Raw genomic sequence first — 129,107 nt, 5'->3', positions numbered from 1 at the left:
CTTATATAAATTTGGCCGAAAATTACGACTTCGTGAGCACTTTTCCGACACTAACGAGATTGTTGAGCAGAAAGTGATGAAGAGGCCTTCGACATTTGACCCTGTTTCGACCAACTCTAGTATTAAAACATTTCTGAGAATGGCTGCAGTTGATGTTGCTGGAGGTCAGAATAAGAGAGTGTTTGATAATATTTCTCCAGCTGAAAGATTAGCACTCAATAGATTACGCAATAATTTGAATCTGGTTGTGAGACAGGCTGACAAAGCGGGAGCGGTAGTGGTTATGGACTGGGTGGATTACAACGAGGAGATGCTTAGGCAACTCAATGATAGTCATACCTATGAAAAACTGGTGAGCAATCCTACTGTTGGATATAAAAATCTGATAGATCAAACATTGGAAATAGAGCGGAGCCATGGCTGGTTGGACGAACATACATTCCACTATCTAACGGTCGATTTTCCAATATGCCCCATCATTTATCTGCTCCCAAAGATACATAAGACCTTGATCAGACCTCCAGGGAGGCCCAACATCTCTGCTAAGGGCTCCCTAATGCAACCAATTGCTATCTTCATTGATAAGATTTTACAACCATTGGTCGTGAAGATTCCCAGCTTTATCAAAGATACACAGCACTTTTTGTCCATACTTCAACAACTTGGTCCGGTGACCGATGACACCTTGCTTGCTACACTAGATGTTGTCTCATTATATACAATAATACCGCATACAAGTGGGTTGGACAGCATAAGAGGGGCACTCACCACTCAACCACATGCTAAAATCCCTATGGAATTCATTCTGGAGCTAGCGGGTTTGGTACTAACAAAAAATTTCTTCATGTACAATGGCAATTATTATTTACAACGGTCAGGAACCGCGATGGGTTCTAACTTGGCACCGGCATACGCCAATCTCTATATGGCGGCCTTTGAGGAACAATTTATTATGCCCAGGTATGGATCAAGTATAATGGTATTTAAACGTTTAATTGATGACATCTTTATTGTATGGAAGGGCAGTACTGAATCTTTCTTGGAGATGGTTCAACAATTAAATGCACTCCCGCACCCGGTTAAATTCACGAGCACTGTGGATAAGGTTAAGATCAATTTCCTCGATGTTACAATCATAAAGGATGGTGAATCATTAAAATATATGCTTTATAGGAAAGAGACAGATCGGAATACTCTATTACATGCTCAGAGTTTCCATCCGCCGTCAATGAAAAATAGCCTTCCGAAAGCACAATTCCTTCGTGTATTACGTAACACCAGCAATATAAATACTGCTGACCAACAAATAACTGATATGCAGGAAAGATTCTGCAGACGTGGATATGATGAGGATTTACTGGATGTGAACATTGTAAAAGCTAAACAAATTTACATCGACAGCCAGCGGGTACAGACTGTGACCACCAAGAAAGATTCTAGAATGATCTTTTCTACCCGTTTCAGTGATAAATCAAACATTATTCGTAAATCCCTTAATAAGAGATGGCCGATTCTTACCACTGATAAGGACCTTAAAATGAAACATTTACCACCGCCTATGCTTGCATTTCGGAGGAATCCAAATTTGAAACAATTGTTGTTACGACCTATGTCCTCACCGCATGTTACTAAAGGTACCGATTGGTTTCTTCAACAAAAACCAGGATGCGCAAGTTGTAGAAGTTGCTTAACATGCAGGAGCCTTATGACAGGACCTATTTCCTCATCCTCACACTGGAAAGGATATTAAGATCCGATATCGGTTACATTGTCAGCTGGAGTATGTGATCTATGTACTTTCATGTCCATGTAGTTTATATTACGTTGGACTTACAAGTCGTACATTTAGGGAGAGGATGGCCAATCATAGGTCATCCATCCGTTCAGCATAACAGACACGTGTGACGGATAAACCTGTGGCCCGTCACTTTTTGAATGAGGAACACCAAGTATCTATGCTGCAGTGTCGGATTATTGATTGGGTTCCCCCACTGTCGAGAGGGGGAGATCGTATTAAACTTTTGCACCAGAAGGAAAGTAGCTGGATTCGCTTTTTAGATACTGTGGCACCTAAAGGGCTTAACGAAGTCAATCCATTATCTGTATTTTTGCCTTAAGTGATTAGGGTAGTGCTTCACGTAGATTTGGTGTGATGCTTTCTTAGAATTTATTTCTTCAAATATTTTTTTAAATTTTTTCAAAAATTAATCTTTAACTTTTTGTTTTCTATTTTTTTATTATTTCTTTATTTTCTTATTTTTGTTTATGAGCCTTATTGGTACTGATTTAGTTTCTTTAAATTTATATGTATTTATAAAGTGACACTGGTTTTTTTTGCTGTAAAGTGCTTTATATAACATTCTTCGAGTATAACACGTGTAAAAATATTGAGCAGCTATTTTGTTGATGAAACAGAATGGTTTGTTTGTCCTATATGTGGTACCCAGGGTCCTCCGTTGAATCCATAGCCCCTATATATACATGAGCAGTGTTGCCGAATAGTTTCCCCTCAGAGTGGTTATGTTTGGTTGGTTGCCATAGTAACTCTCTCCCAGGCCGCGCATGCGCTCCACCGTGGATTCCATGGGCTGGGCGTGTGTGGCCAGGTAGTGTTTACTGATCACACGCACTGACCACGTGACCTAACAGGAATGGTGCATCATCGTGGTGCGCGATGGCTGGACGGATACACGTGGCGCTGTGGTCATGCCAGGAGTGGTGCTGCCGCGACACGCGCATGCTGGTTCCACAGGTGAACATGCACCACCAGGTGTACCGGATGCTGAGGTGAGTGGCATACATACGCTGTTAAGCTCGCTATGCAATCATGCTAATTGGTGGGTGTATTTAACGGGGGCCCTGGGAGACTGCACTTTGTATCCACTGGACGGCTGTATGGACATTTGTTGCTATTAGTTCCTTTGTGAACCTGGTTGCCTTTGTTGACTAATGGATTGCATTGCCTTGACAATGGTCTCTATGTAGACCGAAACGTTGGTGACTCTATCTGCAACCTATCTTTTTGCTTAGCTGCATCAATAAATATGCTGTTGGACTTGAACATGTGGTGAGTGCCCTTATATACCTACTTGTTTGTGTGGTATTGATTTTGCACATCTACAACTAGGGATGTGCGCTGACCCCCGTGTTTTGGTTTTGGATCTCCTTCATGTTTTAGATCTGAATTTGGTTTTGGCAAAACTGTCCTTGCGTGTTTTGATTTTGGTTCTATATTTTTTTCTAAAAAATCATAAAAACAGCTAAAATCACATAATTTGGGCCTGTTTTTGTTCCTATGGTATTATTAACCTCAATGACATTAATTTCCACTAGTTTCTAGTAAATTTTGACCATCTCACAGCTTACAATATTGTTTTCATCTAGTTTAGGCCCATAATTTGCACCAAGATAGCTGTCTGACTAAGCTAAGTGACAGCAGTGGGCGGCACAAACACGTGGCAGTTCAACTTCCAACATGGCACATAAGGAAACATATGTTTTCATTAAGCAAGAGGCCTGAGGGTGATGGAGGATGTATGTAGTTGAAGGCAGGGAAAGGAAGGGTTGATTCATAGTAAATTTAATTTAAGTTTTTGATTCCAAAGTAAATTTATGAGGGAGGCAGGTGGGGAGTCATTGTCATAGAATATTTGACTCATTCACATCAGTCCTTGCCCCAGTTAAGCTCTTGTGGTGGTCCAGTATTTATTTTTATTTTTTTAATGAAAGGGGTGTGCAGGAGATGCTGTCTGTGGCAGCACACAAAACGGAAGCTCTGAACAGTAAGGGGGCAGAGGGATTTTTAAAGTCTGGTACTAAACATCTGTTATCATTGTGCTTCTGGGATTATGGATGGCAAGGCTGGGAGGCGAGGAGAGAGAACATCTCCATATACCATCACAAATTAGCCTTTCCATTTGGTGTATGATCAAGGAAAACCAATCCCATCCCTTGGAGGACAAGAATAATCAGTGACAATACGGCATCAAGTTACTTTCAGAACACATACGAGATAGCCACATCTGGAGCCCAGCTACACAAAGGAATCTGGGCAACAGAACAGCCTTATACAGACGGGGTTGATGCTGACACTACACCAACGTACCTGAATCATTTAGATCCAGGTAACCTCCATAGCCCCTTCAGCGCTACGTGCTGCCGCTCCAGTGCATGCCATTGTGAGCGGCGGAGACCCAGGTGAACACATGGCCCCTGCAGCGCTGACAGCTGCTGGTAAAACAAACTGCCCTAGTGAGCCAGAGGACACAGCTCCATAGACCCAGGATATTTCCAGTCAGCAAACTAACGACATCCACAGTGCAGACTGCCCTCATTATTGTTCACGGCTCCTGACAGACCAAGGACAGAGCGTCATCCACTCTATAGTTTGCCGGTCACTCAGAACGGACATCGTTCCTCCGTGCAGCATTACTGAATCATTTTCAGAATACCTCATCCACCCCGGGAGTTCTCCGATAATTAAAGTAAAAACTAGCAGTCATAAGTAGCCTACATTTTAGGCGCTTTTCTTTTTGATTACCAAATTGACATAATATACATCACACCCATTACGGTAACTGCAGTTATAACCACCCCGGTATATTTTAAGTCTTTTTAGGTGGAGAGGATGTTCATATTCTTTTGCAGCATATTGGATTGTTATTCATTTTAAATCACTCTCCACTGCATTAAAGTTGAGACAATGATATTTTTTTTATTGCTATGAGATACAGTTCTGTATCATTCTAGATACATTATATGTGATAAGTGAATATTAATTATTATCTAGTACATTGCATTGTGTATTTATTTACATTGTTTGAATTTTAATAAATGTTTATTTTTATTTTTCTGTGGGATCTTAAGTGATTTTGAGTGCGCAGCCAATGACCTTCTCTCTAATTGTTTTGAAGAAATAGCACTTTCTTCTTTTCTTTTGGCAGCTGGACTCAATCTCCGGGTTTACCCTGATAGCGCTAGGTGTCAGCATATATCTATATTTCTATACATTTTCAAGGAAAACGAATCCCACCAGATTGGTATATACAAATCATGGTTGAAAAATGGCATAAGAGTATTTTGCAAGTATACCTATTTATGATTTTAGTTGAAATAAATACAGTATGAAATTATTTTTAAAAAAGTACGCATCAGAGCAATGGCACAATAGCACGGTAGTTTAATAAAATATAGGACATCTATTAAACTTTTACAACACAGCAGTGGCAGACAGGATGGCAGTTTCATAAATTATAAAATTAAAAGAGGTGCAAGATGGAATTGTCCTTGGGCCCTTCCACCCACCCTTATGTTGTATATAGGACATGCACAGTTTAACAAACCAATCACTTCAGCGACAGGGACTGCCAATAGTGGCTAAAGCGATTGGTTTGTTTGGGCCCCCACAAAACAAGCTACCAACGGGCAGCTGACATTGCTAGCAACAATCTCTCCGTGCACAAACTGGCTTTACAGAGGCAAGATGTTGTCACCATCATCATCTTCGAACAATATTAATTTGTCCCAGTGGAACCACCATTACAGCCTCAAGTGCCTCTGTAATGTTTGGATGTAATTAGCGGTAAAGATCTTCCTCGTGAAATTTGTAGTTCATATTGATGAACATCATCTTTTCCACATTTGAGGAAGTAGCCCATACATGCCTACCCTCCTGGTTTTCGTGGGAGGCTCCCGATTTTTTGGGTAACCCCCCACACCCCCGGAAGGTTAGGCATTTCTCCCGCATTCTGCCCACTTCCTAGTGAAGTGGGCAGAATGGGGAGAATTTCCACGCTGATCGCGGGTCCCCATGTAGGGGGTGGGGCTTAATGTGATTCTCCATTAATTGCATAATTTAGCCCCGACCCTATTTAAATGTAAGCCATTCGCGGAAATTTGTCACAAAGGGGGTGGGTCTTAATGATGTGACCCATCAGGCCCCACCCCCATCACAGCCCATGTGTTTCTCCTCCCCAGGCTTCTCCCGGGGAGGAGAAGCAAAAGGTAGGCAAGTATGAATTAGCCTCCTACTCCGATCGCTGACAAGGTTCCGGATTGTGCTGAAAACTCTGAGTACACACTGGAGTGTGGGCAGCTGAAGGAAAGCAAAGGCAATTTGTGCAAGGGCCTCCAAATTGTCTTTTTTCCTGCCAGTAGTAAAATGGACTATCTGACATGCCTATTTGGACGCTATCATTAAAATAGGTCACCATTCAAAGAATGGTTGAGGACTATCAGATGGAGTCATGGTAGAGGTCTCATTGATTATAGGCAATTCTTTTATTCTCAACAAGATGTCAAAACTTGGTTGTGTTGACTCATCTGCATCACCAGTGGGTCTTTTCTTGGGAATGTTTTGTTTGTTCCTGGCAGCCACACTTGCTGGAGAAACTGAAGGAGGTGCCATCGCTGCATCACGTGCCGCTTGAACTGACAATTTCCTTATGAACAGCTCTTTGTATCTCCTCAGATCTGTGTCCGCTGGGAAGACACGATGTATAACTTAAACCTCGGATCCAGCACGGTCACCAAAATGTATTGATCAGATTGTAAGATCCTAACAAGCCTTGGATCCCGGTGAAGCAAATAAAAGACTTGATCTACAAGTCCGACATGCTTAGCGGAATCGTTTTGTTTCAACTCCTCCAGTTTCTCAAGTGCTTTTCCAACAGACTAATGAGGGGAATTACCTGACTCAAGCTGGCAGTGTCTGAACTCACTTCACAGGTGACTACTTCGAAGGGTTTCAGCACTTTGCACAATATGGAAAGTATTTTCTATTGTGTAAGGTACATCCCCCCTCCTCTTCCTATGTCATAGTTCGTGCGTAGCTTTGGATGGCTTTTTGCTGTCCCTCCATCCGCTGAAGCATATTATAAACGGGTGGAGTTCCTCCTCATAACTCCCTCTTGTTTCAGCTGGTGACAGGGCAAATTCAACATTTCTTGCAGGTGCTGCAATCTTCTACATGCACCTGCTGAATGGCAAAAATGCCCAGAAATTTTACAGGCTACGGAGAGCATCTACTGCACAGCCCTGTAATTTTTTTTTTTAATTTGTACCACCAAGTTAATAGTGTGAGCAAAACATGAGACGTGTTGGAATTCACCCAGCTGTAATGCTCTCACAATATTGGTGGCATTGTCAGAAATCACAAATCCTGAGGAGAGTCCAATTCAGGGTAAGCCATTTTGCAATGACTTCTCTGAGTTTTTCCTAAGAGATTGTCAGCAGTATTCCTCTTAGTGAAACCAGTTATACACAGAGTAGCCTGTCTCTGAATAAGCTGCTTTTTCTTAAGTGCTGCTGCTGCTGCTGTTGGTGCCGTTGAAGGCAATACACCCACCCAGTGGGCTGTTACAGTCATGTAATCTTGCGTTTGCCATGTTCCACTTGTCCACGTATGTGATTAAGTGGACAGTGGGTACAAGAGCATTTTGGAGGACACTAAGTAATTTGTTTTTTTTGTACATCCCTGTGCAGGCTGGGAATTGCTTTTCTAGTGAAGTGGAACCTAAATGGGATTTGGTAGCAGGGACAGAGGACCTCAATTAATGGTCTAAAACCCACTGCACTAATGGCGGATATTGGATGCACATCTAATACCAGCATAGATGTTATGGCGTCAGTGATCCGCTGTGCAACTGAGTTATCATACTTGCTCCCCCTTGCAAAGGATTGTTTACCAGTCAATTGTTGTTTAGAGCTACTACTAGTAGTCTTCCTGGTCCCCTTCTGGGATGAGCAGCAGCAGCAAGCATAGCGCTCAAGGATTCTTCTGAGGAATCCAGGATAGGGGAGTACTGAGTTAACTTTATCAAATTGGATGCAGGACTACTTCCGATCATGATTGAGGATATTGTTGATGAAAGTGTTGGTGGTGAACATGCCAGGTGCTTGGATCTAGCAGAGGGAAGGGAGCTAGCTGATGCTGGACTGCTTGTTGTTACTTTTTTAGCCAAAGTTTCTGAATTTTACAAACACTTTTGATGGATGCACTGTAGATGAAGTAACAGGGAGGAGGTACCTAGATGGTTAGGGTCCCTACCTCTACTTACTCTGGCATGACAACAGGTACAGATGGCTTGACAATTGTTGTCCGGATTTGGTTAGAGATGATTACACACATAAGAAATTGATTTTTTTTTTGTTTTATACCCAGGCATGACAATGGGCTTTTCCTTATCATGGCAACAACTGTTTCCACTGAGGCCTGATTTATACAAACAACATCCTCATCATCAACATCCTTATTCGCTACACAAATATCCTCTTCATCTTGGTGCACTTCCATAGAAGCATCCTCAATTTCTATGTCAGCACGTTGACTCGTGCTGCTCATCCCCACATTTGCAGAGGATGCACAAGTGGTGGAAGGAGGCCCCTCTTCTAGTACAGTATTGGAAAGGTCAGGCTCACACATGGCACCTGCCGACACACTTACTCTCCTCAGGGATTTATGACCTTTCTGAGCGCACAGTTGGTTCCTGAGCCTTAACAATTTGAATTTTTTTGAAATGTCTACAGGGAGAAGGGTTTACATCATCATAAAAGGCAGAGCCACCAGTCATAAATAAGCCTTTCCTTGCCACTTCGTGTGGTGAAAGGCATATTGCCAAGTTTATGTCTTTCTGCAGCTAACTTTCCCTTTGATGTTTTTTCTTTACCACTGTAAAAGATTGGTTCTTTGATTTTAGATGCCCTGACTTAAGTCCTGTATGCCCTTGGGCATCGGCTTTAGTAGATGATGTAGACTGACTAGTATCGTCATGACTGGTGGCACTGGCAGCAGCTCCAGCACTAGTATGTGGTTCCTCCTCTCAACTGATCGTTCACCATATCAACAAACATGAATGAAGTGGGGTACAGCACACGTCAATTTGTACCTATTTTAAATATTACACTGAGGTATCAATTTTTTATGAATGAGAAAAGAAGAATAATACACTGCGCTAACACTTACAGTTTTACAAGATTTTTTATGGGTAAAACACTGCGCTACCACTTACAGGGTCACAATATATTTTATGAATAAGGATAACACACTGCACTATGACTTATAGTGTCACAATGTGTGGATGATAAACTACGCTCTGGCCGGCAGTGTCACTGCACAATAATAGCGTAGCTAGCACACACAAAATATAACAAAAAAAAGAAAATGTTTTTTTTTTACACTGGGGAAGAGCACCCCTGGAGGAGAAAGCAGCCCCTTGCTGAACAACGCAGAACCCCATTATGGACAACAAAGCACCCCTGTGGAGTGCGGACGGGCTACCTGCAGAGTCACAAATACATGGACGATAAACTGCGGTCTGGCCGGCAGTGTCACCAAACAGTAGCGTAGCTAGCAAAAAAAAGAAGAAAAAAACAAAAAATAACTTTTTTATTTTTTTTTATTTTTTTTTGTGGAATGATAATTATTAATTTTAACTTTTATTTTTATTACACTGGGGAAGAGCACCCCTGGATTGACAGAGCACCCCTGGACGACAGCACCCCTTTATGAACTGCAGCTCTAGCCCCTTGATTGACAGGACAACAGTGACACAGCAGCACCCCCCACTTTATGTACTGCAGCCCCAGCCTGACAACATTGCACCCTTGAACAACAGAGAAGAACGCAGCACGTCTGTTCTGTACACTCTCCACAGCCGGAGTGAAAATGGTGCAGATCACCGGGACCCTGCAGCTCTACACTTTCTCCTGCCATCGGCCTACCCCCTCATGCGAGCTTACAGGGTCGGGGGTGGGACCAGCACTGTGAGCCTTGCTCCGCCTCTGCCCATCACACACTACCTCATGATGAAAACACAGACACTCATGAATATCACCCAATAACATCATCATGACATTATCTAAAGCCAACTATGAGTAGTATTATAGAAGAAAGGGAAAAGACACACAGGGATGCACAGGCCACATACATAATGGACGGGGAGCATTCTGTAGAAGAGAAAGCACTATAGTAAAGATGTAAGCAAAAAAAAAAAAAGTAATGCTACGGATCATGTATATAATAAAATAAAGTGCTGATAAGAGAAATAGATCAAGGGGCAGAGACAGGAGGATAAAGAGTTGTGGTAGTGTTGAAAAATGTAGAGAGAGGGGAAAAAAAAATCCAAGCAACGTTGGTCACTGCTTTTTTTTTTTTTTAGAAAGCACACCTATTATGCAGCGCTGGTCATTGACTTTATTTAGAAAGCACACACATTATAAATAAATGTAGTGACCAGTGCTGTATAATGTGCATGCTTTATAAATAAAAGCAATGACCAGCGCTGCATAATGTGTGTGCTTTATAAATAAATGTAGTGACCAGTGCTGTATAAAGCACACACATTATGCAGCGCTGGTCATTGCCTTCATTTATAAAGCACACACATTATGCAGCACTGGTCACTGCCTTTATTTATAAAGCACACACATTATAAATAAATGTAGTGACCAGTGCTGTATAATGTGTGTGCTCTATAATTAAAGGCAATGACTAGCGCTGCATAATGTGTGTGCTTTATAATTAAATGTAGTGACCAGCGCTGTATAAAGCACACACATTATGCAGCACTGGTCATTGCCTTTATTTATAAAGCACACACATTATACAGCACTGGTCATTGCCTTTATTTATAAAGCACACACATTATGCAGCACTGGTCATTGCCTTTATTTATAAAGCACACACATTATTCAACGCTGGTCACTACATTTATTTATAAAGCACACACATTATGCAGCGCTGGTCATTGCCTTTATTTATAAAGCACACACATTATACAGCGCTGGTCACTGCCTTTATTTATAAAGCAGACACATTATACAATGGAACATATTAGTGCGTCTGAATAGCCACCCAGTCACCGCCCAGGCGTACATTTCCAATAAATTTTTTGATACCATGCATCTCAATCGCAACTGAGTCACTGGAGCTCATTCAGACCCGCTCGCTACGATGCACAATCTTGCTCCTGCCGATGGTATGCAGTGTGTATGCATTGTGCGCATGCATCACAGTGCACGGTATGCAGTCGGGATGCCGACTGCTAAATCCTGACTGTCTAATCCCGGCAAGGGTCTAATGACAGGCGTCGAAATTCCAAAGCCTGTCATTTTACCTACGCCAGGAGCCCGGCATCCTGATCAAAGGTATGCCAGGCGCGGACACCCACGGGGGGTTTTGAGGGTTAGGTTAGGGGCTCCCGGGGGGGACTTCGGGTTAGGCAGCCCCCCTGGGAGGGTTAGGCACCCCCCCAAGGAGACTTCAGTTTAGGCAGCGGAGAAGGGGGAGTTAGGTTTAGGCCCCCCTAAAGGAGGGTTAGGGTTGGGGGGGGGGGAATAGGTTAGTTTACACTCACCTTAGCTGCTGTTGGGGTCTTTACCTCTGCCGGGCTTTTGCAGCCGGCGGTAAATCATACAGATCCCAGAGCACATGCGCATACCTTAGCAAAAGTTCACAATGCATTTGCTCGCTGCGCATAGACAGCCCAGTAGAGAGAGTGTCAGGGGTAGCCGTCTGTAGGTGGTAACAGTGGCTGGCCATTCAAAACTTGGGAGTGGAGATGCAAACACGGGCGTGCCTGAGCATCTCAAAGGCGTTTTAGAGGTGTGCATAATTATATAGTACACGTCACCTGGCTTGATTTTACACAGAAGTGCTCGCAGTGCTTGCGGCAGAGTATGGTTAACCTCAAGCGCTGTGATAACATCCGATGTACCGATGGTTGCATACACTTCCTGGACATGACTTGCACAAGTTGGCATCTTAAAACAGGCTGGTGGGTATCTGCATACACTATGTGATCGCTCTCTAAGAAATATTGGGCATGCTAATGCATTGCTGTGCGGTAGCACTGCCTACGCAATTTGCATACACATCGTGCGAGCGATCACATGTAGCAAGCGGCTCTGAATCAGGCCCTCTGTGCGTACACACTGTGGGACACATGTGCCGTATGAGTTTTCAGGACTTTTTGACAAATATTGCTCAGTTCTGTGAACATTGGCATTGCATGCCACTCAGAGTCAGGTCCTAAGAGGATCATGAGAAAAATTAATTGCACAAAGGCAAGAAACAAAAAGGTCGATTTGCTTTGAAAAAACAACCTTGGCTCAAGTAGGGCCCAATCCACAAAGCACATCGATCTGTTCTAGTTAACTTATAATGAACTACGCTTCTCAGTGTCTGGAAGCAATCATATTACACTATATTCAGATAAGATGATAACTAGAACATGGCCATGTCTTTAGCAAGGTGGGAATAACAAAAGAAATCCCAGCGAACCAGGATACCACATTTATGCCAACCATCATGAAGGAATGATGTAGTCTGTCTAAGGTGACTCTCCGAAGGACCCAAGTTTACTATCCTCAAAAGAGTCGGTTAAAAATAGATGTTAGCCTAAGGCAGTAGTTCCAAAACTGTGCGCCGTGGTACCCTGGGGTGCATCGGGACACTTGCAGGGGTGCCGCAGGTTGCTGGTCCAGCACCAAACCAAATTATTTATGGTCAATGTAATATAAAAATTGAACAAACAGAAGTGTAAACCTGTCCACCACCACATAACTGAACCTAAGGATGACAGGCAAGCTTTGAATTTCTCAGTAACAAACTTAAACTTAGGGGTGTCATCAAAACAATGCCGATACTCTAGGGGGCCGTGATTCAAAAAAGTTTGGGAACCGCTGGACTAAGGGGTATTTATACTGAGGTTCGGGTTTACAAAAGTGGAGATGTTGCCCATAGCAACCAATCAGATTCTAGCTAACATTTACTAGAAGGTACTAAGTAAATGATAAGTAGAAACTGATTCCTTTTTGTCACTCCCTCTACAATATCCTCAAATTCAGTCTTTAAAAAGCAGAACTATCAATTTTCCCACCAGCCAAGATACAACTTATTTGACATCTCTATTTTTGTTAAACCCTAGCCCTTGAGATCACCACCTAGGTATCATCCTTGAATCAAAATGAACCTTTGTTTCCCATATTCAGTATGTATTCACTATTACAGACATTAAAACAATTATTAATACATGCATGATCTCCCACACGGACTATGACAATTCCCTCCTTATCCAGACATTATCCCTACAATCTACTGTATCTTACATGTGGTGGTTGGAATAATTTTATTTATATTTTACAGAATCCAATTCAAGATTCTAGCATACAAGGCCAATAACAAAACTGTACCAACCGACATTTCTTCCCTTGTCACAATATTTTCCAACTTGACTCGTCCACTAAGACCTGCACCTCTTATTTACCAACATTACAATTCCCGCCCTCCTGCAACAAGCCTTTTCTGTATTCTCCAAGATTCTAGTGTTCCCTGAAAATGCACCGTATCAGTCAATCTTACCAATTTCCAGAGCCACAGTCTTAACCCTAGAATATTTTATACGATTACCACCTCTCTATACAGTTAATTTGAAACTTTCATTTAATCTCCTTTTATATTCAAGCAAGACTCTATAAGAATTTTTTCCCAATGCAATCCGTGTACCAATAAGTAATCTCTGGCATCTTGCCTCATATGAAATGCCTACTTTTTAGATTTATTTATTTTTAGATAGCATATTTGCAAGTCGGGCAACTTTCCAGATTTATTATGGGAGTTGTTTAAAATAAAAATTTTTTTTTAAAAAAAAAGTCTAAATCAGTTTTATGCATTGTCCGGTATCGTTTTAATAATCAGCAGTCACACTTTAATATAGTGATTTTATCACCTGAAGCTCTTGCATCACTCTTTGGGCGCACAGAACACAGATTAATTCAGCAACAGTGAGCAAGAGGAAAGCTGCGACAATGTCCCACATTTTGCGCTGCAGCCAAACAGCCAGCTGGGGAACACATCCTCCAAGATAAATCAGGCTTCCAGCCATAACTTCACTCATTCCTAGGGCTCCAAAACCACACTGAGAATTGGGTACTGTGCCATTTTGAAGTGGATCAATGCAACAGGAATAAGGGACTCCACAGGCGTTAACTCCAGGAGAACTACAGTTAAAATACCTGGAGGGGAAAAAAAAACAACACATTGAAAAGATTAGTTTTAGATGCATGGAAAACGTTTTTTTAATTGCAGTTAGAATCTCAAAAAGACAGTCAGTCAATGAATTTCATTGGAATTTAACATTCAAAAATAGCCACGGCTTTTGATTCACAACTTCAGTATTTAGGAGAAGTATCTTCAGAAGAACGAACTATTATCTTGGCCAATTTCTCTGCATGCAAAATTTCCATAAGGAAGACAGTAGCATTAACAGTCATTTGTAAGTAACATAATTAAGGGAATCTAAAAATAATAATTATACGGTTTGATTACTGGAATATTAACGTTGAATTCCTCTGAAATATTACAAAAGATTGGCTTGTTTAGCACCACCAACAACCAGACCTTGGAAAAACTAACATATGGATTGTTGGGGTGGTAAATGGAAAGGTAATAGGTCATGGACCTTTTAAGTTAGAGAACATTGGTACTTACAGGTTTACCAACCAGTCTTGGTAGGACTGCACTCCACAACACTCCATGCCAAGTTGAATCTCATCCAATAGAAACTTTATATCTGAATCATCTTGGTATCTACTCACAGACACCAGCATGGCTTTCTTCACAGAATCCAGAATCTGATCATGAAAACACAGGACTACCATAGCAATCAAGCATTGTGCAAATATCAGAACAGTTATTCCAACAAAGAGAAAACGGAGAAGGCCTGCATTCTCTCTGATGAAGCCCACACATCCGGATGCTGACAAGACGCACATTATCAGGCCCACCAGCACAAATATGAGCATGGGGTCAGTACTTAGATTACCAATGTTTTCACCCATCAATGATTGCTTGTCCAAAAGCCCCCAAAATCCAACACACAATATGGAAAAGCCCACAGTAAAGAAGATGCAGTTGAAGACAAACATGAGATATTTAATAAGTGGTACAAATGGATCAGGACGATAGGTATTAAGTCGCCAATCTTTCTGTGGAATGGAAGGAGTGGCTATGGAGCTGTCCACTTCAGCACCACTATCATGGGTATAGTATTGGAATCCATTTGATTCTTCAGCATATTCTGCCTTCTGCTGCCTGACAGCATTCTGCAAAAAAAAAAAAAAAAAGACAGATGGAAAAAAAAAAAAAAAAATTTAATAATTTGTTTTCACAAACAGGGCTCATATAGAACGAGCACATTTTAGAAAGCAATCAATGTAGACTTCAGTATCAAGGCAGTAGATATTGTTTTATACTGAAGTGTCAAAAGTCATGGGATGTAAAAACGTATGTGGTGGCACCGTACTGCGATGTCTTGGAAATGCCCAGACCTGCATCAGTTGCAATCTGACATCTCGTGAGTCAGTTTGAACACTGACTAGGCTGCTCATGGCAAGGTGACGTGAATTATCGGGGCATGATAGTGGGTGCCCGAAGGATGGGACATTCCATCTCCGAAGTTGTCTGGATATTCAACATTCCTCGAGCTACAGGGTCACGTTTATACCACTGTGGACAGTGTAATGGCCGACCACAGGTGCTTAATGATCATGACCAGCGGTGTCTGGCCAGAATTGTGCATGGTAACAAAAGCAACACTGGCTCAAATCACATCCACATTCAATGAAGAAGGTACCAGACGCATATTCAGCAGGTCAGTGCAGTTTTCTTTAGCTTCCATGGGATATGGGAGCAGAAGACCCACCAGAGTGCCTGTTAACACTACGAAACTGAACACAGCGCCTCACCTGGGCTTGTGACATCGCTAATTGAACCCTGGAGGACTGAAAACATGTGGCTGGTCTGATGAGTCATGATTCCAGTTGTTTTGGGCTGATAGTAGGGTTTGAGTGTGACACAGACCCTATGAGGCCATGGACCCCACTTGTCATGGCAAGCTGGTTGTGGTTCCATAATGATGTAGGGTGTTTTCACATGGCATGGGTTGGGTCCGATGATCCGCCTGAACACATCATTGATTGGTAACAACTATGTTGCATTGCTTGATGACCATTTGCAGCCTTCATGGACTTCATGTACCCCCAACAATGATGGAATATTTCAGCAGGATAATGCACCATGTCATCGGTCCCAAGTTGTCCAGAATTGGTGTGCGGTGTATTTTGGAGAGTTCAGATGAATGGTGTGGCCCACCACATTCACCCGACATGAACCCAATCATGCAGTTATGAGACGTGGTGGAGAGGTCCATTCGCACCCAAGATCCTACACCTACAGATATCAGGGAGCTGTGCGATCTATCCAGTCAGCATGGGTCAACAATTCTCCAGAGGTCTTCTGTCCTCTTGTGGAATTGATGCCACGTCGAGTTGCTGCACTTTGCCAGGCTTGAGGAGGTCTTACAAGATACTAGGCATCTTATCCCATGACTTTTGGCACTTCAGTATATAATAGATAGATATTTGGATTAATCGCTGCTGAGCCTTCATTATATTTAAGATAAATTCACATGTCCCATTTGAGTGCCTGCATAGGAGAGGAGAGGAGAGATATGCCATAAAATTAAAACTACTGACAGGTAAAGTGAACAACATTAAGATTCTTGTTACAATCGCACCTGTTAAGGCAGGGGCATTTTTAAGAGAGGAGAGGGCAGTGTGCACACTCAGTGCGGGCACCCTCCTCTCTGGCAGCGTAGTAGATTCTGGATTGGCATCAGGATAGACTGCGCATGTGCAGGTCTCCGGGAAAAGGGAAACCATGCCTTACGCCCAGGGACATTCTTACTGCGCATGGGCAAGTCATCGGGATAACGGTTGTCGCCATTTTCCCTGTGATTTTTGCCGCTCTGCACTTTGGTGACTGCGGAAAGGTTAGTATAACTATATATAGGAGTGCAGGGTGTGCACCCATAATTGATAAGTCATTGTGTCAAGGGGTGGGATATATTAGGCAGCAAGTGAAAAGTCAGTTCTTGAAGTTGATGTGTGAAGCAGGAAAAAAATGGGCAAGTGTAAGTTTCTGGGCGAAAGACATGGGCCAAATTGTGATGGCTAGATGACTGGGGGCCAGATTCAGAGATGGATGGAATTGCAGAGACGCGGCTGTGCAATTACGTCCATCTAAAATGCAAATGCAGCAGGTGTCTGTAGGAGACAATCACCTCTTTGCTGCAACTGCGATCCCAGTGCTGTGACAGAGGTTGCAGCCTGGGATCACAATTGCAACCATCGGTCGCGACCAGGCTCGGGAAGCTGAAGCTTACCGCAGGTCAGAGCAGCTGTTCAGGTCAGAGCAGCTTGCGAGGCCAGGAAATCTGTGTCCATGCAGGCACTGGCCTTGTCCTTTCTGTAAAATGTGTGTGTGGGGGGGGGGGGGAAACGCAGCGAGTTTAGTCCTTATTTTAGAGGTGAAAAGTATTCTGGAGGTTGCTCTTTTTCCTCCCATCTGCTGGTAAAATCCAAATTTGTAGCTCTTCCAGGAGCGTGAGGTCTGTGGACCTTGTTGTATGTCCCATACATAGAATAGTGGCACCTGCTGGAGCATTGTCCCATACAAGAGGATAATGGTACAGGCTGGAGTAATATAACAAATATTCGCATGTTCTTACTACATTTCCTCACATATACACGTGGTCAGCGGCTTCCTCAGAAGCTTATGGCTGAAGAGGCTTAACTGGGCTGTGACAGGCAATTTCACATAAAGAAAGGTCAGTGAGAGCATATTGATGTAATTGCGGGTCACAGAGTTGGTTGTAAGTTTCCAGGTGCATCTTCTGCAATAAGTGTAGGCTGATGGGCACTGATGATTAGTAACAAACCAAATATACTGATATGGGACGGGCACAATGCAATATGTATAAAACTCAGGAGCATAGGTGTCCAATTCCATCTCACCATCATTATGCCCAGAGGGAGGAACTCTACCTTTTAGAAACAAAATCTAAAATCAACATACAAACGTGAGCGCTGGCATTGATCCCAAAACAAACAAAATCAGAAGTATGATTAATACATATTTGACCTCATTCAGAGCCGCTCGCAAAAAGCGATCGCTCGCTCTGAATGAGGTCGGCCGCTTTTTTTTTTTTTTAGCCGGCCTCCTGGCCACTCGCTAAGCTGTGGGTGACAAGACCCTTGTGGTAGGGTCTCGTCTGCCTCAAGCCCCAGTGAGCCTCCTGCTCTAATAGAGCAGGAAGCTCACTACTGACATCACAAGTGATGTCAGTAGGGCCGCCCACAAATGGGAAGGAACTCCTCCATTTGTCCAGCCAACCCCCCGCCTACAAAATGGGGCGAACTATCAATCAACATTGACAGCCGTCCAGTTTGTAGCGAGCCCCGGAGCGAGTGAATTTCTCGCTCGCCCCGGGGCTTGCGAGCGGCGCGTGCGCATTGCCCCACCATCAAGCCACTTGCGAGCGGGTCTGAATGACGGCCATAGTTTGTAAAGTCCTAATATATATGTAAAAACAGCTATTAGCAGAATATTGTGCAGGGTAGGACACTGGGGTACGTAACCTACTGGCGTGTTCACAAACATCTAGTCTCCTTGCGCGTTAAACAGCTCTTATAGTCGCGTCATGCCGTGGCACGTCACAGTAGCGCTACAAGTCACGTTACACCATTATGCGTGAGCGCCGTGCAACTCGGTAGTGCCAAGCATCTTTTTGTGTGGCTTTTTCCCTTAAAATATGTTTTATTTGCAAAGCGATGCGGATAGAACACACAAGCTGCTTATGCTGATTAAAATGATATGCGGCATACCTATATTCTGTGTGTGATTATGGGTGTATCTACATGCAAAATGCTACATTACAGTGTCACAGCCGCGGGCACAAATGTAGCATTTCACATGCAGATATAGCGGATCAACAAACTGCTTCATGAGACGGCACAGATTTTGATATACAACACCATCGGTGTGTTACCGAATCTGTATGCGAAGCACAATGGAGCTTGGTGTGGAGAAAAGCTGCGGCCGCTTTATCATAGTACAGAGTCAGACTCTCTACTATGACTCTGTCTCAGACTGCACCTGGCGCACTGAGAAGAGTTGTTTGACGCGACTGCAGCAATAATGTATGAGAGCACATCTGTAATGCCGGCCATATCATGGTGCGATATAGCTGCTATATCGTACCGTGTATGGGCATTATATCGTCCCGTGCTCGCCCCTGTGGTGTCGTACATCACATCCCCAGATCTTAAGGAAAATTCACTTGATCAGGGGATGCAATGTATGACCCCATGTTGCGCTATGCGGGTGAGGGAGTGAGGAGTCGGCGTATCGGGTGGTCGGCCACCACTTTGTCAGTGTGTGGGAGCGCCCGATATGTCGGGCATTGGATCGGCCGTGGTTATACATGGTGCATATCACACCGTGTATGGGCAGTTTAAGTTAGAAAGACTCTGGGCCTGATTCAGAGCCGGACGCTATTTGTCCTCGCTCGTTCAGAAAAAGGGGCCGGCTATTTAAATTGAGTGCTCGCTCTTTGCGGTTTGTTGACGCCTCTATGTCTGAGTGAGCGAACGAAACATGCGCTCGCTATTTTGTAAAGACGCCCCCTGGCCGCTCGCATCATACATCATCTCCGCTATTTATTTGATTAATCGAGTACATCGAAAGGCGTCTGAACTGCTCGCAGTGCTTGTGGTTGGATTTTCCTACCGCAATCATGCGAACAGTTCAGGCTAAGAAACAACCAAGTGACGTGGTAGATGACGCTGCTTTGTTAATTATGCACACCCTTAAAATGCCCGTTTTGACCGTTTGGCACGCCTGCGTTCGGATCACCACTCCCCCGTTCACAAGCACCTTTCCCTGTTACCACCCACAAACGCCTCATCCTGTCACTCAAATTAGCAGGCGCTCGCAAAATAGTGATGTCAGTGGGGCCGGACCCAGACGGTAGGCGTTCCCATGGGAACGCCTCCGTCTGGCAGCCATGCCCCCGGCACGCCCACCAAAGGGGTCATGCTGTCAATCAACATCGCCAGCACGCCCCCTTTGGTGCGAGACCCGGAGCGACGGCTTCCCCGTCGCTAGCCGGGTCTCACGCATGCGCACGATGGAGCAGCCTCCGTCGTGTGCATGCGCACTAGGGCACCATAGACCCGCTTGCGAGCGCTCAGCGCTCGCGAGCGGGTCTGAATCAGGCCCTCTGGTCATTTCCTTTATTTCTGCATTCAAAGTTGGACACCTACTGTAGCTATTTTTGTAGTCTTGTCAATTAGTGTACTGACAGGATTAGCATCTGTCATATTAAACTTGTTGAGCATCGCCTCAATGTCACCTTATTGGTCAACAGCAACAGTTTCAGTATTCAAATCTTGTACAATTCTTAGACCCACCAATTGCTGTGAAGTACCAAGATCTTTCAATTTAAGCCTGTCAATTAGCAACAACTTCATTTCAGATATCTGGCTCTCCTGCTCTGGAAGCAAATCATCCACATACTATGGTAAATAATTTCTTTCTCTCCATTTGTATTACAAACAGCGATCTGTTTCAGAACGCATAAAGTTAGTTTCTAATAACACATTGTCAAGCTTGATGTACCAGCAGGGGCCACTTTCCTTTTGCCCATACAATAATTTCTTTAGCAAGCATATTTTTCCTTTTGGAAATACATTAACATTGTAGTGTTCAGGTGGCTCTTTTTAAATTTCTTCAGCTAGCTCACCATTCAAGAGAGCTGAATCAAAGTCCAGTTGGTACAGCAGTAAATAAAACATAGCAGATATAGCAATGACCATGCACAATGTACTGTACCTGCACCAGGTGAGAATATCTCTCTTATAGTGAAATCCTGGTTTCTGGGTGTAACCCTTTGCAACAATTTGGGCTTTGTAGAGAGAAAGACTTCTATTTGCATTTTAATTCTTGCAGAAGACCAACTTGTTTAATACTGTTTTGCGGTTGCTCGGTATATCCACGACAGTTGATGTGCCATTGTTGTCCAAAGCTGTAAGCTTTGTATCTATGGCAGATTTTCATTTGTCCCAGTCACTTCTTGACTTTGCTTGTGGATGGATTGAGGTTCACAGCAAACAAAGGGCCTGATTCAGCAGCAAACACAAATGCAATCACCTATGGATCGCAGGTGCTAAAATATGCTAATGCTGCCAAAACACTCACGGTTGCCTTCTCATATTTGTCCAGTGTTGCTCTTGTGTAAACATCGGTACCATCGACGCACATCGGGCAGTCACGCAGCACTTACAACAAGTCTGACCAGTCACAGACACTGCAAGTCTCCTTGCACGCAGAGAGCTCTCATGCTGCGCATGCAATCGCAGTGGCTAATTTATTCACGCCCATGAAACAGCATTCAAATGGACAGACATGTCTGCTTAAAGCTGGCCACACATCTAAAGATTATCTGTCCAACCAGCCAAGTAGTTGATTGGTTGGAATGAAAGTCTGGTAAGGTATGAAAGCAAATGACAATCAGAAATTTGCTCCCAAACGCCGGAAAATGGACAAAAACTGTTGTTTGAACAAATGGTTTAGATCAAACATTTAACAAACTTGTCTGTTTCCTGCCATTTAGGAGCAAATTGCTGATCATCATTTACTCCCATACGTTACCAGATTTTCATATCCAACCAATGGTCAGATAATCTTTAGATGTGCGGCTAGCTTTAGTCTATGGTAGGGGTGTGCACCGGCCACTTTTCGTGTTTTGTGTTTTGGTTTTGGATCTGGATCTTTCTTCGTGTTTTGGATCTGGATTGGTTTTGCCAAAACCACCCTTCCGTGTTTTGGGTTCTGGGTTTTGTGTTTTGGATCTGTATTTTTTTTAAAAAAAGCATAAAAACAGCTAAAATCACAGAATTTGTAGGTTTTTCTGCTCCTATGCTATTATTAACCTCAATAACCTTAATTTCCACTCATTTCCAGTCTATTCTGAATACCTCACACCTCACAATAGTGTTTTTATGTCCAAAAGGTTGCACCGAGGTAGCTGGATGACTATGCTAAGCGACACGAGTGGGCGGCACAAACACGTGACCCATCTAGGCGTGAAACTGCAGTGGCAGACAGGATGGCATTGAAAAACTAGGCCCCAAACTGTACATAATGCAAAGAAAAAAAAGAGGTGCAAGATGGAATTGTCCTTGGGCCCTCCCACCCACCCTTATGTTGTATAAACAGGACATGCACACTTTAACAAACCAATCATTTCAGCGCCAGGGTCTGCCACACAACTGTGGCTGAAATGATTGGTTCGTTTGGGCCCCCACAAAACAAGCTGGCAATTAATCTGTCCCTGCACAAACTGGCTCTACGGAGGCAAGAAGTCGTCCTCATCCTCCTCATCCACAGATTCCTCACCCTCTTCAGTGTTATGTACATCCTCATCCTCACAGAGTATTAATTCGTCCCTGCTGGAACCACAGGTCCCTCTGTACGTTCTGGAGGCTGGTCTCCCTGGAAGAGTTGATCATTCATTTTATGAACATCATCTTCTCCACATTTTGTGGAAGCAACCTCCTACGCCTTTCGCTAACAAGGTTCCCGGCTGCACTAAACACTCTTTCGGAGTACACACTGGAGGGGGGGCAACTCAGGTAAAATAGAGCCAGTTTGTACAGGGACCTCCAAATTGCTTCTTTTTCCTGCCAGTACAGGTACGGACTGTCTGACATGCCTACTTGGATGCTGTCACCGATGTAATCCTTTAACAGACAGACGCACGCTTGTCGCTGCTGCTTTGAGGATTCAAGTGCGGCTACAGCCCACACAATTCACAAAGACAGAAAAAAAAAAAGAATATTTTTATTGTTTGTGGAGCACACTTTGAGGGTTACACCACCCTCTAACAGACAGACGCACGCTTGTCGCTGCTGCTTTGAGGATGCAAGTGCGGCTACATCGCACACAAGTCACAAACACATTAAAAAAATAGTTTTTTATTTTTTGGAGCACTTCGTGAGTTACACCACCCTTTAACAGACAGACGCACGCTTGTCGCTGCTGCTTTGAGGATGCAAGTGCGGCTACAGCCCACACAATTCACAAAGACAGAAAAAAAAGAACAATATTTTAATTGTTTGTGTAGCACACTTTGAGGGTGTCACCACCCTTTAACAGACAGACGCACGCTTGTCGCTGCTGCTTTAAGGATGCAGGTGCGGCTACATCCCACACATTTCACAAAGACAGAAAAAAAAAGAACAATATTTTAATTGTTTGTGTAGCACACTTTGAGGGTGTCACCACCCTTTAACAGACAGACGCACGCTTGTCGCTGCTGCTTTGAGGATGCAGGTGGAATCTAGACGGGATTTGGAACCGAGGACACACTACCTCCATCAATTGTCTAAATCCCACTGCACTAATGTCGGATACCGGACGCACGTCTAACACCAACATAGCAGTCAAGGCCTCAGTTATACGTTTTGCTTCAGGATGACTGCTGTCGTACTTCATCCTCATCGCTAGGGACTGTTGGAGGGTCAATTGTTTAGTAAAAGTAGTGATGTTCCTACTTCCTCTCTGGGATGATGAACAACTCCCAGCAGCAGCAACAGCACTAGTAGGAAGTGGTTCTTGATCTTTCCCTATTTTATTTTTATCAGAGAAAGTTTGGTCCTCCATTTATGTTATATTGATATATATACGTGCGGCTAAAGCGCACACAAACACAGAAAATATTTTTTTATTTTTGCTGGAGAGTAGTGCACTTTGTGGGTTACACCACCCTTTAAGAAATGAGCCAGCCGGCTCTTTACTTATGGGACACAGGCGCACGCTTGGCGCTGCTCCTTTGTTGATGCACGTGCAGCCACAGTGCACACAAGTCACAAACACAGAAAATATATATTTTTTTGGTTTGGAGTGTACTTTGGGGGTTACAGAACCCTTTAACGGTCAAGCCAGCCGGCCCTTTACTTATGACACAGGCGCACGCTTGGCACTACTTTGTTGATGCACGTGCGGCTACTGCGCACACAATTCACAAACACAGAAAATAATTTTTTTTTTGGTTTGGACTGGAGTGTACTTTCGGGGGTTACAGCACCCTTTAACGGTCAAGCCAGCCGGCCCTTTACTTATGACACAGGCGCACGCTTGGCACTACTTTGTTGATGCACGTGCGGCTACTGCGCACACAATTCACAAACACAGAAAATAAATTTTTTTTTGGTTTGGACTGGAGTGTACTTTGGGGGTTACAGCACCCTTTAACGGTCAAGCCAGCTGGCCCTTTACTTATGACACAGGCGCACGCTTGGCACTACTTTGTTGATGCACATGCGGCTACTGCGCACACAATTCACAAACACAGAAAATAATTTTTTTTTTGGTTTGGACTGGAGTGTACTTTGGGGGTTACAGCACCCTTTAACGGTCAAACCAGCCGGCCCTTTACTTATGACACAGGCGCACGCTTGGCACTACTTTGTTGATGCACGTGCGGCTACTGCGCACACAATTCACAAACACAGAAAATAATTTTTTTTTTGGTTTGGACTGGAGTGTACTTTCGGGGGTTACAGCACCCTTAACGGTCAAGCCAGCCGGCCCTTTACTTATGACACAGGCGCACGCTTGGCACTACTTTGTTGATGCACGTGTGGCTACTGCGCACACAATTCACAAACACAGAAAATAATTTTTTTTTTGGTTTGGACTGGAGTGTACTTTGGGGGTTACAGCACCCTTTAACGGTCAAGCCAGCCGGCCCTTTACTTATGACACAGGCGCACGCTTGGCACTACTTTGTTGATGCACGTGCGGCTACTGCGCACACAATTCACAAACACAGAAAATAATTTTTTTTTTGGTTTGGACTGGAGTGTACTTTTGGGGGTTACAGCACCCTTAACGGTCAAGCCAGCCGGCCCTTTACTTATGACACAGGCGCACGCTTGGCACTACTTTGTTGATGCACGTGCGGCTACTGCGCACACAATTCACAAACACAGAAAATAATTTTTTTTTTGGTTTGGACTGGAGTGTACTTTCGGGGGTTACAGCACCCTTAACGGTCAAGCCAGCCGGCCCTTTACTTATGACACAGGCGCACGCTTGGCACTACTTTGTTGATGCACGTGCGGCTACTGCGCACACAATTCACAAACACAGAAAATAATTTTTTTTTTGGTTTGGACTGGAGTGTACTTTCGGGGGTTACAGCACCCTTAACGGTCAAGCCAGCCGGCCCTTTACTTATGACACAGGCGCACGCTTGGCACTACTTTGTTGATGCACGTGCGGCTACTGCGCACACAATTCACAAACACAGAAAATAATTTTTTTTTTGGTTTGGACTGGAGTGTACTTTCGGGGGTTACAGCACCCTTAACGGTCAAGCCAGCCGGCCCTTTACTTATGACACAGGCGCACGCTTGGCACTACTTTGTTGATGCACGTGCGGCTACTGCGCACACAATTCACAAACACAGAAAATAATTTTTTTTTTGGTTTGGACTGGAGTGTACTTTCGGGGGTTACAGCACCCTTAACGGTCAAGCCAGCCGGCCCTTTACTTATGACACAGGCGCACGCTTGGCACTACTTTGTTGATGCACGTGCGGCTACTGCGCACACAATTCACAAACACAGAAAATATATTATTTTTTTAGCACTTGGGGGGAGCACCCCTGATGGACAGAGCACCCCCTGGACAACACTACAGCACCCCTTTAGGTCTGGGACACTGCACAGGACTTTGGAGTGGACACAGCCCCTATGGAGAACTGACTGCACAACACAGTCCAGCCAGCCCCTATGGACTTTGAAGTAGTGGACACAGCCCCTATTAACAACAGCAGCACAGCACAACACAGCCAGCCCCTATGGACTTTGAAGTAGTGGACAACAGCAGCACTACACTACACTACACTACACTACACAGCCCTAACTCCCACCCTCCCTCTTCACTGTCCACAGCCGAGTGAGAAAATGGCGCCGACGCGGGTACCTTATATAGGATCCAAAACCCGCGAGACTCGGAAGGCGGGATGATGACGTTTTGCCTCGATTTCAGATCCGAGTCAGGCGGGAAAAGTCGAGCCTGTCTCGGATCGGACTCGGATCGGGGGGGCTCGGGGGGGTTCGGATTTCAGAAATCCGAACCCGCTCACCCCTAGTCTATGGTTCCCATGGCTCTATCCACATCATCAGGGTTATCACCAGGATCAGTAGTGACTTTACATAATTTTTTCTGCTTTACTGCATTTACATGACAAACTTCCATGTAGCATAATTCTCAGAGCCAGTTAGTTTGGCAAATCACATACTTGGTAATATACATTTTCACCCATGGTATGAGTAAAGGTCTTTTCTGTACTCTCTCGGGCGCCTATTCATGCACTGTTACATCCGTGAGGCAGCGCCTGCGCAGCACTGCCTACAGCTGCGGTAATTGTGTGTCCCGCACTTACCTGCCCGCAGCAGCGTCTCCAGTGTCTGCTCTGACACATGTTCCCCCAGCAGACCACAGTACAGTTTAGAAGAAAAAAAAAAAAGTTTTTTTTTCTAAACTTTATTGTGTTCTGTTGGGAGAACACAGTGTCCGAGCAGCCACTGAAGCACCAGAGGAAGACGCTGGGGGACCTGCACACGCTGACACAGGTAAGTGTCACCTGCTATACGCCATCTCACAGTGGCGGATAGTAACTCCATCAAATTCCGAAAATACATAATTTTTGGAATTTGATGAACAGCATAATTTCTATTAATGTATGGGGAGTTTCGAAATTAACGCAGGGGGACTTAACCAGGAGAGATCAGTGATATCTTTTGTTTTAAGTCTCTTCATGAATACTAAAATAACGATAATTAAGGAAAATGTCCTTAAAAACTTTATTTTATAATTAAGGAAAATGTCCTTAAAAACTTTATTTTAGTGTTGATGAATAGGCCCCTCAGATCCTTTTATTTCGTGTTGCTGCAAAAGGTACTTTCTTGCTATCGTTATTCAGCACACGCTGGTGGTCAGGGCCTGTAACCTACTGACAGAACCTATGTTGATAGGTATAAGCAGTGTATGATGGAAGTCAGTCCACACAGTGAATAGCTTAACAGGTCTTTGGTTTATTAACCAAGTAGAACAAGGTATGAGACAACACAGAGTTAATGCTACATAACACATGTACATGTGGTATGATATAGATCCTGCCAGGAGTAGGAGGAAACTTGGGGATGGGGGGGTGGGTTCAGAGTACCTGGAAACCCCCCCCTGGCCCTTTGGTGGGCAGGCCGGGTGCGTTGTGCCCCCCAGGCTTCTCAATTGCCGAGCCACAGCTTCCTCAGACAGGTAAGGGACACTGGGCTGCAGATTCCGTGCGGACTAGCCATCCGTATGGATCTGCTGAAAATGCCCTCCAAAAATGGCCACCGCCTAGGAGGAGACAGACGCTAGAGGTGCTACTTGACCTCTAGTGTCTGTCAGGGAATTAGTATTACCTGCCGGGAGAAGATGCATGTAACCCATGACAACGAGCATGAGATCCCTGACAACGAGCGCGAGACCCCTGACAATAAGCATGTAAACCCATAGCAAAAAAACTCCTGGCAACAAGCATGAGACCCCTGGCAACGAGCATGAGACCCCTGGCAATGAGCAGGTAATTGAAAAGTAGATTGAAGCCTTACTATGGGGCATAAAAGGGTGTTCGAGGCGTAACTGTATGTGGCATAATGTGTAATGGGCATTACAGTATGTAGTATGTAGCATAATGTGTAATATGCATTATTACTATAAGGAGGAAAAATTATAATGTAAACTGTCTATGGGGGGTGGAGGCACATTTGTAACTGTTCGCAATGGGAGCCAAATTGCCTAGAAACGGCCCTGCATTAGTATTACCTTTAAATGCCATGGGGGGAGGGTGCCAATAACTTGTTTTGGCAGGTGGCAAGCAAAATGTATAGTTACACCACTGCACGGCTGCTTTCCGACTCTGACTAGTTAGGCACAGTTTCTCCGTCTAAACATGACCTCTGTAGCTGCTGCTCTGAATCTGAGAGCACAGCAGCTCTCACTGATGACCCCACAACACTCCCATAACATGCCCATGAGACACTCTTTTTGCGTTCACTTCAGGTCACCGCCCAGGAACGCCCATCACTCTGCCGCTCCATTTTCAATACCATCTGATCCGATCGTAGCAGCATCATTGCGTGTACACTCAGGGTATCACATTAGCCGTACTGGCTTTCTGAAGTTCTAGCACATGCGCAGTTGCTACAAATCACATTGTGCAAGTTTTATGCCCAGGGGCGGGATTCACTAATACTTTCCGCCTAACACCGCCGGACATCGCAATTGTACAGATCGCATATGCACTAACATATGCAATCTGTACAGCAAAGGACAGCTCTTCCGATAAGAGCTGTCCTTTGCGATCTCTCCTGCACAGTGGACTTCCGGGTTTATGACCCGGGAGTCCATCTGCGCATGCGCAGTGACGCGACGGCCGCGGGGCTTGCTGGGAGGGATCCGATCAGATCCCTCATAGCAGCACGATTCGGTAAAAGCCCATAGGCTTCTATAGGGTAACGCCAGCAATAGCTGGCATTACCCTCCGCATCGCAGCCCGGCGAACAGGTGATTGATGCATACGTAAAATGCGGTAAACAGGGGTTTTACCGCATTTTCCGTTTAGTGCATCCCGCCCCTGATGCCTTGTTATTTATATTAAAACATTTGAAGTACACAAAGTGTATGTTGCAGGCTTATTCTGGTTATACTTTTTTGTCATTGGCTCGGTAATCAATTATTTGGAAACCCCCCCTTTCAAAATCCTACGTTTGCCACTGTAGTGTGCAGTGCCTAGGCTTTGCACAGAATAATATACACGCAGTGGTGGCAATGAGACTTGTAATGCCATAAGCTGTGCTGCAGTGATGGCAGAGTTTATGGCATTACAAGTCATAAGCTGTGGCATGCTGGGATGTTTGGTTCCACAGCAGCTGGAGTGCTACAGGTTGTCTACCCCTGGTCTGACATGTGGATGCAAAATAAGGCAATCACTGAAAACAATCTAATTCACAGGTTCTCAAACTCTGTCCTCAGGAACCCAAACAGTGCATGTTTTCCAGGTCTTCTCACATAATTACAAGTGAAATAATTATCTCCACCTGTGAATCTTTTAAAATGCGTCAGTGAGTGATGAATACACCTGTGCACCTGCTGGGTGACCTGGAAAAGGTGACCTGTGTAGGGTAATGAGGACCGAGTATGAGAACCACTTATCTAATTGAAACTGATTTGTTTGTTAGTTTGCTTGCAGGTAACTGAATTACTGATCAAAAAATAGGCTGGTGAAGTGTGCATGGTTGGCAATGATGGGTATCAAACCAAGTGTACTGATTAGGAAATTCTGCTCAAGATGTGTGCAATTTTGCTTACAGGTGTATGCATGCAAAATGGGAGCATCTGTGACAGAGCGCCATACCATTCTGCATGATGGCCGAGGAGTTAGTAAACAAAAAAATGGGCAACACCTGTCTTATGTGCATAGTCACCCTTATTTTCTGTGCCCATTAATATTCCCTGAATATTAATAAAAAGAAAAGAAGTGTGGAATGTGTAAATGTTCACTGACCACTTTCCTCTCAGTTTTTGTACTTTTCAAAGGGCAAGAAGGAGCAAATATGTTCACACTAAACTAATACCCCTTTTACACCAGAGCAAAAACCTGGGTTTTTGCTGGGTCTACCCGGGTCGCAACTCAGTGTAAAAGGGTCCCTGAAAAATAACCTGGGTCAAGTGACCCTGCAATCCAACCCAGGTAGCTACCAGGGTTGGACCCAGGATGGACCCAGGTAATGGTGCAGTGTAAACGGTGCAACCCGGGTTATCTGACCTGGATCATGTCTAAAATGAGCGGATTGGTGGTTGTGGAGCATTCACCTCCCACTTTTTATGACCTCACAGGTTTAGCAGGGCAGACCTGAGTTCAGTGTGAACAGGGCTGACCTGGGAGTAACCCAGATCAAAGGTGCAGTGTAAATGGGTCTGACCAGGGTTGGAACCATGTCCAAAAACCCAGGTCGGACCTGGGTTTTTGGTGGAAAAGAGGTATTAATCGCACAGCAAAAGTAAAGCTGCCCAGCATAGTACTACATGCAACATCAGCCAGTACGTTCCCCAAATGGAACAAGAAAATTAGTTATAGTAGTCTATGGTAAGGTACAGGGTTTTATTCTGCATTTAATCAGTAGCAGCATGTATGATCATTTAGCAGTTTCCTTGCCATTACTTTTACATTTAAATCTAACGAAAAAACAAACAAAGAATAGGCAATACAGAAAGAGGGGAAAACAGAATGCATGAAACTTGCGTTGTATAACATAACCGGACACTTATCCAAGTACATGACAATTCCACAACACTCCGGCTGTACTTATTAAGTAATAAGCCTCCTAATGAGCTTATCTGCATTCCATCACATCACAGTATATATAAATATAAATTAGTAACTTCTTGTAGAATAAAATGATACTAATAATTAGAGGGTAAATAAATGAACTTCTAGTAATATATCTACCTTCGGTAGTAAGCTGCTCGACTCATCCTGTTCTTCTGTATTCCTCTCCAACCCGGAAAAAAGTTTTTTAAATAGTTTAACTATTTTTGCATCCATCATGTTGAGCCATACAGTATTTTGTGAAAGTAAATGTATTTCAACTGTTCTATTGAATCTCCATGCAGTGCAATCAGCAGACTAGAGGTCAGCCCCGTATCATGTGAGTGCTCGCTTTAATAAAGCACAATTAAGCTTGGTTTGTTAACCCCTAATGTCCTGGTTTAGGTAGTGTATTGGTAAAATATGACACCTGATACATACATCATCCTTTTTTTAAATCATCTCTAAAGCTGGGTACACATTAGACACCCTGTTACTGGCATCACTAAGGGGGTGTGGGTCGCACCGGGCGACACCAAAATAGCAGAGCTGCTCTGCTATATTGGTGTCACCCCATCGGATGGTGTAACCGAGCAGCCACAATGCAAGGAGAGGCTGTTGGCTGCCCCCAGCAGCTACCGGTGCACTGGGTAAGCCCACTGTGTGCCGAGAAGGGGGCTGTGACATACGGTCACGTCTCCAAGATTGGCACGCATAAGGGGGTGTGGTTTTGCAGAGCTTCATACCACAGCCAGTAGCGGCTCTAGGCATGGGCAAGCCGGTCCGTCGCCCGGAGCACCACTGTATCCGGAGGGTGCAGGAAACGCCCACCACCCTCCTGGAGGTAGAGGAAATATTTAAGCTCAGGGGGAGTGAGTGGAGGAGGGAAGGGGCGGCAACTCCATACGGCTCTGGGCACAGCACAGCCTAACGCTGGCCCTGACCACAGCCGCACCGGTGCCACCAATGTAAGTGACCTGTGTACCCAGCCAACTCACGATGCGATGGATAACATATTATGCGGTATGTACACACTGCATGATCTGGTGAACAATATGTTGTTCAGGAGCCGCGTCCAAATGCATGGGGTCATTTATCACAACAGCATGTACAGATCTGTCAATGCAACGATTCTGCGTGAGAGCGCATGGGCCAACATAGTGCGTACACACTTGCCGATATCGACGATATGTGGGCCCGAACCACTGAATCGGGTGACATATTGTCTAATGTGTACCCAGGGGCGTAACTAGACCTAGGGAGCATAGCAAAATTTTCAGACCCCCCTAGGTCCCCGCATCACCCTCACCCCGCCTGCACCCTCCTCACTCCCCTCTCCTTGACTTACCTGCTCCATGGTTGCGCTGCGCAGGGCAGGCACACCTCCTCTCCCGGTCGGCTCCATCTCTCCTCACTGACTGATGCTGGGAGGAGGAGGCCACGCCTCCTCCTAGTATTAGTCATTGGGAAGAGTCGTAGACGGAGACGGCCAGGAGGACGTGACCACGGAGAGTGGGGGGTGCAACCATGGAGCAGCCAGCAGATAAGTCGAGGAGAGGGGAGTGAGGCGGGTGTGAGGGCAGCGTGGACTGAGGCCTGGCACCGTAGGTGCAGGAGGCCCCATAGTAGCCGCACCCCCTGCACATTGGTTACGCCACTGTGTGTACCCACCTTTACTCTAACCTGTGTAATATATTTGTTGACCATGTGGCCCCACCAAAAATGAGGGTCCGTATTAAAATGCACTGAATGTACTCTATGTATGTATGTATGGTATTTGTGCACACTACAGATCTCTCGTATATTGAACTGGAACAGAGTAATTTTGCATCGTTCTGCAGCTGTAACTTAATGCCTCCCCCCCTTAATAAAAAGTACCCCCTGTTTCCCATTAATTTCCCATACTGTCAAACTGCATAACCAACATGGCCCCTGGAGGGAACTTCAGGAAAGAGACAAACAAGTATGAGTTCAGTTCCAGTGACAACAGCAGGTACATCTACATGCTTTCCTTTTAGAAATACAATAGGTGTCTGGGTGCAAGACAGCATAAATATGTTGGCGGCATTGAATAGAAGAGGACGTCACTTGAAGAGCTCTGGCAGCCGCGTAAGAGGCCAGAAGATGGCACCGCTGGCCAGGACGAGCCAGTAGCAGAAGAAAGAAGATGTGGACCGGAGAGTGCTGCAGGTGGTCTGAAGAAAAGAGCTAAACAAAGCTCCCCACAGCAGCCTCTCCCAACTACCGGTAGGCAGCCTTGGCAAGCAGTACTTAACCACACCCTCTTCCTAGACCACCAGGTGGCGGGCATTAGGCCCATGGGTGCAATCAGGCCACTTTATGGCATACTGTGTATAAGGGGTACTACTGTGTGGCATAATGTGTATAAGGCAGAGGTTCCCAAATGCGGTCCTCAAGGCACCCCAACAGTTCAGGTTTTAGAGATGTCCATGGTTGAGCACAAGTGGCTTAATAAGTACCTCAGTCAATATGATTCAACCACCTGTGCTCAACCATGGATATCTCTAAAACCTGATTTGTTGGGGAGCCTTGAGGACCGTGTTTGGGAACCTCTGGTATAAGGGGTACTACTGTGTGGTATAAGGTGAATAAAGAGCTCTACTGTGTAGCATAATATGTATAAGTGGCTCTATTGTGTGGCATAATGTGTATAAGGGGTTCTACTGTGTGGCATAATATGTATAAGGGGCACTACTCTGTGGCATAAAGGGGCATTACTCTGTGGCATAAAGGGGCTCACTATGTGACGTAACGTGAATAAGGAGTAAATATGAGACATGTCAAGAGGACATATTTGTAGATGGGCGCAAGTTTATAGTTTGACGGGGGTGCTGAACAGGCTAGCACCCTGCACAGTGTCAGTTTCCGCCACTATGTGCACCTCTGAATCAGGCCCAGTGAGTTTAACTATGTTGCTTTCTCTGATTTTCCTCTGGTGCTTTCTGTAACCTTCTTGGTGGTAAGAGAAGCCACCACAACTTTTGCCAACATGAGGTACACATGCCCAATTTGGAAATTTGGAGCAGGGGATAGCAGTTTTTGACAGCAATAACAGTGAAACCCCTGTATTTAATGCAGGAACGCAAGCACCCATCTTTCTTTATGACAGAATAGAGCTGAGCTCCTGCTGGAGAAGTAGATTGATGAATAAAACCTTGCTCCAAGTTCTCCTGGATGTACTTTGACATCGTCTTAGTCTCCGGCAATGAACATGGATACACACAGCCATGAGGAGGGATTTGACCAGGTAGATGATCCATTGCACAATCTCATTCAAATTGCTTTTAGCCATCATTGCGGTACTCGGAGAGGGGCTGAAAGTAGGTCAGACATTGAACCCAGTAAGACCTGCACACTGGTTCTGTGGTTGGTACCTGACACTATTTACTCTCAGTGTCAACCAAGATCTCAGTCATTGAAAACAGCAAAATGGGCTCTCCTATGAAAACAGTGAGGACACTGAAATACAAATATACAGTACTTCCAATCTCTCAGCTCAGGTTCTAACCACCAAAGCCTTTTAAATAAAATTTACATTTTTCCTCAAGCATTCCAAACACACCATTCCAACCATCATCAATGCCTAAAAATGACTGACAAGATCCTACTTGAACTGGTATCCTCTTCCCCAAGCAACGACCGCTCAATTCCTTTACTGACCCTCTTGTCATCTATGCTGGCCTATACTGAAACTCTATCTGCCAACTCATCTTGGATGTCCTCTCACCACCTTAAACTCAATCTTTCAAAAACTGAGCTGTTCTGTCTAATAGCCAGTAAGTTTTGCGTCTTTTGACCCAGTTTGAGAGACGATATTGGATGCATAAACTTTTATTTTGATTGAGAGTTAAACTTTACCTCAACCTGAAAATTAGGAATATGTCTATGGCGTCTGTCTGCAGCAGATTTATAATGTTCCTGAGCTTGTCTCAAAGTCTCAATTAGCCTCTCTTATGTTTCCCAAAAATGAATGATTCTATAATTTACAGCTGGAATTGGTGGGAGGAATTTAAAATTAGCTTTCGATTAACTCCTAGATTGGTAAAAAAAGTACTTTTGAAATTGATCTGTGTTCTGCATCTGCAAATCATCTTGAAGGTAACTGGTGAAACACCTGGATTAATGTTTAATTTTAATTCTATATGCCCTACCAGCTGACTGGTCTGCCAATAGGACATGCTCCTGGCCTTCCCGGTGCCTCAACGTGAGTTAAATAAATAATCTTAGCAAATAGAGGGTGAAAGATGCAAAAATAGAAATAATTTTAAAATACCATTTGATAAACACTTGGCTGTAAATACACATCATGTATTTATCACAATCCAATTGGAGCCACAAACTCATGTCATCACAGTGCAGGAGTGAGACATCTTATACCCTACATTTGGCTTTTTTTAGATAAAAATTACCAGGGACCTACTGTAGGGACTATGGGCCTGATTCAGAGATGTACAGTACGCCAAATTGTGCGAAAGCAGCAGGAGGCATCTTAAGTAAAAAGACAACACTGCTGACTTCTCTGATTCGCTGCTGAGTCCGAAAAGGGCTTACAATCTTGTTCATGTTTGATTAAAATATAAATGAAAGACTACATTCAGTACCAGATATAGAAATTTTGAGTATATGGTCATGCTCTTTGGCCTGTGTAATATCCCTGCATCTTACCACCATTTAATCAAATGATGTTCAAAAAGATCTACTAGATAAAGTTGTAGTTGCATGTCTTTCTGGATGACAGTCTTATTTTTTCTGATGAAATCAAATGAAGACATATATCTGCAGTTTCCCAAAAGACTCTGAAAGAACCGACTGGTGAAAATAGAACTTAAACAGGCCCAAGTCAAATTCTAAGGCTATATTTTAAGGAAAAAGTACATATGGTTATAAAACGCATTGGAGGAAGCTGACAAGCGCCACAAAGTGCACAACCGCTGATCTGACGATACCCGGCCACCTCAGTTTCCTGATACAGTGTTTTTTTTCAATTGCTTATATGTTTTCATTACATTAATGACTCATATCCTGTCCTGTCGATGGACCCCCAGCTCACAGCCCTGATCAGTTCTAAACTTGATAATAAAAACCCAGCACAGAATCTACAACTGAATTGCGAGAGTGGACTTCTCTCAATCTTGCCAAACACAGAAAAACATTTGTAGATGTTCTGTAGAATGTTAATTATTTTTAATTGTTCAGTGCTGATTGTGGAGTGTGTTCAGAACTGGAGTGTGATAATATTACCAGTGAGGTGCCCAGATCACATGTCCATATAAGTTGCATATCATGCTCTTGGACCGCTATGCCCTTTGTTACAACAAAGACAATGAAGCTATACATGACATTATGAGCCATTTGGTGGAATGTTGTGGTTGTAGAAGCTGGAATGGGGCTGTTGTGCTAGCTGTATAGTTGCATGTGATAAACCATGGTTATGTCCACGTATGAAAGAATCTCACAGATTATTTCTCTTTAATAAGAATCACAGGCTCCGGAGATAAGTAACCTCCTATTCGCCACAAAGGGAGAAGCATCACACTACAGTTTCCAAAAGGGGAACCTTATACTACTGGCACAAAAGGGCTTATATGCATTTAAGGGCACAAATAAAAAGAATAAAAAGCTATGTACCAATGTGCAGGGCCGTAGCTAGGGTAGTGCGGCCGATGCCATCGCACAGGGCACCACAGGTCAGGGGGCGCTGTTTGGGCCTGTCAAATTTCTGTTTATTATCCTTCTCACTTGTAGCTTCCTCTTATTTCATTCCCAGCATCTCCTGGCCTCCCTTATCTCTTCCCTGGCTCTTCCCCATGAGGCCATTCCCCTTTTTTGGGTGCATTATGTCACTGAAAAATTAGGGGGGCGCCAATGCTCTTTCTGGCACAGGGCATCAAAAAGTCTAGTTACGGCTCTGCCAATGTGTACATTACTACTGCAGTGTTGCATATTACAGCTACGGCTGGCTAAATACTGTCGAAACTGGATTATTGGCTGAGACAAGATCAGTTTAAAATTGAATCGCAGCGACACCATCTTGCGCCATTTTGCGAATGGCCGCCTAAGCGCCATTTTAGATAAACTCACACTTTAGTACATTTGGCGATAATACTATTAGCATCATGCGAATGCATCTGTGACCATCGCCATAAGTTACGGCGATTCACCAAAACCCCATTTCATGACTTTACGTATTATAAAGGATATATTTTAGAAATGGCTTTACATTATGTCAAAATTGGATTGCATTAGCTGAACAGAGCAAATGGCCACGTGATAACTAGCTTGTGTAGATAAGCTTCCTGGATAACGTCTGCTCTCACTCCAGGTGGCCCGGCTAGAATACACACCTTACCTTAGCAGGCGTCCTGCAATGAAATAACTTCAAAGCCAAGAGTGTTATCTTAGGTCTGGGTCTTGTAGCTGGGCTAATTTGCATTCACACAAGAGTCTGGGAGAATAAAAGGGCTTTTCTTTTGAGCCTGGGAAAGGTGGGGGCTGCTGAGAGAAGGGGCATGTGGAACTAGAAGGCTCAGCATTCAACACTGCTAGGTGTTCACTTAGTGAGATTTAAGTGCACCATTCCTCATACACCCATTAATACGCACAATTGCGCTGTTAACTAGTCGCATATTAGCGAATGCATAAGACCTTGTGTGAAAACACTGTTTTATTAGCTTCATGCGCACGCATCTGCCCCAAGTTAACTAGCGTCTTTATATCAAACCCTGCATACTCACACATTACATATCCACATAAAAGGTTTAATAAGCTTTAAGGTATAAGATTTAAGTTTGTTCAGTTAGTATAAATGCTGTGAAATAAAGATATTTGATAACTAAGGTTTTATACATGCTAAGAAAGCCGTGTTTGGTTTCGTATTGATGCGTACTCTTTCAACAAAATTCCGGTATTATCGGTGTGGAGATCGCATCATGCATTCTCAACTTATGGACCGCAGAGACTTTAAGCAACAAAATGTATATTATATGAACAACTGTTAGGATGATTGCATGGGGTGGGAGGGCAGAGACCCCAGTTGTTAGAGGCTGGGATGAGTCTATTTGAACCAGCCTGTTAAACGCTCTGTAACAGATGCTTCCCCCCTGGGAACCAATGGCATAAGCAAGAAACTTCTCTATTGTCCTGTCTATTCTGGGGGGGGGTATAAATATGTGTGCTCCAACACTGGGTTCTTAGTCTTCTTGCTGAATGCTGACTGAGGGGTTTCTTGCTGATGCCTAACATCTGGACCAGAATGCGCTGCATATGTATACTGTACTTGGGTCTGTATAATTCCTTTGCACCGAATTGTGTCTGGATCAAGAGCGTGTAACTGACTGTACTTTTACTTGAATAATACATGTGCTTTGGAACCACAGATTCCAGGTCTTAAGTCTTTATTTACTGTATGACTGCGTACGCAAATTAGCGTCATCCTTAGAGGTTTATAGGTAGGATATTAGAAGATATAGGCAGGGGTATATAGAAGTTCTGATCCAGTATCATCAATGAATTGGTATTATACTACTACTGTCTGATAATATGTACTGTATCAATTGTTTTATATACTGATCATCAGAGGTGCTCTATTTTGAACATCAAACTGAACTGTTTCCTGGAAAAGCTCCCTTCTCAAAAGTAATTCATGCAGATTTTGAAGAATGTAATATTTAATTTTACTATTCCCTTGACCTGTCCCCATACGGGTTGGGTACGGGATGCTGAGATTTGGGATCCCGGCGGTCAGAATACCGACACCTGTCGGTTAAGTATACTAATCCTACCTCCCACCCAGGGGTATCCCTAACCCTTCCCCTAGTGCCTAACCCTCCCCCTAACCCCACTAATTACCGTTGGGATGCCGGCAGTGGGATTCTGACTGGGTATTTCAACTGCATCCCCCCCATACACATGAAGCAAGTTATATTCACAACAATGAATCCATCCTTTTCTCTTCCCATATGGATGTAATATATGTCCTGAATATACGGGTTTGATCTGTACCATCGTATTTACTTAATGGACCATACTATGCAGTGTGTGTTACATACAGTGCACCAAAAGATATCCTTATATTACATACCACCAGGTGCGTGCCTGCCATACCATTCTGCTGCCTGGTGCCCAACTGTAAAGATGCCCATTTCATTTTTAAATAGCACAAACCTTACAAACATTTTTTTTTATATATTTAATATCAGATTGATCAGGTAGGTAAATACAACAAATGTAAACCTTTGCATGAAAATAAATAAATTCCTTTAACTTGCTCTCTCAGTAAAGGCATGTGCCAGACAGACAGGGAATCCTGCTGAGGGGGCTCACATTCCCTATGTACAGTAGATACATGGAAAGTGTCCTATTTGCACGCAATGTTCATAACGTCCACCATGTGTCACTGTTCTGTGAGTGAGTGAGTGAGAAACAAGTTGTGTTTCGAGGCGGAAGCACTTTGTTGCGGACTGTCACGGTGGAACCTTTCCTCTCCCATATCGCCGGGGGAAGCATTTTACTGCTACACCAGTAATCCCGGACCGGCCGGGTGCAGACGTCAGAGGCCGGGAATCTGACAGAGTAGCCCGGCAACGGGGAACATGGCGGAAAGTATTGTAAGTAGTTAGAGGTGTCAGTCCCCGGGGAGAGGCCAGAGCTCCGGGTACGGGAGAGTTAGGCCCCGGCAGCCCTGCGGGCCCTGTGTGCATACAGTATGTCTGTCACTGTCATGTATCTCAGTGTGTCACACAGTGCTGTGTCATGTTTGTGTATACCTGTCATTGTCTCACTGTTTCTTGCATATCGGTGTAGGTATTGCTGTGTCATGTCTACGATACATTGTTCTGTGTCATGTATGTCAACATGTGTTTATTGCTGTGTCATATATACATATATGTGTCTGTCATGTATATTAGTGTGTGTTTCTGTGTCCTATAGATGTGTAAAACTCGTGTATATCAGCGTCACTGTCATATCAACAAATGTATGTCACTGTCATGTATGTGTGTATTGCATTCTCATGCGTGTTTATACTGTAGGTATGTGCCATGTATTATCACACTGTTATATTTACATACATATGACACTAGCCAATAGCAGGGAGAGCTGCAGCTCGTCACAACACAACTATGAGCAGCACTGGGGATTTCCATTACTTCTACAAGTGGTTGCTGAGATCTCTATGTAAATTACCGTGACAGGAGGTACTCTCCAGGCTGGGAATTCTTCTTTAGCCTAATACTCAGCACAATCAGTAGAACTTCCCTATAAACTAAAGAGGGCTAAACTGCCAGCATTTGTCATCGCTATGTATGTCAGTGTAGCTAATAATGATAGAACGCTTGTAAAGCAGGCCATACATGGTGCGATAAACAGACGTACAATATGTTTTATAGGATTTCGCCTTGAAATTTTACATATGTGTTCAAAAGTTGTATGATTTTTCACACGATAATACGATCCGATGCTTCGTTTCACGATTATAAATCGTAAACGAGCGATCGGTTGTGCACATAACCATTACAATGAGTCTTGGTGGCAGTGTGGTATATAAACAATGGCAGGGCCAGAAGGGGACAAGTGTACTGAGTGCCGTGATGTATACTCACTTCAACACACATGCTGCGATGCTGCTGCTCGGAACGCCGTCTCTCGTGACAAAACAGAGGAGGGGAGCGGTTAGGGATTTTTATACACCTCATAATCAGACATCGAATCATATTACCTGCCAAAAGTGATACGATGTGTGTCACATCGTGGTAAGATAGGTAGAGCGGCAATCCAATTATACGACTGCAGGACGCGCATCGACATCGTTTGTACACCAAAACAACATACGCTGTGTATGATCGCTCGTTACTATTGATAGAAATCGTACACATCGTAATAAAAACCTTACCGTGTATGGCCGCCCTAAGTGTCTGTTTGAAAGAGAAAAAGGAAATAATGTGCAGCACAATACCTGTGGAATAAAAATTTCATTTAGCATAAATGTTTAAATAGCCGCTTTTCTGCGTATTTAGAATGTTCGTACACAGGTGCCAGGGGTTCCGATGCTGCCGGTAATAAGCCACACTGTGATGGTACTACTGAAACCGGGAGTATCGTCACAGTATCACGCCGCTGAGCGAATGACCATGACGCGCACAGAGGGAATCACCCGACGGGAGCGAAGTACAGCACGAAAGGTAGGCAGAGATAGGGATATCTAGCTAGATAGTTTTACCTGCTTCCATCTCAGTGCGGCTTATTACCGGCAGCATCAGAAACCCTGGCACCCATGTACGGGCATTCTAAAAACACAGAAAAAAAGCGGCTATTTAAACATTTATGCTAACTGATCTGTTTATTCCACAGGTATTGCGCTATACATTATTTCCTCTTTCTCTTTCAAACAGACATTTACTGTACAAGTGCTTTATCATTATTAGCTTTATCGTATTTATTAAAGTGCAGCAGCTTATCTTATAGCCTACAGTAGTGCAGTTTAAGAAAAACATGTATGTTAGTGTGTCAATATTATGGTGATATATGTATCACTCTCATGTCTTCATCTGCCATGTAGATTAGTATGTTACTGTCGTATGTTGTTGTGTCATGTCTGTATATACAGTATGCCGTCACTGTTTTGTATATCCTTGTGTTTTGCTATGTGACACCTATTTTATGTATGTTACTGTACCATATCTAATTACAGTATGTGTCTCTGCAGAGCTTTTTTTCATGGCTTCTATACATGTAAAACCTAGATCTTCCAGTGTGCTGGAGCCGGTTTGGTTGCTGTAAATGTATTTCAGAGTTCTGCCATTTGCTGCTCAAACCTCTATCCCCACATTGTACTCCTGTCCAAGTTTACTGATATGTCTCTTTCAAACTGGGCTGTATACACATCAGTGACCCTCCACTTTGAACTTCCAGGTTATCAGAGGAATGGGACCATTAGAGCCTATATTAATTCACTGTGGGGTTCAAGAGAGCAGAGGGGAAACCTAGTGTTATGCTGTTTAGCAAATAGAAAAAAAAAATTGTGAAGCGCCATATGGAATTAAATAGAAAAAATTTATTATACACGTAATGCATGGTATTCCTAAAATAATATAGTAATAGTATCAACTAAAAACTGTGATTGGACAGCTAAACAGCCTAAAAATTCCTAGCAAGACATAGCAATATACAATGTATTTCAGTCTGTAAAAGTCTGCATAGACTCACAAGTAAAAATACATTAAGAGTTTTGTGTACCAAAACAGTTTAATCCTTTGAGGCTATGTAGAATGAGAGTCGGTAATTAGCCACACTATTAAGTATGTAACAGTCCGCAGTTCACTGTGGCAATGTTACTGAGTAGGTATGTTATCATGAAACATGTTTCCAATTTCAATGTTCTCAATGTGATAAGCTGCATACACACACGATTTTGTTACCAACGATTTTATGAACGATTTTCTGTTAGATTATCTGTCAGATTTTTTAAAGTGTAATGAACGATTTTTATGAACTACAAACGATTTTTGCATATTCCCTTAATGAAAATCGTTCAGTTGACAAGTCTGACTGAACTACAAACGTGAACGCGCATGAACGATAATCGTTCATTGTTTGGCTCAGAAAGTGAACGATTTTTTCAAACGATTATCGTTTAACGATATCGTTTAACGATTATCGGCCAAAAAATCGTTGTGTGTGTATGCAGCTATACTGATTAGTCAGAAAGTAAGTTTGTATCAGAAGGTATTTATACGTTGCAAATGTTAATTGCTGGTTGGTAATACTTGCGGGGGTTGTATTTAGATGGGAAGATTAGTTCAACCACTGGGAGGTCCGATGTATGCTGCCTTTCCAGAGGTTGTTGGATTTATTCACCAATAAGTATCAGCCAGCGTTTTAATGGTAAGCTGTCTCTCCGCTGTTTGGGGAGAATCCGTCTGATGGCTTGGACGCCTCCGCTCCGGTGTGTGCTCCACTGTATTCTAGTACTCTCTATCCTGCAGTATTGTGATACTCAGCTATATGCCGTTTCAATGACAGAGAGTGTCTCACAGGTGCCTGGAAGATTGGCTGTCTGTGGCCGGTATATGCTCTGTAATAGGCACTCAGTGCAGCATAAAGGTGGATCCACGGATTCTCCCCAAACAGCGGAGTGACAGCTTACCGTTAAAACGCTGGCTGATACTTATTGGTGAATAAATCCAACAACCTCTGGAAAGGCATACATCGGACCTCCCAGCAGGTGAACTAATCTTCCCATCTACATACTATCCCCGCAAGTATTATCAACCAGCAAATAACATTTGCAATGTAGAAATACCTTCTGATTCAAACTTACTTTCTGACTAATCAGTATCACTTTGAGAACATTGAAATTGGAAACGTGTTTCATGATAACATACCTACTCAGTAACATTGCCACAGTGAACTGCGGACTGTTACATACTTAATACTGTGGTAGCTGCCGAATTTAATTCAGGGTATTAATTGGTAGAACACCAGCGCACCCTTTATTTCCCATTTCTATCTCATTTCTATTATGCTGTTTAACTCAATAAATATAACACACTAAAAGCGTGCTTCTGTGGCAGAATAACTAGCATAGATTTCTGCTGTTAATGTAATCTTTAGTACCCTTGGCAGTCAGCTTCTGTAGTTCTCCCTGGTTCTCTTATGGTTATAGAGTACATCTCCAGCTTGTAGGCTGTATTTGGGAACTCTAGTCACACTGCTCATGGGACAAAGCTCAGAAACTGAAATCATTGAGGTGGGTATTTCCTGGAGAACAGCTCCCTGCTATAATCACTGTTATATGTGATCTGCTTTCTGACAAATGTGAGAATGTAATAGGGAAAGGGGAAACCCTGAGCACTGGTGCTAACACTGGAATATTAGGTATTGTTGCTAGATCCACATGTGAAAAACATTAGGCCCATATGGGCATGACATAATGGACTGTGGAGGTATGTATGATGTGAGAAAGTTTATGCTGCTTTTATATGTAATAAATACTGTTACACTATATTTCCTATGATATGATTTCTAATGCAAGTAGAAAACCAAAAGAGCTGGCTGGAAAACCTGTATCCTATAACAACACAAGAGTACAAAAGGGGACATTATAAGATTAGTTTCAGCACATATCTTACTGATTTATTAGATACTGTTTAGCATTAGGTTTTCTTATACCTTTTTACACATGAAACGCTGACAGACTACATTTATTTATTACCTTCTACATATGCAAACTGCTTATACCCCACTATAAATAAAATGTTTTATTTTTTATGTATCATATATACAGTTTTGTTTATCAATTCTGCATATATACATACATTCTTTATTGCTTGCTGTACTATAGGCTGTTACACTTTACTCATTATCAGATCATTCACTAAGTCCGTTTTCTGCTAATTTATTAATTTACATCTTTTCCAGTATGTATGACAGGTGCACCTGATAATCACTAAATTTACAGCATGTGTCATTACTTATTTATTTCTATCTGTGAACTTGCGTTCTGTTTTCCCACAGACAGTTCGTATTCAGTCTCCGGAAGGAGTAAAGCGCATCAGTGCAAGCAAACGTGAATCAGCAGCAACATTTCTTAAAAAGGTTTGTCGTCTTGTAAAAGTGTAACTTATAAAATGGCCGTTATAATATACAAAATGCAGCACTGTAAGCAGCGGTGTCTGCAATTCAGAACAATTAGGACTTAACATATATCTACCAGTACATTTTTGATTGACAGATATCTCCTGAACACCATGTGTACAGAGCATCAGAATAGCTTTAATATTACATTTTAGCACCTATGACATTTTAAGCCACACTCCTGTGTAGTAATCCACCAATCCACACAGGGCATTTCCACTCAGCAAACCTGTCTGTCACCTTCCACTAATCTTCCAGATTAGTTAGTGGAGTTCCACCTTCCTAACAGGGCAACTTTCTACAGAGGTGTTGGATTGCATAGTGAACATATATAGTAAAGCATAAATCTTTCAGTATTTTCATGCTAATTGTTCATCTCATTAATTCATAATATTTGTCATATGTTATTGTCAGATACGGACTTTACTTGCTCTTTAAAACATACTATTTTCTGTAGAATGTAATGTCACTTATGCCCCTTTCACATCACTATTGGCAGGTCGCACTTGGGATTTGTACACTCGTCTACTGGGTGCGACCTGCCTGAGACCTTTTTCAGACTGGCTGCCCGACCCGGCAATAAATGTTGGGTCGATGACGTCACCGCCATCGCTGCTGAGCCAGAGCTTGGAGATGAGATCATCTCCAAGCGCCGGCTCTCCCTATGCAGTGAACGGGACCTGGGTCGCCTTACCCGGGTTACCCGTTCGCACCGCACTTTAAGCTGGGTTGAACTCATGTCCAACCTTGCTCGTTAACCGGGTTATTTCAACTAGGCCCTTCTACACTGCACAGTAACCCGGATTGCTGCACGTTCATGTGCATAACCAAGGTTGTTTCATGGCAGTGTGAAAGGGGTATAACATTCCTCTGTGACACAAACTTGATATTTTGTTCCGGTTTTCAAAATCTTCTCAAATGCTGGGAGATAACCAAAATGTCACTTCAATGCACCAATGAAAAGGTACTGGAGACCAGTACTTGTCTGTCAACAGTTACCTTCACCAAGGAGTTTTTCACATGTTGTATATGTCTGAAGATCTAATTCTGGGAGCCATTAATTCTGCGTAAGCTCTTTAGTAAATGTTTATGATTAATAAAAACAAGCTAAAGGACAGCGAAACCTAAAATTAATTTTCAAAAGAAACACATAGTAAGGTTTATTATTCAGCCATAGGGTGGGTACACCGTACAACGACCTGCAATATTGGCGATGGTCGGGGCGATTTCCCTTCGCCCCAGAACATGCAAGATTGCCGATACACACTATGAAAATTGAATGAATGACTGAACGATCACTCATTCTGTCCTTCATTAAACTACATAAATAACCATAAATAATTTGATTTGGTCCTGCACATTCAACCTGTGTTCTAGGGAGTTAATGTTGTTGTACAGATATATTAAACTGGGTAGTGTATAGTATCACATCTCATTTGTAAGAGAACCCTCTAAGGCTTACCAATTTTTTTTACTTTAAAGGTAATTGTTACAACATTGCTAAATTCTTCAAATTATTTATTTTTATCATTTATTTCCCTTCATGTTTTTCTAGGTAGCGAAAGAATATGGATTTAGGAATAATGGTTTCTCTGTCTACCTGAACAGGAATAGGACAGGAGAAATATCAGCTAGCCAAAACAAGTCACTTAATCTACTGAAGATCAAGTGAGTGTATAGCTTTTCATTGTTGTTGTGATGAGTGTTGTCAAAAGGAACTGCATTGGTTTTCATGATATAATTGATTCAGAATGTCAAGTCCATTAATCACAAAACTACAGCAAGTGTGTCTACATGTTACAATTATTGATGATACTTTGTATAATACATTTAATTTAGTTCTAAATTAGAGTTTGGTTCTTTCATATTTTGTTCAGAGATAGTTAGCATTTTGTTTGTTTACCTTTTGACCCTTACATAATACACCCAATGATATTATTATGTCTAAACTCCTGTAACACATTTATATAAACAATAAGTTCTGTTCTTCTATTTCATTAAGATAACTTGTAAACTATAAGGAATAATGCTGGCCATACACGCTACAATTATCGGGGCGATCCGCCTGATATCGGCGGATCGCCCCGATAATTGTAGCGTGTGTTCGGGCGACCGAGGGTTAAATATTGCTCGGTCGGGCATGCAGGATTGTCCAGCATGCCCGTCCGATGCGATATTTACCCGGTAAACTGTCGGCCGCATCGGGCAGTGTATGCCCAGCGTGGCCGACAGACAGACGTTTCCTGTGTTCCTTCCTACGGAAGGAACAGGGAAGTGTCTCCCCCGGGGGCGGAGCGCGGATGTCGGGCTATACACTGTGAGATTTCTCTCACAGTATATGCCGGCGACATCTGCGGCTGGCAGCCGGCCAGATAAAATGTCTGTCGGTCTGACAGACATTTTATCTGGCTGTGTATGCCCAGCATAACACTACTCATTGTTTGACTATTAAAAGTCACGACAGTCTCTGACGTTTTTTTATGGCCACGTATCTTCTCAGTGACATACACTTAATAGCTACTGTATTAGGTACTCCATTTCCAGTACTGAGTAGGCCTCTACCCCTTTTCTTTTCTTTTTTTGTCTATATGTCATTGTCTCTTCATCATGTCTACACGTGTGCACTGTCATATATATCTATGTATATATTGCTTTATAATGTATACACATGTAACTCTGTGACATGTATATGACTGTCATGTCTACATATATGTGTGACCACTTTATTAGTTAAACATTTCTTATACAGTGTAGGAACCCCCATTCACTCCCAAAATAGCCACCATTTATTCTTCAAATCTCCTTTTCCACCTCATCTCAAAGGTGTTTTGTTGTACTGAGATCTGGTGACTGAGAAGGCCATTAAATTAATCTGAACTGTCATTTACATGGAAACTGCTTAAGATCACGTGTTTTGTGTGCAGGGACATTTTCCTACCGGAAGTAGCCTATAAAGCGGTGGCATTTTAATGAAGCTCAATTCGTATTAAGGGGCCTATTAAGAAAACACACCACGCACCATTACACCACTATAATACTACAACCAGTCTGAACCAGCGACTCAAGGCAGGATGGATCATGGATGGACGGATCCATGTTCACCAAATTCTAACCCTACCGTCTGAATGTCACACTAAAAGTCGAGATTCTGTAGATCAGGCAACTTTATTTTGTTCCAGTCTTCAACTGTCAAGTTTTGCAGATCCTGTGCCCACTGTAGGTTCAGTTTTCTGTTCTTAGCTGACAGGAGTGTAGGCCAGTGTGGCTGCCTTCTGCTGCTGTAACCCATCTACTTCAAGGTTTGATGTGCTCTGCATTCAGAAATGCTCTTCTGCATATCATGTTATAATGCATGTTTTTTGAGTTACTGTCACCAACCTGTCAGCTTGGCCATTCTCCTCAGACTCCTCTCTTTAGCAAGTCATTATCGTCCACAGAACTGGATGTTTTTGTTTTTTGCACATCCTCTATAAATTCTATTGTGCGTTGTGTGTGTGAAAATCCCAGATGATCAGCAGTTTTTGTGATTCCCAAACCACCCTGTCTGGCATCATATATAATTCTGCAGTCAAGGTCACTTATATTACATTTCTTACCCATTGTGATGTTTGGTCTAAAGTAACAACTACAGAAGCTCTTGGCCATATCTGCATGTTTTTATGCATTGAGTTGCTGTCACATGTTCCATTAGATAATTGTATTACAAGCAGGTGTACATAATTGAGTGGCCATTGATTGTGCATTATTCCATCTGTGAATAGATATATTATTTCTGAATAGATATGCCTTTACATGCTGAATAAATACTATAGCAAAGGATCGATATGCATCAGCAAAATGATTATTAAACACGAAAGAGAAGAGCTTGTAGATTTTAGTAATTTGCAGATTTTTAAGAGACTCCTATTGTTATGACATTATTGGAAATGGTAATTTAACTGATGGATAAAAACCTGCCACAAAATCGATGCGTACGGATTGAGCAATCCCTCGACGGACGACATCCGTGAAACGGACATTTCTGGAAGGTGCCCTTGTGATCGTACATATCTATTTTGTCTAGTAAGAGTGTTGTGGGCATGTAGGCTGAATTTTATGCTCAATAGTAGGGGATGGAGATGGGACGCCTGATCCAAATGCAGTCGCAATGACTTTCCGCGCACACAGGAGGTTTCTTGCATTAGCATAAGCAGGTGGTTGTCTGGAAGAGTTGTCGCAGATGCGTCTAACTCAGGATTAGCCCAATTGTCTGTAAAGGCCTTTTCATATTACTATATGTGACCACTTGCCATGTATGTGTTCCATGTGTGCCGTGATCTTTTTCTGTTTCTTTGGAACCCATTTATCAATGATCACGTACTGCAATGCGTTCTGGGCGCTATATTAGTGTCCATGATTACATTGCAGTATGAGATAATAGCACCGGAATGTATGATATAGCACACACAGGCACAGGAACTCCAGAAGGAGCCCACCCAGGCGATGTGTGAAGTATCCGCATCCGCTGTGTCTACACTCCTCACACGGGACTACTGCACATGCTTGGCCTACTGACCACGCATGTGTGGGGGCCATTACTGGGGTGTGTTATGGAGGAACTCTCTGTCGATAATTTTTGCGAAGTGTACCCCATAGGCTACAGCAGCACATCGCCGTTTTCTGCATCGTATCACCCAAAGAAACCTATGGGGGCTGCGGCTGCTGTCGGAAATGGAGGGACTGCAGCAGATATTGGAGATATCTGCTGTGACCCCTCCATAATACATTCCGGAGATACCTAATATTTACCTGAAACCCCTGTAAACAAGTATTCTTTGGGAATATTCCGCAAATATTTAATGATCTATAGGCCCCTTTGTCATTCTTTCAGACCCTGGGGACAGAGCGTCTCCTATAAGACATTGACATTTTAAATATACTAAAGTTTTAACTCCTTCCTTTCGCTTAACCACATCTGTCTGGACAATGAGGTATTCTCTTTGAGTGTCAGCAGAGTGAAGGGCCTATTAAGCAGGTTCAGCAGCATAATGTACTTTTTATGAATTACATGTTGTTTTTTTTCTTTATTACCCTGGGTTCCCTGAGATTTAGAACAGGCTGGGCCAGGCTTAGTAATAGCTGTTCCAATGTACCGCAGATGAGGGCCATCCTCCAAAAAAGTGGCTGCTGTAGGGCCCTGGTGGGATGTAAATAGATTACAGAGTACATGCAGACCCTCCTCTACACTGCACTGTACTTCACAGTGGGACACAGAGGATAGCAGGAACTGCTGGCAGACCTGTACAGATGGAATTTCAGCTTCTTCGCTGTAATTGGTCATTCTTCCCAGGGTATGTTTTTTTCCCTCTGTTTTGATTGTGATGGCTAGATAGTTATTTCAATTCTAGGCTCAATTTGTATTCATCTGTATTAGTCTTCATTCTAACACCTCCACCTGTCACAACCCAAGCAATTCCTCTTTCCTGCCTGAGATGTCGCTCTCTGCTCTAGTGATTTTAGCACACTCAGCTGATGCAGCAAACTGCTGAGATACAGCAGTTTGTATGCTAGAACCACATAGTGCAGAGAGCGACACCCCAGGCAGGAAAGAGGAACTGCACGGGTTTTAACATGCGCAGGGTGCTAAAATGAACACTATCCAGGGCCTGATTCATTACCGATCTCAATTGCAATAGTGATTACGCACACTGCATATGCTAATCCATTGCGACTGCTATGCCATCGCAGCACAACATAAGGACGCCCACTTTACCTTACACATATCCGTAATGTTTAGCAAGACTGCGAAACGATCGGTACAATCGAGTACTATCGCAGCCTCATGCACACTTGCACAAGGTCTGACCTTTCTCAGAAATTGCTAGCTACATTGCACACTATGGCCCTCATTCAGAGCCGTACGCTCTGAGCAGAGCGCACGATCTGAATGAGGGCCGGCCTCCATGAAAATGGAGAGTCCTCCTGGACGCTCGTATAGCTGTGGGTCACCACCCACAGGCTATACGAGCGTGCAGTTTGATGGCCGTGATGGTCTTGACCATCGCGACCATCGAAACTGCGAGCCGGAGCCTGCGGTTGAGGTTTTCAACCGCAAGCTCCGGAGTGATTTTGGCTCCATCAGAGCCAAAATCACTCCCACTGACATCACTAGTGATGTCAGTGGGCCGGCTTCTGACGGGAGGCGTTCCCGCGGGAACGCCCCCATCAGGGAGGCACGCCCCCGGCACGCCTACCAAAGGGGGCATGCTGTCAATCAACATCGACAGCACGCCCCCTTTGATCAGACACAACGAGCGACTTTCCTTCGCTCCCTCCGTCGTGTGCATGCTCAGTCCAGAACATCGACCCACTTGCGAGCTGACAGCCGCTCGCGAGTGGGTCTGAATCAGGCCCTATGAGTGCTCAGGCTGCATATGGCATCGCAGTGGCTAATTTATGCACGCCAGTGTTTTGCCGACCACCCCGTCACCTCCCACAACGGCACTTCCTCTTTATGAAACATAAATTAATTTCATGTATGGTCCCATTGCCAAATTATTTAATCATGGTATGCAAATATTCCAAAATATGGAAAAATCCAATATCCAAAATACCCCTGGTCCAAGCATTTTAGATATGAGAGACTCAACCTGTACTAGAAATCCAGTTTGGTCCCCACTTCGAGGTGATGTTTCTGGGACTGATGTTTGACATATATATACTGCAGCCGGTGTTCCAGAGGAAATCTTGGATGGTGATTAATGGCTCTTAGATTGACTAGGACCAGCACCAGAGGCCTGTAAGACGGTACCTGTGTGACTGCCCTTCATTCCCCCCCCTGCTCTGATCGGCGCCGGTCCGCCAATTCTGGCTGTGTCACAGTAGTGTGATACTCAGTAAGTAAATTGATACTTTAATAAATCTTTCTGCCTGACTAGTGTAAGGGGGGGGGGGGGGGGGTTGGAGCTGAAGACACGGGTGGGGAATGTTGAGGCAGGGCTGGGAAACAGTGAGGCTGAGAGACTGGGTCTAGGGTGTACCTACCAGTGTTAGCAATTATTCTAATTAATGAAAGGAAACAAGTCTCCTGCTAGGTCCAGATTGACAGACTTTCATCTTGGTTCAGTTTTAAAACGTTATTGTTGGTTTTTCGTAATAATAAACCTTTCAAAATTGAATATAAGACTTTTTTTTTCTTGCGGCCCACACACTCTTAGACCTTGAATATTCGGCCCGATTGGGATTTTGAGTTTGACATGCCTGATCTACAGCCAAGAACATGTTTGTAGCTTCTCTGGTGTCCTTCCTATTGCCCTTTGGAAATTGTGAAAACAAATGCCAATCTCCTGGGCTGGTGGGCCGTCATCCATCACTGTTGGGTCCAGGTTTTGTGGTCTTCAATGAAAACTATGCTCCTGAGGAAGCTGGATGTATTTTTGGGCCAGCGAAACGCGTTGAGCTATTGGACATTTGGAGGTTCTCCTTTCCACTATTGGGCTATCCTATATCCTGGACTACAAGTACCCCTTAGCATTTGGGCGAGTTACCACACTTCGGAGAGGACAACAGCCCCATCTTTATTATCCGGCCATTGCAGGTGGCCAGGGACTGTGGACTAACATCCATTGGGAATCCGGTAAAACTCTATGCCTAGAGGGAGATAAGTCCTGACTAATTGTGGGAGCCCTTATGACTGTGTTTTTTTACCTGGAAGGAGTATCTACCATGGACCAGCAGTGCTGATTTTTATATATTCTTATGTGGCTTCATTACATTCATACATGTTTTATTATGTGTATGTTTATTTATTGAAATTCATTTTATTTATTTATTATTTATTTTCTGTTAGTCATTTAGTGTCATTAAATTATCCATTGTTTATAACGACCTACTGTCCATTTGGTAATATTTTATTCTTTAGCGCTGTTTTTTTTTGTATTTTCAATGAAAACAAAGCTTCTGATAAGTGTTATAAAGGCTCTACGTATTTAGTGCCACTGCGATGGAGTACACAAACCACTGGCGAGGCAAATAAATCTCCTTTGCAATGAATGAAACAAGCAGGATCATGTGCTGGGCAGAACAAAATGTTTAAGTGATGTTGGCAGTGTTTTCTCCAGGGGTAGAAGACTGGGAGGACGGTTGCCTATCAGACACATCTTTCACCCAGGAAAGTGGATCCTCCATCTGGACATCTTCCCTCAGATTGAGTAGAGATGCGGTCAATCAGATGTCAATATGGGGTGTGGATCATTAGGTCTACAGTAAATACAGGTAGATAGACAATGGAAGATAGGCAATAGGTCAACAAGGACTGATGGTCCACACTAAAGGTCAGCTAGTAAGAAGGTCCACAGGTACTGAAGGTCGACTTGGTCATTAATTCGACACACATATGGTCGACACATGTTTTTTTTGTGTTCTAGCCCTAATCCTAACACTAACCCTCCCCTTGGTGCCTAACTCTCCCTCCTGGTGTCTAACCGTCGGGGTAGGTACTTGACCCTACCCATCCCTTCTAGTGCCTAACCCTAACATTCCCTGCTGGTGCCTAACCCTAACCATGGATCCACAGGCGTTCTTTGTTAACGTCATGATGGTCAATAGAATTTTCAACTGTTTCCTCTAGTGGCAATGCCTCCGCTTATCCTCAAAAGGTAGGAAGAAGGTCTAATGCTCTTTAGTAGCACCAGACTGGCCAAGACCCTTGTGGTATGCAAAGATTCTAATGTAGATTTATTATGGAATTTTACTCAAATGGGATTTATTAATTATTAACTTGGATTATTTTACCATCAGAGATTAGCTGGGCTAGTTTTAACAGTGTGGCTATAAAAGCCATGACCCATTACATCAGTTGGTGTTAGAGAGAGAGAGAAGTTTTAACTACTGCTTTCCACTTTCCTTGTTTGCTTCTGTATTAGATCAAAGATGAAATAGAGTTCCTTAAAGATTACATTTTCTACACTTTTTTTTTTTTTTTTTTCAAAAAGCGTAACACTTCTGGAAATGGAGTCTTTTCCTCCACTAGTCTCTTGGGATTTGAATTTAGTGTAGAAGGCATGCCAATAATCTCCTTTTCAGCAACTCAAATTTGTGGACTCTCACTTACATTTTTTTTTTTTTTTTTCATTTGACTATTTATATGGCTTGGTATCTGCCAGATAGAGCTTGTGAGCTGTATCTGGCAGATACCAATTCTTGTTGTTTATTCAGCAGAAAATTGTTTTAAAAATTCCATTTAAGTTCCACTTAAATGAATACATATTAAATCCAGCACTAGGAGCCTGAGTCTGACGTTCCAGCACTAGGAGCCTGAGTCTCGCAGTTCTCGCGGAATCAGTGTGTTCTCGCGCGGGAGCCCCGGTCTAATGACGCGAGGAAATAGCTATTTAATTGAATAGCTAAACCCCGCATCGCTGGACTTTTGCCTGTCAATTAGCCGCGGGTGAAATCTGTGATAGCTTAGACTTAGAAGACCGATGGCCTCCTGATCTGCGTTCGATGTATACGGTATTGTGCGTGAGTGGCGGATATGAGGTGCTGTCTGTGGGTGTCTCTAAGCACTGGGTGGAAAGTGAGTCATTAGCATATTTTTTAAGTTGTGATACATGAGAAATCCCAGCTGTTCTGAATCAGAAAAGTGTGAAGTCCAAGGTTCCCATGTTTTGGTAAACCTCTTGGATGAGAATTACACATTATGTTGGTCATATATTCCATGGATGATATGTGCCAAATCCTGGCTAGGATTTCAATTATAGTTGGAATTTTAGGTGATTTGCAAGCTGCAGAGAGGTGAAATGTGACTTTAAGAATGCCTAAGCAATTTATGTTGATGATGGGAGGCATCCGGAACATTTAGTAGCAAAAAGAAATACTTAGGATTGAAAGGTATGTCTAAACCTAGAATGGAGTTAGCGAGAGATCTGATCTCGTTCCAAAAAGGAACCAGTTTCGGGTAGTCCCTCCATAGAAGTAAAAATGTTCCAATGCTCATTCTACATCTCCAACACAAATAGGAAACACTGGGGTGCATCTTATTTAGCCTGGAGGGAACATAATACCATCTATAGAAAAGCTTATAAGCATTTTCCTTTATGCGTACACAGATGGAACGGGATGCTACATTGGCTTGTGTGTCGTCCCAATCATCAGTATCTAGAGTTTGCCCTAAATCAGCCTCCCAGGCCAGCTCATGTGGATCTTTTTTTAGTTCGGAACTGTATTGGTTGAGGATTTGGTGTGTGACTTAAAAGGGCAATAGAATTAAAAGCAAAAAAGCAAACCACTCCTGGCTATGTATTTAGTATGGTTTCCTTTTTAAATCCCACTCTATTTTTAACCCTAATATAACCCTTGATCTGAGAAAATCTGGTGTTCTTCTCTTTCTCTGTGATGTCTATCAAAGGGATTAATTTACGTCCAAACAAACGATTACTAGATAGGTCACGTCTGTGATTTGCCACACTAACACTGCGGTAGGAGTAACCATTCCTTGCATTGAGATTACCCATTTTAATAGATCATTGAGCACCTCCTGTACAGTGCGACATGGTTCTTTGGCTGAGCAGCTGTGTAGTGCGACCGCAAAGTTTTTGGTCTACACCAGTGCTTCCCAAACTTTTTTGAATCACTGCACCCTATAGTATCGGCATTGTTTTCACGGCACCCCTAAGCCAAAAGTTTGAGAAATTCAGAAAAAATGTAGTAAAGTGAAGTAAGTTGTGCTAACCTGTCATCCTTAGGTTCAGTTATGTGGTGGTGAACAGGTTTGAGCTTGTGTTTGCAATGTAAGCTCCCATGAGCAGGGCCCTCTACCCTCTTGTGCATCTCCTTACTATACCTTCATCTACTTCTTACTCTCTACCAGGGCACCTAACACTTGATTGCTTTGCATTGTTGCTTATCTGGGTGTTATGGTCGTGAATGTAGCAATGTATATTATGCATGTCCTGTATTGTATTGTATTGTACTGTACTGTAAGTCACTGTAAATCAATCTATTTGTTTATGTACTTTGTAAGGCGCTGCGGAACACTTGTGGCGCCATATAAATAAACAATAATAATATTTACATTACATTGACCATATAAGTTTTGTTTGGTGCTGAACCACCAACCTAAGGCAACCCTGCAAGTGTCCAGAGGCACCCAGGGTGCCACGGCGCACAGTTTGGGAACCACTGGTCTACACAGTTAACAAATTTTATTAACTCAATGTGATTGTGATTAAGGACACCATATTTTGCTGTAAGGAGTGGGTGTACCCTCCCAAAGGGGCAGCTTGTGACATCCCCAGGGTGTGTTGTCCCCCAATAATATGATGGAGTATATGGGATTTTTAAAAATTTTTAAAATCCATTAGGGGACACTTTGTTCCCACATTCTAGTTCTTTTGTTTAAATTTTAGCAAAGTTAATTGTTCTTCATGGAGGTGTTGTTTTTTCTCTCTTTTTTTCATTAATTTTGTTTCTCTGGTTCTGTACTGTGATGTTTGGTTAGAAAATGTAATAAGCCTATATGGCAGGCTGGGTGTCGGGATATGGAAGATGGAAGAAGGCACACCTTAATATATTTAAAGTTTCAACGTCCAATAGGATATTTTATCCACAGCGTCCAGTGTCCTCCAACAGCTTCAGAGAAGTATTAACATCACGTCATTGTTTTTTTTTTTTATAGTAGTAATAATTCTTAAAAGTGGTTTCTGATTTTGAACTAATGGTAAGTATGGGATTACGCTTTTCTTGGCACAGACAACATGTGAGCTTGATTGGAATTAATATTACCTGTTTCATTTTTGGTATTATATGGAATTAACGCAAGCAACATAGGATATGATCTGTTATTTATATGCTGTTATTAATGTATACATCCATACTACTTTGGCTTTATGGGACATATTCAATTAGCTGCAAGCTCCCGTTGGTTACGCATTTATCTGCCTATGAGGGTAGGTGGAGTTTGCTTGCACCACCGTAGGCTGCTAGAAGAATCTGCCTTCTGAAGCCACAGGGACCTGTTTTGGGAGCTTTCGTGTATAATTTAATCTGACCCATTGAATTTTATAAGCGAACATATTTGGTTGGTTTGTTTAGCTGATGCTGTTTATTTAGATAATGAATCACCTGTGCTAGACATACTATCCATTGTCTCTATGCTTTCTTCTGTAGACATGGCGATATGCTGTATCTTTACCCGTCCAGCTCTGCTGGGCCGTCATCTGAGGTCATGGATATATCTGCATTGACTCAGGCTCCCAGACCTGCGAGTGCACCCCAAGTGGTGGAAGATGAAATTGACCAATATCTATACAAACAAGATGGAAAAATATATCGGAATAAAGACCCTCAGCTGTATGTACAGAGTGATGACCTGATTTCTTTATGGGATAATCGTACATATATTAGAAGTCAACATGAACTGTACAGCACAATAATTAGTTTCTAACAACCAAGTACAATATTTAGAGAAAAATACATATCAAAGCCATTTATCTTTCTAAACTAAGTAATACATATGGTATAACAAATTTAGTTTTTATTTACGACATGTATACTAAATGCATATATCTCCAGTTATCCTTCTTCGAAAGACTTTTATTACTCCTGGGCATTGGATATTCAGAACTTGTGTTTTTGGCTCTCTGCATTCTTCAGATACATACACAGAAGCATTACAACTAATGTTGCAGTAAGCATAACTGACATGCTAATCTATATCAAATACATTTATTTTACCTGACAAAGGGCCTGATTCAGACCCACTCGCGAGCGGCTGTCCGCTCGCAAGTGGGTCGATGGTCTGCACTGAGCATGCGCACGACGGAGGGAGCTCCGTCGTGCGCATGCGCCAGACACGACGAGCGAAGGAAAGTCCTTCGCTCGTTGTGTCCGATCAAAGGGGGCGTGCTGTCAATGTTGATTGACAGCACGCACCCTTTGGTGGGCGTGCCTCCCTGACGGGGGCGTTCCCACGGGAACGCCTCCCGTCAGAAGCCGGCCCACTGACATCACTAGTGATGTCAGTGGGAGTGATTTTGGCTCTGATAGAGCCAAAATCACTCCGGAGCTTGCGGTTGAAAACCTCAACCGCAGGCTCTGGCTCGCAATTTCGATGGTCGCGATGGTCACGACCATCGCGGCCATCAAAATGCACGCTCGTATAGCCTGTGGGTGGTGACCCACAGCTATACGAGCGTCCAGGAGGACGCTCCATGAAAATGGAGCCCGGCCCTCATGCAGAGCGTGCGCTCTGCTCAGAGCGTACGGCTCTGAATGAGGGCCAAAGATCTGTGGAAGTTGCTATTGCAGGGTTCAGGGAACTTTTTTTTTACCTTTTACCCCAAAATATATTTAGATACGCCGACGTTACCCCCTTGATTTGAAATGAAGGAAATCTTATAGTAGTGCCCCCATAGTTATGCCCCTGTAGTTGTGCCACCATAGTTATGCCCCTGTAGTTGTGCCACCATAGTTATGCCCCTGTAGTAGTGCCCCCATATAATGCCCCTGTAGTAGTGCCCCCATATAATGCCCCTGTAGTGCCGCTTGTACAAAAAAAACCCACTTGCCTTAATCCCCGCTCCTGCATCCGCCGCCATCCTGTCCACCTGGCTGCTCCTCGGAACGATCCCATACCGCGAATGGAGAGAGCCGGAAGCTGGAGTTCAGAAAAGAACTCCAGCCTCTGGATAACGCGGCGCTGCAGGGAAGGAGCCGGGCGCCCGCTGGTAATAACATCTCAGCAGGCGTCCGGCTTAGAGCCTCCCTGCGGCACAGCCGGGCATGCATATGAATCATTCTATATTATAGAATGATTCATATGCATGCCCGGCTGTCCATCCATTATCCCCAGGAATTTCATTTTTACCCCATGTGTAGTAATTTACCCCTGATCCCCGACCACTGTGCTATTGCTATTAGTGATAAAGGGGAGAGAAAGTACTTAATTAAAGCTGCAGTTAGAATTGAGGTTATCCTATATGAAAATTTCAATGTTGGGGATACTTTGTCCTTTATTGTAATTTATATAGATGATTACATTTTTAATTTGTTAATTACTGGGATTATGAAGGCAATTTTTATCAGCCCATCTCTCACAAAAATGTGTTGTTTCTCATTGTAGGTGTCGGCATGGGCCACTGGGTAAATGTGTGCACTGTGTCCCATTGGAGGTGAGGACCATGAGAATGTAAGCTGCTGCTGTTTGTTTAGAAGGTTTATGTTTATCATAGCCTCTGCTATTATCATCTTGCAGCCATTTGATGAGGATTATCTTAACCATCTGGAGCCCCCAGTCAAACACATGTCCTTCCATGCCTACATCCGGAAGCTGACAGGAGGTGCCGACAAGTAAGAGACAACATTACAAGCACGTCATATATGCTACACTGCCATCATTGGTTCTAATATTACACCAAATATTCACAGCTACTGTAGCTTACATACTTTTTATGTGTACTGGAAAAGGAGGTCTTTTTTTATTTTGATATTCTGTAATATGGGTATTTGTTTATAGCAGCGGTTCTCAAACTCTGTCCTCAAAACCCCAAACAGGTCACGTTTTCTAGGTCACCCAGCAGGTGCACAGGTGCATTCATTACTCACTGACACATTTTAAAGGATCCACATGTGTAGCTAATTATTTCACTTGTAATTTTTTAAGGAGAACTGGAAAACATGCACTGTTTGGAGTCCTGAGGACCGAGTGTGAGAACCTGTGGTTATAGTATGTAGACAGGTTGACATGAAAGTATATGTTCCATTAGCCATTTGTAGGACACAGTCGGAAAGCCATGAGCACATTTTGATTGATGATGAATTCCTGGAACTTCTTACTTCCAGCACCTAGGAGAACTGTTCTGAAAAAAATGTGTATTACAGGTGTTATGGAGCAGCTTACTTTTATTTATTTTTTTCCATCTTTATTTTTTGAAGCAATAAATGATACAACAAAAAATAACAATCACAATATCAAAATACATATGATATTAAGATGACAATGATAAACACATTTCAAGAACATCCAGATATTGCAATAAAGTCTCCATCCATATTACCATATAATATAGATATTGCAAGACAAGTTAGTCATATAGATAAAGGTAATCTTATTGTTAGTGATGTATATAGTAGACATAACAAATATCATCATCTCAAAATGTGATCAGATAAAACAAACAAAAACATAAAAAAAAGGGAAAAAAGAGAATTATACTCGCTCACTCCACCCCCCCCCACCCCCACCCAATATCAATGGTTGAAAAGTTAAAGTACAACAGGTGGATCACCCTCTGCCATCCGTGTCATATACCAAACAGTATTAGATAATGAACCGTGAAGTTGAGCTCTAACAGCACTAGATAACGTTGTAATATAACTCTCCCAAACACCAAAAAATTTTTCACTTTCCATCATCACTCCCACCCATTCCATCCGCGATAGATAAAAGAGTTTAGCTTTGAACAGTGACAAAGATGGCGATTCAGGGTTTATCCAAATTTGTAAGATAGACTTACGGGCTGCTGCACTAATTGCAAGAAGTAATTTTTTTTACCACCTCTGGAGATATTTTGACCTATTGGAGACATACCAAAAAGCACCCATTCAGGGGTTAAGGGCAGGCAATTAACTAAATGTTCAGTTGAGAAATTACGCAGTTGTACCCAAAACCTACGAACTAATGTACAAAGCCAAAGGCAGTGATATAGGTCTGCATGTGACTCACCACAGAGCAGCTTGCTTTTGTATAAGCCACAGCTTTCTGTTGGATGTAAATACATAATGGGCTGCTCTGTATATCTTATTCCAGAAATGTAGCACTCTTTTATGCAAAAGTACTGTAGTTGTTACTAGGGCATCTGAGAGAATTTTTTTTTTACCTTAAGCAGATATATTTAGATTTTTTTCAATCATCCAGGTTACGGACACTGCTAACCTTGGGGCATAGAGGGCACTGGTGCAGGAGTTGCCACTTATAGCAAATTAAGCTTGTTTGCACACTTGTCCCACCCCCCTCTATATTCCTGGCCCAATCGGAGCTCCACTGGGCACTAGGCAGCTTTAAATCATCCCCGATGTGGGTGAATTCAATTTTTTATTTTCAGCTAAATCCATTTCTCTGAATAAATTTGGGTGACACTACATCCCATTCCTCCTATGTTTGAGTGCTGTTACTGTTTCATTCCTTGCTCCATTCTATGCTATCCGTTTTGTTAGTCTGAAAACTGAGCTCTGATTGGGCCAGGAATATAGAGGAGAGGAAGAAAAGTGCAGATAAGTTTAATTTGCAGTTAGAGTCCTCTATATGGATCCAGAGAAATGGATTTAACGGTACACAAATCCCCCTATTTCTACTAAAGATTTTAGACATCAAAGAAAACCTGAGACAATAACCAAAGTACAGTCGGAAGCCAAAGCTCTCTTGATGAAAGGGCACAGTACACAAGACATTATATAGTAGATTAAACAGCCCCTACCTAGTGACTGGTTCACTTTTAGAAGAGATAATTGATGTTACAGCTTTATATAAGGTTACAGTGTATTATCTTTGATATTTTAGCTGGATTTAGTTTTACCTATACTACTGAACTGTGTTATACAAAATCATATATTTATACTGTACTTCTGACTACAAGAAAAATAAGCAACTCTGCAAAATGTTGTCATATTGCTTTCTTTATAATCCTACACTGTCTACATTTAATTTCAGAGGAAAATTTGTGGCCTTGGAAAATATCAGCTGCAAGATTAAATCTGGTTGTGAGGGGCATCCACCGTGGCCAGAGGGCATTTGTACAAAATGCCAGCCTAGCGCCATCACACTTAACAGACAGGTGAAAATAGTGTCTATTCTAATAGGGAACTCTATGGAAGACATTAAGGTTCTTTATGAAAATGGTGTAAAAAAAACGAGACTACATAAAAACATTTTCTGAGAGTTGCAAAGTTTCTTTAAGAACCATTTCCATTGTGCCCAACAAACTTTCATTATGGTTAAAATCAAACTTCCCCTTCCATCATCTGAGGGACATACTCACCCGGGTAGCAGGGCATATTCATGGGATAAAATGTGTCTTCTACTTCTAGTGCTTCCCATTTGTGGTGTGATGGGAAAGGGGTTCAAGTATCTTCTTGTACTTCCTGTGTGGAATACTTTCCTCTAATTACCCATCTAGCCGCCCCACTCAGGGAATACGATGATGCAGTTTATCTGTCTGGGGACAGTGTATAGGCTGCACTCTTACAGGCATGTGATCACATTGATTGGAATGATAAAATATTCTATCACCTGTATTGCCCTTTCATGCTGTAAACAATGTTCATACATGGTAGCACCATTGTTCAAAATAAAGGGGTTTTCGGAATAATAGGTTTTGAGATGAAGGAACCAGTGTGATTTTAGTGAACTCGAATTCACCACTAAATTTAAAGTAGCAATCATTTATAAAACATAACCAGCCTTATGACTGATTGCTGCTTTAAATATAGCAGCAAAGTCTGTGAAATCACGCTAATTACTTCATCTCTGAATCTGACATAACCACCAAAGGCTCTATAGAGCATGTTACACATATTATTATTCTGAGTAAAGTCCCTTTTCCTTACTATAGAAATACAGACATGTAGACAACATTATGTTTGAGAATCATACAATCGCTGACCGTTTCTTGGACTTCTGGCGCAAGACTGGAAACCAACGCATTGGCTACTTGTATGGGCGTTACACCGAACACAAGGACATCCCACTAGGCATCCGGGCAGAGGTAGCTGCCATTTATGAACCTCCACAGGTAAGAGGCATAATGTGCTCTGCGTGTGTGAATAGAATAACAAGGGTTACTAGTCATAATCATTTTTTTGTTTTTTTTTTTAAACAGAAAACTATGGGACTTTTAGTATTCTGTTTTATTTGTCATGTTTATTATATTTAATTCCACTCCCTCTAACTGTTGAACTCCCAGCATAGACCTAGGGTCATTCCAGCTACAAAGTGCTAAACCATGTTGCTTAACCAGGAAGGTGTAGGGTAAATTTAAAATGTGAGCATAGATTTAAATTTGGTCGGGAGAATTTTCGCTCAACTCAGAGTCATAGCGTAAAAATTGTACCTGTCCATAATTTATTTACTACATTCAAAAGCAGGCATTACAAATAAAAAAAGATTGCATTTGCTAAATATAGGTGGTAATTTACCCAATTAACACCTATATTTAACTTCCTTTCCTTGGATAATCCATAATAGCCACAATGAATGGAATAACTCCTAGCTCAGCTAAGTGGAGACAGGGAAAAAAAGAAGAGATACATCTGCAGCATATAGCGGGACTCCTCCTTTCTTTCTGTGTCTTTGAAAAACTTCCCAAGCTGCCTACAAAGAGGAGAAACAAACAAACCTGGCAACAAGGGAGGGAATATTAGGCTACCATGGAGTATTCAAGAAAAAGAAATGATCAGGTAAATATAACTCACATATTCCTCTTTACTCCATGATAGCCACAACGAATGGGATGTACCAAAGCTTATCCCATGGGTGGGTTAAAATAGACCAGACTAAGATATAATTCAGAATAGTGGTCTATTTATTTAAGCAGAGGTCTCTACCAAATGGGATGTAGTTATAAGACTGGCGGCCGTGATGCCGTCGGTCTCATTACCAACAATCAAATCCCGGCACTACCGAAATACCAACGGTATACAATCAGGAAACCGGCTGTCATATCCTGGCGAGGGTGAAATGCCGGGCGTCTAGATGTAGACGCCTGACATTTCCCTGACACCGGGAGACAGGCGCCCGGCATCCTCATCGAAGGGATGCCGGGCGCCGCGAGCGGACAGCTGCGGGGGGGAGGGTTAGGTTTCGGGCACCCGGGGGGGGACTTAGGGTTAGGCACCCCCCCCGAGAGGGTTAGGCTAGAGGGAGGGAGGGTTAAGGTTAGGCACCCCCCCGTGGGACTTAGGTTTAGGCAGCGGGGAAGAAGGGGCTTAGGGTTAGGCACTTGGGGGGATGTTAGGGTTAGGCACTTGGGGGGATGTTAGGGTTAGGCACCCCTAAGGAGGGTTAGGGGGTTAGGTTAGTTTATATTTACCTTAGCGACAATCAGGATTTCCAGCGCTGTCAGGCTTCCGCTGCCGGCAACTCTGCTTTTGTCGTCCAGGCGCTGCAGGGAATTGAACGGCGGTATTTCATACCGATGCCATACCAACACCTATATTAATCCTGATGCCGGAACGCCGAGGGACGCCAGCCTGAACGAGGTAAGTTCGGGGTTCCCTCAGCGTGGTTAGGGTTAGGCACCACTAAGGGAGAGTTGAAGGGGGGGGTTGTAGAGGGGTAGGGATAGGGTACTTACCTGCCCTGTTGGGATCTTCTCCCTTCGGGCTGCCGGCGTCGGGATATGAACCGGTGGTTATTCAGCCGCCGGGACTTCATACCCATTCCCTACCAAACAGCCCTCAGCAAAGGATGCCAGATCCAACAAATAGAGATTTGAAAAGGTGTGGACTGACTAACATCCAGCCGCTTTACAGATTTCTTTAGTTCACACGTGTGCCTATGAGTTCGCCGCTTAGCCCTTTCATCTCTATAGCCTGCTGTATGAGATGTGATCCGTCTTGCCATGGTCTGTTTTGATGATAGCCTTGCCAATTTCCAGACTGGATTTCCAAAGCTGGTCCATCTTCCTGAATGGTTGAGTTCTTGAAATTTAAATCGTAATGACTTAAATCGAGAGTGTGCAACTGACATACTCTGGGTCTGATTCACTACGGATTGATATTTGCAGCCGCGATTACGCACTTATGCCACGAAAATATGCTAATGACTGCAATCGCAAAGCTAGTATAGAGAAGCCCAAGCCAGCATAGAGACTCCCACTACCGCTTTAGCACATCTATAATACCTTGCAATCTTGCAATCCTGCTTATACATCTGGAAATCGAGTAACATTGGCCCCTCACGCACAATTACAACAGGTCTGACCTTACTCAGAAAATGTAAACCTCGTTGCATGCAGTGAGTACTCAAGCTGCGTATGCCATTGCAGTGGCTAATTTATGCACGCCCAAGTAACAGCTTTCAAACGTACAGGCACTCCTACATTTCTGTGACCACTCAACCGATCTACTACGCAGTTGCAATTGCGATCCATGCTAAATCAGGCTCTCTGTCAGTGGTTCGATTGGGACAAAGAGTAGGAAGAACAATCTGCTTATTGACATGGAAATTGAACATGACCATAGGCAAGAAATCCAGGTTGGTCCTAAGCAGAACAATATCCACATACAGTATATGCTGGGGAAGGTTCCCTTGCAACACATTGCATGTAGCTCACTGATGTTCTTGCTTAAGTTATTCCAGAAAGGCAATATTGCCAGCACATACACTTTCTTCTTCCTTACCGTCCTAGAGAGATGAGGAACTGGTGGAAAACGTACCCCAGCTTGAACCGCCAAGAAGCGGTAAGAGTGTCCACTGCTAGTGATCTGGAGTCCCTGTGTCTGAAGAAGAATCTGTGAACTTGGGCGTTCCGCGCTATGGCCATCAGTGAGACAGTCTGGTAAACCTCTCCTCTGCGAGGGACACTTTGCTTCGCAATGTATCTATGTGGATCCCTAAAACTGAAGCTTCGGAGATGGAATAATTTCACTCTTGAGGACCTCTCTGACCACTTTCCATATTTTTAAAAAGGAGGCTTCTTTTGTTTTGCAAATCTAGGAAGACTTCGCTTCCCTGAACTAATGCCTAGGGAAAAACTATGGAGGACACGTCTGTCTCTTATCCTGAGGATAATGGAGCAGAGTCTTTTTCTACCAAATAGCAGTGAGCCTTCCATTGGTAAAGTAGCCAATTTATGTTTACATTGTGGATCAGCGGGCAGAGGTTTCAGCCACAACACTCTTCTAGCTACAGTGGGAGAGTCTAAAGATGACTTGCTGAGAAAATAGTCTTCTGAATTATATTGATAACAGAGTGGCTCTGCTAACACCATCCTGAATTTCTTCATATAGGCCTTATGCCCAAGCCCTGAAGGCCCTGACTACTGGGCTGAAAACACTCCAGCTTTAAGCAAGATCCTTGAGGATATGTGAATCTTCTTAAGAGGTCTCTATTTTCCAGTCAATGTTTTCTAACGGAGTAATGTTTCTAGACAAAAAGTTGTATACTGCTGCATCCGTACAGCACACCACTTTAGCAGCGCTTCATTACAAAAGTGGTAAATACATTCTTACCCTTTTAAAGACTGTTTGGGATTTGTCAAGTTGCTCAAATTCCTTGCAGATAATGGGCCTGATTCACTGGTGGATGCTAATGAGATCACAGCTGTGAAAATATGCTAATAGTTCCAAAGCTTACCCAAGCATAGCTGCTGCCTTCTCATCTGTGCCCAAAGTCGTGTACCAGCGTAAATATCTGTAACATTGACGCACATTGATCAGCCTCTCGTTCTGCATAAAAATTCCCATTGCGTACATTTCTAAATCAGGTCCAATGTCCATAACAGTCCATAACAGTGTGCACCTGGAATATTCTGACTTGCTTGCAATACTCATGAAACAGGTCACCCTGTGCCATAGTTTCTCTAGTATCTTCAAGTTGAGCAACTTAGAAATATGTTTTAGGATGCAATGAACTGTTTCAGTATGAAACAATCTACTGATTTCCTCATTGTCGCCAGACTCTGCACCTGAAGAGGCATACTGTTCTTCCACTACACAGTCTTAGATCATGGATCAACAGACTAGTGTGATTCTCCTCCAAATCAGGTGTAAATTGAGCCATAGTTGTCTTGTGAGCTTGTTCCTTTAAATCTTGCTCGCTAACAGTTTTCTTACGCCATAAATCTCTTCCAGAGGATGTACTAGAGATGTTGTCGCAACCTCCACAGCTTCTGTAACTTACTTTCGTGGACTTCTTGCATGGAACCAGATCAATGGGAATACTGATTTTAAAAGAAAAAAGACCACTTATTAACTAATTTAAAAATGCAGTAAGAGGAACAAAAAGCAAAAAAATAAATAAATCAGTGCTGTCCTATGGCTAATGCTTCTTGGTATTCCTTGTAGTGGGGTCAGGATCCACAGACATCCTGCAGCACTGGGAATAGAAATCTGGCACTGTGCTGATGGCTATGTTTACAGCTGGCACCTCCAGAAACCTAGACTGACAACACTAAGGAAAGTCATTGAAGAGAAGCTACAGCGGATAAGTATCAGGAAAGAAAGACTGTTTAACACTACTGCGGAGTGAGGTTACAGCAGTAAATACTGTCATAGTCACCTACTTAGCGATGCACAATAGGAAGTCTACAGCAGGGAATTAAGGGAAATTACTTTCCTCCTTAGCTAATAACGCTGAAGGGTACATTGCTGAAGACCAATACAAAGTAAGCTCACAATGCGAAATACCCCCCCAAGGAAAACTTCTACCTCGGAAGACTGGAAAAAGATACAGAAGGGAAAGACGAGACTGGCTGTGTGCTGCAGGTGTCTTTATTTTTTTTTTCTACCTTCTCCACTCAGCTGTGCTAGGAGTTACCCATTTGTTGTGACTACCATGGCGTGCAGAGTGAACATGATTTGTCTAGGACGGTGCTAGTTGTACCCTTTAGCTGGATGTACACCTCACTTTATGAGGCCCAAAGTGTACACACATACTGAAGTTACATTCACCTACATTCTTGTCTGTCTATCTACTCCTAGATTGGAACACAGAACAGCCTGGAGCTGCTTGATGATCCAAAGGCAAAAGCAGTGGATGAGATTGCAGCCAAGCTTGGAATAAGAAAGGCAAGAACCAAAAATAACAGATTGAGGGGGAGATGTAATAAAGCTTGGAGAGAGATAAATTTGGAGATAAATAGCACCAACCAATCAGCTCCTAACTGTCAGTTTACAGGCTGTGTTTGAAAAATGACAGTTTGGAGCTGATTGGTTGGTGCTATTTATCTCCAATTTTATATCTCTCCAAGCTTTTATTAAAGCTCCCCCTGAGTGTGTAGTAGGAAATGTCACTGTACTGTGCTGATCATTGTGGTGGGCATACATTTCATTGAATGTCTGGGTGTGGTGAATACACCCATTAATAGAGACACAGGAGTGGGATGGGGTTTGGACCCAGTACATTTCCTTGTACACAGCTTATAATATTTCCTGGTATCTGCTAATAAAAGTTGGTGGAAGAAATTAGATACAAACAATGATGCCTTGTATGCTGATTAAACCTTTTAACTTCACATAAAACTACATTGGTGTTTAAAAAATACAGTGATTTCAATGTGCTTTAAAACTCAAAAGTTTTTCTATGTATTTTTCATTCTCCTATATAAAGTTGTAGAGGTTGGACTTGTTTTTGTTTTTCCACTATTAGAATTCTTGCTGGCTTTTTCTCTCCATCTCCCTGTCATTTGCATGCACGTGTAGTAAATTAGAAACATTGGAAAAAAATAAATTAAAAAAAAATCAGGATTTCTGAATACAAATACTAATATGGGAGGGCTCTGCCGAGACCAGTTAATGAGTTTGAAAAGTCCCTGAACCTAGTATAAAGTATTTATAATACTGTTTTTTTTCTGTGTGTGTATTATATATACTAGCTGGGATACCCAGCGTTGCCCAGGTTGAAGACTGGACCCTGAAGTGCAGCTGCAACCTTTATTTTTTTACATTTTCCTCGCCTGTAACCTGGATAACTATGTAAATTAGGAGTAAATGACAGTGGAGGGAGCTGTTTTCTCATACCGTTTGGAATGGGGTATATCAGGAGCAGACTGACTTACAGGACAGAAATCAGTATAGCTTCTAAAATCACTTGAGTTTCAGAAATCACTGTAGAACAGAGGGGGTGATTCAGCTGCAGACGCATATGCTATCGCAGCTGCTAACATGTTAGCAGCTGTAATATTGTAATGCAGCAGGAGGCGTCGAACTCCTACATGCATTACTAATCCGAGCCGCAGCATCTGATCATCTGCGATCCCTTTGGCTGGCTGAGTGACCATGTGGTCTCGCAAGCCGGCCACCGCAGATGGCTAAAAGAGGCAAGGAAACCTCTGTCACCTGATAATTGGAAATCTGCGTGATTGCTGTCACTGCATCCACAGCTGAATCACCCCCTGAAATTACTCTACAGACCAACATTGAAGTCTATGTCTAGCAGGGCTGCCATCAGGGCTGGAATACCTTGACTGGAGTCCCGTTCCCAGACAGAAGGAGGCCCGTCCGCAGTTGCACTGTGTGGCTGTGATCAGTCTCCTCTGCTGTTTGTAATCTCAGTATGCTAGGCTTTACCAGGATCAAAGATTGTGGATTAATTATGCGCTCTGCCACAGTCTAAATGTATCGAGTGCTAAGCTGCTCATGAGCCGCCAGTCACTCTACTAAGACCCCCCATGCGGCTGCTGTAAGATGAGACAGTGAGTGAAATGCTAATAATGCACACTGTTTAATATCAAAGGTTATCATGCAAACACAGAAGGCTGACTAACTCCGTAATTCATGTATGAGGCTGTTGGACAAGTGATATAACACAGCACTTTGGAAGAGATGAGAGTGTGACTGAAGCCAGCCTCTCAGCCCCAGAACCTCTGTTTGTTACGAGTGTCCTGTTATATAATGCATTTACTTAAATATCTACTGTGGGGAGGGGTTGTTTGGAAATTTTCATTTTAATATTTTGGCTACCATGCTTTATTAGTAGGGTTTCATATACTAATAGTGTTCCTCTAGTATTTTATGAACTGAATTTCATACTTTTTTTGTTCATCTGTGTATTTTTAGCCCAATAACATATAGTGAGCGCCTGTTTGATATTATTTGCATATACATATATGATGTGATATTGGTCCGTATTGTATGAGGGATGCTATAACATTTACTCAAGAATACGAGGCAGTGGATTTGGAGGAAGTTTGCACTACTTTACGTTTGTGAGGCTAACCAAGTCTGTTTTGATATAAAAGTTATGAATGCCATGTCTTGTAATTCACAGCAGATCTTTAGTGCATAGGAGAGCCTCCTTGAGAACAGTGTTTGAGCTATTTATTGTTGCAGGTTGGCTGGATATTCACAGATCTGGTTTCAGAAGACACCAGGAAGGGTACTGTCCGGTACAGTAGGAACAAAGTAAGTGTAAATTGGATATATTCCTCATCCATATACTATATTCATGTCTATAGTTGTGCCATTTTTTAGCAAATTTCTTTTTTTCCAAGGATACATATTTCTTGAGTTCAGAAGAATGCATCACAGCTGGTTTCTTCCAGAACCAGCATCCAAACCAATGCCGCCTCTCACCGGATGGAGACTTCGGCTCTAAATTTGTAACGGTGGTCGCCACAGGTAGGTATCTAGACTGGGCCTTTTTTTTATTCTGAATTTACTCCACCTACTTGTTTTTTATTTTTTCCAAATATATTTTTATTATGACTCTTTAGCATGTGAACAAGATATATATTATTGTGTACAAATGCATATTATAACAATTCAGCATACAATACATAACATTACATTGATGCCATTCAAATAACCAACGGTATGGTATATGACACATAACAATTTAAATTAATTAATTCAATATTGTATATGAAGCTTCCATAGTTAAAAATTTTCTACCATGCGGATAAAAGTCCCCCCTACTCTCCACCTACTTTTTTTATTTAAAACATTAATTAAGATTAAAGTTAATTATATATTCCTGTACACAAAATATCCATATAAGGATATGCCTTTTTAAGCAAGAAATAAAAATATAAATGATTTGTTTGCATAGCATTGGGTGACATGAAGCATGGGAGATCTACAGCCTCTACTGCAATTGGTCCAATACTGCAGTTTATGTCCCCAAAGCAACTGTGATACCAAACATTCTATTTATATTAATATGATTGGAATTGGGAATAGTGGAAAATGCAATCGAAAGATGAATGTACTAAGAAGCGACATTAAAGTTGGAAATTATTTGACCAATCATCCGAGAAGAGAAGGGCTGATCTCATCCATCCGTACAGGTGGGCAGATAAAATAACAATCCTGTCACAGTACCCTCAGAGTGAGTGGCAGGAGACTGCACAGCTTACTATCGCCCAGAGATGGGCTCAGGCACTTCAGCCACTCAGTACACAAAAAAAAGATTCCAATAAGGCACTAAAAACAGGCGCTGGAATGAGTGGTTGATCTGAGCAGCTACTCAAAGGGAAGGGATAGTCAGTCCCCAAATAAACACAATATAAATACAAAGGGTATGGTAGCGCTAGAAAAACCCTTTTTTATGTATTAAATTATGAAAATAGGTATAAGTATATAGGGCAAGAAAATTCATACACTTTATTACTTCAGTATTTTAAAAGGTCACAATAGATTTAATAACAAATGAGTATATATAAACATATTAAAAAGTCACAGTAGTTTTGTAACAAATGAGCAAATATCTCACCCACAGCACTTAAAAGTTCAAAAAAGGCCTGTTCCTGTATAATAGACATTGGGAGAGCCCGATGGTACAAATAGTGAGGACTGTCCACTAGATAGTAATCCTGATCACCGATAGAGGAATGTTCTTTGTAGATAGTGTCATTCCGATGTAAAAATAAATCCTCAAATCACATGGTGCCCATTTGTGGTCTTAGTCCAAGTAAAAGGGCACGCTTACTCCCAGCTTGTGGTATCCTTTTAAGTCCTGAGGGTTGGTTTAGGCCGATCAGTAGCTATCCAGGGATAGTCCAACACACAATTGATGATAAATGCGTGGGGAAGGGTAGATGTAACTGACGCTTTTCACTGCTTCAAAGTGCAGCTTTTTCAAAGGTCAGATGTTCTGATGCTGCGTACATTCTACTAGATGATAGGTTGAACAATATCGTTATCGGTCATCACGTTCAATATTGTCCAGTGTGTATGCAAGACATCATCAACAATGCATGCTCCCGCGGATCGTTAACAATGTCTTTCATCGCTTATACTTGCAGGGCAACCTGACAATATCGTCACGTTCTGCAAGAACAGGGATGAGGGAGGGTGCCGTCACTGAACGATATCGTGAACGATATCAATCAGTGTGTATGCTCAATGTCGTTAACAACATTTAGCCCCGCAGTGTAGGGAAAACACTTAACGATATCGCTCATGTAGCATATCGTTAAGTCTGTATGAGCCTTTAGGGGTCAATCCTATTAGGTGTGAATTGCAAGGTGCTATTTTCACTTCGAATTTGCATAGTGAATTAATTTTGCAATCCAATTAGCAACTTGTACTGAATCAGTCAGATTGCATTCGCAACTTTCCACTCGCACCTCCCTGAGGGTGAGGGATGGAAAGGAAAATCTTTATTTTAAGGTTAAAATGTTGGGAACACTGTGCTGAACCCCTTGATCTCCCCACATTTTCATGCATTTCTCGCAAATCTCATTTGGCAGTCAGTTCGCACCCCTCCACTGCGAGTAGTGCGAATAGGCATTTTTTATTGGATTGGAGAATTCTCGGGAATGCACTTCACTGCGAAGTGTGCGAGTTTCAAGAAACAAACTTGCAATTTGCACCTAATAGGATTGACCCCTTAGTGTCTTTATTGAAGTTCTCTCATTGCATCATTCTCTCTACATTATTTGATCAATGTTTAAGAATTTGTAAGTCATTGCTGATCAAAATAATTTGATATTCTTTAGCCATGGTATATGCACTGTTCTTTTGGCTCTAGTTATGTGACTCCATGTTATCATTCACTGTGCTCTGGCTTTACTTGCTCAAATAGGATGTGGTCAGGATCCGTCAGAATGCAGACTGTCACAATACTGACAGCAGCATCCCGACAGTCACAATATTGACATATTCCGATGGTAAGTATTAGGTTTAGGCACTGGGGGGAGGGTTAGGCTATGGAAGGCAAGGGTTAGGGTTAGGCTGCGGGATGGGACAGTTTGGGTTAGGCTGCAGGACGGGTAGGTTAGTGTTAGGCGGTGGGAGGAGTGGGTTAGGGTTAAGATTTGGGTTAAAATACTTCACAAATTCCGTCTGTATTCTTACCGTTGGGATCCCGTACACAACCCGCTCAAATAATTGTATCAGCTTTCAATACTGAGGCATTCGGCCTACTCGAATGTTCCCTACAAATTACCCAGGTTGCTTTGTTGGCCTACTTGTATTTTCCATATATTTTCCATAGGTTGCTTTGTCTTTTGTTTAGACTAGCTTCTAAGGGAATGATTACTAATAACTATGATATGGGCCATGTATGGTTTATATCACAGTTCTTCACCTTGACGTACCTATTGTTTCTCTTTACCTACTTGGTGAGACAGCCTATGGTTCTTTGTCAGAGCACCACTTATTGTAAAATCCTTATCTTCCCTATTAGATTGAATGATATAGTAGAGGAAATAACTTTATAGTTGTGAACCAGTTATGAGGCTGTAGCAGTGTTTCATAGGTTTTTATCAATCTGTCGTAAACTGTTCAGTCGGTATAGCCTACAGTAGAGGAGTTGATTATTTAACTCCATGTCCAGCTTATAGCAAAGTTAGCTACACCTCCATGGTTCTGTAATACAATGTACAACGAGAAAAAAAAAAACACCATCGCTAACAATATCCCTTTCTGCAAACGATGATAACATTGCTAGTGCTGACAGGTGTCAGTAACAGTCTAAACTTTTTTTTTAAGCTCTGTGCAGGTAGTCATGGACATTAGGCTTCAAAATTAGGAAATACAAGCTCTCCCAAACTTATTTGCGCTGGTCATTTCAGCTTGCCAATTCAGACATGTCATTAGCCTATAGTAGTTCAGTTTCCCTGACCTCAGGTATATTGAAAAGACAGGGGAGGACACTTGTATAATGATTCACTATAATGGTGTGATAGGTTGTCTAATTTCAATCCTGATAATTTTACAATTGCTTAAGATGTCTCAACAACATATTAGTTTCTGTATACTGAGAATTATTAGTGTTCATTCTTGCACCCTGCACCTGTCACAACCCGTGCAGTTCCTCTTTCTTCCCTGGGATGTCGCTCTCTGCTCTGGTGCATCTATCACACTGTAGTTGAGCAGTTTGTTGCATAATTATATAATGTTTCTTAATTATATATCTATGTTTGTGGTCTCATATTTGTTGGGGGCGGGGGGAGCCACAGATCTAATTTTTCATTTTTAATACTACTCCTCTGATTTCCAGCCCTTATAGCCCAGTTCCTTTCAATACTGCTGTTATTTACTGAATGGCATCAAATCATAGAGATATAGATATCCCTACTGCTAGGGCACAGGTATCCTCATGGAATGTAGGAGACCTGAACACCCCGCTTAAAAAGAAAAAGGTCCTAACTTATATCCGTAGGAAACACCCAGCTGTGATGTTTCTACAAGAAACACACTGGAAATTGGGAGATATTTCTAAATTGTGTGCACCTTGGATAGCGGAATGCCTATCAGCCTCACACACATATTCAGAAGAAGAGGTAAACTTTGTAATTACTTGTTTATTACCTCATAACGCATCGGGGCCAGACTGTTTCACTGAAGTATATTGCAAGATGCTCAAACGTGAAATTGTACCTACTCTTTTAGAATTGTTCAATACAATCTATAGATCTCAACCTGAATATTTGTCCAAAGGGGTGGGGACTATTTTTCACAGAAATCTAAGATACAAAATTTTAAATACGGTAATAGACCCGGAAGGGCGTTACATTATTATAGATGCAGATATTGAAGGTACAAAATATACGTCAGTGAATCTGTATATCCCTAACACTACAACGGGAGAATTTCTTTGCTCCTTATTGCAGATTTTGGCTTGCAGGTCCTCATACCCCCTGGTGGTGGGCAGGGATTTCAACACGTTGGATGACCCTATGCTAGATAAGTCACCCCCTGCTTCTAGGTTGTACCCCCCCCCCCCCTCCATGTTGGAAACAATTACAGGAATGTAGAGAGGCTCTGCAATTAAATGACCCTTGGCGCCTCCTTATTCAAACTGATCGCTCTTTTTCACACTTATCAAGGGCTCATGGCTCCATGTCTAGGATCGATTACCTTGTCAGCCAATTCTTTGCTTGCCCAACTTAAACAGGTTGACTTGGGAGATATAATTAGTTCAGATCATGCTTTAGTAACGATGGAATTATTTTGTGACTCTTTCCACACAACTGACCGCTTTTGGCATTTCCCGGATTATGTTTCGAAGTCTGAAGATTTTCATAATTTTTATCCTATTCGTGGTCCAATTTCTTGGACGACAATATCGAACACTGGGACAATCCAGTTCTGTTCTGGGAGACGTCGAAAGCGGTCATGAGGGGCACATTCTCAGCTGTATTACTAAATTGAGGTGGGACAATGCTTCTAAATATAAATCTCTCCAAGAGGCAGCTTCCAAAAGTTTCAATCATTATGTAGAGTCACCATGCGAATGTAATGGAAGCTTATCTTAGAGACAAGAAACTATTTGATTATTTTCTCACATCTCAGGCGCAGCAACGCCTGGACTATACAAGGCACTCCTATTACAAATGGGAAAATCGTTCGGGCAAATTACTGGCTACACTGTCCAAGCCATGGAAGAGACTCATTTGTGGCTGCACTAGGGGATGTTTCCTTGAACAAAACCTATACCCGCACTAATTACATATTGGCACACTTTCACCGCTTCTACTCTACACTATACAAACCTATCCCTGCACAGGAGACTTGACATGCACGTCTTCTGTCTCAGGCGACACTGCCTAAGTTAACACAATCCCAGAGGACTGTTTTAGAGGGGGAAGTCACTGAAGAAGAGGTAAACTTTGTAATTACTTGTTTATTACCTCATAACGCATCGGGGCCAGACTGTTTCACTGAAGTATATTGCAAGATGCTCAAACGTGAAATTGTATTGAACAATTCTAAAAGAGTAGGTACAATCTATAGATCCCAACCTGAAGATCCATTTTTTACCAAAGCGTTCACCACACTTATTCTAAAACTGGGTAAATACCTCCTGTCGGTGGAATCATACAGGCAATGACTCTATTAAATGTAGATTTAAAAATGTTTTCAAAGATATTAGCTAACAGCAAATCCTTCCCGAATTGTTAACTTCCCACCAATTGGGTTTTGTTCAGGGACGCCTGTCACGGTCCTGCGGGCCGACCCTCCAGATACGTCAATCTGAGAATCTCCGCCCGTGACTTTTACAGGTTACCTCAGCACGTGTGGTTAGCTAAACCTGGTAACTGCCACCAGCAGCAGAAGAATATAATGCTAAAGCATAAGGTGAGCTTCTGCTCCTACCTGCATACACAATTATAGATACTTAGAAAAATAGGTAACATGAGCCATATGAGGCCTTGGTTCATAATAACATAGATCCAGAACTAGAATGAATATTTAATTCATGAATGTCTTCAAAGCTTATGTACAAAAAGTTACAAAGAATATAATAATGATAATGAATCACACAGTTACTCACACTTTTCTTTCGAATCACGTTGGATTAAATGGTTCTGGGATGAGGCCTTCCCAGTGACGAATTAGGGATCATCTGTATCCTTCGATAGCCTCATGCAGAATGAACAAGTGGGTGAGGGTGGACTCACATTTTATGCCTGCTTTTTCCATGCACCCCCCTCACCCACTCCCTGGGGATGATTTTAACCCTTTTTCGCTCAGAGTGGATTGTTCAGCTGCTGAAGCTCAGGGTTTCCGGGACACATGAGCAGTGGTCATTTAATTAACTATTCAGCTCTCTTTGACGTTTGGAAAACAGGCTTGGGTCCATAAACGTGCCCAGTGACTAGGTGGGGAGATTCACACCTCTGGAGACAGTGTCTCCCTGTATAAACAACTATTTTTTTTTTTTGATCTCTGTTCCCAAACCGAACACAGGGCTCTTAAGGACTGTTTTTAGAAAGGGTCTGGCCATATATAATTTCCACAGACATATTTATTTTATGCCATATACAGTGAGACAGGTTTATGGCTGACTCAGGAAGACAGACCTTCCTATAACCTTTCTTACCCAGCTTCTAAGGCTTGTCACCTTTCCACACACCAGACCTCATGCTGGTTAGAGTAGAGTATCTAGTTTAAAGGATTTTCACTTACAAATGTACAAGGGGAAAATGACATGTTATTACTAATACAATATAATTTGTAGTTATGCCCAATCCGATGTGAAATGAGCTTTTCCGCTACAACGCCACTCGGTAAAAGCAATCTGTACTGCCATTGCTGCAATAATAGCCTCTGCTCGGAGGGGAAGAGCGGGACATATGCTCTCCCCAGTCTTTACACCCACAAGGCCTTCGACACAGTGGCCTGGCCCCACTTATTTAAAGTGAGTGTAGAAAGTTTGATTAAAACTTTATTAAACTAATTCAATACTTTTATACGATGCCCTCTACCGCTCCTTTGGTTAATAGCTCGAGGGGAGAACAGTTGGTTATGCGGCGTGGCACAAGACGGGTGCCCTTTATCACCACTCCTTTTTAATGTAGCCATCGATCCCTTACTTCGTATTCTGCAAGCCTCATCTGTCTTCAAGGGTATACGAATTGGTGACATGAATGTGAAGCTATCTTCATTTGCAGATGATGTGTTATTGTATATGGGTGACTCTAGAAACTCTCTTCCCAAGATTCTAGATCTAATACAGGAGTTCGGAAGTGTATCTGAATTCAAGGTTAACCTTTCTAAATCGGGGGGCATGTACCTTGTCCTAGGGGTAACACAGCCAACTTGGAGCCGACAACTCCCGCTCACATGGGCTAAATCCCAAGCAGAGATTGATCAGGAGATTAAGGAGAACCCTTTGCTCTGGTCAGTGTATCGCTTGTGGCACTTATTGAGACGTAAAGCTAATTTTAATAAATATAAGTCTTTATTATTCAACTTCCTGGGTAATGAGGCATTCCAAAATGGGGAGGGAGCTTTTCCATTCTCAATTCTATGGCGGGAGGGACTCGGAAACATTGGCGGAGTAGTGGATTCTTCTACTAAAAAGCTAAAATGTATTGAAGAGGCCAAACAAACCTTTCCTGTCCTTCAGCGCTTTCCACTAGCATACTTTCAGATGCAACACTATTAACTCAGTTGTTGGAGGGTTTTCAGAGCTGGTCTGGTCGAATACACTGGATTGCATGTTGGGATCCCTGCCTGCCTCTAGAAAAGCCATATCTGCACAATATTCTTTCCTGCTTTCTTCGTTAGAACACTCTACTACTCGTTCAGTAGTACGACAGTGGCTCACGGACTTCCCATTGCTTAACTGTCCTATATTGCTAAACAATTAACTTTCTTCATGTCATCTACTTCCCTTAATACAATCCCAGGAAATGTTTATCAATGTATTTTATAGAGCAGATTATTCGCCCCACAGGCAATACCTGTCAGGCATGTCTGCTTCCCATGAGTGTCATTGCTGTCGTACTACTGAAGCAGATCTTTCTCATTGTTTTTTGGGCATGTCCTTTAAAACGACGATTTTGGATCAAAGTTAGAAATTTCTCAATGGAACATTTGCTGTTCACTGCGGAATCGGCGATTTTTGGAATTCTCCTAGAGAATCAGAGGGTCTCCAGAGGTTGTAAAAAGCTCTTGCTGCAAATAGTACAGCAGCGCGCATATCTATTCTACAAGACTAGATCCTTCCTCTCTCGCTTTCTTTAAATTTATTTAAAAGAAAGATACACCATGTTTTCCAAATGGACTTGTTAGAGACGACCTTAGACAAAGAAAAATTGCTTTAAAAATTCTTTGAGTCTTGGGAAAGTTATATTTCTATCCTCCCAGCAGATTTTCAGGATCGAATTAGACATTCCCTTAAAAATACAGAATGGTACGAAACCAGACTCTTGTTGGGTGATCCTCCCATAATACTGCATAGTTAATTCCTTGATACCTTATTCAATTTTGGTCTTTGGCTCCACCCGACTCCGCTAAGGGGATGCAGTCAGGATACCGGTGGAGGAATAGCGTCCTTAGCGGAGGCTTTTATCCCGACATGGGACTAAAGATAGGCATCGAAATCCCGACATCTGTCATTAGCCCCACTACGGAATCCCGACACCTGGCATACCGAACGAAGGTATGCAGGGTGTCTTAGCTTCTAGCTGTGCGGGGGGAGGGTTAAGTTTAGGCACCCAACGGGAGGGTTAGGGTAGGGGAAGGGGGGGTTAGCCTTAGGCACCACTAGGGGGGGAGTTTGGATTAGGCACCCCCCTGCGGGAGTGTTAGGTTTAGGGTGTGGGGAGAGCGGGTTAGGTTTAGGCTCTAACGGGGGGGAGGTTAGGGTTAGGCACCCCTAAGGGAGGATGCCAACCTATTATGTTGCTATATGTATAATGATTTGTAATTTTGGTTGTGGTAGTTTGGTAGAGGGAAGGGTTAGGGTACTTACCTTCAGCTGTCGGGGTTTTCACCCGCCAGGCTGCCGCTGTCGATATTTGAGCCTTCGGCATTACATACCGATGCCCCGCTGAGGGCCCTATAAGGATATAGACTTAAAAGCTGTTATTGTATTTGATATATACTCACTGATGGTTCTGGACTTATTTGCCATATGCATGGCCACATTTATGTAACTTATTATGTATTACTGTGTATGATTACGAACATGTATATGTTTATCCAAATTTGCTCTTGTATATTTTGACATATCATGCTCGATGTTTGTAAGTTGATGTGATGCCTAAATAAAAACTGATTTTAAAAAAGTGATTGGACACTGACAGCAAATAGATCAACGATATTTTATTGACTTCAGTACATTGTATGTCCATTTATTGCAAAAACATGTTGGAGCAGGGAGGTTATTATATTCAGAACTATTTAAATATGTATTTGGCATGTATAAAATTTATAAAGTTAGATATAAACAGCTCAAATGGTGGCCAATGGTCATGACCATAACACAATTCAGTTTTGTATCTGAAATATTCAAGTGAACTTAATGGTAACTGATTTAATTTACAAACTTGGAACTCACACACATTTACTAGCTCAAGTATGAAACTCATTAAATATAAACATTATTTATTAATATGTAATTATAGAAACCAAATGATAATTGTATAGCGTGCCCTTATTTTTTTAATATCATGATTCATGTTATAAGTAAATTGCAATTCAGGAGAAACATGAATGAAGAGAAGAAATATTGATGGAAAGAAGGATTAAAGTAGAGAAAACAAACTCTTATCTTTGGTTACACAGGTCTCAAGCATATCATCTAACAATAGTGACTCATGAGTTACTAGAGCATTGGACCACATGTAGGCTACAGGAGGAGATCCGGTGCAAGCTCTCTAATATACTAGTATTTTGGACGAGTGCTAGTTATTGTGTCTGGCTATTGAAGGGTTTTTATCGTTGTCATCTTGCTTCTCATCTCTATTTCTTTGTCTCATTACTCTGCTCCTCCTTCTCCCTGTATCTCATTCCTTTTCCACTCACCCCCTCTCCCCTGTCTCTCATATCAGTCTCCCTACCTCCCCGTGTGTTCCCCCTGTCAGTAATTCTCATCTCTTTCCCCAATATCCTCCCTGGGGGAGGGGGGCACATAGGTGACACTGTTAGGACATAGCTGCTCCCTATTATCAGCACCTGGAGGGGCGAAGGGGGACAGTCCTAACATTGCCAGGGGGAGAAGACAGAAGTCCAGCTGTGAGGTTGATTCAGAGTTGGGAGCAAAGCACAAAAAGAGCAAGTAACTTTGCACCTTGGCATAACCAAGACGCACTGCAGGTGTGGCAGATTTAAAATGTGCAAAAAGATTTACATTTGCGAGGGTTGTGTTCAAACTCAAATCTAAATTGCAGTGTAATAAAGCTGTCCATCATTTGTGGGCTACATGCAAAAGCAGACCGTATTAACCCTGCATGCAAAAATAATGTATTCGCACCCCTTTCATTGCAACATTGCTTGTCCAGATGCAAAATTACTTGCTCTTTTGCTTTCCTCCCAACTCAGAATCAGCCCTTTTGACTGCAATTCTGCCATCCAGTAAGAGCTGTGAGGGAAGGGAGGGGGATGGGCTACCATGCAGCTGGAAACATCTATAAGGAGATTATATAATAGATAATGTATGTATTAACATTAATATAGTGTATACATATTTGCATATAATGAAATATCTTGGGAATAGGACCCCAATATACACACAGAATGCATTTATGTGTTATATACACACAGCCTCAAGGTCATTTTATACAATATTTTTAATAATTTTGTGGCTCAAGTAAAGTTTGTGTACAGAAATTAAATTAATTTATGTTTCATATACACCTTATACACACAGCCTGAATTTCATTTTATACAATATTTTTTAATAATTTGTGCCTTAGACAAAGTTTGTGTACATTGAGCCATCAAAAATCAAAGGTTTCATTATCTCAGTCATGCCAAAATGATTCCGTATTTCGGAATTTGGATATGGGAGACTCAACCTGTAGTATGTTTTTACAATGTAGGAGGACAACAGCCCCCAAAGACACCCCATGGAAACCTGAGAACATACAAATTTCACTTTGATTGGGCCCTAGTTGAAAGAGGAACCAGTGCTATGAGGTTGCAGTGCTGACCACTTTGCCATTGTGCTGTCCAATACAGCCTTTTTAGACTACAGAAGCATTATTTATCACTGAGAGACCTGTGAGATTTTTTTTATTTTAGATGTCCTGCAGTGTGGATGTTCTCATGCATTGGGCAACATGCAGTTGTGTCCATTATTACCCCTGTAATGGCTGTCCTGTGTGTACACAGTGGGCCTGATTCAGAGCTGGACGCTCTGACCAGAGCGCTCGCTCTGAATCAGTGCCCTCCTACCTAAAAATGGAGCGGCCTCCTGGCCGCTCGCATAGCTGTGGCTGACCACCCACAGCATATGCGAGCGGCCAAAAAGATGGTCGCGATGGTCAAGACCATCGCGACCATCGGGCTTGCGACGAGACCCTGCGGTAGGGTCTCGGTGACCACAAGCCCTGGAGTGATTTTGGCTCTATCAGAGCCAAAATCACTCCCACTGACATCACTAGTGATGTCAGTGGGGCCGGACCCAGACGGTAGGCTTTCCCATGGGAACGCCTCCGTCTGGCAGCCACGCCCCTGGCATGCCCACCAAAGGGGGCGTGCTGTCAGTCACCATCGGCAGCATGCCCCCTTTGGTGCGACACCCGGAGCGACAGCTTGGCTGTCGCTGTCTGGGTCTCGCGCATGCGCACGACGGAGCTCCCTCCGTCGTGCGAATGCGCATTGGGGTAACATCGACCCGCTTGCGAGCGTCCTGCGCTCGCGAGCGGGTCTGAATGACCCCCAGTGTCCCATAAAATGTAAATAAAGTTATGACGATTGTATTTATCCAGGCAATTCCCTAATTTTGTCTAATACCTTCTTTCTTTGAGTTTATCTGAATTTGAAGCTGCAAAAGTGAATGGACTGTACAACGAAGTAATAATAATTGTATTTAAATGGCAGACCTCTCCAGTACATAATGGAGGCTTAGAGACATCACCTGTACAGTCCCTTAAAACTTTCCCTATCCGATATGTCTTTTGTATCTATTCATACCTCTCTTGTTTTTCTGCCTTAGGAGGGCCAGATAACCAGGTGCACTTCGAGGGTTACCAAGTGTCCAATCAGTGTATGGCACTTGTACGAGACGAGTGCCTCTTGCCCTGTAAAGATGCTCCAGAGCTCGGCTATGCCAAAGAGTCCAGCAGTGAGCAATATGTCCCTGATGTCTTTTATAAGGTCAGTGCTACGTCTAACAGTCTCCCATTAAGTTGGTTTAGTAGTTAATGTACAGCTGAAATATTCAGTCTTGCCATAACTTTCCGTAACAGGTGGCACAAATATTTGTAATACTTATATGTAACTTTATTGAATTCTCAAGATCTTGTGAGAATATGGGAGGGGACACAGTAGATAAGAGGGTTGAGGAGTGAATAGCAACTCTGATTTAAATAACAGGATTATTATACTTACATTGACTCCTTTTCTCTAAATCCACCCAGGGGCACTGAACACTGGGCCATGGCGATACAGAGCTTCCATTAGGACTTTAGCACTTTAAATTAAATTTCTTTTAAGCTCTTCCCTATTCTATAGTCCCATTCTGCATAATACTATGTTATTTTTCAGACCAAGGGGGAGATTTAATAAAGCTTGGAGAGATAAAATTGTGAGAATTATTAAAGTACCAACCAAGCAGCTCCTAACTGTCATTTTTCAAAAACAGCCTGTACATTGACAATTAGGAGCTGATTAGTTGGTGCTTTCTTTCTCACAATTTTATCCATCTCCAAGCTTTATTAAATCTCCTCCCAAGCCACCCAGGGCCAAACCAGAAAAAAAAAATCTAGGATAGAGAAACATTCCTCCCCCCCCCCCCCCAGTGAAAAATAATTTAACATCTGTAAACATTATGCAATCGGTGTGCCCCATTCAGAGATAAGTATTTGACAGAAGTATAAAAATCCAATTTTCTCATTCATCAGATCACCAGAGGGACACTGGACCATGGGGACGTTCTAAATCTCCCAATGCTGATATGTATGCCCATAAGCTAGCAGTGTATAGCACCTTCCAGCTAAAACTGGCAGCCTTGGATGCAAAGACATTGAACCTTGCAGGAATTCTTTTCCTCTAACTTCAGTGAGAGACACTGTAACTTAGGTGGATATAGAGGCTCAGTCAGAATTTTATCACTCACAATAAAATCAGTGTAATGCACTGTTAAAGCTCCTCCCCCTTCTAGATCACCAGCCTGCAGGGAACATGGTTATTTTCCTAACCAAGCCCCACAGGCTGGAATAGAGAGAGACAACACAAAGAGAGAGAGAACAATTTCCCCTGAAAACATTTAACATTGTTTAACAGCAACTAGAGAGTAAAGAAAAATCCTAATTTGTTTTTCATTCCATTGGGGACGTTATACCTTGGGGGACATACAAAGCTGCCCTTACAGGTGGGTACATTCAGATGTTGCAGTGCACCCTATATGGACAAAAGTATTTGGCCACTCCTGTTAATTATTGAATTGAAGTGTTTCAAACAGACCCGTTTCCACAGGTATATAAAATCAAGCACCTAGCCATGCAGTCTCCATTTGCAAACGGCTGCATGCAAGTCTCAGATCACCAAGTCCAATGCCAAGCGTCGGATGGAGTGGTGTAAAGCACACCGACACTTGACTGTGGAGTAGTGTATACGTGTTCTATGGAGTGACGGATCACGCTTCTCTGTTTGGTAGTCAGATAGGCGAGTCTGGGTTTAGCGGATTTCGGGAGAACGTTACCTGCCTGACTGCATTGTGCCAACTGTGAAGTTTGGTGGAGGAGGGATATCGGTATGGGACTGTTTTTCAGGGTTTGGGCTAGGCCCCTTAACTCTGGTGAAGGGCAATCTTAATGCTTCAGCATACCAAGATATTTTGGACTATGCTATGCTTCCAACTTTGTGGCAACAGTTTGGGAAGGCCCTTCTCTATTCCAACATGACTGTGCCCCAGTGCACAAAGCAAGGACTATAAAGACATGGTTTGATTAGTTTGGTGTGGAAGAACTTGACTGACCCGCACAGAGCTCTGACCTCAACCCCATTGAGCACCTGTGGAATGAACTGGAACGGAGATTGCGAGCGAGGCCTTCTCATCCAACATCAGTGCCTGACCTCCTAAATGCTCTACAGAATGAATGGGCACAAATTCCCAGACACTCTTGGAACAGCTTCCACTCCTCTTGGACTGCCTTGCAAGAAGAGTGGAAGCTGTTATAGCTGCAAAAGGGGGGCCAACTCATATTAAAGTATATGTATTTGAATGCAAAGTCATTACAGTCCCTGTTGGTGTAATGATCAGGCGTCCGAATACTTTTGTCCGGGTGCACAGTAGTTTATAGACCGGCGGACCAAATGCCCCCGGTCTATATCCCGACAGCAGAAGCCCGACAATGGACTTAAGATGGGCATCTAAATACCGACGCCTATCTTAATCCCGACGCTGGAATGCCGAATGACGCCGGACCGATCGAGGTAAGTCCGGCCATCCTTAGCACTTAGCCGTGAGAGGTTAGGTTTAGGCACTCTCGGGGGGACTTAGAGTTAGACACCCCCCCCCCCCCGGGAAGGGGAAGGGGGGGTTAGGTGCTGCTGGGGAGAGGTTAGAGTTAGGCACCCCCCCAGGAGGTTTAGGGTTAGGCACCCCTAAGGGACGGTTAGAGGGGGGAAGAAGGGTAGGGTTAGGGTACTTGCATGCTCTGTCGGGCTTCCGGCGTCGGCATTTCATCCCGTCGGCTTCATCCCAGGATTTCATACCCAAGCCCTTTTGTCCATATAGTGTGTGTGTGTAATCTATACAGTACTTGTCAAAAGTCTGAGCACACCCCCTAAAATCATCTATAATACTTTTTGTATATCCGGAAACTAATCCCAAACCCACCGTATATGAGTATTATATATTTAACTTCCCTAAGGGATATTTATGCTTCACAGGGGCAACATTTAAGTCTCATGGCTGGGTAATAAACTGCAGTTTGTTCTGAAGGAGAAAACAAGAAATGCAGCTGGCTCTCGAACAAATTTCAATCCTTCAGTGCATGAAACTGCTTTGGAGAATGGTTTCTTCCTTTGAAGTAGCACAGTTTGCCCACTTCAGATGAATGAGTTCCAACCCTCTCTTGGCGAGATGGTCGAGGTTCAACCCTGTGTTTGCATCCCAGATCTTTTGACTGTGCCTTTGGGCCCAGCTATTGCAGGTGTGGTAGCTATAAAAACAGATTTTCGACATAGGGAGTCCCTTCTTCAGCTGGGATTGGATCATGGTCACCACAGATGCCAACTTAAATCTCCTCAGCTCCAAGGCATATGGTTCCTGGAGTGGAAACAAGGCTCCCATCAACAATCTTGAGATACATAAACGCAACAGCAGTGGCTGTCATCAACCACTAAGGGGAACCAGGAGTCCTCTGTCCAGGATCATGTGCTGGGCAGAACGCCATGTCTCAGCCATCTTGGTAGTTTTTTTTTTTCCGGGGAATGAATTTGGGAAGACTACTTTCTTAGTCGACAGGCTAAGGATCCCTTCTTTAATCAGTACTTGACCTGGCTGGTTAAGTCATGGTCCTCTGTGCCAAGGAGCTTTATGAAGAGGTCATTCACACCAAGTTCAAAGTGTGGAATATGTATCTTATCTATGTGAGAAGAAGGTTCCCCCACAATTCTCTTTTCAAATCTGCATGCCGCCTATCATTACTAAACGCCTGGATACTGGGTTGCAATTTGCATCCCTGGTGTTGACCTTATCCATCTTTTTCCAGTGCAAGTGGAGTCTGCATATGAAGCACAATGGAATTTGGAATAAAAAAGCTGCGGCCGCTACATTGTAGCACTCCGTATACCTATTCAGGGACTCAGTCGCACACAGATATACAAGTGTCGCATATCAAAGTAATCGGCACAGTCGTCCTAGTCACGTAGCATTACGACATAGACGCATTTTCGCCCGACACTAGTAGAGTCTTATGGGACCTGGTAACGCAGAGAGGGGATTTTTGGCGCGACTGCAGTAAAGATGTGTAAGAACACATCTTTAGGCATAGTTATTGTGCTTTCCAATTGCTATACTGAATTAGTAGACCTAAGAAGAGGTAAAAAAGCAAGAAAGATGGAGGGCCCTGCTCGTGAGAGCTTGTATTCTAAAAGGAAATAAAACGGAGTTGAGGTATTGTGGAGATACAAGGTGATAAAGGTGCACAAGGGAAGAGCCAATCAGGCAGAGAACCCATAGGCTAGAATAAATGAGTTTTAAGCTGTAGATCAGTTGTTCTCAAGTTTTCCCAACATGTTTTGAGGATATCTGTCTTTGGAAGCAGGTGGGATAATTACTGACCCGGAAAAATAGATTAATCCACCTGTGCATGATTAAAGAAATCCGCAAAACATAGTGTTTGTGGTATTTAAATAAATGGAGTAGGAGAAATGGAGTCTCAAAAATGATTGAATAGAATGTGATACAAGAAGAAATAAAATCAAGGCTCAGAAATCTTCAGGATCAGTGTTAATGTTGCTTTACTAAAGAGAGGTTATGTAAGCAAAAATATACATACATAAGTATTTATATCTAACTGAAATGTGCATTTAAATATACAGAAAAAATATAGCTCTAAGATGTCAGTTTGTGTTATTCAGCTTAATTCTATATAAAGGGATCAAAATGAAGATTGAGTTGAGTGTATACCAAGCCTGTAAATTAAAATCATATGAAAAATATTCAAGGCGGAAGTTACGTGTTTAGATCTGTATAGGAGGAGTGTGGTTTCTAGTACCAGATTTTCGGCATACCATGAAAGCCAATTATACAGTATACTGTGGAAAAACTGCTCAAACATTTTCCACATTTTTTTCACTTTTATTTTCGTAGGATTCGCTGGACACTTCCTAGCTACGCAGTATTACATCTAGAATCAGGTTAGATCTAGCACATCTAGAATAGAGATTAGATGCTAGTTTGTTCCAGTGGGAGTAATTACTGGAAGCAGTGTGCCAGGAGGCAGGTCCAGGAGCAAAGTGGTATATCTGCCACTTGTTGATAAGGTGTACTACCTTTATCCAGGATGAGTTATGATGCCAAGGCTTCAGGGAACATGGCATGGAATGGAGTCCGAGTATAGTTTAAGTAATACAGGATTATGTTCTAGTATTGCTACTACTTTCGATGCTACATTCTCCCCTCTCTAACCACACGTCTCTTCCCATGTGAAAAGATACCTCTAAGTGATGTGGTTTTGTGATTTAATGTCATTTAAGCAGCTGATATTTAAAATCGATACAGGTATAGTTACAAGATATGTATATTACAAATATGTCTTTCCTATATAAATTCTTATCCCAATCCATCCAACAGCCAGCATTCTCCTACGGTCCAGGACATTTTTTTCTTTTTCATTTTTCACATCTGTTTCTGCCTCCCCTTCTTCCTTCTGTAGTTGTTGCCAATATCACGTCCTTCTTATCCTTAAAAATTCTCTGAACTTTCTCCAGGCTGATAAATTGGTCATGTTCGCTTTGAAAGCAACTCTGGCTCCTTCTCGTGCTCCCTTCCATCCTGTGTATCAGCATAGTATACATAACTGTCTGTGTCAGGCAGCCCAATATTTGTAGGCATCTCTTTTCCAGGTAGAAGAGCTGATCTGATCAGTGGCTCAGCTGCAGCCCATCTGTTCTGCCTGCTATCTGCAGCATGGTCACATGTACCATTCTATGTATTTAAAAGTGAATCACTGTTGCTTAATATTATTTGTTCTGGTATACCAACATCCAGCATATTCTTAAGCTGGCCACACACTAGACCAACTTATATCCAACCAACCAACTAGTTGATTGGTTGGAATGAAAATCTGGTAAGGTAAGAAAGCAAATGACAATCATCAATTTGCTCCCAAACGCTGGAAAATGGACAAAAACTGTTGTTTGAACAAATTGCTTAGATCAAACATTTAACAAACTTGTCTGACGACCATTTTCATCTGTTTTCTAGCATTTAGGAGCAATTTGCTGATCATCATTTACTCCCATACGTTACCAGATTTTCATTCCAACCAATCAACTAGTTGGATGGTTGGATGAAATTTGATCTAGTGTGTGGCCAGCTTTAGTCATTCTAAAGTGGGCCGGCTAGTTCCCAGTAGGTTGAAGAATTTTGGTTTCATTTGACAATGCACATGCTAAGCTGAACCCTAGCATCAATTAACAGGGACAGTTGTAACACCCAATGCACATTTCTATTGGCAAAGCAGTCAACCAGATGGGATGTAGTTATAATCCTGGTGGTCGGGATGCCGGCGCTCAGAATACCGGCGCCGGAATCCCGGTACCAGAATGCCGACCGCCGGCATCCCGATGGTAAATATCAGGGCTAGGGGGAGGGTTAGGTATAGGGAATAGGGGAAAGAGTCACTAGGGGAGGGGATAGGGTTAGGCTGCAAGGGGGAGGGGTTAAGATAATTACCCAGTTGAGTCAAGATTCTGACTGTCAGGATGCCACTGTCTGTTTTGTAATCACCGGGATCCTGTGCCCAACCCAACCAGAAATTTGCTTTATGATTTATAATTTGAACCACAAAGATGACAGTCAGAATCTGATTTGCTGAGATCTTGAACAATATAAGCACAAACCTATGAAGTGTACAGCTTTTAGGTTTCTCTCTTTCGCTGGTAAATGGAATTGGTGAAGCAAAGTAAACCACTAGTTTTTCGGTGCTGTAGTAATGCCTGGATCCTGTTGGGGGCATTTGTCACCTAACGTGTTTTGTCATACTTGATACAACCTATGACAATGTTAGTTGTCTAGCTATCACAAACAGTGCAGATGTTCAGCTTTATGCTAGGTAGATGGCTGTAATTAATATCTATCTGCTGTAGAAACGATCTAACTTAGTAGCTCACTTTGTCAATAAACATAACAATTTGTAACACAGATAAACAGCGGTATCCAATTCTAAGCAGTGAATTACCTCTGCTAATGGATCCCCTGGGGGCTATCCAATTAGCCCTGAAGTCCAGTCTGGCGCTGCCACTTATCGGGGTTTAATCCCCAAAAAGTTTAGTGTTTTCATCAGCACAATGGTGAAAACACACAGGTCCATGAACTTATCGATCCTATGTGTTTTTGGCCAAATTTTTATGGGGTGGTTTAAAATAAGGCAAAAATCAAGGATTATCTATGACAAATCCCCATTTTTCGCCCCCCAAAATATATCGGCGCTATTTGGATACCAAGGAAAGTGTAATTTAAGAAGCAACATAATTATACTATGTAACAATAATACCAGAGATATTTCAGAATTTACCTCAGCAGATAACCTAGCAATCTTGTAGAACAATGAAGGAACTTATCCTTGCACCACTATATTTTGCTACCTATTATTAAAATACAGATGAATGAATGCTTATTGTGGTCACATGCACAGATACACCAGTCTCTGCTGTGGAACTTTGCAGCTCCTTCAGGGTTACCTTTGGTCTCTGTGCTGCCTCTCTAATTTAATGCCCTCCTTGCCCGGTCTGAATTTTGGTGGGCAGCCCTCTCTTGGCAGGTTTGTTGTGGTACCATGTTCTTTCCATTTGATGATGATGGATTTGATAGTGCTCCGGGGGAATCATCAAATATTTGGATATTTTTTTATAACCCAACCCAGAATTGTACTTATCAACAACTTTGTCCCTGACTTGTTTGGAGAGCTTCATGGTGTGATGCTTCTTGCTTAGTGGTGTTGCAGCCTCTGGGGCCTTTCAGAAAAGGTGTGTTTATACTGACAGATCATGTGACACTTAGATTTCACACAAGTGGACTTCATTTCACTAATTATGTGACTTCTGAAGGTAATTGGATTCACCAGAACTTTTGAGGGGCATCATAGCAAAGGGGGTGATTATATATGCACATGCCAATTTTCAGAATTTTATTTATAAAGATTCTTTTTTATATATATTTTTCTCATTTCACTTGAAATCAGACTATTTTGTGCAGATCCATCACATAAAATTCAGATTAAAAAAATAAATAAATTAAAGGTTGTAATGTAACAAAAAAGGGAAAAAGCCATGGGGGTGAATACTTTTACAAGGCACTGTATGTATATGTGTGTATGTGTATATATATATATATATATATATATATATATATATATATATATAATCTATACAACAAGATTAATAGATGGCCCTACTTTGGTTGTAAAAGGCATAATGAGAGATATCAGAACCTACTAATACATCAATAGTGTGATATCCACTTCTAATGATTAGAGGTAGCACTGCCCTAAAGATTCATATTGAAAGAGAAATGGAGGCTATACAATCACACATCCAGTAACAGGCTAACATTTGATCGACCACCTGGAATGTTTGAACATCTGTCAATTAGAAATATGCAGTGGTACCAAATTGCAGCAAACTATAGTTTTAAATCACATTCTTTCTTTTGCACATCGTTATACCCTTTTTAGATTTCACTTAGCTTAAGAGGATATTTATATTTTAACGATGTTAATAAAGACTGAATATTTATCTTACATGGTCTCTAGTGCACTGCAAGTGTGTATAAGCTCACTTTGGTCTCTTATTTGGAATCTTATGTCTTATACTTATAGAGGTCAGCAGGAGCACCCCATTAGGATAACCTCTTGAATTATACAATTTGGGCCGAGACATAATATAGTAATATACATTAGAAAATATAACATAAGTTTGGAGTTTGTTTGGTGCAGGATTTTTCACTTTGTCCAGTTAATTAAGTATTGTCTGGTATAATTATAGATTTATTAAACTAAAATAAGGTTTCATTACTAAGGAACCACAACTCCTTTGTATGGAGTAGTTGTATCTACATGTCCTGTATTTGGAGATATATTGGTCAGAATTCCACAAATTAATGCTTCTTTAGCAAGGAGAATCTAAACTTTTGTTGGCTGGATGGTTAGTGTTCTTACAAATGCAATCATACAACTCCAGGTTATATTAATGTTGGTTAATAAAACAATAGTAGCATTGGTTGCACATCTTCCAATCCAAAAATACTTAGTGCTTAACAATTTTATAGCACCTAGTCATACCACCAAATATTGCCTGTATTTCAGTTAAAACAGATAGTGGAAAGGGCTTGGTCATGTCACAGTGGGGTTGTGTCCACACCCCGTGGGGCTATCTTGTGTTTCTGAAGTGCCATGTAGTCAGTTAGCACCCCACAACACAGCAATTCATTGCCATGCACATCAGTGGCAGATGTGTGGCACCAGTTCATCAACCGTTTTCTTTGCATAGCAGCACTGAACGAGACATATATGTCCCAACATTATGACAAAGGTGTTATCTGTTGCGATGGATGGACAGAGCACTCAAATTCGGAATGTACTGCCAAAAGTGGAACATTTGGGATGTATGCCTAGTCCTGCTTCATTACAGGTTGAGTCTCCCATATCCAAATATCCCGAAATACAGAATAATTTTGGCATGACTGAGATAATGAAACCTTTGATTTTTGATGGTTCAATGTACACAAACTTTGTCTAAGGCACAAATTATTAAACATATTGTATAACATTACATCCAGGCTGTGTGTATAAGGTGTATATGAAACATAAATTAATTTAATTTCTGTACACAAACTGCTTGAGCCACAAAATTATTGCAAATATTGTATAATATTACCTGCAGGCTGTGTGTATAAGGTGTATATAACACATAAATGCATTCTGTGTGTTTATCGAGGTCCCATTCCCAAGATATTTCATTATGATATGCAAATATTCCAAAATACGGAATATTCCGTTTACCAATATACCCCTAGTCCCAAGTATTTTGGATATGGGAGACTCAACCTGTAGTAATAATCATATGTGTTAACATTTGTAGAGTAACCTGAAAGTACTTTTCTGAATATTGTATTTTTGTGGCTGGAAGAACCCTTCATTCTTGCACTTTTGTGACACTACTCATATGCTGGCGCAGGCACTGGCGCACTGATGCTTGTGGGTCTGATTCACGACGGTACGCAATATTGCATACGCATGCAGTTCAACTGCAATAGTATGCTAATCCATTGCTATCACAATGCAAACTCAGCACTACATAAGGACGCCCAGTTTACAAATCTGTAATATTTAGCAGAATAGCGAAACCATCGGTACAATCGAGTACCACCGCATCCTCACGTATACTTGCATAAGCCCTGACCTTACTCAGAATTGCTAACAACCACTCACGCCATGAGACCTCAGACTGTGTAAGGCATCGCATTGGATAATTTATGCAATGGTGTGCGAACGCACTGGCATGTCTACGTTTTCCCCAACCACCCCCTCATCACCACCCACAGTCTGCGAGGAGTCTGCGTAGTCACTGTGATCACAGTCCCGATCGCAGTGGCTGGTACGCGCACTGCAATGTGTATGCATGCACAGTGCGAAACAATCGGCAGTGACATTGTTTCATTTGTTGTAATAGTCATTTTCAAAACTGACCCAGAACCCTTTAACACATAAGAGCCTAAGGTGGCAGTTTAGTGTAATTAGTTACTTTGGAGTGCATAATACATAGAAGCCTTTACCAACAAATTTATATCATAGCTTTAATTTTTCTACTAAAATTAAGAAAATGATCTAACAGGTTGCAGCTGATTTGTTAGTACAGTATAGCACTATATAATTCAGTATGTCTGTAAACAAACAATAAGTATATCTTTCTACTTTTTGATGTTGGGCTGCTCATGGTGACTCTCTCTCTCTCTCTGTTACAGGATATCGACAAATTTGGCAATGAAATTACCCAATTGGCACGGCCTCTACCCGTAGAGTATTTGATCATTGATGTGAGTATTTTGCAATTTGCTCTAGTAAGTGTAATATGTATATAAATGATGGAGGATAGCTGTTAAACAGTAATAGCATCACCAACTAAATAAAATTTAAATGTTTATACTATACATAGCTAAATACTACATCATATCAGCTGCATTCAAGTCTCAATAGATACATTGTTCAATATCATAATATCATCAACACCGTATAATCAAGAACACAACACTTCACAGTGGCAAAATATTAATTTTTTATCTCTTAGGACTTAAGCCATATTTCATACATTTTGGACTCCTTGTAATGACTCTACTATTATGTAAACAAAAGTGATAATTAGTGCGCAATAAAATCAAGGATGCAGCAAGGGGTGAAAGTACAAAAGAGTAGACACCCACTACTCAAATAGAACATGCACACTAGCATAGATGTAAATCACCTCCTAGCGCTCCCCTAGTCACAAGTGCACATAAGTGATAGGAATAAACATAATCACCATGAATCGAATCCACTACTATTATGTATATATCACAAATTATAGCACTCTTGCTGTCTGCAAACATCATCATCAATTCATAACAATAAGGAGATATTTATGTCTTGGATTTAGGTAGCACAGGACTGGTTAAACTTAAAGCTACATTGACAACAGCCTTTTTTTGTGGGTTATGGCCAGAGGCGTCACTAGGGTTGGTGTCACCCGGTGCTGTAACGCACGGTGACACCCCCCCTCCTCCTCCACCAAAAAAAAATTGGGACCAAAGTGCAGGGCAGCCATCAGAAATCGTGGGGACCAGGACTGGCAATATAGGCAGGGCCCCCCACTCACCGTTTTTCTGCAACTCCAGTTCCGCAGCATCTACCCGGCCAGCACCCCTTCTGTCTCTAGGCAGCACTCACATACAGCCCTAACAGACCACAGACACTTACCTTCTCCTATGTTTTCTGGCTGCTCTTCTTCACGCTATGGCTGGATCCTGTCAGTGGTGCAGCGTGCGTGATATCATGACGTCTTTAGCGCCTGAGCTCAAATAAAAAAAAAAAAACTTTATTGTATCAGGCAGCCGCAATCCCCCACCCACACTTCTCTCTCTCTCAGCGATCCCCCCCACATTCCACTCTCTCTCAGCAATCTCCCCACATTCTACTTTGTGCCATTTTTGTGTCACTGATTCCCCCCCACATACACAGACACATCCCCCTCTTTCTCTCTGTGATTTTCACACACATTTCTCTCTGTCAGTAAGCCCCCTTCCCAACACACACACACATTTCTCTCTGTCAGTAAGCCCCCTTCCCCCCACACACACACACATTCCCCTCCGTGAGTGAGCCCCCCTCTCCACACTCATTCCCCTCTGTCAATGAGCCCTCCTCCCCCCACACACACACATTCCCCTCCGTGAGTGAGCCCCCGTCCCCACACTCATTCCTCTGTCAGTGAGCCCCCCTCTCCACACACACACTTCCCTCCATGAGTAAGCCCACTTCCACACACACATTCCCCCCCTCCATGAGTGAGCCCCCCTCCTCACACACACACACATTCTCTTTCTGTCAATGAGCTCCCCTCCCCAGACATTCCCCCCAGTTGAGCTCCCCCACACATTCCTGTCAGTAAGCCCCCATCCCCCCACATTCCCCTCTGTGAGTGAGCCCCCCACAGACATTCCCCTCTCTGTCATTCTGTGCCCATCCCCCCCTTACCTCTAGTGTGCCTTTGCTGAAGCCTGTTTCAAGTGTAATGACTGAGGAGTCAGAGGCAGAGCAGTGGAGAAGCACGGAGCTCTGCTCAGGCATGTACTGCCCTTGGCTGCTCTGAGCTCCTTGTAAGGTGGCTGGTCTGGGGGAGGGGCCAGCCACCAGGAAGTACAGCTACATTTAGTGTGGCAGCGAGGGATCTAGCTGCTTCCGTGATAATACGCTGCTGCCCGGCTCTGCGGATCCCCACTGCCACTGACGGCATGCACTGGGATCCCGGCCACCACTGGCCCATTACTCCGCGCCGCGGGCCCCCCCTCTCTGTCCAGTAGCGGGGAGCAGACTGTGGGATGCGGGCAGCTGCATTAGTGTGGTGGCGGCAACGCATGCAGGGGGGGTGCGGGCAGGAGTGTGCGGCTTTTGGTGTCACCCCGTTGGAGGGTGACACCCGGTGCGGCGCGCACCCCCCTTGTGACGCCACTGGTTATGGCATTCACCAGCTCGGTTATTGTCATTTATGAAAACCTTACTAAGTTCTAAATGCGTCCCAAATTAGTATACTGAATGATTTCTAAATTAGTTTGAAAGTTGATCATTGATGTCTGCTTCTCTTATAGATCACCACCACATTCCCTAAGGATCCAGTATATACTTTCTCCACCTCCTCCAACTTGTTTCCCATTGAAAACCGAGAAGCCCTGGGTGAGACTCAGGTAAGATCAGCATGTCTGTTTAGAGGATAACATTTACATTTTGATGGAATTATGTGTTAAAAGGGGAATAAAAAACACTTCTCTGCACTCCCTGGTCTCGCAGTAAGGTAGGACCTGCAATGTCTGAGCAATTCGTCCTCTCCTGTTCTGGGTTCGGTTTTTCAGACTTCTAGCACCATTGTACAGATCCCTCCTCTGTGCTCTTGTCATTCAGATGGTTGGGAAGCGCACAGGTTAGGAAACTTGACAATGCTGCAAAAAAAAGCCCTCACTGAGAAGTGAAGTCTGTGATTTCCTAAAGGCCATTACATGCATCACAGTAACAGCTTGATCTATTTATTTTTTAATATATCTCCCATAATTCTACCCAACAGTAAAATTTTATTTTTGGACAGAGTTATCCTTTAATATACTATACTTCTGGAAGCAACCTTTTCTAGAATAAATGAATCATAGGTATACTACTACCACCAGAATATTCTGTTTTAATTATAATATATGTCCTCTCTGACCCACAGGACTTCCACAGTTTGGCCACGTACCTTTCCCAGAATCCATCTTCAATTTTCCTCGAGATCATCTCAGATTTTCACTTACTCCTCTTCTTAGTCACCAATGAGGTGATGCCACTACAGGTAAGCACTTGTGCTCTTTAGGAACCAGAATTCCTCCCTTACAAGAAAATAATGTGAGGATGGATGCAGCACTGCAGAGGGACACTATACTGGGTGAACAGAGAAGTAGGATATCTTTCAGTCACAATGTACTTTTTAATAAACAAATGAAAAATGTTTAAACATGACTGAAGCAGGAAACATGTAGTGCATCTTTACTGGTGCAGTGATTTAGTTAGTTGCAAGTGGATATTCTCTCTAACAATCCCCAATATCAGCTAATTTTCATAAGCGTTTAGAAGCTTCAGATCAGGAATAACATATGACATGCTACTCTCTATTCCTTCTAACTATGAACCAGCATCCTAGCTACCTACCTCCACATCCTGCTCTTCCATTCCTCCCCTCCCCCCTTACATTTTGTTGCAGTCACTGTTTGAGGCCAAATTCCTCTACAAGTTGTCATTGGACAAGGAGATTTATGTTCTTATCTGGTTAAATCCTTTTCTTCAAGATCAATAGGGGACATAGGCAGAGACCATGGGTATAGGGTGGAGCTGGAGGAGTCCGGGCACCAACTAGTTAAGCTTCTTCTCCCGGCACACCGAAAGGGGATCCGTCCTACGGAGAACCAGAGTCCTATCCACAAAGATCCGGAGGGCCCACAGAAACGTCCAAAGAGTCCTTCTCCGTAGAACAATCAGGTGCCTGAACACAGGGACCAAACAGTGCTGGGTGATGAGAAACCGAGAGACTACCATAGGAAGGTAGCCTAAGCAAGTTCAGCGAACAGCCCGGTCAAAATGAAAACCAACAATAGGGAGGGACAGGACAACGCCAGCCTGATGGCATAGCCAGCAGGTAAATGGTCATCCACGTAAGCCAACGAATGTCCGAGGACTCAAAGTGCGATGATTGAAGAGCTTGAAGCACCATAGCAAAAATCCAAGGAGCCGAGGAACAACGCCATCCAAGGAGAACACCTTGAAGGAAAGTTTGTATGTCAGGCATCCGAGCAATCTGTCTCTGAAGAGGACAGAAAGTGTGGAAACCTGCTACTTCAAAGAAGAGAGGAGGCGGGTTAAATCCAGACCCGCCTGCAGAAGGGGGAGGACCCAAGAGAGGGAAATACTCTGGAATTAAAATTCCAGTCAGAATATCAAGCAAAGTAAATTCCCCAAAGCAGTGACAAAGTTTTACAGAGTAGTGCTTACAGGCATACAGCATAGTACGAATGACCGACCTGGAGAACCCTGTAGTGCCAAGACTGATGTGTCAACAGCAACGAGATGGGCCAGGTCCGGATAGAAGCGCACTGGTCCTAAGACAGAAGATCCGGCCGCAAAGGAATACACATCGGAGTGTTGATAGAAGATCTGCATACCATGCTTGTCATAGCCGATAGGCCTTCCTCCCACTGCAGCCTGCGGAGGACCCGCGGAATCCATGAGATCTGAGGGAAAACATAAAAGAGATGAACTCCCGCCGGACCGGCAAGGCATCCACCCGAAGGGCTCCCGGAATCCTGCCACTGGAGTTTCTGTTTGTGCCGAGATGCCATCAAGGCGATGTCTGGCATCCGCCAGAGAAGAACTAGGATCCGAAAGGCGTCTGGGTGGATGCCCAGGCGGCCAAGGAAGTACTCTTCCCAATTCCGGACTCTGGGGATGAAGACTACCGACAAAGCCGGAAGTTGACACACTGCCCAGATGAGAATGTGACTCACCTCCTTCAAGCTGCCATAACTCTGATGGGTTATGCGGGCTATGGCAGTCACGTTGTCAGATTGAACCTGGACCATGCTGTAGGAGCAGCCGAGCCAGGCAGAGAGCTCTGAAGATTGCTTGGAGATCCAGAAAGTTGATCGGCAGTCTGCTCACGCTAGTTGTTCACTGACCTTGGAAGGTTGTTGACATCGACGGTGAGGAATTGCAAAGGGGCCGGCCCCTGTCTAAGCAGGACACCTGGACCACAAGAGGAAAAACCGAAACCTCCCTGGAAAGGTGTGTGCTGTCGGTGGGACCTGTTCCACCAGGACACATCCTCCATCTGAAGGGGCCGGGAATGAAACTGGGAATACTCCACCATGACGAAGGTGGAGACAAGCAAGCCCAGGATCTGAATGCAAGAGTGTATTGACACTCAGCGATGACTTAAAATTTTGCGAATCCTGGCCTGTAAGTCCCAAAGCATTTCTGGTGGGAGGAAGACCCGCTGAACCATGGAGCCCAGCAAGGCCCCTAGGTGGTACACATTCATCCCATTGATGAGATTTCCATGGGACTGGTGGAGATCTATTGAGAGACTGATGTGTTCCTTGAGAACATCTGGAGACCAGGAAAGGATGAGAAGGTTGTCCAGAGAAGGTAGAAACCTGATACTCCTGCAACGTAAATGAGCTGCCATGACTTTTGACAAAGTCGAGGGGCCATGGAAAGACCAAATGGCAATGCCCAAAAATGGAAATGCTCATCTCGGGAATGCAAGCCAGAGAAAATTTTTAAGTGACTGAGCCAGATAGGAACCTGTAAATAGGCATCCTGGAAATCCAAGGATCTGAGATCCCCCAGATCCAGTGCCAGAATGATGGAACATAGCGACTCGATGCGGAATCTGGGGACTCACAAAAAACCTGCTGAGGATTGGCCGGAAAGAACCTTTGGCTAATGAACAAAGAAGAGAGCGCTTGCCTCTCTATGACACAGGGAAACTGGTACACACTCTCTGGAGGCCAGCATGGTGTGAATAGACCCAGTGCTTCTGCTTTGTCTGGATCCATTGGAAAGCCTATGGAAAAATAGGTTCTGAGGCCTTTGCTGAAAGACTACAGCATAGCCCAGGGAGAGAAAACCTAGCCTTCAGGCATCCGATGTGGTCGCCATCCAGGTGATGGAAACGGCAAAAGTCTGCCTCCCACGCTGGGACCTCCCCAGGTGTATGTCTGCCTTGTGAAGCGCAAGCTTGTTAGTAGGCCTGGAGGTAGGATAACTGGTAGACCTGGACTGTTTAGCTCAGGCCTGGACCCCTTAGAAGAGTAACTCGGAGACCTTGAGAAAGGTTGGCCCCTGGCCCTTTTCTCCAGATGAAAGGAGCTAAAATTAGAAGTTTGCGACCTAGGTCACAAAAGGGAGGAAGGCCATCATTGTAGCTACAGTCCAGTCCAAATCCGGACACCACGCACGACCTGAAAGCGGAAGAGCCCTTATGGCCTTCCTAAAGTCTGAGTTAGCGTGCCAGAAACTAAGCTAGAGGGCTCGCCTAACAGCCACTGAGGATGCTGACACCCTGAAAGCTAGGATACCAAAATCTATAGTTTCCTCTCCTATATAAGAGGCCGCTCTCTGATGTTCTCACCTGACATCAATAGCTCGTCCCTATGGGTATCTGAGCTGAAGCTCTCCTGAAGTACATCTGCCCACCCTCCGATGGCTTTAGCTACCTAAGCATAAGTCAGGGCTGGGCGTGCGATAGCGTCTGCAGAATATAAGTCCCTTTTGAGGGAAGTCCCAACGTCCTATCTGTCGGATCCCTAAGGGATGCTGTATTTGGGCTAGGAAGGGTAGTGTTTTTGACTAGGCTGGTCAAGTGAGCATCCACCTGAGGAGGAGGCGCATTATGACAGGTCTGCAGCAGGTAGAGAATTGAAGGAGGCAATACGCTTAGAAACCTGGCGGTACCTATTGGTGTAAGCCCTCCATAGAAGATCCACTCACTGCACAGGAGACGGGAATTCTGCGGAAACAGTCTACCGACGCTTGATGACCGAAGCGCTACCCTTAGGGGCCTGCTCGGCATCTTTGAAGCGATGAACACTTCTCACTTCGTTAAACAGGGCGGCTACATCTAGCTGTGGTAGGGAATCCTCCGGGATAGATGAAGGTCTCAGCATCTGAATTATTAGACATAATGTCCCCGTTGAGTTGAGGATCTTCAGAGTCCCAAATTATTACAGGACAGGGGCACAGAACTGTCTAGACTCGAGGTCTGCGTCTGAAGTACAGTGCCTCTGCTGGAAAGATGCAGACACCTGCGTACAAGCAAGAAGAGCTGCATACATGACTCCAAAGGCAAAATGCTATAAGGTACCCTGAGACGATGCAACTTTGGACAGCTGGGCCTCTGTAGGGATACTAGTAGGGGGAGCGGGCTCTGGGGTTGCCAGTCTGTTAGCCAACTGCAACCTTACCTACGAGAGTGGCAGTCCAGGCCGGTTCCAGGTGGAAGTTATGGCTGACTGACACTCTGGCTGCGAATCTGCAAAACACTGGACATAGAGCCCATCGTGGTATGGAGCCTGAGGAGAAAGTACAGAGGTACAAGACCTGCAGTTAAACAATACTGAAGCACCTCCATCCCTGGATGCTTTGCCTTTGGAAAACCTGTACCACAATCCAGGGCAGTCCCCACACAGCAGCTAGGTAAACTACTGTGTGCAATAAAAGGGGGAGTGCAATGAATGTGACCTCACCCCACAATAAGTGGGGCTTTACAGACAAGGGATTTACTAAACTGTCAGAAGAATGAAGGCAGTCCGAAGAAAATTAGAGAACAGGTCAGACATAGACTATAATCCTGCACACAGAAACGTTCAATACTGTAACAATGGCTAGTTAATGCTCAACAATCCAAGCCATACTCTTAAGAAGGAGCTTAGTGCATAACCCAGGGGTAACCAACCCTGGTCCTCAAGAGCTACCACCAGTGCATGTTTTCCAGGTCTCCTCACAGAATCAGAAGTGTAATAATTTGCTCCACCTGTGGAACTTTTCTAATGTGTTAGTGAGTAATGAGTACATCTGTGCACCAGCTAGGTGGTCTGGAAAATGTGAACTGTTAGTAGCTCTCAAGGACCGAGGTTGGCTACCCCTGGTATAACCTGACCAAAGAGGGGAGGTATACAGGGAGACAGGAGCTCTTTACTGCTCTCCAGAGACTGACTGAAGCAGGCACAGGATAAAATGGCTGCTCAGTGTCTCAGTTGGGAGGGAGGGAGAGAGAGAGAGGAGCAGAATCCCTATGGCATGGCTTCTACAGTGAGGGAGCGCGCACCAAGGGATCAGGGGAAGGGCTGAAAGCTTACCACCCACTTGCTGAACAAGATCCCCCAGGGCAATGGCTGCTTCTAATGACGCGCCCCATTGCCTGTGCCCTGGTGATCTAGCGGAGGCGCCTGGGCGACCACTGTTAGCGCTGTCGGTGGTCTCCCACATTAGCGGTTGACAGCCGTTGCAGCTGGAAGGAGGAGCCTGTTCAAATCTTCAGATTTAAAGTGCCAGGCTCCACTCTCCACTGGCTATACCCCAGCGTAATTCCAGTGTCCCCCATGGATTCGGATAAATTAATTTTACTGGTAAGTACAAAACTGCTGGTGTTTGTCATATACTGTACCACCAACATTGCAGCAGAATCGTGGATATTTCTGTGCACCTCTATGGAAGCAACAGAAAATCGATAAAGGTGCGATGTGAAATTGCATTCTTTAATGCAATTTGCCCCTAATTGACTCAACCACTACAAGTTTTCATAAGGTTGTAGAAAAATTAATAATGTCACAGTAATCTTTTTCTTCATTATTGGGGGTCAGACATAAAGAATTACCATTTCTTGTCTTCGTATTATAAGAAAAGGCTGATATTCCAAATAGTTTAGTTGAGAAAAGAGAAATGTCTATCTTTATTTATGCAACTTGCATGATTCCCCCCCCCTCTTCTGGCTATAGCTTCCCTATTGCCATGTTCTTCTCTGTAAACTAGAGAAGGCAGGCAAATTGCTAAATAAAATTAGCATAGTTGCTCATTAGACTCTAGCTCATTAGTATACCTGAGTTTATAAGCCACAGTTATGTTCTATCCAAAAATCCTAGTCAAAGAAAAGTATCACTTGGATATTTTAGCTGACATGTTGTGTGTCTTTATACATCTCCCCTCTGTATGTTTTATATTCTTTTTAATGGCAGGGTCTTGTGCGTCATACAGTAGAGATCATTTTAACATGATGTTGGCTGGCAAGCTTGAGATAGGAATGGTTATTGTGCTATTTTGGAACAGGAGGAGGAGATAAACATGTACACAGCTGTATAACACATGCATGACACTGTAGATCATTTATAAAAGTGCAAAGCTAGAGTATCAAATTCTTGGAAACAGAGGTCCACCAACAGGTTACTAACTTGGTAATGTGACAGTTGTGTGCAGATAGGTATGCCAGTGAGTACTGGCTGAAACTATATTGGGGTTTTCCTGGGTATAAATGAATAGAACACACCCTTTTCCTCTGATCTTTGTTCCTAGTCTCTTGTTCTAAAAAAATGCTTTCCAAAAGAAAAAGAAAACCTTTTGCATTTATCTAATATACAATATTAAAATGATGCTATCATGTCAACCTCTCAAGTAGACTAGAACAAGGGTACATTGAATTATATATTTAAAATGTTGTTGTTGTTTTTTTAGCAGTGTTTAATAACCTAGTTTTTGCTTTTTTCCTGTACATTCATGCCACCTACACTAGCAGGAAAACATTTGTTCAGTTCCTTGTAGATGTGTCCAGCATCCCATTTGTGAGCATTCCTCAGGAGCAGATGTCATAAACAGATGTATGCGTGGGGCCAGAGCCCCTCTTTAACATTTGCAGTGACTAACTTGGCAGTCTGTGACGCTGGCAGGAAACCAGTCCCTATTTTATAGGCTGCCCATTGGCAGGAAATTCATATGTACACATAAAACATGTGCAGAGCAGTTGGGATGTGCTTGTTTGCCTGGTAATCAGGACCTATAGGTTTCCTGAACCTTACATTCTTTTGTTTTATAGGTGGTAAAAGCTAATCCGGTATACAGAATCATAACTACAAAGTTCAATGGCTTACTGTTGTATTGTTGGTCATTTAAATCTACTCTGTTCAGTAGATACTCCAATGTTCCATCACAGTAATCTTTATGGCTAATACACAAGTGACTTCTCTTTTTCAGGACAGTATTAGCTTGCTGTTGGAGGCTTTGAGAACCAGGAATGAAGACCTTGCTCAAACTTGGAAGAAATCAGAGCAGTGGGCTACCATCGAACAGCTGTGCAGTGAGTGCTATTTTCATCCAAATTATACCAACTCTGACCGGCAAACAAGCTGTAACCCCACCTCTTTTCTGGCTAAGTCCATCACAATACAAGCTGGTAATAGAACAATTAATAGCAGCCAGGCCCCTAAAATATAAAGAAAGCTGTGTAACCTGGGTTTTAGCCAACATACACATCAGGAATACTTGCTATTCTCTGTGCTTAATGCATTTTCACTAGTATAATGCAGCACTCCTTATGGAAATCACAGAACACATCAGAGGTCACCTATGGCTTCCCTTTAAAAATCGTAATATTGAAGTCTGTAAAAAATAATAATTATATAGTAGATATCTATTTTTATTTTTTTTAATAAATTCTTTATTTATGAATTATCAAGAAAAAAGAGAAAAAGACCATACAGCAATAAAGCAATACACAAAACTGAACAAGAGGTGTCATAAACAGTATAGGGAGACTCATTATCACTATGTGTAGATAGAATGGTCGAAAACACATAAAAACAGATCACATAAAAGGTAACAGAAAAAGAACAGTCCTTGCTTGGTAAGTCCACAGCTAATACACGTTAACACACAGATTCCTGGATAAATACCCCGAGCTATGGGTTGACGGCGTTTGCGGTGGCCACGATAAAGTCTAACTCATCACAGATTTCTGTTTGAGCCTCAGGTGGAGGTGCAGATATCCGCCTTTAAGTGCAGGCTGTGATCGACTAGCCCTGGGCTAATTGAAGCATCAAGACTAATTGAACCCAACCCTTAAGCCAGTTACACACCTGCCAGTTTTGGCCGGCCGGGCAAGAACCTGGCGATAGCCGGCCGGGTTTTTTCAGGCACTCACTGCCTTTCACAAGCAGTGACTTTGAGCCGCTTTTAATGTGTTTTTTATTTTTTATTTATTGGGCATGTGTAGCAGCAGCTGCTGCGGCACAAGGCCATGTATGTGAAGGAACATTGTTTGCTTTACACCATTGGCGTGCAGGGATGGGACAGACACGGCACGGCAGCCGTCCTACACGGTGGATTTTCCCGGCTGTAACACGGTTGCCATGCCCGTGCCGTGTGAAAGAAGACACCTGCTTTCAGCCACCACTATTTCTACATCAGGGTCCATAGGGTATCCACAGGATACCTTGGGTATAGGTGATGACGTCAGGCATCGGGCACCATAGAGTTAAGTTTTCAGCCTCCCAGGATGCACTATGGTCCCCCTCCTATACCCCGTCCCCGAGCCAAGGCATCCCAGTTTCGTTGGTGCCCGGCTCTGAGTCGGAGCACCTGTTTAGAGGGCTAAGGATAGCCCCTGAAATTTTCTTCAAGGCAGCTGTAGCTGCCCATCTGGAAGTACAGCATGGACAGTCACTACTGACGTCCATGCTGTCTTCCCTACACCCCCGCCGGTACCAGAACTCCGGTACTGATCCGGGGATGCTGGTAAGCATCTGGGGTCACAGCTAGCGGTGACCCCAAATGTTTTGGACCATGGCCGGATTCAAGGGGGCAGCAGGTAAGCAGCAGGGTCCCGCGGTGGGTCCCCGCTGAAACATGGTCCAGAGTCCCCAGGCAGGGGGCTCCCTGGGGACTGGCTGCAGCTTGGAGCCAGGTAACCAACCTGCGCTTCCACTACCCCCCTGGGACAGCGGACCGCAGCTGAGCGGTAGTGCTGCGGCGTCCCAGGGGTTAATTGCATGCCAGGGGAGCGCGCCTTCCCTGTACACAGCCGGCGCCTCCCCCGCTGCACACAGCCCTCTCTGCACCTGCCGATTGGCCCTGTGGCAGCGCTCCTCCCCCAGGCTGGCCTCCTCTCTGCTCCTCGGTGGCCATCTTTGCAGAAGCATGGTGAACGCTGCTGGAAGCTGCTGATCGGTGGCATCATGGTCTGGGTCCCCCGGCATACCTCTCCTCCGTTGGAACAGGTCTGTGTATGCAGCGCTGTGTCCTACCAGGCTCTGTGTCTGCGTAGTTGAGGATCAGCGCTGATAGTGCAGGGATTAATTTCTTTGCATTGTATGTGACTTCTGCTAGCGTCTGCTGCCTGTACTTTCACTTTATACTGTCAGCCATTTCACTGTCCCTGCTCTTCTTCTGCTAAAGCCCTTGCGGTGCGGTGATTGCAGGGTGGTTCTCCCAGTATACTAACGAGTATCAGTGAGAGGGGTCACATACTTACCATCATGTCTGAGAGTGATTTTCCTCTCCAGCTTCTGTGTACTACGTGCAAGGTACCAATAGCGGAGGGGGAGGGTAACGCGGAGAGGCTATGTCGGCAGTGTTTTTTATTGGCGCGACCAATTACTGTCACTGCTCCGGTACAGGAACCGCCCTGGGCTTGTTTCGCCAAAGCGCTTACAACCCTAGTGAACCAGTTAGCTCCGCAACTTGCGTTCTCACAGATGGGATTGTCCCAGCAGTCAGTGGTGTCATCACCCATGCAGGGTTTCCCGGGACAACTGATGGTACCCCACAGTCTCCCTATTTCCCCTCCTCAGGTCTCTCAGGAGCCTGCGTGGGTTAATTCACTGACAAGTTCTGTACAGCAATTGTCGGACGTGTTACAAGGGGTGTCAGTGTTGCGGCCTCACAAGCGGCCGGTGGCTCTCTGTCCGCTCCTTATGAGGATGACGACGTGACGACCGATGATGGGGAGATTCTGGAACTTTCTGACCAAGAACCTCTCCGTACTAAAGAGTCGGACAATAAGTATAAGGTTTATATTCCTGGTCTTATTCGTGCAGCCCGCACAGCTTTAGTTATTGAGGATGATGATCCTCCGGTGTCCAAGTCCAAATATGCCTTTTTCAAGGATATTAAGGGTGACGCCACAGTGTTTCCTCTTTCGGGTCAGTTAGTAGACCATTTAGAGGAGGCGTGGAAACACCCTGGTAAACAGTATCAGCCTCAAAGACGTTTAGCGGTGGCTTATCCGTTTGCGGACAATTATTTTTCTAAGTGGGAATCCCCTCCTCAGGTGGATTCTCATGTGACACGCCTAGTCCAAAGTGCCACTTTGCCCATGCCCTCCATGTCCTCCTTGAAGGATGCTACGGACCGTAAGGTGGAGATCTGCCTAAAGTCCATTTATTCCCTCGCAGGGGGGGGGCATCCAGACCGGCTATGGCCGTATGCTGGGTAGCCAGAGCTATGGAGCGCTGGGCTGATAGTTTGGAGGCGTCTTTGGATTCCGACTGTTCGGCTGAACAGGCCGAGTTGGTAGGCAACCTCCGGGATTCGGCCACTTACATCAATGAAGCGGCCTTGGATATTAGTACCCTCACATCTCAGATTTATTCGGCAGCTGTTGCTGTTCGTCGCACCTTATGGTTGCGATCCTGGAAGGCAGACGCTGATTCCAAAAAGGCATTGGAAGCTTTGCCCTTTAATGGAGAAGTCCTCTTTGGTCCGGATCTGGACAAAATTGTGGCCACGCTGGCGGCAGTCAAGTCTGCATGTCTCCTGTCTGCTGCGGTCCCTTCCAGTTCGGGTGCGTCGTCCTTTCGGCCTTATAGGGCCCAGGGTAGGCCTAAAGCACAGTCCTTTCCCCGACAGGCTGGCCCCAAGAAATCGGCCAAGCCCAGGAAACAGGCCTGGAGTACCAGATGTCCGGCCCCTAAGTCTGATGACAAGCCTGCGGCCTGACAGTCCGGGCCTCTCTTTGGGGGATCCCAAAGTGGGAGGCCGCCTGCTGCAATTCGCCCAGTATTGATCGGCAACTACGACAGACACTTGGGTTCACGAGGTGGTTTCTCACGGGTATGCCCTCTCCTTTCGGCACAGGCCCCCATCCCGATTCTTCACCACGGGTCTTCCCTTAGACCAGAACAAAGCCATGGAACTGCGGAAGGTTTTGCACACTATGCTCCAGGCTGGAGTTATAGTGCCTGTTCCATTCTCCCAGAGGGGCCAGGGTTTCTATTACAATCTATTTTTGGTGCAGAAACCCAGTGGGTCGTACCGTCTGATTCTCAACCTCAAGGCCCTCAACAAGTCGTTGCGGGTGCCTCGGTTTCGGATGGAGACCCTACGGTCCATCATTCTGGCGCTGGAACCTGGGGATTACATGGTATCGTTGGACATACAGGACGCTTACCTGCATGTCCCTATTCTTTTGCGTCACCAACAGTTCCTCAGGTTTGCAATCCGCAACGATCACTTTCAGTTCCGGGCATTACCTTTTGGCCTGGCGACAGCATCACGTGTGTTCACCAAGGTTATGGCGGTCATGGCGGCGTTCCTGCGGCTGCAGGGAGTCCGCATGTTGCCATACCTAGACGACCTTCTGTTGGTAGCAGGGTCTCCAGAGCTCCTTCTACGCCACTTGGATCTGACGAATGCAGTACTGCAACGGCACGGCTGGTTGATAAACTGGCAAAAGTCCACCCTGATCCCGTCTCAGAGGATTCTGCACCTCGGAGCCTTATTGGACTCCAATCAGCAGAGGATCTTTGTGACGGGGGAAAAGATATCTGCCTTGCAGTTGAGGGTGCGCAGTTGTCTGCAGAGTCGCCGTGTGTCTCTACACTCGACAATGAGGTTACTGGGCTCCATGGTGTCAGTATTCGACATGGTGGAATATGCCCAGTTTCACTCCAGACCTCTGCAGCAATTGATCCTGTCCAAATGGAATGGACTGCCTCAGTGTCTAAAATCCCAGACGATGGTGCTCACTCCGGAGGTTCGCCTGTCCCTTGCCTGGTGGTTGCAGACGACCCATCTCCACAAGGGTCGTCCGTTTTGGGTGGCGAACTGGGTCCTACTGACAACAGCAGCCAGCCTTCGGGGCTGGGGAGCGGTCACGGGTCCATACTTGTTCCAGGGCTGATGGACTCAGGCAGAAAAGGAGCTTCCGATAAACATCTTGGAACTCTGCGCCGTTTTCAATGCTCTCCAGCAGGCACATCGGGTTCTCCAAGGTCACCCCGTGCAGGTCCAGTCGGACAACGCCACCACCGTGGCCTACATAAATCAGCAAGGAGGAACCCGAAGTCGGGCGGCACTCGTAGAGGTGTCCCGCATCCTGGTCTGGGCGGAGCGCAAGTCCCCGGCCATATCAGCAGTATTCATCCCGGGAGTCCTCAACTGGGAGGCGGACTTTCTCAGTCGCCAGGACGTTCATCCGGGGGAGTGGTCTCTGCACCAGGACGTCTTTCAACTCCTGGTGGACAGGTGGGGTCTTCCAGAGATAGACCTCATGGCGTCATGGCACAACAACAAGTTGCCGGTGTACGGGTCTCGCACAAGAGACGAAAAGGTGTCTCTGGTGGATGCTCTGTCCGTCCAGTGGACGTTCCGGTTTGCTTATCTCTTTCCTCCGTTTTCCCTTCTTCCACGGGTAATCCGGAAATTCAAACAGGAAGGAGGGACGCTCCTGTTGATAGCTCCCACGTCGCCTAGGCGGCACTGTTTCTCAGACCTTCAGAGTCTGTCCGTGGACATTCCTCTGCGGTTGCCGCTACGACCGCACCTACTGTCACAGGGTCCTTGTCTTCACCCAGACCTGACTCGGCTGTCTTTGAAGGCGTGGCTGTTGAGACGGCCATGTTAAGATCCAGGGGGTTTTCCAGCTCTGTAGTACGAACTATGCTAAGAGCTTGGAAGCCATCTTCTGGAAGACTATACCATCGTGTGTGGCATACGTTCTTCCAGTGGTGTCGGCCGAGAGGTTATGCACCTCGGGAGTTCTGTTTGTCTAGAGTGTTAGCTTTCCTACAGGCGGGACTAGACCATGGGCTTCGCCTTGCTTCTCTGAAGGTGCAGGTGTCTGCCCTGTCCGTCTGGTTCCATCGTAGGATTGCTACAATCCCTGATGTGCGCACCTTTATTGCAGGTGTTCTTCGAATTCAGCCGCCATTTGTTCCACCGGTGGCGCCTTGGGATTTAGCTGTGGTCCTGAGGGCTCTCCAGGGACCACCGTTTGAACCACTGGGCTCAGTGGACCTTAAATGGCTGACAGCTAAAACAATTTTCCTTCTGGCCATCGCTTCGGCCAGACGTGTTTCTGACTTAGGGGCTCTATTCTGTAGACCCCCTTTCCTGATTTTTCATGGGAACAGAGCAGTGCTGCGCAATCGTCCTGAATTTCTTCCCAAAGTTGTTTAACGTTTCCATGTCAACGAGGAAATCGTTGTGCCGGCTTTTAACTCACCCGACCTTTCAGTGGGTGAGGCCACTTTGGACGTTGTGCGGGCCTTAAGGATTTATGTTGACCGCACTTCTTCGTTTAGGAAATCGGACGCCTTGTTTGTCCTCTATGGCTTCCGTAAGAAGGGTTGGCCTGCTTCAAAGCCAACTTTGGCAGGTTGGATTCGTATGGCAATTTCAGAAGCTTATCTTCATGAAGGCCTTCCGGTTCCATCCTCTGTGAGGGCTCATTCCACTAGGTCTGTGGGTCCTTCGTGGGCAGCTCGAAGTGGTGCCTCTGCAGTCCAGGTCTGCAAGGCTGCCACGTGGTCCTCTGTCCATACCTTTGTGAGGTATTACGCATTTGACACTTTTGCCTCTCAGGATGCTTCCTTCGGGCGGCGGATTCTCCTTTCAGCACAGGAGCGTCCCCACCCTTGAAGGATACTGCTTTGGGACATCCCCAAGGTATCCTGTGGATACCCTATGGACCCTGATGTAGAAAATATGAAATATGGTAAGAACTTACCTTTGTTATCTCTATCTCTACGAAGTCCATAGGGTTCCACAGGACTCCCGCCCTGTCGCACCTGTGCTGCAGATGGGCTTTGCTCTGGTCACCGGTTTTCCGTCTCCCTCTGGTGAGAATGTGATTCTTGTGTGTGTCCAGATCTTTCTTCTCTATCTTCCTTCTCCTCCTCCGGCCTATGGCTTGGTATGTAACTGAGATGCCTTGGCTCGGGGGCGGGGTATAGGAGGGGGATCCTAGTGCATCCTGGGAGGCTGAAAACTTAACTCTATGGTGCCCGATGCCTGACGTCATCACCTATACCCAAGGCATCCTGTAGAACCCTATGGACTTCGTAGAAATAGAGATAACAAAGGTAAGTTCTTAGCATATCACATATTTTTTCACATCCGGCAAAAAAAGGGCGGCTTTTTGCCCCCCGGTCAAAACCGGCAAGTGTGAAACAGGCCTCAGGCCTAAAGTGTATAGTTTTTTGCCGGGTGTGAAAAATAGTGGTGGCTGAAAGCAGGTGCCTTCTTTCACACGGCACGGTCGCCGTGTTGCAGCCGGGAATATCCACTGTGCAGGACGGCTGCCGTGCTGTGTCCGTCCCATTACTGCATGTCGGTGTTGTAAAGGAAACAATGTTTCCTTTCACACACATGGGCTTGTGCTGCAGCAGCTGCTGCTGCTGCGGATGCCCAATAAATTAAAAAAAAAAAAAACACATTAAAAGCGTCTCAAAGCTGCTTGTGAAAGGCACCGAGTGCCTGAAAAAACCCGTCCGGCTGCCGCCAGGTTCTTGCCCGGCTGGCCAAAACCAGCAGATATGTAACTGGCCTTAGTCTTGGTGCGAGGCAATTGACTGAGCTGTGGCCACGCTCAGTCCATGCTTATCTGGACCTTCCAACCACCTCCCCGGCTCTCACCACCTAGCCGGCTTTCTTTCCATCTCAGCCGGACAGTTGGCTGCCGCACCGGAGCACCCTGAGAATCCTGAGTTCCTCACGCTGGTTAGTACTTCCACGCCCCTCTCACTCCCCTCCGTGGCGTGATACAGCCACATTCATAAGGGTTATTGTGATATCTACTATACCAGCCTTACGCTACTCTTATATTTGGATCAGCTAGACTGATACAAATTAACCAATTCAGTGAATACATTGTTGCCATTTATCAAGTACTTTTGTTTCCACTGATGCCGATTACCTGCGAACTGTGACTTCCACTTATACAGTTATACAGACTGTTTGGCTCTTGAGTTACAGCCTGATAAAATTTACTCAGCATTTCAGCAGCTCATTTTTTTCAACTTGATCTTACCATTGTCTGATTTATGTTTTTTACTTTTCAATTTGTGTAATTTTTTTTTCTACTTCAGGGTCCATAGGGTATCCACAGGATACCTTGGGGTATAGGTGTGACGTCAGTCGCAGGGCACCAAAGAGTTAAGCTTTCAGCCTCCCAGGATGCACTAGGTCCCCCTCCTATACCCCGCCCCCGGGCCAAGGCACCTCAGTTTAGTTTGGTGCCCGGCCGGAGTCGGGTGCACCTGTTGGAGTGGGGGCTAGAAGAGCCCCTGAAGCTTTTTCTTCATGCAGCTGGATGAACAGCATGGACAGTCAGTCCTGACGTCCATGCTGTCTTCCCTACACCCCGCCGGTACCAGAACGCCGGTACTGATCCGGGGATGCTGGTGGGCGTCTGGGGTCACAGCTAGCGGTGACCCCAGATGCTCCGGACCATGGCCGGATTCAAGGGGGACAGAGGTAAGCAGCGGGGTCCCGCGGTGGGTCCCCGCTGATCACATGGTCCTAAGTCCCCAGGCAGGGGGCTCCCTGGGGACTGGCTGCAGCGTGGAGCCAGGCGACCAACCTGCGCTTCCACTACCCCCTGGGACAGCGGACCGCAGCAGAGCGGTAGCGCTGCGGCGTCCCAGGGGTTAAATGCATGCCAGGGGAGCGCGCCTTCCCTGTCTCACAGCCGGCGCCTCCCCCGCTGCACACAGCCCTCTCTGCACTGTGCTGACTGGTCCTGTGTCAGCGCTCCTCCCCCAGGCCAGCTTCTCTCTGCTCCTCGGCGGCCATCTTCTCTGCAACGCATGGTGAACGCTGCTGGAAGTCTGGAAGGAAGCATCGTGGTCTGGGTCCCCCCGCATACCTCTCCTCCGCTGTGGCTCAGGTCTGTGTATGCAGCGCTGTGTCCTACCAGGCCCTGTGTCTGTGTAGTTGAGTGATCAGCGCTGTTAGTGCAGGAATTGTTATTTCTCTGCATTGTATGTGACTGTGCTAGCGCTGCCTGTAACTTTTCTTCTCTAAACTGTCAGCTTTATTACTGTCCTTGTTCTTTCTGCTAAAGCCCTTGCGGTGCGGTGCTGCAGGGTGGTCTCTCGCCTATTTAATACTTAATTGGTGAGAGAGGTCACATACGTGGTGCCATCATGTCTGAAAGTGATTTTCCCCTCCGGCTACAGTGTACCACGTGCAAAGTACCGTTAGCGGAGGGGGAGGGTAGCGCGGAGGGCCTTTGCCGGCAGTGTTTGTCCATGGCGCGGCCTATTACGGTTACAGCACCGGTACAGGAGCCGCCCTGGGCTTGTTTCGCTCAGGCGTTAACAGCTTTAGTGGGCCAGTTAGCTCCGCAGCCCGCGTTTACTCCGATGGGTTTGTCCCAGCAGTCTGTGGTGTCGTCACCCATGCAGGGGTTCCCACGACAATTGGTGGTACCCCACAGTCTCCCTATTTCCCCGCTCCCGGGTTCTCAGGAGCCAGCGTGGGTTAACTCCCTGACGAGTTCTGTACAGCACTTGTCGGATGTGTTGCAAGGGGAGTCTGTGATGCGGCCTCATAAAAGGCCGGTGGCGTCTCTGTCCGCTCCTTATGAGGATGACGAAGGGACGTCTGATGATGGGGAGATTCTGGATCCTTACGATCAGGAACCTCTCCATACTAAGGACGCTGATGCTAAGTCCAAAGTATATATTCCTGGACTTATTCGGGCGGTCCGCACAGCCTTGGTGATTGAGGACGAAGTTCCCCCAGCGGCTAAATCTAAGTATGCCTTTTTCAAAGATGTGAAGGGCGATGCCACAGTCTTTCCTCTTTCGGGTCAGTTGGTGGACCATTTAGAGGAGGCGTGGAAACAACCTGGCAAAAGATACCAGCCGCAGAGACGCCTGGCGGTGGCTTATCCGTTCGCGGATAATTATTTTGCTAAGTGTGAATCCCCTCCACAGGTGGATTCTCACGTGACCCGTCTTGTCCGTAGTGCCACATTGCCGATGCCATCCATGTCCTCCCTTAAGGATGCTACGGACCGCAAGGTAGAAATCTGCCTGAAGTCCGCTTATTCCCTTGCAGGGGGGGCAGCACGGCCGGCTATGGCCATTTGCTGGGTTGCCAGAGCGATGGAGCGCTGGGCGGATTCATTAGAGGCTTCTTTTGAATCCGACTGTCCGGCCGAACAGGCGGAGTTGATTGGCAATCTCCGTGATTCGGCCACCTACATCAACGAGGCGGCTCTAGACATTAGTACTCTGGTGTCTAGAATTTCTTCAGCAGCGGTAGCTGCTCGTCGCACCTTGTGGCTGCGATCCTGGAAGGCGGACGCAGATCCAAGAAAGGTCTGGAAGCGTTGCCGTTTACCGGAGAAGTTCTCTTCGGTCCGGATCTGGATAAGATTGTGGCCACGCTGGCGGCAGCCAAATCTGCTTGTCTCCCGTCGGCCGCTGCTCCTTCTGGTTCTGGACCATCGTCCTTTCGGTCATCTAGGGCCCAGGGCAGGCCCAAACCACAGTCGTTTCCTCGACAGGCTGGCCCTAAGAAATCGGTCAAGCCCCGGAAACAGGCATGGAGTACCAGACGTCCGGCCCCCAAGCCAGATGACAAGCCTGCGGCCTGACGGTCCGGGTCTCCCCTTGGGGGATCCCAGGGTGGGAGGCCGCCTGCTGCAGTTCTCCCGGTGTTGGTCGTTCACTACGACAGACACTTGGGTTCTGGAGGTGGTCTCTCACGGGTACGCCCTCTCCTTCCGGCACAGACCCCCGGCTCGATTCTTCACCACGGGTCTACCATCAGACCGGAACAAGGCTACGGAGCTGCGGAAGGTATTGCACACTATGCTCCAGGCTGGAGTTATAGTGCCTGTTCCATTCTCCCAGAGGGGCCAGGGTTTTCTATTCAAATCTATTTTTGGTACAGAAACCCAATGGGTCATATCGTCCGATTCTCAACCTCAAAGCACTCAACAAGTCTTTGCGGGTCCCGAAGTTTCAGATGGAGACCCTACGGTCCATCATTCTGGCGCTGGAACCTGGGGACTACATGGTGTCATTGGACATACAGGACGCTATGGCGGTCATGGCGGCTTCTCTGCGGCTGCAAGGAGTCCGCATGTTGCCGTACTTGGACGACCTGTTATTGGTGGCAGGATCTCCAGAGCTCCTGTTACACCACTTGGACCTGACCATTGCACTGCTGCAACGGCACGGCTGGCTAATCAACTGGCAGAAGTCCACTCTAATCCCGTCTCGGAGGATTCTGCATCTTGGAGCCTTATTGGACTCGGGACAGCAAAGGATCTTCGTGACGGAGGACAAGATCTCTGCTTTACAGTCAAGGGTGCGCAGTTGTCTGCACAGCCGCCGGGTGTCCTTACACTCTGCGATGAGGTTACTGGGCTCCATGGTGTCGGTGTTCGACATGGTGGAATACGCCCAGTTTCACTCCAGACCTCTGCAGCACCTGATCCTGTCCAAGTGGAACGGGCTGCCTCAGTCTCTGAAGTTCCAGACGATTGTGCTCACCCCGGAGGTTCGCCTGTCCCTTGCGTGGTGGTTAAAGACGACCCACCTCAACAAGGGACGTCCGTTCTGGGTTCCAAATTGGGTCCTGTTGACAACGGACGCCAGTCTTCGGGGCTGGGGAGCAGTTTCGGGTCCACACTTGTTCCAGGGCAGGTGGACGCCGACAGAAGCGGAGCTTCCAATAAATATCTTGGAACTCCGTGCGGTCTTCAATGCTCTCCTGCAGGCACAGCGGTTTCTCCAGGGTCACCCGGTGCAGGTCCAGTCGGACAATGCTACCACCGTGGCCTACATAAACAGGCAAGGAGGAACTCTCAGTCGGGCGGCTCTCGTAGAGGTCTCTCGGATCCTGGTTTGGGCGGAGCGCAATCTTCCGGCCATATCAGCGGTCTTCATCCCGGGAGTGCTAAATTGGGAGGCAGACTTTCTAAGTCGCCAGGACGTTCATCCAGGGGAATGGTCCCTGCACCCGGACGTTTTTCAACTACTGGTGGACAGGTGGGGTCTTCCAGAAATCGACCTCATGGCGTCCCGGCACAACAACAAGTTGCCGGTGTACGGGTCTCGCACAAGAGACGAAGGGGCGTCTCTGGTGGATGCTCTGTCCGTCCGGTGGACGTTCAGGTTCGCATACCTGTTCCCTCCGGTCTCCTTTCTTCCACGGGTAATCCGGAAATTCAAACAGGAAGGAGGGACGCTCCTGTTGATAGCTCCCGCGTGGCCCAGACGGCACTGGTTCTCAGACCTTCAGGGTCTGTCCGTGGACAGTCCTCTGCTGTTGCCGCTACGACCGGACCTTCTGTCTCAGGGTCCTTGTCTTCACCTGGACCTGACTCGGCTGTCTTTGGCGGCGTGGCTGTTGAGACGGCCATGCTGAGGTCCTGGGGGTTTTCCAGCTCTGTGGTGCGTACCATGTTACGAGCTCGGAAACCGTCTTCCGCGAGGATATACCATCGCGTGTGGCATACGTTCTTCCAGTGGTGTCGACCGAGAGGTTATGCACCGCGGGAGTTTCGTCTGTCTCGGATTCTCGCCTTCCTGCAAGTGGGACTAGATCATGGGCTTCGCCTTGCTTCTTTGAAGGTACAGGTTTCGGCCCTATCTGTCTGGTTTCACCGTAGGATTGCTACAATCCCGGATGTGCGCACCTTTATGCAAGGTGTTCTCCGTATTCAGCCGCCCTTTGTTCCACCTGTGGCGCCTTGGGATTTGGCTGTGGTCCTGAGGGCTCTCCAAGGACCGCCGTTTGAACCACTGGGCTCAGTGGATATTAAATGGCTAACAGCTAAGACTGTTTTCCTTCTGGCCGTTGCTTCAGCCAGACGAGTTTCTGAGTTAGGGGCTCTTTCTTGTAGACCCCCTTTCTTGGTTTTTCATGGGAACAGGGCAGTGCTCCGCACTCGGCCCGAGTTTCTTCCCAAAGTTGTTTCCCAGTTTCATGTTAACGAGGAAATAGTTGTTCCGGCCTTTAAATCACCGGGTCTTTCCGTGGGTGAGGCCTCTTTGGATGTTGTGCGGGCCTTAAGGACTTATGTTGACCGCACTTCTTCGTTTAGGAAGTCGGACGCTTTGTTTGTCCTCTTTGGCTTCCGTAAAAAGGGTTGGCCTGCTTCAAAGCAAACTTTGGCAGCCTGGATCCGTATGGCTATTTCTGAAGCTTATCTTCATGAAGGCCTACCGGTCCCTCCTTCTCTGAAGGCTCATTCCACTAGGTCTGTGGGTCCTTCGTGGGCAGCTCGACGTGGTGCCTCGGCAGTTCAGATCTGCAAGGCTGCTACGTGGTCTTCTGTCCATACCTTCGTGAGGTATTACAGGTTTGACACCTTCGCCTCTCAGGATGCTTCCTTCGGGCGGCGGATTCTCCTTTCTGCACAGGAGCGTCCCCACCCTTAAAGGATACTGCTTTGGGACATCCCCAAGGTATCCTGTGGATACCCTATGGACCCTGAAGTAGAAAATATGAGATATGGTAAGAACTTACCCTTGTTATCTCTATTTCTACGAAGTCCATAGGGTTCCACAGGACTCCCGCCCTGTCGCACCTGTGCTGCAGATGGGCTTTGCTCTGGTCACCGGTTTTCCGTCTCCCTCTGGTGAGAATGTGATTCTTGTATGTGTCCAGATCTTTGTTCTCTCTCTTCCTTCTCCTCCTCCGGCCTATGGCTTGGTAACTAACTGAGGTGCCTTGGCCCGGGGGCGGGGTATAGGAGGGGGACCTAGTGCATCCTGGGAGGCTGAAAGCTTAACTCTTTGGTGCCCTGCGACTGACGTCACACCTATACCCCAAGGTATCCTGTGGAACCCTATGGACTTCGTAGAAATAGAGATAACAAGGGTAAGTTCTTACCATATCTCATATTATTGTTCTTTCATATGTCCTTCATGTCTTTTTATTTATTATTTTGAATATTAAATTATCCATTATTATAATAATTATTTCTCATGTGTTTTCATCATAGTCAGACTCAATGTTCTGATATGTGAACAACAGAGGTTTTGTAGTTCCAATGGGGATGTGGTCAGAATGCCGACCGCTGGGATTCCGGCGGGCAGAATGCCGACGCCGGAATCCCAACACTTGGCAGAATACCGGCGCCGGCATCCCGCCAGCCGGAATCCTGAAGGTAGGTACTGGGCTTAGGGGGAGGGTTAGGGTTGGGCACTGGGGGGGGGAGGGTTAGGTTTAGGCCTCAGGGAGGGAGGGTTAGGCTCTAGGGGGGGGGTAAGGTTTAGGCATCGGGGAGGGAGGGTTAGGGGTGCTGGCGTTGGGATTCTGACCACCGGGTTCCAAAGCAACGGCATCCCGTACCAATCCCGTTCCAATACCTGCTCTACTTATAGTGTGCTGTGCCTGCGTTCAGTTCTAATGCTTGGCCAGTATTACCTGCCTCTGCCACTCTTCCACCTATTAGTGGACATATAAGAGTCAAACTGTACTGCATGCACAGAATTAAGCACTGTGGTGTGAACAAGCCCTTAGCCAGTAATCAGCCTAATTTCTATAATCACTTCATTTAATGCAGTCTTCCACCTCAGTGCTAAAATATCTATAAAATGTTACTTTTTAATAAGAAAATTAATAAGAATTTAAATACTATTAACCTTTGACAGAAAACTGCATCAGGACCTTATCCATAATTGGGTATAATATTTATAAATGTAATAATAATTATTTAGTTTAATTTTATTTCTGATAAATAGTTTAGTCATGTTCCTATCAAAGGATAGATGCCTGAAAACTTTTTGCCAGTTGATTGGAGCATGTGGAGGATGATTTGCCGGAAGGCTTTTACTCGTGCTACAGTGCAGCATATATACTAGGGATCCCCGCAGAGAACAGGACCTAATCTTATTAGTGAATGTTGCCTCAGTGCTTTGGTGTTTTCCTAATGATAAAGTGTGCTCTTTTTAAAGGAGAATTTCACACAAATGTAAAACTGGCCACACATGGGCCATATCAGTTCACTTGGCCAGAGCAATAGGCTGCACGCTTTTATGGCCAGATGTGATCAACTTGTTTATGCCAGATCACATTGGGACTTGTTCGTGGATAGCCATACACAAACCAAGGTACAGATTTGCTTATGCTCCAAAATGGGCAGATTGAGTTGATAGTCTTAAGTATGCAGATTACTTTGCAGCAGTGAACACATAAATCAGTATTTGGTCAGTTTTCCAGTATCTATTCATGCCTTTACGGCCTTCCAAACTAGTAGAAATGCAGGACCCCCAAAACCTGCAACATTTAGGTATTACTGTTGCCAACTGCGAGCCTGACCCATGCCATGTTTCAAAATTTTGTGGAAACCCTTCCCTGAAGAGTGGTGGCTATTACAGCATCAAAAGGCGGTGTGTGGGTCAACTCCATATAAATGCCCATATTTTGGAATTAAATGTTCAACAAGCACATATGGGTGTGAAGTTCACATATCCTCATTCTTTTGTCCATATAGTGTAACTGATAGAGGTAACTGTCTTTAATTGGGTGACTTTTTGTTTTTAATGATTAGACAAAAATGATCTATTACTTTGCGGGTTGCTTTAGCAATTCTTATTGTTTTTTATGTCAAGCCAGGGTGCACATTACTCCCTTTCACTAATATATTCCTTCTCCTTCCTCAGGCACAGTTGGAGTACAGCCATCAGAGCTTCAGGATTACGGGGCTATAGGGGGATCCACACACACCGCCTCTTCATCCTCCATGTGGTCCTGTCTGCACTGCACCTTCATGAATCAAGCTGGCACAGACCAGTGTGAGATGTGTCGGCTGCCTCGGACCTAACATCAGATCGCTGACCATGGGGCTGGCGAGAGGAGTCTCCTACAAGGGAGCTGTCCTTTGCAAGCAAGCTTCCAGCAAGCCCCACCCAATCATGTTGCTTGAAGGGAGAAGTCTTGGGTGTGTCCACTCTCTCTGGGAAGCCAATGGTAGTATGTAGGGAACCAAAGCTTGCTTACCCACCAGGAATGACACACTGAGGCATTCCCATTCTGGGTGAGAGGGGGGTTGATAACAACTATTATAAGTGGAGCTAGTACCTTAACACATTCTTATTTATCTTTTTACCCATGCAAAACTTACACCTCCTCAATTTGAAATGGAGTCTGAGAAGTCAGTCTTGTCTTAAAAAATGTTAATATCATTGAGCACTAAAAAAACAGCTCTTGCGCCAGTCCCTTTGTAGCTACATTACCCAGTGTCATGTCACTTGTCACTAGTGGTAATGGGAATAGTGCCAGGCAAAAGCTAGTTTGGGAGATAAATTCAGTTTTAGCCACCATCAACATGTTTTACAAGTATTATTTTCAGTTAGGAACTTTCACAGTGAAAAATATTAGATTGAAAATAAACAACACTTTCTGGGTGAAATGAATGTTTATTTACGCATTCCAGTAATACCGCATGTAATTTATACATTTCAGTAGTTGGGACGGATATAATCCATCCAAGGCTCTCAGGGGTAATCCAAATGGTGCAGTACATTCAGATAAAGTATTAAGGATTATTATATCACATTATAAAACTTCCATACATCTGATAGACAGAGGTGACATAACTCTGCAGAGTGCCTTATTAATGCTGTCATAGTGATTTAATGATTCCTGTTTGTTTTGCCAGCAGCTGTTAATGTAATTGGGTGGGAGGGGGCTTGTATTTTGCCTAAGCACCGTTACGTGAGAGGTGAATTTTCAACTTTTAAATGTAAGTCTTTATTGAAAAGAAAGTGTGACTAGATTGCTAGTTTAACCAGTATGATTTCGCCCCTTTATATTGTGTGTATTCTCTGAACATGCATATGATACTACAGTACAGAAAGGTTTGCCAGGAAAATATCTCGGAGGTCTGCATCACTGTTGGCCTAGTGCAGTAGGTAAGCATTTGGTTAGGTAGTTCAGTCTTGTGTGGTGCGGCAGACAAGCGGTGCTTACAGTACTAGTTACTGATACAACTTTCTCGCTGTACCCACACCACTTATCCTAACCATGCCGGAGCCCGTTCATATTTAAAATTGGCCAAGTGCTGTATGTGGAAACTATTGCTCACACAACGTCTTGTTTCCACTAGTATGTGGGTAGCAACATTCTCATTTAATCATTATTAATGTTTTTGTGGAGATTGGAGGCAGGGCAGTTCCTCCCTAGATGTTACTGATCTGTGAACAGGACCGTAAGCATCTTGGATGCAATTGTTAACCAAAGTGGATGGTGCCTTATCGTCGTACAACAAATACCAGATGTCTCCCAAGCTTTTTCTAATGTTCCAGCTGCCCAGGTTTATCTGTTTATCCTGTCACTTCCAGGAAGCCAGAGGCCAATGATGTACTATATTTTCACGTATCACGAACCATGTTGAAAAAAAATTAAATATAATTTTCCTCGGTTTTCTATAACACAGAAAAATAGTCATATCTTACTATTTGCTGTCACAGAACTCCTTTTGAATCGCATTCTTTGCTAGGATGATGCCACTCATATTGGCCTAGTTATTCATGACACAAGTCCATGGCAATAAGGTACCTTGGGTGCTCGGAGGCAAGATTCAAAGTGAGAGTAACCTTCCTCCTGCAGTGTCCTGTTGAAGTAGGTGGTAGTGACAGGGTTAATTTATTAATCCAGCAAGATTTTGGAGTCTAGCTCTGCTTTTACCCAACCTCCCCCTTCATGGTGTTTTCCCTGGCTGGGGCTTACAGGAGTGTGTGACTTGAGCCGTTGGACAGAGCTGTGCGTATTCTAGCTCTGTTGGAATGAAATAAAAATGCTTGAAAAATAGATGGAATTCTTCTCATTTTATTTCAGATGTCAACAAGAAGACTTTGCCAAGTCAAAAAGAGCATGGGCCAGATTTTCTAAAGACTGATATGTAGTGTGAATATTAATGAAAATGTGACTCGTACATACAATATACATTATTCCCATATCGTGGAAGTTACATATGAGAGAGTGGATTTATTTTACAATATGTCTCTTATTTCACTGCAAAAATGTCTCTTGTTTATTCGTAGCATAAAAACTAAGGAAACAAATACATAATCCAAAATGCAAGTTGTATTATGTGGAGACATAGTGATAACAGTTACAATAATGTCTAAAACTCTTTCAGGAGTCTTATTTGAGTTCACATGATTCATCAATAACAAATGTAATGTTGGTAAACTGCTCAAAAAGTGCATTTTTCTGCCATTTTATCTTGAGTGGACTCCATAATAACAGCTACCCATGTTGTCAAATTTCATATTCAGTTGTATGGAGTAACTCAAGTGTGCAGGCAGGACAAAGATATTTACACTTACATCTTATGCAATGTTTTAGAAATATATTGGTTTGATTTTTCTTTGTATTTAGACATGTACTTCATAGAAAGGTTTATTTTCCTTGTTGCCCTGGGTTACAACACATCTGCTCTCTAGATATAGTTGTCTCAAGTACCAGATGTCAAAAGAAATATCTATGATGATACGAAGACATGACTGAAGGACCCAGGAGGAATAGAAGTCTTCTGTTTCTTCTTCGGGTTCCACAGGATCTACCTTGGGGTATGTAGTTGGATCGCATCCAATGCACCAAACAGCAAATGCTTTGGAGCTCCCAGCATGCATTGGTCCTCCTCCATATATACCTTCCCCCAGTCACAGGCATTCAGTTTTTTTTGTTTGGTGTGCGGCAAGACCAATTGCACCTGTTATGCAGCAGGACTGCCTAGGTAGTCCTAAGCTTTTTACTTTTATGATGTACGTTAGTTTTTCAAACTTCTGAGTTCAGCGTTACCAGGCGCCGTGAATGACGCTTGCACCGCCACTCCTACCTACGTCGACGCCGAAACACCAGTACCGCTACATGCCCTGAGGTTTTCGGCAGGCCTCAGCGTGGCTTGGCTAGCGTTTTTTTTGCTGAGGTCCAGGACTGCAGTTGGGTAACGTAGATGTCAGGTAAGTGATTCCTCTCGGGGGAATCGTGCGTGAAGCAGTCCTCGCCTACGGTGTTCAGACGCATCAGAGGCGGCTGCGGGTGAAGGCCTCGTGTAACGTGTCCTCACTGAGGCGGCCGGGCCATATCGTCTGTCGCCGGGGACGAGTGGTAAGACGCACTAGTCTCTGTCTTGGTACCATGAGGTCAGCGTAACCGGCTGTCAAAATCGCAGCCTAGGGAAGATGGGCGCTCTCCCGGCCGCTCCTTCCCCCGAGTACGGATTCCTGCGTATGGCTTGCTATATTTGACCACCTTGTGTGTAAGACGCTCGCAGTTGGCATTTGTGTGTGTACTGCTGAAGGTAGTCTCAGAGGTTTTGGTCTTTCTCTCTATATACCTCTCCCTTGGGTTTGGCATGTAGTGCACTCTATATCCTATCATTACCCCTCTGGGGCTGGTCAGGTGATTCAGAGTCTATTGCGTTAGCAAATGTGCGTATGTATGCATTGTATGTGACTATAATGTTAGCTGCTGGGTTTATTCTGCCTGTTTTCTCAAAACTGTCAGTTATGTCTATCACTGTGTTTCTCCTCATCCCTCTGAAGGTGTGTGGGGTGTTTTCATTGATAAGTCACATTGCATTTATACTGTATACCTTATTCCATTTATACATTTGTCATGTCTAAAGGTAAGGGTGAGGAGGATGAACTGCCAGTGCTAAGATTATGTAAGTCCTGTGCTGCGGGTTTGTCTGAGCACGTTAACTGGGATAGATTGTGTAGTACTGTTGTAACAGCTACATTGTATCCATCGGTACACCTACACCAGTACTAGAGCCACCTGAGTGACCGCTTGGTCTAAGATTTTGTCGCACTTAGTGGACAAAGCCGCAGAAGCACGGGCTCCGGCTGCAGTGCCTCATGCTATGGGGTGTTCACAGCATTTGTGTCCTTCTATGTCTATGCCCCCTATGAATTCTTGTTGGGTTTATTCTACTGCTCACTCTAGTCAGAGTATACAGCTTCTCCGCAGGCAGATAGACCAGTAGCAGTGAAGCAGGGACATAGGAGAGGTGCTCGTCACCCATGGCCTTTTAGAGTCTGACTCGGCCTCTGGGTCTGTCTCAGTGAAAGAAGACCATCAGTCCCTTGTAGGGATGTCCCCTCTCTGCTAAGACTGGTTAGATCTGTCCTCGGTAGAGGAAAGCGGAGGTTTTACTGACATCTAGGGATCCAGTCTTTAGACGCCAGAAGGTGACTAAGGATTATTTTCCTCAGTCTGGGTAACTGACGAATCTCATGTCTAAATGGGTACTCCTGGTAAGCATTTCCATGCTACAAGGAATATAACCTCTCGGGACCCATTTGCAGCTGCAGAGTGTAACAAGTGGGAGTTCCCCCAACAATAGAGGCTCATATGACAGGATTGACCAGGAGCGCTACATTACCCATTCCTGCAGCATCCTCTTTAAAAGAGGTTACAGATAGAAAAATTACCAATTATTTGAAATCGTTGTTTTCATTATCTGGAGCTATTACCGGACCAGATACGGCTGTAGCCTGGCTGGCTAAGGCTATGGAGGATTGGACAAAGTCTCTGGAGGATATTATATCTGATGCAACCAGAGAGCAGCAGTCTCTTCTCAGCCAGATGCGAGAAGCAGCTGTGTAAATGGGGAAAGCTGTTATTGAAGCAGGTATTCTGGCTTCTAGGGTCTCGGCATACTCAATGGCAGCCCAAAGATCCCTATGGCTAAAGACCTGGAAGGCAGATGCAGGGTCCAGAAAGGCTTTAGAATCTTTGCCTTTTGCGGGGAAGGTACTGTTTGGACCAGAATTGGATGACATAATGCATAATGACTTCTTTGGCAACACTGAGGTCGGCTGAATTGCCATCTATGTCTACCTCTAAGAGGCAGTCGTTATCTCGGTTCTTTCGTCCACAAGGTAGGACAAACAAACAGTCCTCTGCTAGACAGACTAATTTCCACTGGAAGCTGCAGTCCAAGAAATCTTGGTCAGCCAAGCGCCCGCTGTCTAAGACAGACGGTAAGTCTACTGTCTGATGGGGCAGGCCTGCTCCTGGAGAATGTCAGGGTTGGAGGTCAACTTTTACAGTTCACCCAGACTCAGAACCACAGTTGTCTGAGGGCGAGAGCTGGCTCTCAGGGTTATGCCATCATATTCCTGAAGCATCCCCCTCAAAGGTTTGTGGGCACAGTCCTTCCTGCAGACCCGGTCAGAGATTGGGCTTACCAGGAGTCTGTTGGGCCCCCCCTGAAGTCAGGAGTCATAATCCCCGTTCCTGTGACACAACAGGGAAAGGGTTATTATTCAAATGTATTTTTAATTTTTAAAAACCCAATGGGTCACACCCCCCTATCTTGAATCTGAAATCTTTCAACAGATTCATCAAGGTGCCCAAATTCCGTATGGAAACCCTACGGTCAATTATATTGGTGTTGGAGCCTGTAGACTTTATGGTCTCGCTGGACATACAAGATGCATATCTGCATGTCCCGATTGCAAGATCCCACCAACGCTTTCTGAGGTTAGCGGTGGAACAGTAACCTTATCAATTTCAGGCTCTACCCTTCGGTCTGGCCACAGTCCCTCAGGTATTTACCAAAGATAATGACAGTCATGACGGCTCGTCTTAGGCAGGGAGTCAGGATACTGCCATATCTAGACGACCTGCTGATATTGGTACAATCTCAGGAGATGTTACAATGTCATCTACGGATGACCATTGTCTGCTTACAGGAGCACGGCTGGGTAATCAATTGGAAAAAGTAGTTTCTTTCTCCAACTCAGCAGATGGTGCACTTGGGGGCGCTGCTGGACACTCTGGGACAGAGGAATCTTCTACCAGAGGACAAGATTGTAGCACTACAGGCACGTGTGCACAATTTACTTTGTAAGCAAACAGTGTCAGTTCACTTGGCTATGCAGATGCTGGGCTCCATGGTAACCACATTCGACATGGTGGCTTATGCCCAGTTCCATTCCAGGACCCTACAGCTGTGGATCCTGGCCCAGTGGGATGGTCAGTATCATTGGATAAAGTCTCAGATGATTCGCATCTCACCAGAGGTTCGCCTCTCCCTCGCTTGGTGGCTGGAGATGACTCATTAAACAAGGGTCGTCCGGTATGGATCCCGGAATGGGTGGTACTCATCACGGACGCAAGTCTGCGAGGATGGGGTGCAATGACGGGTCATCACACCTTTCAGGAGAGTTAGACGGACCGGAAAAGTCACCTACCAATAAATATATTGGAGCGTCGAGCAGTGCACAAAGCACTCATACTGGTACAAGACCTCCTGCAGGGCAGGCCTGTCCAGGTTCAGTCCGACAATGCGACAGCAGTGGCCTACATCAATCATCAAGGAGGCACACGAAGTCTGGCAGCCACGAAGGAAGTGGCAAAGATTCTGCTGTGGGCAGAAGGCCATCTTCCAGCAATATCGGCAATATTCATCCCAGGTGTTCTCAACTGGGAAGCAGACTTCCTAAGTCGCCAGGACTTGCACACCGGAGAATGGGCTCTTCATCCGGAAGTGTTTCAACTCCTGGTGGACAAGTGGGGATTACCGGACATGGACCTCATGGCGTCACGTCACAACCACAAGGTCCCTAGGTACAGGTCCAGAACAAGTGACCCCTCAGCCACCTTCGTGGATGCTTTGGCACTGAGATGGAACTTCAGGTTGGCATACCTGTTTCCTCCAATCTCCCTCCTCTCAAGAATTGTCAGAAAGTTCAAGCAGGAAAGCGGCAGGATGATACTAATAGCCCCTGCCTGGCCCAGGATGCATTGGTTCTTCGATCTGACACATCTATCCGTAGACAGTCCACTTCCACTGCCTCAAATACAAGATTTACTAATGCAGGGTCCCTGTCTTTACCAGGATTAACCTGGTTGGCTTTGACGGCGTGGCTCTTGAGTCTTCCGTCTTAAATGCCAGGGGTTTTTCCTCTTCTGTGATTCAGACGATGCTGAGAGCAGGGAAGCTTGCTTCTGCTTGCACCTGTCACAGAATTTGGCATTAAATTTTTCTTTGGTGTTCCCACAGAAAATGACCCTAACATGTTCAAGGTATCATGAGTACTTGTTTTTTTGCAGGCTGGATTAGACCTCGGTCTTCGCCTGGCTACCTTGAGAGTCCAATTTCTACATTGACAGGTTGGTTCCAGCGCAAGATTGCCCCTCTGACGGATGTTAGAACATTCTTACAGGGGGTTCTTCGGCTGCAACCTCCATTTCTCCCTCCGCAGGCACCGTGGGATTTATCTTTGGTTCTCAGGGCACTGCAGGCGCATCTCTTTGAACCCTTGGATAAGGTGGACTTGAGATGGCTGACAGCGGAATGGGTATGATTCCCGTCAGCGGCAGCCCGACAGGAGCAGAGTGCGAAGCAGCGGAAGCCCGACAGCGCTGGAAATCCCGATCGTGGCTAGGTAAGTATCTGCTAACCTAACCCTCCTTAGGGGTGCCTAACCCTAACTTCCCCCCCAAGTGCCTAACCCTAACCACCCCCTTCCCCGCTGCCTAAACCTAAGTCCCCCGGGGGGGTGCCTAACCCTAAGTCCCCCCCTGGGGTGCCTAACCCTAACCCTCCCTCCCCCTAGCCTAACCCTAACCCTCCCATGGGGGTGCCTAACCCTAAGTCCCCCCCGGGAGCCCTAAACCTAACCCTCCCCCCTCCCCCCCGCGGCTGTCCGCTCGCGGCGCCCGGCATCACTACGATCGTGATGCTGGGCGCCGGTCTCCCAGCGTCAGGGAAATGCGGGCGTCTACATGTAGGCGGCCAGCATTTCACCCATGCCGGGATAAGACAGTCGGGAAGCCAGCTGCCGGTATTTAGGCAGTCGGCTTCCCGATTGCTTCCCCTGACAGCAAAGACACTTTTTCTCCTCGCCATCTCTTCAGGTCGCAGAGTTTCTGACTTGGCAGCATTGTCATGTTGCTCTCCATATTTGATTTTTTTCATCATAATAGAGCTGTCCTCTGTACCAGGGCGGGTTACCTGCCAAAGGTTGTTTCTCGTTTTTATATAAATTAGGAAATTGTAGTCCCGGCCTTTAAGTCTTCAGACCAGTCTACAGGTGAAGCTTTCCTGGATGTGGTTCGAGCCCTTAGTATTTACGTGGATCGGACTAGCTCCATCAGGAAATCAGATTCTCTTTGTGTTATATGGGTTCCACAAACGAAGGTTGGCCAGCAGATAGATAAACTTTGGCTCGCTGGCTTCGTATGACTATTTCTCAGGTCTATACACAGGCTGATCTCCCTGTTTCTAACAAGGTGACAGCACATTCCACTCGGTCTGTTGGACCATTGTGGGCGGTAAGACATGGCGCCTTGGCTGTACAGCTGTGCAAGGCAGCCACTTGGTCTTCAGTTAATACGTCATCAAGTTTTAGGCTTTGGATACGTTTGCCTCCCAGGATGCTTCCTTTGGGAAGCATCTCTGCGCAGGAGCGTCCCCACCCTTAAAGGAAATTCTTTAGGATGTCCCCAAGGTAGATCCTGTGGACCTTATGGAACCTGAAGAAGAAATACAGAATTATGGTATAACATACCTTTGATAATTCTTTTTCTTTGAGGTCCATGGGGTCCACAGGGCACCCACCCTGATGCACCTGGCCTCAGTTGGGATATTTTCTTCAGCCTTTTTTCACAGATTCCCTCTTCGTATGTTCACTGTTTCTTGTGGAAGCTGTACTTCCTTCTCCACTCTCCGTCTATTGCCGTTAGGCTTGGTTACAAACTGAATGCCTGTGGCTGGGAGCTGGGTATATAAGGATGCTGGGAGCTCAAAAGCTTTTTCTGTTTGGTGCATTGGATGCCATTCAACTACATACCCCAAGGTAGGTCCTGTGGACCCTATGGACCTAAAAGAAAAAGAATTATCAAAGGTATGTTATACCATAATTCTGTATTTTCGGAAGCCCAATGAGAGACAACACAATCTCAGTCCAGGCTATTTGGGCTCAAGCATGTATGAAAGTGTTGGAAGGGGACTCGCGTTGATCCTTGAGTAGTAGACAGCAATAATATTATGCAATCATTTATGCAAACTGATACAGTCCACAAACAAGTTTTTCTCAGGTACACTGCTGAGTATATTATGGTGACAGTTGTCCTTTGATGGGCTTACTGAAGGTCATGTAAACAAATCTGTAAGGAATATTAAATGGATAAGTGTCTTATAGTGTAGCATTTTAAAGATTTAATAGAAGACGTACATAAAGTGGCAAGTGCTTGCGTACCAAGTTAAGTACATAGCCAGACTTCTCTCTTTGTTTTGGGGTCATTCATTTTTCGTTGTTTTCAAGGTGGGAATGTTGCTAGATATATATTTTCAATGATCCAGTATATATTATTATTAAATAATAGGTATAATAGTGTAGTATTGTATAGAGAAAGTTTAAATATTCTAATTTCAGGCGTAGCACCATAAATCATAATCTCATCTATTTTTATGGTCCTCCTTGAATGTCCATATGAGTGATGTCTTGCATTAACCCTAAGGAAAAGGACATTTACAGATGTGTCTATATACACCTTTGCTGCAGTCGCTCTAAATAGCCCCTCTCAGCACGTCAAGTCCTGTGAGACTCTGCAAGCAGTGGGCCTCTTTTCTCCAAAAAATGCTTCTAAGTCGAAATATGATTCGACTAAGATGCACCAGCAGACAGTGCTGATTAATTTTATATGCGACACTTGTCTATCTGTGTGCGACTGAGGGCCTGATTCAAAGCCGCTCGTAAGCGGTCGCTCGTTCGCTCCGAGCGATGTTCGCACAACTGCGCATGCGTATGGGTTGTAATACGCATGCGCGAACCAGTCATTGCGGTCGGAAATTGTGTGCTCGCAAAATAGCGAATGCCTGCTAATTTGAGTGACAGAATGAGGCGTTTGTGGTGGTAACAGGGGAAGGTGCTTGAAAACGGGGAGTGGAGATCTGAACGCAGGCGTGCCAAACGGTCAAAACGGGCGTTTTAAGGGTGTGCATAATTAACAAAGCAGCATCATCGACCACGTCACTTGGTTGTTTCTTAGCCTGAACTGTTCGCATGATTGCGGTAGGAAAATCCAACCACAAGCACTGCGAGCAGTTCAGATGCCTTTCGATGTACTCGATTAATCAGATAAATAGCGGAGATGACGTAGGATGTGAGCGGCCAGGGGGCGTCTTTACAAAATAGCGAGCTCATATTTCGTTCGCTCTCTCAGACATAGAGGCGTCAACAGACCGCAAAGAGCGAGCGCTCTATTTAAATAGCCGGCCCCTTTTTCTAAACGAGTGAGCGCAAATAGCGTTCGGCTCTGAATCAAGCCCTGAGTCCTTGAATCTGTATACGAAGTGCTACAATGTAGCGGCTGAAGCTATTTTCATTCCGTTGTGTTTCATATAAAGACTCAGGTGCACACAGATATACATAAAGTTAAACCAGCTTATCCCTGAGGGTGGTGCAAACCTGCACCCAAGAACTGGAAGTTCCTTAGAGTTCTAGGGATTTCTTTACTTTGTTTTGGGTTCTAAAACCTGGCCCTTCCGTTTGTGTTTTTGCACAAAAGAGCAATGCTTTTACTAGGGAAACATGGCTATATTTGGACATAAACACGATCAGAAGTCCCGGGTTTTGGAACCTAACTCTTCCTAAATAAATCCCCTAGAGTGGCTAAACATCTAGATAGTCCTTGATTGAATGTACAGGGGATCCATTTTATACACATAGGGTGGATTTCAATTAGTTTTGCGCCCGCGATAAAGTTTCGCCTGCCGAACTTTTCGCCTACATCGCTTATTTTAGCTGCGGAAACTTATCGTGCGTGCCCCTGCTATTCGCCGTATTCAATTCCAGAAGGCGCAAACACGAAAGATACGCA

General features: G+C 44.3%; 2 protein-coding genes across 2 annotated transcripts; one reads left to right on the top strand and one right to left on the bottom strand.

Annotated features, from left to right (window-relative positions):
* Window positions 1-13,678: 13,678 nt before the first annotated feature.
* TSPAN10 (tetraspanin 10) lies at window positions 13,679-30,645 on the bottom strand. Its single transcript, XM_088472932.1, has 3 exons — window positions 30,469-30,645; window positions 14,489-15,102; window positions 13,679-14,013 (listed from the first exon to the last, which is right to left on the bottom strand). Exons 1-3 carry the CDS (start codon window positions 30,565-30,567, stop codon window positions 13,707-13,709), a joined length of 1,020 nt encoding a protein of 339 aa, XP_088329058.1. The 5' UTR covers window positions 30,568-30,645; the 3' UTR covers window positions 13,679-13,706.
* Window positions 30,646-38,799: 8,154 nt separating this feature from the next.
* Window positions 38,800-120,069, top strand: NPLOC4 (NPL4 homolog, ubiquitin recognition factor). The gene is made up of 17 exons (XM_088474479.1): window positions 38,800-38,954; window positions 43,861-43,941; window positions 45,536-45,648; window positions 56,128-56,310; window positions 58,082-58,130; window positions 58,214-58,308; window positions 60,668-60,791; window positions 61,569-61,748; window positions 66,658-66,744; window positions 69,007-69,078; window positions 69,168-69,294; window positions 81,515-81,675; window positions 92,216-92,287; window positions 94,592-94,687; window positions 95,206-95,322; window positions 102,267-102,369; window positions 117,923-120,069. Exons 1-17 carry the CDS (start codon window positions 38,940-38,942, stop codon window positions 118,081-118,083), a joined length of 1,836 nt encoding a protein of 611 aa, XP_088330605.1. The 5' UTR covers window positions 38,800-38,939; the 3' UTR covers window positions 118,084-120,069.
* The last annotated feature ends 9,038 nt before the right edge of the window (window positions 120,070-129,107 follow it).

This window comes from Taudactylus pleione, unplaced genomic scaffold (assembly GCF_031769625.1).
Source record: "Taudactylus pleione unplaced genomic scaffold, aTauple2 ptg000016l, whole genome shotgun sequence".
In the NCBI taxonomy this organism is placed as follows: domain Eukaryota; kingdom Metazoa; phylum Chordata; class Amphibia; order Anura; family Myobatrachidae; genus Taudactylus; species Taudactylus pleione.
This window is presented reverse-complemented; position numbering and strand designations above follow the sequence as displayed.

Coding starts and splice junctions, on each gene's coding strand:
- TSPAN10 (XM_088472932.1), bottom strand. CDS start 30,567: ATGATGGATGCAAAAATAGTTAAACTATTTAAAAAACTTTTTTCCGGG. Junction 15,103..30,468: donor CGAGCAGCTTACTACCGAAG/GTAGATATATTA, acceptor TTTTTTTTGCAG/AATGCTGTCAGGCAGCAGAA. Junction 14,014..14,488: donor CAAGACTGGTTGGTAAACCT/GTAAGTACCAAT, acceptor TTTCCCCTCCAG/GTATTTTAACTGTAGTTCTC.
- NPLOC4 (XM_088474479.1), top strand. Junction 45,649..56,127: donor CTTAATCTACTGAAGATCAA/GTGAGTGTATAG, acceptor TTTCTTCTGTAG/ACATGGCGATATGCTGTATC. Junction 66,745..69,006: donor CCAAGCTTGGAATAAGAAAG/GCAAGAACCAAA, acceptor TTATTGTTGCAG/GTTGGCTGGATATTCACAGA.